The 144,179-nt window shown below is 44.8% G+C and overlaps 1 protein-coding gene, 1 long non-coding RNA gene and 1 pseudogene across 3 annotated transcripts; 2 read left to right on the top strand and 1 right to left on the bottom strand.

Moving 5' to 3' along the window:
• Nucleotides 1–30,593: 30,593 nt before the first annotated feature.
• Nucleotides 30,594–90,695, top strand: MALT1 (MALT1 paracaspase). 2 transcript variants are annotated; one of them, XM_039230490.1, is made up of 17 exons: nucleotides 30,594–30,989; nucleotides 39,405–39,571; nucleotides 50,745–50,866; nucleotides 55,849–56,008; nucleotides 58,517–58,695; nucleotides 59,711–59,807; nucleotides 60,326–60,358; nucleotides 63,031–63,057; nucleotides 64,170–64,202; nucleotides 69,322–69,525; nucleotides 78,870–79,047; nucleotides 80,690–80,764; nucleotides 81,099–81,226; nucleotides 83,680–83,829; nucleotides 86,715–86,872; nucleotides 88,228–88,353; nucleotides 89,366–90,695. In XM_039230490.1, exons 1-17 carry the CDS (start codon nucleotides 30,718–30,720, stop codon nucleotides 89,804–89,806), a joined length of 2,550 nt encoding a protein of 849 aa, XP_039086421.1. In that variant the 5' UTR covers nucleotides 30,594–30,717; the 3' UTR covers nucleotides 89,807–90,695. The 2 variants fall into 2 exon arrangements, with proteins under 2 accessions (XP_039086421.1, XP_039086422.1); XM_039230491.1 differs by lacking the exon at nucleotides 60,326–60,358.
• Nucleotides 51,263–51,738, bottom strand: LOC120230769 (annotated as a pseudogene).
• Nucleotides 90,696–118,561: 27,866 nt separating the features above from the next.
• On the top strand, nucleotides 118,562–120,632 carry LOC120230804. Its single transcript, XR_005528169.1, has 2 exons — nucleotides 118,562–118,951; nucleotides 120,338–120,632. It is a non-coding gene; the product is annotated as an uncharacterized LOC120230804 (long non-coding RNA).
• The last annotated feature ends 23,547 nt before the right edge of the window (nucleotides 120,633–144,179 follow it).

Genomic DNA, 144,179 nt, shown 5'->3' with positions numbered 1-144,179 from the left:
AGAATTCATATATCCATGATGTTTTTTTCCAAACATTTGAATGTTGTTAGGAAGTCTGAGTTCATTTTCCCCTGGTGTATCAGATTCTAAACCAGGATTAGGTTCACAGAACACCTTACAAGTATTTAATCCATCAAGTTCCCAAAGTACTAGATTTCAGGGGTGCCTGGGTGGTGCCTGGGTGGCTCAGTCATTTGAGTATCTGACTCTTGATATCAGCTCGGGTCATTATCTCAGGGTCGTGGGATGGAGCCCTGGGATGAAGCCAGGCTCCGTGCTGAGTGTGGAGCCTACTTAGGATTCTCTCTCTCTCTCTCTCTCTCTCTCTCTCTCCCTTCTTCTGCCCCCTCCCTTCTCCTCTCTCCCTCTGCCCCTCTATCCCAGTCTCCCTCACTGTCTCTCTCTTTCTAAGTGAAAAAACAAGAACAGCAAAATACCATATTTCTGCTTCCTAAAACCAGAAGTATCAAAACTAGGTTAAAATTCCATTTAACTAAGTCTAACTATCTGCAAAAGAAAATCCAGACTTTGACTTCCAAGATAATGTGGCACAGTTTATTTTAGTTTCATTTTTGAAATAGCCATTAAAAAAGCATTACAGCTCTGAGAACAAGGGCAAAATTCCAATTTTCATAAATGTGTATGTGAAGCCCAAGACCCAATTTCACAAGTAATTAATTAGTAAAGTTAATTACTTGAACAGTAGATGGAAATTTAAATTTAAAAAATATTTGTGTATGCTCTTTATACTAAGTAGTTTATGAAACTTTCCTTTTTAGGGCTTTTCCTCTGACCGTAAGAGCAATACTAACTCATTACTGAAAATTACCCACTCATTACTGAAAATCTTTAATATTTTGATTTTTGAAATCACCCACTACCCACCATTGTGGCATATTTCCTTCTATCTGCTTTATTTTCCCTTTCTGCATGCTTATACATTCAGAAAGCGACATTAGTGGGTGAAAAATTATGAATATTTTAAGGTTTTGAAACATATTGCCAAATAAAACTCTAGCAGTTATATTGCATTTCCACCGGCCGGTATGCACCCACCCATCTCCCTAAGAGGGCAACTACTGGCACTAAGCACATTGCTGAAAATGTCTGGCCAATTTAAGAAGCAAAACTACTGTTTTAATATACATTTCTTTGATTACTAATGAGACTACATACCGTTCCATAAGTTCATTGGCCCTTTTTCTTTCATGAATGATCCCTTCAATTTTTTTTGCTCAACTTTGCTATTTGAGTATTTTCCTTTGGCACATATAAACGCATTTCATATGTAATTTGCTGCAAATAGGCTCTGTCTTCCGATCTGTGGTTTGCCCTTTTATTTGGGAAGTTCTGACATACAGAAGTTACGCATTTTTATTTACTAAAAATTATCTCAGGGCAAGCAGGAAAGGAGGGATTGTTGTTTAATGAGTTGTGAGTTTCAGTTTTGCAAGACAAAAAAGTTCTGGAGTTCTGTTTCACAACAACGCGAATATACTTAACACTCCTGAACTGCACACTGAGAAATGGCAAATTTTGTTATTTTTCAAACCATAAGAAAAAAGAAAACTATCTTTTTTTTTTTTTTACAAATAGTTTATTGTCAAATTAGTTTCCACATAACACCCAGTGCTCATCCCCACGAGTGCCCTCTTCCATGCCCACCTCCCCTCCCCCCTACATCCATCAGTTCTCAGTTTTTGTCAGCATTCAAGAGTCTCTCATGGTTTGCCTGTCTCCCTTTCCCCCACCATTTAAGAAAACTATCTTTTTTCCCATGGTCTCTTCCTTGGCTTATAAAGCCTCCATACCTCTGTGCACTTACCAGCTATCCCATGTTGCTATGAGTAAAGTTGGGTTCGAATCAAACTCTTCTCCCTTTTTCATATCATTTCATCTGTCCCGGGGAATGTCCTGGATCAGTTTGTGTCTCTTTTCTTAACCCGGATCTCTAAGATTCTCAGTTTCCCTGACGCTTTAGGGGTTGCACCTTTTTCAACGAAGAGATTGATACAGAGAGGACTTTGGTTTAAAGATTTTAGATCCACACCCCGCCCCCACACCTAAAAATAGAATGAAATGGGAGTTAAGACTTTTTAAAGTTTATTTCTTTATTTTGAGAGAGAGAGAGCGCATGCACCCATGAGCAGAGAATGGGCGTAGAGAGAGAGTGAGAGAGAATCCCAAGCAGACTCCATGCTGTTAGCTCAGAGCCCAATGCAGGGCTTGATCTCACGAACCGTGAGACCACTACCTGAGCTGAGATTAAGAGTCAGACACGTAACGGACTGAGCTACCCAGGTGCCCCAGGAGTTCAGACTTTTAACTGTAAATGAATAGAGGCTGCAAAATCTTCTCTCCCGAAAATAACTATAAAGATGGAAGAAAGAAAGAAAGAAAGAAAGAAAGAAAGAAAGGAGGGAAGAAAGGAAGAAAGGGAAGTAAGGGAAAGAGGGAGGAAGGAAGGGAAGGAAGAAGGAAAGAGGGAAGGGAAGGGAAGGGAGGGAGGTAATATAGACAAGCAGCCATTTCAGTGCTCTAGATGTCAACCAAAGGCATGCAACAATTTAAAAAGCATTTATGATAGAAAACCTTCTCAATTTGTAGTACTAACAATGAGTCTCTATGGCTTTCTTGCCTGAACTTGCTCCCATCCCCCCACCTAGCTCCAGTGACACGGAGGTTATGCTAAGGGAAGCTGTGGGCACTGGCATTGTCTCTGCCATGGTCAAAGGGGACTCACTGGAGTTAGAGCCGTGGAAAACAGCCATGCCCGCAGCATTAGCAGGGCTCTTGGTAGAGGATGAGAAGGAGAAGGCCGACAGCGCTACCAGCTTGAGAATGGGGTTGGGGTTAGGGCCAGCATCTGTCTGGTTGAGGTAGCAGCCATGTGCGGTGGAGACCAGAGAGGACCCAACTAGTCACCCACACATTCCCAGAATGCACAGAGGAGACACAAAAGGGCCCAGCCAGAAGTAAGCATCAAGGTAGACTCAAACGTGGCCCAAACTTGAATGTGTTCCCTACCCACACACATATTGACAGAGGATGGGAGCTTTACTGGCTCAAGGTATTTGAGAACAACCTCTGTCTGCTCATTAGCTGACATGAGACTATGCAGACACAGGAGTGACCCCTAGGAAGCCAAGCTTTAGAAAAATTTAAAGAGGGGAGCCTGGAGGGCTCAGTTGAGCATCCAGCTTCGGCTCAGGTCAGGGTCTCAAGGTTCATGGGTTCGAACCCCACATCAGGGACACTGCTGTCAGCCTGGAGCCTGCTTTGGATTCTCTGTCCCCCCTCTCTGCCCCTTCCCCACAACACTCTCTCAAGAATAAATAAACATTTTTTTAAAATTTAAAGAAAAGTGAGTAGAAATATCTGTGTTCACATACTGTGTGGGGGAGACAGATTTCACAGATTTATCTCAGTCAGGTTACTAAACTAACAAGCAATGGAGTGCCTGGGTGGCTCAGTCGGTTAAGAGTCTGACTTCAGCTCAGGTCACGGTCTCGCGGTTCATGGGATCAAGCCCCATGTTGGGCTCTGTGCTGACAGCTCAGAGCCTGGAGCCTACATTGGATTCTGTGTCTCCCCCTTTCTCTGTCCCTCCCCCATGTACATTCTGTCTCTCTCTCTCAACAATAAACATTAAAAAAAATTTTTTTAAATAAACAAACAAATAACCAAGCAGCAGCACAACTTGTGTGGGGGAGAATGATTAGAATTCAGTTACCACAATATACTATCTAAAGTTTCAAGTTTTTAACAAAAAATTATGAAACCTGCAAAGAAACAGGAGAGTGTATTCTTTTTAAAAATTTTTTAATTTAATTTAATTTAATTTTAACATGTATTTACTTTTGAGGGATCGAGAGACAGCATGAGTGGGGGAGGAACAGAGAGAGAGGGAAACACAGAATTCAAAGCAGGCTCCAGGCTCCGAGCTGTCAGCACAGAGCCCAACACAAGGCCCAAACCCAAGAACTCTGAGATCATGACCTGAGCCGAAGTCAGACACTCAACCGACTGAGCCACCCAGGTGCCCCAGGACAATGTATTCTTACACAGGAAAAAAGCAGTCAGTAGAAATTCTGTGTGTCCCCAGTATTTACCCTGATACCAAAGCCAGACAAAGACATCACAAGAAACTAAAACCAAAGACCAACATCTTTCAAAAACATCAGTGTAAAAATCCTTACCAAAATATTACTAACTGAAATGAGCAACATATGAAAAGGATTATATACTATGACCAACTGGGATTTATCCTACTAACACAAAGAAGGTTTAACTAACTTGTACTTCGTTTTACAAGTGAAGCAATGTAAAACACTGTTGACCAAACCACACAATTATCTCAATAGAAGCAGAAAAAAAATCTGATAAAATATAATATCCATTCATGATAAAAAAAAAAAAACTCTCTAAAGTTAGGAATAAAGTGCATCCACAAAACAAACAAGAAACCCACAGTTTTACTTAATGGTGACAAAATTGCTATTATTATGATTATTATGATTATTATTTCCCTAATATCAGGGGGAAGCCAGGACATGGCTCTTGCTGCATCTATTCACCAACGTACAAGAGATTCTAGTCAGGACAATAAAGAAAAAATATTAAAGCATCCATATTGGAAAAAAAGAAGTAAAACTATCTTCATTCACAGATGACAAGATCCCACCTGTAGTAAATCCCAAAGATTCAACAGACAAACCAGTACAACTAACAAAATGGGTAACAAAGTCACAAGATATAAATCAACATACAACCATTGGTTGTATTGCTATATACTAACAATTCAGAAATAAAATTAATAAAACAATTCCATCCACAATAGTATCAATAAGAACAAGATACTTAGAAGTAAAATGAAGGGGTGGGGATGAGCACTGGGTGTTATATGGAAACCAACTTGACAATAAACTATTTAAAAAAAAAAGAAATGAAAAGAAGTCTTGTATACTGAAAACCATAAAACAATTGAAAAGAAAATTTAAAGACCAAATAAATGGAGAGACATTCCACATTTATGGATTAGAAGACTCAGTCTTGTCAAAGTTGCAATTCTCCCCAAATTGATCTATATATTCAACACAATCCCTATTAAAATCCCAGAAGGATTTTTGTAGAAATTGGTAAATTGATCCTAAAATTTATATGGAAATGCAATGTAATTAGAACAGCCTAAATAATTTTTACAAAGATCGACAGTTGGAGGACGTATATTCTCTTATTTTAGAACTTACTAACAAGCCACAATAATTAAACAGTACAATACTGGTACACTGTCATATAGATGGATTATCAATCTAGATGTATCAGAATTGAGAAGCCAGAAAGAAACGCTTACATTTATGTCAACTGATTTTTGACAAAGGTACCAAGACAATTCAACAAAGGACAGAACAGTGTTTTCGATAAATGGTGCTGGGACAATTGGATATCCATATGCAAAAAAAATCTGCACATTGAAACTTACCTCATACCACACACAAAAATTGAACTCAAAATGGATCACGGACCTAAATGTAAGTAAGTGCTACAATCGTAAACTTCTAGAAGAAAACCTAGGAGAAGATTGTGACTTTGAGGTATGCAAAGAGTTCTTATATCCGTTGTCCCTTCCATTAAGCATGATCCATAAAAGTAAAAATTAGGAAAGTGAATTTCATCAAAATTAAAAACTCTTTTGCTTCAAAAGATTTAATTACATATCACATACCGAAAGAAAATATTTGCAAATCATATATCTCATAAGGGACTCATATCCGGGGGGGTAGGGTGGGAAGGAATATATATATTTCTCTTCAAATTCAACAACAGAACAACAAATAACCCAATTAAATAGCCAAAGATTTGAATAGACATTTCACCAAGGAGAAAATACAAATGGCTCATAAGCACATGAAAAGATGTTCAACATCATTAGTCATCAGGGAAACACAAATAAAGACCACAATGATATACCATTACGCACCCAGTATGATGGCTATAATAAAAGAGAAAGACAATACCGAGTATCCATGAGTATGGGAAAAAACGGAACCTTTGTACAATACTGATGGGAATGTAAAATGGCACAGCCAGTTTAGGAAACCACTTTGGTAATCTCATACAACGTTAACCAGATCTTTACCATATAACCCAGTAATTCCACAGCTGGGAATCTCCCTGTAAGAAATATAAAACACATGTCCCAACCAAATCCTGTATTCCAAGAACTAGAAACAATCCAAGTGGCTGTCAACCAGGGAATGGATAAAAGAAATTATGGTATCCATGCACACAATAAAATGCTACTCAACAATAAAAAAGAAAGGACAGCTGAGAGATGCTGCAACTTGAGAAGAAACTTGAGAAGAAACACAATATTATGCTAAGTAAAAGAAGCTAAACACAAAGGACTACATATTGAATTATTCCATTTACATGAGATGTAAAAAAGAAAAAAGCAAATTTATAGACACAGAAAATATATCAGTGGTTTCCTAAGTCCAGGGTTGGGAGGAGGCTTTAACAGCAGATGGACATGGGGAGGGGGGGGCTTTGTGGAATACGGACATGCTCTAGAACAGGATTGTGGTAATGGTCACACAAGTATAAATATACTAAAAATGACTGAACTGTACATTAACAATGAAATAATTTTATTTTCTTTAAATTATACTTCAGTAAAGCTGCTTAAAAAATAGAACAAAAAGGGGTGCTTGGGTGGCTCAGCCAGTTAAGCGTCCAACTTCAGGTCAGGTTATGATCTCATGGGTTCATGAGTTGGAGTCCCGCGTTGGAGCCTGCTTTGGATTCTGTGTCTCCCTCTCTCTCTGCCCCTCCTCCACTCATTCTCTCTCTCTCTCTCTCTCTCAAAATAAATAAACTTTTTATTTTTTTTAAATGTTTTATTTATTTTTGAGAGAGAGAGAGAGACAGCGTGAGCAGGGAAGGGTCAGAGAGAGAGGGAGTCACAGACTCTGAAACAGGCTCCAGGCTCTGAGCTGGCTGTCAGCACAGAGGCCTGACGCGGGGCTCGAACACACGAACCGAGAGATCATGACCCAAGCGAAAGTCGGACGCTTAACCGACTAAGCCACCCAGGTGCCCCACTTATCCTTTTTAAATAATTTTTATTTGTACTTTATTATTTTTAATTTTTTGCAGCTTTATTGAGGTATAATTTACATATGGCTTGCAAATATTTTCTCCCGTAGAACCGGTTGTCTTTTCTCTCTGTTGATTGTCTCCCTGGCTGAACAGAAGCTTTTGAGTTTGATGTAGTCTCACTAGCGTCTTTTTGCTTTGTTTGCCTGTGCTTTTGGTGTCATAGCCACAAAATCATTGCCAAGGTCAATGTCAAGAAGTTTTTCCTTTATGTTCTCCTCTAGGAGTTCTATGGTTTCAAATCTTACATTCGAATTTTTATTCCATTTTTAGCTACTTTTTGTGTATGATGAAAGATGAGCGTCCACTTTCATTCTTTGGTGTGGAGATACAGTTTTCCTGATACTGTCCTTTCCCCATTATATGTTCTGGGTGTTCTTCCTTGCCAAAGACTAGTTGACTGTACATGCATGGATTTCTTTCTGGGCTTTCTATTCTGTTCCATTGGTCTGTGTGTTTGGTTTCATGCCAATACCATACAGTTTTGATTACTATAGCTTTGTAACATAGTTTGAAATCAAGACATGCGATGCCTCCAGCTTTATTCTTCTTTCTCAAAATTTCTTGGACTATTCAGGGTCTTTTGTGGTTCCATGTGAGTTTTAGGATTGTTTTTTCCATTTCTGTAAGGAAAAAAAGTGTGCTTGGGATTTTTATAAGGAATGCATTGAGAGGTGCCTGGCTGGCTCAGTCAGAAGGGCATATGACTCTGTAGGGCACCTGGGTGGCTTGCTCAGTTGAGTGTCCAACTCTTGATTTCAGCTCAAGTCATGATCCCAGCCAGGATAGTAGGATCAAGCCTAGGATTCTGTCTCTCTCCCTCTGCCCCTCTCCCTTGCTCTCTCTCTCTCTCTCTCACTCTCTGTAAAAATTAAAAAGAAGAGCATATGACTCTTGATCTCAGGGCCATGAGTGAGCTCCATGTTGGATGCAGAGTAATGTAAAAATAAAATCTTTATAAAAAAAGATTGCATTGAATCTATAGTTGCTTTGGGTAGTATGGACTTTTGGGTAGTATGGACATTTTAACAATATCAGTCCTTCTAATCTATGAACATGAGGTGTCTTTCCATTTATTTATGTCTGCTTTAATTGCTTCATCAGTGTTTTACAGTTTTCAGTATATAAGTCTTTTACCTCCTTGATGAAATTTACTCATAAGTAGTTTATTCTCTTTGGTGCCATTGTAAATGGAGTTGTTTCTTAATTTCCTTTTCAGATAGATTGTTATTAGCATATAGAAATCCAACTGATATTTGTCTGCTGATTTTGCATACTGCAACTTTACAGAATTTATTAGTTCTAACAGTTGTGGTGTTTTGTTTTTGTTTTTGTTTTTTTGAGGTGTCCTTAGAGTTTTCTACATATTAGATCACATTACCTGCAGAGATAATTTTACTTCCTCCTTTCCAGTTTGGATGCCTTTGACCTGACCTTTATTCTTGAGCCATGTCAAAAAGCATAGGACCTACTGGATAAACCTGTGACTTTGAATGATTATTTCGGATCTCAATTCCTATGAGCCCAAGAAACAGATACCTAGTGAATAAATCCTCCCGAACATGATAGCCCTCGTGACAGATACCCAGAGAGCCAAAAGTCTAAGATGAGAGTTATCACCAGCCACCTCGTGTGACACTTGCTCCTTTGACAAGTGTCATTATGCTACTGTCTTATGTAACAAGGCAGCGCATGAGCCTGTCCTCCGACAACGTGAGAGGACAGAGAAACGCTGTGCTCTAAGGTGCTTGCAAAGGTCAGAAGAAAGAGCTCCTCTTCTCTTTGATCACATATTACCTGCCAGGCAGGTAGCTTTGAAGACCTCAATGCCCAAGCTTCTGCATTAGCAACAATAATTTTAAAAGCATGGTAAAACTCATCTGATCTTAAATCCGGGTTTTGGGCAAATTCTGTTTCCTGTTCCTACTGCTGACTTTTATAGTTTTGTGGTCAGTTAAGGGACCAGTCAATTCTACCTAATGGATAAATGAGAAGGAAAGCAGAAATTCCTTACTCGGAGCAAAATTTCACAAAGGAGGTTCCCTCCAAATCATAGCTTTCCGAGCGGTCTACTCCTATGGTCCTCTCTCCCTTTCTTGAACTCCGAAGTCCTGTAAAGGTTCATGCACTTAGATCCCGTTCCTTGTGTAGAAGATTCACGTGGCTGCGTTCTGGGCTCAGTTTTGCCAGAGCAGCAAACTTCTGTCTTTGCTGCCCCCATCAGAGGGCTTGTGACCACAGTCCTGAAACCACGGCCCTTCTTTTCTATTTCGCAGATACTTTCCTCGTAAGTTGCCCAAAACCGTCTTCCCAAGGACAAAAAGGGAACCTTATTCCAGGGTGAAAAACTAGCATCTCTATCCTGCAAATTGTGGCTGCGTGTGGTAGTAACGATGTAACAGCCAGTGAACATCTGGGTGTGTTACACAAGCACTTCTCCATATGCATTTATTTATGAGGGTTAATTTGAGACCTTTTTTTTTTTTTTGTCCAACCTCCCCCCCACACCCGTACGTGATGGGACCACAGCAGTAGCCCACCAAGCCCCTCTTTCCAGGTCTACCACTGTCACCACCACTTTGGGCACCAGTCACCACCAGCTGAGGCTACCAGCAGATAGCCATCAGACCAGTCTTCTAGAAACACTGCTGTGGTTTCTCGTATTTCTTCCTTGCTGATAAATCTTCAGTGATTCCCCATTTTTAATGGAGTGAAGCCAGACATCTCGACCTGACGTTCCCAAGTCCTCCACTGTCCTGGGCAGAGAGCTGACCCGGAAGTAAATTCTGAGGGAACTGCAGGTCATGCTTCTGGATGACTCTGCTCTTCTGTAGGGAAGGCCCAAGCCTTGTATTCAAACATTCATCCTTCCCCAGGTTCCTCAGGTTTCTTCTCGATGTCAGCCTTACCCTCACCCCAGTCGATGGGTAACGATCAGAGCTCCATCAGTGACAGACTGTCACTTGGACATCAGAGACTTCTCAAAGAGGATTTTACCTCACACTGGCATTAAGCTGGTCTACCCGGGACCGTAATACCTTGCCAGGACCATAAATACCTTGACCAGTAGGTAGAAATGCTTTCACTAAACTCTGCTGCCCCCGGGAGGCACTCTGCCCCCACCAGGCCCTTCTCTTTGTCCCCCCACCCCAGCCCTGAACACCCCATGTGAATCTCTTCCTGCTGTATCTATGCTGACCGGTCCCTCTGCCTCCTTCATGGCTCAACTCAAGGGGCACCCTCCCACTGGCAAGCTCCTAATCCAACATTCCTGCACCTCCCTTCTCTGAGCTGACGTGTCACTCATTTGTTTTGACACTTTGAGTTCCTTGGATTCTTAAAAAGCGTGGTGATGATGGATGGAAGACTGCGCACGACTGTGCTTACCTCCTCCCTGGAGATCCACTCTGGCCAAGAGGGAGAGGAGGAAGCAGCCTCTGACTACTTGCTCTGTGCAGTTTTCCCAATGATGCTTGCAAAGTCCTGAGGCCCGAGGCCATGGTTTCCTGTCTTTGGGATTCCTGCCCAGGATGGTGCGACAGATACCATGCCTGTAATGGGCCCTGCTGTGGCTATGCTTGATGTGGGTGCATCTGTCCAGACGCAGCTGAGATACATCTCATACGTTTTTCCTGCTCCGTTTCCATTTCCAGTCAAAAGGGAGTGGAGGATCCCGCTTTTCTAGAAGAACAAAAGGAACTGCAGAGGCCTTCACGATTACCGAATCCAGCTTCTTCATTTGACCCAAATTACAGTCTGACAAGCAAAGATTCAGACATAGGCAAAGACTGAAGAGGAGCATGGAGTGGAGAGTAAGTGTGCTATATTCTGAAAACAGTACCATTAAAATAAATCAATTCCGGGGGTGCTTGGGTGGCTCAGACAGTTAAGCATCCAACTTCAGCTCAGGTCATGATTTCACGGCTCATGGGTTTAAGTCCTATGAACTTAAACAGCTCAGAGCCTGACAGGCTGCTTCGGATTCTGTGTCTCCCTCTTTCTCTGCCCCTCTCCCATTCACGCTCTGTCTGTCTGTCTGTCTGTCTCTCTCTCAAAAATAATAAAAACATTAAAAAAATTTTCTTAAATCAATTCCTGATGATGAACAAATCATTTGTATTGCTGATAAAATGATCCTTACTTGTGCCGCAATGCCGGACTGCCCATTGCTCAGCCAGCCCCTTTCACTGCAAATAACATGTTTCAAACCGTAAAAGTGCTATGGACTTCCTCATTTTAACTTTCCCCCATATAGGAAAGCTGAAACACTATAACCAAACAGCTTTACATTTTTATCATTAACATAACAACTTACTCCTTTACTTCACTCAAGTTTTGAAAACAGGTATCAGTATTGACGCCTTAGTTTTCTCGTGTGTTAACTTTCCTCAACCAGTCTGTAAGCTTTATGAAAAATACCCGCTCACCCTATGTCTCCAGTAGTTAGCACAGCACCTAGCTGGCAATGGCTCAAACCATGGTCCTTGAACCAATAGGCAGGGTCATAGATATTACTGTCTTCTCACGTGTGTTGCTCACGCTCTTTCAAGGGACTGACTTACTGAAAGGCATGTAAAATCAACTGCGGTTATTCTGAGAAACCTTAGCATGTCCAGCACCAACCCCAGGAAAGATTGAAAAGTTTTGAGGTGTCACTCCCTAGATCTTTTCTTTCAATTCCATCTTATCCCCCATTTCAGTATTCTCTCTGCCCTTACCATCAGTGTTGTGGGATTTGTCCCCCATAATTTTCATATGGATATAGAAGTAGTGATGAGAACAAAATATACAATGCAGGAGAGTTTCATCCCATTCTATCTGGAGTTTACACTGACTTTTAAGCAGTTGGTTTTGTTTTGTTTTTCTTTCTTTCTTTTTTTAAGATTCTTTATTTCTTTTGAGAAAGAGAGAGAGAGAAGGAGAGAGAGAATCCCAAGCAGGCAATGCACTGTCAGTGAAGAGTACAGTTTGGGGCTCGAACTCAAAAACTGTAAGATCGTGACCTGCGCCAAGATCAAGAATTGGATGCTTAACCAACTGAGGCACGCAGGTGCCCCTACAGCAGTTAGTTTTGAATTTCACCATCGTCTGGATCTCCTGGGGCTCTGTTCAAATGCAGGATTTAGGGGCCCATTCCCAGAGATTCGGACTAAGTAGGTCTGAGTTCAAGGCCACATAACTTCATTTTTAACAACAACCCCCCCCACACACACACACACATCTCATACAAGTAGCCAGTGAACCACATGAGGAAAATCACTAGGACACTGAAGGACAATCAGCCACCTGCTCACAAAGTCATGTAATTAGGTTTAGCCCCATATTTCTCTATTCTCCTTCAGGCTAGAGTAAAAAGGTCTGTGATAAACATACTCATTATAGAGTTAGGAATTTTGTGCCTTAACTTTGGAGAATATTTGCATTTTGAGGAGAATGCAAAGAGGGGCCAGTGTTCATCTAAAAGACATGAAACTCCATTTTGAGACATCACCATCATTGATGAAAATTAACAGTAGGAAGACACCCTCTTTAATATTCATAGTGCTCTTGTACTTTTTAAGTGAGGGAGACCCCTGGTTACCTGATTAGAGAGTCTCTATTACCTTAGGTCTGTTTATACAAAGCCATTTCAAGTGTGGGCTTAACAATCTGTTGTCATGGCTTAGGCCACTGGTAAGAATTACTTATGCACTAAATTGTTAAACTCAACCCACTTTCATTGACATATCTGCTCCTAGATGTGTGGCCCTGGACACATTTTATGTCCCTGAAACTCCTTTGGCAAATGAGAATAATTAGCTTCTTCCTTGGCTTGATGTGGGTTATGAAGTGTTCTTAACATAGTACTTGCTATACAGTAAGTGCCCAATAATTGTTCGGAATTGACACTGTGTGGGGGCTGGGCAGACAGACAGGCAGAAGACAAAACCTCTGCCCTCACACAGGTGTGCACAGGACCCAAGAAAGTATCCAGGTGGCACTCTCAGAGGGAAGAGAGGGGGAATGGGGTGATGGGTGCTTCAGGGCAGTAACCTCTCAAGGGGGTTTTGAGAGATGAGTAGGCGCTTTGGAGAGAATGATAAAGGGTCTGCAGAAGAACATTCTGATGGAAGTAACAGCTCGTGCAAAGTGACGTGTGGAAAAACTTGGCTTGGTCAAAGGAGCTACAAAAGTAGTTGGTGTAGCTGGACTACATACAGCTGGCGGGAAGGCAGCAGGGATGGCTTCGTGGGCCTATGACCTGGGGGGTCACACAGGGCCTCCTGCTCCGAGGGCCCCATGTTTCGGTTAATGTTCTGCTATTGTCACCATGGAATTCTTCATTATTTCTGAGCAAGGGGCCTTGCATTTTCATCTTACAGTGGGCCCTGCAAATTCCAGAGCTGGTCTCAAGAGCAGATATGATACGTGCTTCATCAGAATACATAAGTATGGGGTTATGGGAAAGCTACTTGTGGACAGGGAAATATGGGTAATTTTTGGAGGGGAATTCATGTAAAAATTAATGTAAAAAATTAAGGTTTCCCAGAAGAAACCTCGAGGATATCTCTTTCCAACCTTAGAACTCAGCAAGCAATAGTTTCTGCTGTAGTTAGATCTTTTCAACCATCCATATGTACATACATGTCCTATATCAGACATTGGCTGAGGGTGGAGAATTTCTTCTATCTTAGCTAAGAAAGTGTCAGATGTTATACTTTTCCAGTGATGACTCCTTCCTGAAAGTCTTTTGTGTACCCTCCCCTGCCAGAATAAATATCTTGTTCTAGAATGTTCTCACGGCATCCTTGTGAGTCTCATATTTTTCAGAGAAACTTCTAGAAATGGAATTGCTAGATCAAATAGTAAGTGCATTTTTCATTTTGACAGGTATTGTTAAATTGTCCCTCAATGACTTCTACAAATTTACATTCTTCCCAGCATTATAATGAGATACCAGATTTGAAACACAATCTAGTATCAGAATTTTTTATTTGCCAATTTACTAGTGGGATTAGTATTATTCTATTATTTAAGTGCATTTCTGTTATGTAAAAAGAAGTCAAATATCTTTTCATATATTCAGAAGCCATTTGAATGATTTTCTCTGTGAATTGTTCACATTCTTTACCCATCTTTCTGTTGATAATTAATCTTTTTAAATTATAAGAGTACTTTATATGTGAAGAACAATACCCCTTGTCCTAATGTATTTACCAGTTTGTCCCTCGCATTTTGCACTATGTTATTTCTCCACGAACAAAATCTCCATCTGTGTGGACATAAATTCACAAATCTTTTCTTTCAAATCTTCTGAGATTTTTCATATTCAGAAGGCCCTTCCTTCTCTTAATATAAAGACATTCTCCTGAATTCTCTTCTTATACTTTTATGGTTTCATTTTTTAAAATATTATTAGGGTGTCTGGGTGGCTCCGTCAGTTGAGCATCAACTGTTGATTTCAGCTCAGGTCATGATCTCACGGTTGGTGGGATCGAGTCCCGTGTTTTTGGGCTCCGTGCTGCCAGCATTGAGCCTACTTGGGATTCTCTCTCTGCCCCTCCCCCACTCACACACCTGGTCACACATACACACATGTGCGCACTCTCTCTCTCAAAATAAAAATAAGCTTTAAAAAAATGAATAGAAATAAAACAAAATATTATCTAAAATTTTGATACCGTTGGCGCTGCCTTTAGTGTGAGGCATGAGTTAAGGAAACAATTTTTTTCCCCATTTGTCTCAACACCCAGCTAGTCAAAACCAAACTTTCCCCACTGATTTGAAATGCCATCTTCATTATAACATAAGTTCTCATCTATTTTGGGTTTCCTTCACAGTTCTGTTGTCTGTTGCATCGACCTGCTTACCCATGTGTGATGTAAGGCCATGTTAGTACTTATGGCTTCTTAAATCTGTTTTGATATTTGAAAGGGCTGGTCTCTTCTCATTCGTTACTCTTCTTTTTCAAAAACTTCCTCGTGGTTACCTATTTACTTCTCCATATGAACTTTATAATCATCGTGTCTCGTCCCCTCTGCCAAAACCCTGTTGGTGACACGATCAGATCTGAACTTCAGAAAGATCATTCTGGCTACAGCGTGAAGAAGCGTGGATGGGGGATGACCAGCAAGACATGCTGTTTTAGGGGTTCACAAGAGAGATGAGGGTGACTTGGACCTGGAATGATGGGAGCAGGCATAGAAAGGAAAGAGGATCGAGTGCCCTGGGGGAATAAAAAACGGCAGGACTTGGTGATGAATGCGTTTAGGAAGAGGGAGGTGCTTCTCTGGTCTTGCCTAGAGCAACCCTGAAATTTAGACAAGTTCTATAGAGGCCCCAGTCTGGATCGATCCAAGGATGCAGGGTTAGTTTTAGAGTTGTCCGGAAAATCAGGGTCCTCTTGGGAAAAGACATAGAGCTCTTCATAAGGAAACATGGTGGGTTCAGACAAGACACCCCAAAGTGAATTGCCTCCCCCTGTCATGCCCTGTATTGGGACTACCAAACCAGCTTCTAGAGCATTTCACAGGCTGTGGGGTGTACCCAAGTGGCAACAGTGTCATCTCAGACATTCTGTCACATCACATTTGAGGCCTGCAGATCCAAGTTGTGGTTAGCGAAGAAAAAAATATGATGGTTCAAAAGTTTTCTTTTCTTCAGCTCCTCAAAAAGTTGAACACAATTAATCCTAGGTAAATACCCACAAGAATTGAAGTAGGGACTCAATGAGATCCTTGTAGAATAATGTTCATGGCAGCCCTGCTCACAACATCCAAAAGGTGGAAACAGCCCAAGTGTCCACCATTAGATGCATAAATAAAATGTGGTATAGACATTCAATGGAGTATTATTCAGCTTTCAAAAAATATAACATTCGGAAACATGCTACAACATGGATGAGCTTAGAAAGTGTCATGGTAAGTTCACAAGCCACAAATAAAAGGACCAACACTGTATGATTATATCAGGAACCCAGAATAGGCAAATTCATGAAACAGGAAGCTAAATAGAGGTTACCAGGGACCAGGGGGAAAGGGAGAATTGTGGAGTTACTTGTAGCAGATGCAGAGCTTCTGCTTGGGATGATGGAGAAAGTTCTGCAACTAGATCGTGGCTACAGTCGCACAAAACTGAGAACTTGGACGCTTATAAATGGTTAAAATGGCAAATTTTTATATTACGTATATTTTACCAAATTTGAAAAGAATATGTCTTTTTAAACTTTCCTTTCTTTTTTTTTAAGTTTTTTTTACATCTATTTATTTTTGAGAGACAGAGTGAGACAGAGTGTGAGCGGGGGAGGGGCAGAGAAAGAGAGAAGGAGACACAGAATTCAAAACAGCCTCCAGGCTCTGAGCAAGCATTCAGCACCTGACGTGGGGCTTGAACCCACGAACCGAGAGATCATGACCTGAGCCGAAGTCGGACGCTCTGCCGACTGAGCCACTCAGGCGCCCCTAAGCTTTCTTTTCTTATAAAAGAATGTATCACCACCAAAGTACATTACATTCATATGATTACGGTTATAAAACTGAATTGGCTCTCTGAGATCTAGGTACTACCGAGTACGCAATACACCCTCTCACCCAAAACAATGCAAAATATTTTGGGAAACAAACAATAGAGCCCACATCTCCGGAAATCCCCTCCCAAACAGCTAACCACAAAGAGAGGAAACATAGCAGGGTGAAACCAAAAGTTTGCAGTCAAAACTGAGTCCATGTTATTTCATTTGGTACAAGATAAAGGCAGTGCAACTGAGCACTCAGGAATGATACAGTTCGGGCATTTGAGCTTTCTTTGCCTCAGACTTTCTTTACTCCATATTTTAGGGATATGCTTGTCCCCAAATATCTTTTGAAGCAAACAGGTTTAAAGCATTCAATTAAGCGAGAGAAGAAGGGGGAAAATAGTTGGGGTAAGGGAGGGAGGCAAACCATGAGAGACTCTTGAATGCTGAGAACAGACTGAGGGCGGGGTGGGGGGGGAGAGGGGAAGGGGGGTGATGGGCATGGAGGAGGGCACTTGTTGGGATGAGCACTGGGTGTTAAATGTAAACCAACTTGACAATAAACTATAAAAAAATTAAATTAAATTAAATTTTAAAAAAATAAACAGAAGGCGTTTAAAACTCGCTTGACAAATGACCTGAATATTAAGTCACCAGAATTAGGGAATATCCATCGCTGAGTTCTGAAGACCTCTGGAGATGACGCTGAGTTACGTTTGGTCCGACTGATATTACAAATGACCTCAGGCTCGAGGCTGTAGAGCTGCCAATACTATTTCCATGCAAAAAAAAGCTCCACCAAAACCAAAACAAAACAAAAACAAAAAAAATTTCTCCCAGAGATACCCTTAATGGAATCTGTCAGAAAATGTCTGAACATCTAAAGGGAATAATAAGCAATCCATCGAGAGAACCGTAACATGCTATCCAGAAAAAGAATATCATAATTGGTTCATATTGTACAAATAAGTGGACATGAGGGGCGCCTGGGTGGCTAAGTTGGTTAAGCGTCCGACTTTCGCTTAGGTCATGATCTCGCAGTTCGTGGGTTCGGGCCCCGCGTCGGGCTCTGTGCTGACTGCCAGCTCAGAGCCTGGAGCCTGTTTCAGTCTGTGACTCCCTCTTTCTCTAACCCTCCCCTGCTCATGCTGTCTCTCTCTCTATCTCTCTCTCTCTCTCTCTCCTAGAAATAAATAAAACATTAAAAAAAAACAAATAAGTGGACATGAATTACTTACAGTGATAAGATTCTTTGGCAAAAAATTTCTCGAAATAAATTCTTCTAAACACATAGTTTTCACAAGATTAAAGAATGTGCAAAAGTTCAGTGTGGGGTCAATGACAGTAAATGGATTTGCATTCATTGCTGGTAGCAACTAAAGGGCCACTTGGAAGAGTTTGGTGATGTCTTACAAAACTAAACATACTCTTACCCTATAATACCACAATCCTATTCCTTGCCATTTACCCAAAGGTGATGAAAACTAGAGTCCACACAAAAGCCTGCACAACGAATGTTTACAACAGCTTAATCCATCATTGTCAAAACTTAGAAGCAACCAAGGTTTCCTTCCATAGGTGAGTGGGAAAATAAACTGTGGGACATCCACAGACAGTGCAATATTATTCAGCGCTAAAAAAAAAAAAAAAAAAAAAAGAGCTATCCACTGAGATACCACCTCATGTCAGTCAGAGTGGCTAAAATGAACAAATCAGGAGACTACAGATGCTGGCGAGGATGTGGAGAAACAGGTACCCTCTTACATTGTGAGTGAGAATGTAAACTGTTGCAGCCGCTCTGGAAAACAGTGTGGAGGTTCCTCAAAAAATTAATAGTAGAACTCCCCTATGACCCAGCAATAGCACTGCTGGGAATTTACCCAAGGGACACAGGAGTGCTGATGCATAGGGGCACATGTACCCCAGTGTTCATAGCAGCACTCTCCACAATAGCCAAAACATGGAAAGAGCCTAAGTGTCCATCAACAGACAAATGGATCAAGAAGATGTGGTTTATCTATACCATGGAATACTACATGGCAATGAGAAAGAATGAACTCTGGCCATGTGTAGCAACATGGATGGAACTCGAGGGTGTTATGCTGAGGGAAATAACTCAGGCAGAGAAAGACAGATACCATATGTTTTCACTCATATGTGGAACAGGAGACACTTAACAGAGGACCATGGGGGAGGAGAAGGGGTGAAAAAATAGTTAAGGAGAAGGAGGGAGGTAAACCATAAGAGACTCTTAAATACTGAGAACAAACTGAGGGTTAATGGGGGTGGGGGAGAGGGGGAGGGGGGTGATGGGCATGGAGGAGGGCACTTGTGGGGAGAAGCACGGGGTGTTGTATGGAAACCAACCTGACAATAAATTATATTAAAAAAATAAAAAACAAAGTCTTAAAAAAAAAAAACAAAAAGAAATGAGCTATCAAACCATGAAAACATGGAAGGACCTTAAATGCATGTTACCAAGTGAAAGAAGACAATGTGAAAAGGCTACATACTATATGATTCCAATGATATGACATTCTGGAAAAGGCAAACTTATGGGGATGACAAAAAAAAAATCAGCAGTTGCCAAAGATGACTAGGTAGAACCTGAAGGATTTTTAGGGCAGTGAATATACTCTGTATTATATTATAATGGCAGATATATGTTGTTATACATTTGTCTAAACCCATGGAATATACAACACCAAGAGTGAATTTTAAGGTAAACCATGGAATTTTTTAAATGTTTATTTCTTTATTTTGAGAGAGAGGAAGGGGGGTGCAGAGAGAGAGTTAGAAAGAGAATCCCATGCAGGCTTTATGCTGCCAGCACAGAGCCTAAGGTGGGGCTCGATCTCACCAACCATGAGATCATGACCTGAGCTAAAATCAAGAGTGGGACGTTCAACCAACTGAGCCACCCAGGTGCCCCTAAACTATGGGCTTTTGGTGCTTATGATATGACAAAGTAGGCTCATCACTTCTGACAAATGCATCATTCTGGTGAGTGAGGTTGGTAACGGGGGACAGGTGAGGGGACACAAGGTATACAGGAAATCTCTGTATCTTCCTCTCTATTTTGTTGTTAACCTAAAACTGCTCATTAACAAATGAAGTTAAGGGGCGTCTGGGTGGCTCCATCGGGTAAGCGTCTGACTTCGGCTCAGGTCATGATCTCATGGTTCATGAGTTTGAGCCCCACATTGGGCTCTGTGCTGTCAGCTTAGAGCCTGCTTTGGACCTTCTGTCTCCCTCTCTCTCTGCCCCTCCCCTCTTGTGCTCTCTATCTCTCTCTCAAAAAATAAATAAATAAACTTTAAAAAAAAAGAATATGCCACACCAAAATATGCCACTTTGGCATAATGATTATTTTAAGCTGAAGACATTTGAGACTCAGCAGACACTCTGGGAACTTCCTCTATCACTAAAAGCAGGAACTTCTGGGAAATCAGGCTTACATAAATTCCTCTTCGGGGCCCATCGACTCCCAGCAGGGAGAACATGAAGAAAACCTACCCCAAATCCCTTCTCCAGGGCAGTGTTAGGACCCTGACTATGGAAAGACCACTCATACCTATACAGATGCACATTATCACAAACTTTCTCATCCTCATCTTTTTTCCCCCAAACCTGTCTGCCTTTCCTAAAGAAACCTATTTGCAAAGTTACAAATCTTTTCTAAGAGTGACTTAACTTACCATTTTTGATGCTAGTGTTTTCTCCCGTTTTCATATGGTTTCTACTGTAAATTTATTATTTTTTTAAACTTTTTAATGTTTTCTATTTATTTCTGAGAGAGACAGTGTGAGCAGGGGAGGGTCAGAGAGAGAGGGAGACACAGAATCCGAAACAGGCTCTAGGCTCTGAGCTGTCAGCACAGAGCCCGAGGCGGGGCTTGAACCCACGAACTGTGATATCATGACCTGAGCTGAAGCCGGACGTTTAACCGATTGAGCCACCCAGGCGCCCCAGTTTCTACTGTAAATTTAAAAAGGGATATTAAGGGTCGCCTGGGCGGCTCAGTTGGCTAAGCGCCAGACTCTTGATCTTGGCTCAGGTCGTGATCTCACGGTTTGTGAGATCGAGCCCCGAGTCAGGCTCTGCACTGATAGCTCGGAACCTGCTTGGGATATTCTGTCTCTCCCTCTCTCTCTGCCCGTCCCTTGCTCACGTACTACTTCTCTCTCAAAATAGATGAATAAACTTTTTTTAAAAAAAAGGATATTCAAAAAATGAAACCTATTTGTTCTTTGCATAGGAAGCCTTTTCTCCCCCCTCCCTTTCTTCCACTAAATTACATATATAATCCTTTAACCATTTAATAAACCATCTACTTCCTTCGATGGTTCTCCTTGTGCGTACAAATTAATCCTTTTCTCCTGTTCATTTGTCTTTTGTCAGTATAATTTTTTGGCCCTAAGTACAGTGCCTAGGAGGGTCGAAGACACTTTTCCCCCTCCCCTACTGCAAAAAAAGGAATTTGTTCTTGGCCCAGCGGACAGAGACTACAGAAAAGGTAGATGTGAGCTGGGCCCAGGCATGACCACAGTCAGAGACTGGAGCGCCACAGATCCTTTCTCCACCTCTCACTTCTCAATGTACTAGTCACTTTTTTCCGTCATATTCCTGGCTACTGCCACACAGCCGTTTGGGATATGGTCATCCAACAGCTCAGATTTACACCTCATAGTTTTGCCACGTGGCACAGCCTGAAATCCTCTTCGTCTGGTCGAAGGTCAGAAATTCCCGGGACTGGCCAAGTTTGGGGAAAATGCCTTTCCAGCCAATCACTGCATTAAAGAAACACATTGGTGGGAAACTGGGGGTCCCACTGAACCACGCATTGAGAAGCAGTATTTCTGAGACAGGAGTCCTGGTCTAGGCAGACCAGACAATGACCACGCGCTGCACAGTCAGCACTCAGAGACCTCAGACACAGTGGCCTCACGTGGCTCCCGTGGCAAAGGAATCCCCAATTTCTTGGGCATCTTGAATTCCTGGATTTCACTGCTAACTGGGTTCGCAGGAGTGTGTGGGGAGCAGTAGAATCAAGCTATGAATCACAGCCAGTCCATGTGGAGCCTTATTTTCTTAGCTTGTCAACCACACTCAACCCCCAGAGGGTGGGACCCTCCTCAATTCTGTCTGGCTTGTACTCAGACAATTTCTGGAGCAATGTCAGCGGGGATTCTAGACTCCCATTGTCTCACTATGTACATCTTAAGTTTCCGCCTCGCCCCACCCCCCGCCCCGAACCTCCATACTCCCTGGATGCTATGTTGTCTCAGAAACTCAGACCCCAAACTAATCTGTGCTGTGCTCCTCTCTGGGGTGGATCTTGGATTACCAAATTGTCAAATAATGGAAATGAGGACGGAGTGAAGATTAGTCCTTGCTTCCCCACACGGTGCCCATGCCCGCTCTGTCTTCATCTCCGCTCTCGGCTGGCTTGCTTCCCCTTCTGCTGAGACCCATCCTGCGCTGTTACCCAGAAAAGAACGTAAGAGAAGTGTCTTTACATTTGTGAAGACTGTGTGACACGCCCTTCAAAGCTTTAGGTAGATAAATTTAGACATAAAACAGGAAGTAATTCTCTGTGTGGCTGAGAGTGATCTAAGGGAAGTTATTGCCTCAAGATATTTTTTTAATGTTTTATTTATTTCTGAGAGAGAGAGAGAGAATGAGAGAGAGAGAGACAGTATGAGCAGGGGAGGGTCAAAGAGAGAGGGAGACACAGAATCTGAAGCAGGCTCCAGGCTCTGAGCTAGCTGTCAGCATAGAGCCCGACGCGAGCTCGAACTGTGAGATCATGACCTGAGCCCAAGTCGGACACCTAACCAACTGAGCCACCCAGGCACCCCTGCCTCTAGATATTTTAAAGCCAAGGTGTGGGGGAGTAGTTCTTAAAGACTCAGGTGGATCAGAATCACCTGGAAGGCTATTAAACTGCATATTGTAGCCCATCCCAGGGTTTCTATTTAGGAAGTTTGGGGTGGGGCCTGAGAATTTGCATTTCTAAAAAAACTGATGCTGTTGGTCCAAGGACCACACTTTGAGAACTACTTTGTAGAGGTTCAAGAAGGGGCAGGAAACCTCTCCAGGCCTCAGGGATTTCCTCTGAAGTTAAAGGTGTTGAGCGAGGTCAGCCAAAGTGCTCTTTAGGGGGGACATTCCATGCTTACAGCGTTAAACAGGCGACTACATGTGTACTTGTGTGCAGCTATTCTCATTAGCATGAAATAGTCATTGATTACCTATATTAAAATACCATAAAAATTCCCAGGAGAGGGGCGCCTGGGCGGCTCAGTCGGTTAAGCGTCCGACTCTTGGTTTCAGCTCAGGTCAGGATCTTCCAATTTCATGAGTTCAAGCCCTGCATCCAGCTCTGTGCTGACAGCACGGAACTGGCTTGGGATTCTCTTTCTCTCCCTCTCACTCTGCCTGTCCCCCATCTCTGTCTCTCTTAAAATAAATAAATAAATAAACTTTAAAAAATTTCCAGGAGCTTAAGAGCTCTGCTGTATATACAGAAAATCCCATGACATAAAATTCATTACGGTCACCTATGAAAAATTTAAATGATAGAGTATTTTAAATAAATGCCCTTTTATTCATAATGTCAACTTGCCTCCTACAAAACTGTTTCAAAGAAAAGTTTTCACCGACAAGGCTTTACAGAACAAATGAATAATTAGCATATGAGGCTTAGCATGCAACTAATGTTTTAAAGGACTTAAATACGATTTAAGCTACTGGTCAACTAAACATGCACTTCTTCTCACCTTTCCCCTTGCATTTGAATTTAATACTACGTCCATCCACCTGAAATAACCATGCTTGTTCCCAACATCTAATTTTAGCAAATAACTAATATAGTACAACTTGATCTGTCAGTCATGTAAACGCTGCCCCTCTGTCTCACACAAATAAAGTACATTTACATGCTAATTTGCTTAACTTGATCCTGGAGCAGCTGCAGTTACCCTCCTTGGGTCTTTGAGCACATGCTCTCCTCCCTCTGGGACCTACTACTGCCTTTCTACTCACAACCTTAGGATTGAAGGGGGAGTTAGCATCTAGTCCACTCCCCCAATCTGACCCCCCATATATGTGTTCAAGGTCTTATCCTAAGGAATTCCCAAACTCAAAGCAATCAGGAACTTTGAATCCATCACTATAATCTTAGTGAAAGTCTGCTAAGGTCCTCCACCAGTCACCCCAGAAAACAGAACAGGTCACCAGGTCACCCCTGCGCACAAATGCAGTTAACCACGTTTCTGCCCAAGTGTGTTCGCAGAGGTTTATGTCATTAACTAGGAATGGTCATGGCTGCCGCATTTTTTAAATATATCGATTATACTGTTGTTATCCAGGAAATCATCGTGCCTTCATTGCTCAGATCCTTTTAACTCTCTGGGCCCACCATTCCTAATCCTAGAAGTTTATTGCTCTTTGTTCCTGGCTCATCGCTAAGCCTTTGATAAGTCTCTGAAAAACTATTCAGCTATAATATACTAACAATGCAGAAATTCTAAGATTCGAAACCTTGCTTTGAGGGCACCTGGGTGGCTCAGTCAGTTGACGTCCAACTCTTGATTTCAGCAGCTCAGGTTGTGGTCCCATGGTCATGGGATCAAGCCCTGCATCGGGCTCTGTGCTGAGCATGGAGCTTGCTTGGGATTCTCCTCTCTCTCTCTCTCTCTCTCCCCCCTCTCCCTCTCTGCCCCTCTCCCCCACTCATGCTCTCTCTCTCTCTCTCAAAAACAAAAACTTTGCCACTTTTGCATGTTTATAGAATTTATCTCCTCAACAAGATCATAAGTTCTTAGAAAAAAGATTCTGTTTTATATTTTGTTTCCCTTGACAGCTGTGTGTGAAGGGGCAGCCAGGATCTGGATCTCCAGGTCCCCTTGGCCATGTCTAGCTGGGTCCCAAGGGCCATATAAATGGAAGAGGGGAATGTTATACATGGGACATTAAAGGCACTTACCACCACTGGGTAAGTGACTGGCCAAAATCGTTACGGTGGGATTCTACGTTGATGAAATGACACAGACTAATGGGGAACCACTACTTTGCCACAAGGCCTAGAGCAGAACTGGCCTCTCCATACTTCCTGTCATTAGATGCCACCCTGATCCCGCATCGCCTTTCAGCTTCATGACTAAATCCCTACCCCACCCCTGGTCTAGTGAGCCTTGGTTCCAAGAACCAAATGCTGGAGTCAGGCATCCCCAAATAAGATAGCAGGATACAACAGGACCTAATAAGCAGAGTGAGCCAGCATTTATATAGAACAGAAATGCAAATAGGAAGGAAGAGGAAAGTGACAAAAGATGGGCTGGAGGTTAAGTCAGGATCACTCAGAGGATGGTGTTTGTCTACCATCTCAAGTTCTTTTAAGGTAAGCTGGCCAATTTTTCATACACCAGCAATATGGTCCCTTGATTGGGGTACTCTCAATGGCCCTGGTTCTTTGGGACCCTAGCTGAATAGGTCAGCTCTGAGCCTCTCCTGGGGAAGGAGGGGAACTCAAAGGGGGGTTGGGGACAGGACAGGGAGCACTGTCCGTGGAAGGAGCTAGCCACCTACAGGAAGAATAAAGAGGCTTTCTCTTGTAAGAGTGAGCCTACTAGATGGACCCCTTTCTCCTGGGTCCTCTACTGGTCTTTGCTTCTCCCATTTTTAACATTCTACTCTGTGGAAGGAAAGAGAAGGAATCCAAGTGGCCTTTGGCCCTTTGACTGTCATTAGAAGTCCGTCCTGCACTATGCCCTTGATTTCATCACTGACATACAAAAAGACTGGTCTCCAAAAGTGGAATGAAAGGCAGAGATCATGGGGTGTCCCCAGAGCAAAATTTTCACCTTGGCTTGCATATTCGAATCAGAGGCAGAATTCAGAAAAAGTCTGTGACCAGGCAGCATCCCCAAGCCAATTAAATAAGAATCCTGGGCGTAAGACCCAGAAATCAGAGTACTGTAAAACTCCCCAAATAGTTCTAATGTGTAGTCAAGGCAGAGCCTCACTGCCCTGGAGAGGAAGCATCCCTTCTTAAGCCTGACCATACCTTAACTTGAGGGATATTAAGAGCTACCGCTGCCCCACCTGAGATCAAATAAGAGTCTCTGAGGACTATAGCCCAGGTATCAGTGTGTTTCTAAGGTTCCTCGGGTGATTCTTTTTGTGTGTGTACATAGTAAACTATATATAACACAAAATTTACTATCCATCAAACAATGACTCCCCATTCCCTTCTCCCCTGCAAGCTCTGGTAACCTCTATTCTCACTTCTGTCTCTGTGAATTTGTCTCTTTTAGGTACCTCACATAATTAGTATCATACAGTATTTCTACTTTTGTGACTGGTTTCTTTCACGTAAGCATAATGCTTTCTAACTTCATCCACGTTATAACATGTATCAGAATCCCCTTCCTTTTCAAGGCTGAGGAATATTGGACTGCATGTACATACCACATTTTGTTTATCCATTCATTTGTTAATGGACATTTGGACTGTCCACCTCTTGGCTACTGTGAATAACGAGGTTATGAATATTGGTGTACAAGGGTCTGTTTGAGTCCTGCTTTCAATGCTTTTGGCTATCTACCCAGAAGTGAGATTGCTGGATCATATGGTAATTGTAGGTCTAATTTTTTTGCAGTTTCATTGAGATATAATTGAGGCACAGCCCTGCATAAGTTAAGGGTATATAGCATGATGATCTGACGTATTTCATGAAATGATTATCATGATAAGCTCAGCCAACATTCATCATCTCATACAGATACAAAAGAAAAATACGAAATGCTTCACAAATCTGCGGCCGTCCTTGGTCAGGAGCCACGTTACCATGTTAGTTTTCTGGTATTGGCCCAATTTTAGTATATGTTTAGCTTTTTGATGAAGTGTCATGTCCTCACGTGATTCTGAAGTACAGCCAAAGATGAGAAACACTGGTGTTCTTCCCACATCCTAAGAGAGTACTGATTGGCAGTTGGTAAATAGTATTGAATGACGACCTTCATAAATTGCATTGTAGCCCAATGCAGTTGCTTTGTCACAGAGTCAAAAGACTATTGGGTGGATTAACCATACTCTTTTTGAAAACCCCAACGAGTATCTCATGGCCATGAGACCGAGCACCTCAACTGCTGTTTCCACCTTCAGCTGAAGTGCGTCTGCCATGATTTGTTGGCAATGACCATTTAAATACAAGAGTTTGAATGATTTGCTTTGTAGATCATGAATTAGACCTGATTCAAGACTTTTCCTATCACAATGTCGTTATGTATTATGATACGTAAAATTATTTCAATCAGAACGCCAGTACTTGGATATGTTTTCTCGAATAGGAAGGAAAGGTGATATCGATGTGACATGTTGAATTCATAAATACAGCTAGCACTGCTACACTATCTGTTGATAGCTTCATGGGAGTTCAAGAGCAGTGGGATGAATAGATGGGGCATAGAGGATTTTTAGGGCAGTGAAAACACTCTGTATGACACCATAATGATGGATACATGTTATTATACATTTGTCTAAACCCACATTATGTACCACACCAAGAGTGGACCCTAATGTAAACTATGGACTAAGGGTGATTACATGTCAATGGTGGCCCATCAGTTGTAACAAATGTACCACTCTGTGGCAGGATGGTGATCATGGGGGAGCTTGTGCATGTGTGGGAGCAGAAGGTATCTGGGAAATCTCTTCTTCTTACCCTCAGTTTTGCTGTGAATCTAAAACTTCTTCTCCCCTGCCAAGAAAAAAGCCTTAATAAAAACTATCCTTTAACAGTATTTGGCACAGAGCCTGGGACAAGGTAGGCATCCAGTAAATATCTGTTAATGATTGTACGAATGAATGGATGAAGGAATGAATCAATCAATCAACTCAGACCAGTAAATGTCGTCTTTGCCATGGATGATTCATCATGACGGAAAGGTATGGAATACTATTAGAACACCTAGTTACTGTTCCGAACTTGACATCAAAATGGGAAGATTCCTCTAACCCTTTGGTAGATGGCAACAAGCAGGGACTGCCGTGGGTGTGGACAGCCTGGTGTCTGAAGGTGCACTGAGTGGGCTCGACACAGAGCTGAGTCAGAGGCCATTTCGACTGGAATAAGGGTGAAAGAGAAGGATGCCATTTAAGCCACGAGACTCCTGTTTCCTTCCCCCCTGCTGTATATCCATCCTGGCTTTATATCCATCCTGGCACCGGCAGGTCTTCTCCTGCACTGGGCCGCTGAAAACCTGTCCAGATATGAAGTAATACATTGTTCCGGCATTTTTAAAGTACCATCTAGAGTCAAACTGTATAAAGGAAAAGAAATCTATGAGTCAGTTTCCAGATTTGTTATTTTCAAGATTACATCAACGGATTTCCATAGAAAGAAACCACAGGCTTCTTGCAGATTGTCTGGATTCACAAAGATCTACGTCACTTTCAACAAATGAGGAAGAACTCCCAAGCAGATCATCTGAAGATACACATGAACTTTTAAGGTGCATTTAAAAGCCAGATCTCCAGTCTCAATTTTTCTCTTACCCCGTGTAACATTGTAACGGTCGGTCTAGGAAAGGAAGCTGAATTAGTCTTTGTTATTTTGCTCCCAAAATTAATGTGGCAATTTTGAGAGTACTAGTAACCTCTGCATCTATTTCTCCCAGACACTTCTTATATGTATACATTAGCGGCTCTCATTTAATTCTCATAACATCATCTGAAGCAGGTACTATTATCTTCCATTTCCTACAGATGCAGAAATTGAAGCTGAAAGGTTAAGGTCATGTCATTAAGTGGCAGCATCAAGATTCAAATTCAGGGTTAATTCTAAAGGCTCTATTTTTCCTATGAAACCAGTATGGCCCTTAAGAGAAGCACAGGGGGTGAAATTACATGAAATTACATAATAAAAATATTAATATTTGATTGGGAGGAGAAAAAAACCAATCATAAAATGTAATGCCAGTCCAAGGGAAGGGCTGGAGGGTGGTGGGTGGAAGTGACCGCATAGGAGATAAAACTGCAAGGTAGGAGGCCCCTGGCTGCTCAGTCCCTAGAGCCCACAATTCCTGATCCAGGGTCAAGAGTTCAAGCCCCACGTGGGGGGTGGAGCCTACTTAAAAAAATAAAATAAAGTTTCCAGGTGTAAAACAGGACCCAGACTGGAGTGACACCAGAGAGGCAGTCCTTCTGGCAGGAGACCAGAAGCTAAGGAAGAGACGGTACGGACCCACACCAGTCAGTATCTAGCTGAGCTGTATTGGGTGAAGAAGCACCTGATCAAACTGGGAAGGATTCTCACCGGGTAAATAAGACAGACGTGCTTTTTACCCCTACACACATGAGAAGCTGCATAAGCCACATCTCCCACGTAGCAGACTTCGAAAAAAGAAGTCTGTTGAGTCTCAATTTTAAAAGTCTAGTCAACTAATAAAGACTAGACAGATAAAACCTCAAAGACTTGATTTCCATAACTGGCACATGTAGCTAATAGGCGCTCATAAAATATATGTTCAATGACTAAGAACAAAACAGGACAGCACTAGAAGTGATTGGGAACGTTTTACCAAGCAGAACTGAATATGAAACAAGCGCTTGCATTTGTAAGGATAAGAGCTAGCATTTATGACCTACTGTGAGGGGCAGAGTTAAGTGCTTTACGTAATCTGGTAACAGTTCTCTATACACCATGATATTTTCAGTCCATTTTAACAGATGAGGCAGAGAATTAAGTAACTTATTCAAGGTCATAAAACTAGTATCGAGCAGATGTTTCTGGATCTAAAAAGGTCGTGCACTTAGCCGTTAGACTGCATTCTGAACTCCGAATTTACACCAGAGGAAAAAGTACAGTGACTGCTTGTGCTCAAATGTGATGGAGACTGTACGGAGCAAAGACCTCGCCAGAAGGAAGGGAGAATCTGGATGCCCAAATCGCTATAGAAAATCCTGGTGTCCTGTGTGACGAAATTTTTTTTTTTGATGTTTTATTTATTTCTGAGAGAGAGAACGTGAGCAGTGGAGGGTCAGAGAGAGGGAGACACAGAATCTGAAACAGGCTCCAGGCTCTGAGCTGTCAGCACAGAGCCCGACACGGGGCTCGAACCCACGAACTGAGGGATCATGACCTGAGCCGAAGCCGGACCCTTAACCGACTGAGCCACCCAGGCGCCCCTGAAAACATTTTAAGGGCACCAGAAATTGGGCCAGGAGGCCTCGTGTACCTGGCTTGGTCATGTTTCATAAGTACTTGGCTTGCTTTTGCCCCAAACTACCCTGAAATTGTCAATGGGTGGCAATGTGACTCGGAGGAAACCAGGCAATGCCTGCTAAAAACAATCATCTCCAAGATCTAAAGCCCAGTTAAAAAAAAAAAAAAAAGTCTAGGCACAGATTTCGAGCAAATTCCATCAGGTATCCGGATGTCTAGGAACCACTTCCCTTAGCCACGCCGTGCACGTCAAACCCTAAAACGAGGAAGCCTCAGCTGGGGTTGCGGAGCGCGGGGGCGGGGGGCGTCGCCGGACACCCGCAGGTCACCGAGTCAGCTGAGAGCGGCCGGGGGCCGGCGACGGAGAGCGGCGCGCTTCCCTCCCCGGCGTGAGGCAATCCTCCTCCCACGGTCTCGGGAAGCCCCGACCCGCAGGCTGGCTCGCCGGAGCGCGGCCGCCCGGGCGTAGCTCCTCCACCGCTTCCTCCCCCGGCGGCAACCACGCGACCCTTCCTGCTCTGCCGCGACTCCACCTCCCGGGCCTCGGCGCGCGCGCCGCCGCGAGTGGGCGGTGGCGGCGGGGAGGGGGAGGAGGTGCGCGGGCGCGCGTCCCCGCGCAGGGGGCGGCCCCGCCCGTGGCCCCGCCCCCTCGGCACGGCCGGCGCGCTCCGCCGGCCCGGCTGCGCGAGGCAAAGCTGTCGCGGCCCGGCGGGGAGCAGAGCTTCCTCCTCTGAGCACTGCGCGGCGCCGCCCGAGTTGTCCTTCCGCCCCTGCCTCCGCGGCGCCGGGGCGAGCGAGGGGGCGAGCGGAAGGCGCCCCGGAGCCGAGGCCCGCGATGCGGCCGGCGGGAGCCGCGGCCGTCGCGGGGTCGTCGGCGCGGGACGTGTCGCTGTGCGGGGAGCTGCCGCAGGCCCCGCCGCCCCTGGCCTCGCAGGCGCCTCCGGCCGCGCCCTCGGGCCCGCCGCTCCCCGCTCCGAGCGCGACCCTCAACCGTCTTCCCGAGCCGCTGCTGCGGAGGCTCAGCGGGAGCCTGGACCGAGCGCCCGAGGGCCGGGGCTGGAGGAGGCTGGCCGAGGTGGCGGGGAGTCGGGGGCGCCTCCGGCTCAGGTGAGGGACGAGGGCGCTGGGGGGCGTGCGGCAGGGGCGGGGTCACGCGGGGCCGGCTGCGGCCGGGGGCGCGCGCGGGCACCCGAGCGGGGGCACCGCGGCTGCGGGCCCCGGAGCGGGCGCAGGGGTCGCCCGGGTGGAAGGGGCGCAGAGGGGAGATCTCGGTCGGGAAGGTGGCGGGAATGCCGGGGAGTGGGGGGTCGGACCCTCCTCGCCTGGAGCTGGAAGGGAGAAGGGGAGATCGACCCCGGGGGATGTGGCGAGAAGGAAAGCAACCCCTGGGCTAGGGCGGTCATTCCGAAGGACTTCACTGGAAAGGACGGGGTACGGGGCACAGACCTGGAAGACCTACGGAAAGTTAGGAAGGGGAAATGCAGGTCAGGAAGATACGAGAGCGAAGGGCTTGGGTGCAGGACTTCTTGGGTTTTTCTGTAGGGAGAAAATGATGGTGGGAAAGACTGAAACTAAACTCCCCACCTTCCTCCAGACCAGCTTACGGGGTTCTCTTCTTGACCGCACCGTGAACACTTCGCCAGACGTTAAACTGTTTTCCGCTTAGCTAGAAGTAAAACCGTTCACAGGCTTGGAACTGCGACCTTTTGGTCTCAGGACTCGTTTACACTCTCAACAATGACCGACAGCCCCAGAGAGCTTTTAACGTGCGTCCTGTACATCACATACACGTACTGTAGACTGCTGTTTGCCATATTGAAAATTAAAAGTAAGGAACTTCAAAAAGATTAACTTATTTGAAAAGACTAGCCCGTGTTACATGTTAACAGAAATTAGATGTTTCTGGGTGGCTCTTGATTTCGGCTGAGGTCATGATCTCACCTGGGATGGAGCCCCCCCCCCCCCCCCCCCGTAGTGCCCCCCACTGAGCAAAGCCTGCTTGGACTTCTCTCTTTTCCTTTCTCTCTCTCTCTCTCTCTCTCTCTCTCAAAAATAAGTAAATAAACATGTTTTAAATTACATGTTTTTGTGGAAAAACAGAATTTTCCAAAACAGAAAAAAATTAGAAAAGTGGGTTTTACATCTTGAAGATCACACTGTGTCCTAACTGCAGAGAACTGGCCTTTCGGTGCCTCTGCATTGGGTCCGGTGCACCGTCACGGGTCGGGGTACACTTTCTCAGAGAGGGGATGAAAACGATAAATAACATCTTAGTGTTACTATGAAAAACCGCTCTGACCTTGGGGACCCTGTGACAGGACCTCAGGAACTGCACTGGGCGTGCCCAGACCACACTTAGAGCCACTCCTCTATGCCTTCGTTAGGACTTTGGTCTGCCTATGAACCTCTTAGAAGTTTTTTTAACTTCTTGAACGAGTAAACACTGTCTCGTACTATAACCGTTGGTTCACTTTCTTACGAACTCCGTGAGGACAGGAGGCATCACTTAAGGTCCTGCGTGTTATGCACAGAACGTGTCTTAGACGCTATACATGCTTTCGCATGGAGAGGCGAGTCATTCATTCAGAATTGTTCTTATTGAGGGCCTATTATTTGCTAGAAGTTCCAGAAGATAAACAGATGACCAAAACTTTGTTCCTGTTCACAAAGACTCGTACAGCAGTGGGCTCTTATCCTGGGACATTCACAAATAACTTGTTCAGTGCTGTTAGGTGTGAATAATAATAATGATGATGGGCTTTTATCATTTATTGAACCCTTCATGTATAGCAATACACTAAGTATTTACATGCATTATCTACTCTAACCCTCACACCAACCTCGAGTTTCAGAGTCTGGGGTTAAACCAGAGTCCTGAGGATTTGGGGTTCTTTGGCCACAGAGAATGATGTGAGGCTGGAATTAAGAAGTGGTAAACTTGTGGGAAGCCCAGGTGGCTCAGTCGGTTAAGTGTCCACCTTTAGCTCAGGTCACCACCTCACGGTTCATGAGTTTGAGCCCCACGTCGGGCTTGGAGCCTGGAGCCTGCTTCGGATTCTGTGTCTCCCACTCTCTCTCTGCCCCTCCCTCACTCATTCTCCATCTCCTCTCTCTCTCTCTCTCCCACTCTCAAAAATAAATAAACATAGAAAAAAATTTTTTAAAGAAGTGGTAAACTTGCAAAATTAAGCAGACAGATGGCACAATTTTTTTTCTGTTCCAGGGAAAAAACAAACAGACATACTTCTTTTAGAGGGAGGGGACTGTGCAAAGAAAATGTAAAATACTATTACGCTAGGTCCATAGATTTCTGAATTTCTAGACTTAACAACAGTGTAAAAAGTTGTCTTTCTTGGGGGTCAAGTCATCAGATCTGTCACTGGTTAGTTTGTGACTAGTACTCTAGTTAGGGAGGGCTGTGTTTTCCTGAGGGCCTGGGAGTGAGGACTCCTAATTTGGGAGTGGAGGAAAGAAAAGGAGGGAAGGCCCTGCCACCAAGGAAGCATGGATTCCTGACATCAGGTGCCCAGTATCCCGCTCCCCCCCGCCCCCCCTCCCCAGAGGCCCCAAGCCTTCAGTGCCTTCAGTCAGGCTTTGCTGAAGGCTCCAGAGTGGTTTCCTTGGCAAAGTACCAGGACAGTTTGAGGCCACATTGCTGGGGAAGGTGATGTAGAGGGAAGGGCCGTAGCCTCACAAGATGTGACCAGCAACAAAGGGCTCGCGTTCATGGAATGTGATAATTCCAGGGTGAGAAGTCTGAAAAGAAATTGGTGGGGTTTCGCCAGCCTTCGAGGATGGTGAAGATGAGTTCAGAGTAGGTGAGTGGTGGTCGGAAGTGGGGGCGGCCCTACAGGTTAGAAAACTGGGGAGCCCTGGGGCACCTGGGTGGCTCAGTCGGTTAAGCATCCGACTTCGGCTCAGGTCATGATCTCACTGCTCATGAGTTCGAGACCCGCGTTGGGCTGGCTGCTGTCAGCACAGAGCCCGCTTCAGATCCTCTGCCCCCTCTCTCTCTTCCCCTTCCCTGCTCACGCTCCATCTATCAAAGATAAATGAATATTTAGAAAGAAAGAAAAAGAAAACTGGGGACCATTAATGTCATATACCTCCTAAAATCTGAATTACACTGACAACAAAAAGCTTAGCACTGGGAGCTTTGGGGGCTGGAGAGGGACAGTGGAGGGGGTGAGGTAAGCTGGTGGTGCTTAGTCTGTGGAAGACAAAAAAGTTATTTCAGAGTAATTTCATACTGATGATGGAAGAGCATCTAGGTTGCACCAAGTCCCAGAGGTATATCTCTCTAGTGTCAGACTGAGGAATTAAAGTGTGAGCGTCCAGGTGCCTAACAGTTCCCACTGTGGGAGGATGTGGACTTTTCCCCGAGAATCTTCAAAGCCTGCCTGTTGTTTCTTTTCACTTTTTTCTCGCTCTATATGTGCTTCCTCAAACTAGATGAGAATTTAATACATAAACCACAAGAGTCTATTCTGAACTATCCGTCGGGGATTAGGAATAACTGTAAATGTTTTCATTTGATTGTGGGTGATCCACACTCAGTCTTGGCATATAGTTTAGTTTCCCACAACCGGGTGCGTATGGGAGTCCCCTGAACGCAAACCCGGCCCTTAATTCCATTCCATGTCCTGATACTGGACACCCTCAGCCGTCAGTGTAGACGGGTGCAGGTTCTGAGTGTCTGGCCGAGGCTGCATAAATTCTGTGGTGGCGTGGAACATCGCTCTGGAAGGTGACAGCTTCCAGAGACTCTGACGCTGCTTAAGTGCCGGGCGGGGGCGGACGGTGCGACAGGGACCGAGGGAAACCATCACAGAAGGCGCCGCAGCCTCTGTCCTCGCCCGGTTTACAACAGGGCAGAGAGCAGGTGTGAAAAGCCGGAACGGAGCCCCTCCTGTTTCCTGTCTCTCGGTCTGTCTCCTGAGAGTCTGGAATTCGGAGCGCTTCAGGATTCAGGCGTTGTGTCTCCTGCTCTCCCCGCCTTCACCTGACCCCCTCCCTGGTGTGCCCTCAAGTCGTGACTGTACCCATTTCGGGGGGACAACTCTTCGTTCAGAGCATCGATCCGTGTCTTTGCTCCGAACGCCCCGGACTCGCGCTTGTAGGCGCCTAGTAGCCGTCTCCTCTTCAGTGACGGAAGATACCTTAAACGTGACACGTCCCTTCCCGCACAAAACTCTCTCTCATGTGGGTTTCTTCGGCTCGCATATGGCGGCCGCACGCCTCGCGTTACCCAGGCCCCGTGCTGCACAGTGCTTCCTGCCTCTGCGCTCACACCACGTCCACTGTATCAGCAGCCCCCGGCCGCTGGGCGTCTGCACTGCCACCTCTGCTGCCCGGCCCCGGGCCAGCCACCGGCGGCCGGCCCCTTCCAACAGCTGCCTCGCGTCGCCGGCCCTGTCCCCACCCCGGGGCGCTTCTCAGCATAGCAATAAGAACTATTCTTCTAAGACGTTCGTTCAGTCAGGTCTTACCCTTCCTCTGCTCACAACCCTTCAATTGCTTTTCTGTTTCAGGATCAGAACACCCTTTGTGTTAACTCTTGGACCTTGTCTTCCTCCCTTTCCTCTGCTCTCGGTGCACCTGCTTTCTGGCCGCTTGCGTGAACCCAGTAGGGTGTTTGTACCTGCTGTTTACTCAGCGTAAGAGGGGCTCCACAGGTGAAGTGTATGACTTGCTCCTTTACCTCTTCACGTGTTTGCTTACAAGTCACCTCCTCCAGGGAGGGCTTCTCTGATCACATTATCTAAAATCACCCTGTACGTCTGCTCCAGCTCTGCCTGTCCCACTGCTTTGCTTTGTTTCTGTCCAGAGCACCCATGACCTTTGGATGGGCACCCACACACACCTCCGTGTGTCTGCCTGCGCAGGGATACATATATGTCTTCACCTATAGAAAAATCCAAGACATTAAGGGAATTTTGTCTTGTTGGCTACAACCTCCTCAATACGTGGGGAGAATGGTTGGCCTATTTTAGATGACTGGTAAGTAGTTGTTGAATTAGTGAATAAAGATTCCAAAGAGTAAGTGTTCCAAGAAGAGAGGCGAAAGAACATAACAGTGATGCCATGGTTCACACCCTAAGGGAGGTGAAATGCGTTTTATTTGATTATATATTTTTTGAAGTGAAGATAAATGTAAATATTTTCAAAAGCAAAGTCCATTTGTTTCAGTAATAGTCTTTTTTTTTTTTTAATACTTATTTTGCAAGAGAGAGTGAGAGCCCGCTGTTGATGCAGAGCCCAACGTGGGGCTTGAACTCACAAACTGTTGAGATGACTGAGCCGAAATCAAGAGTTAGACGCTTAACTGACTGAACCACCCAGGCGCCCCTAAAAGCAAAGCCCATTTGTTTCAGTAATAGTCTTTTAACTGAAATGAGAAGTTCCAAATTAGGGCTAGTAGAAACCACTTCAAAGCACTGTCTTTACGGGAATGTAACTAAAAAAGGCAAGACTTAAAGGCTGGGTATGTATAAGCATCCTCTCCGTTGAAAGCCAGTGCCCATGCGGAAAATCAGTAAAAAAGGAAAGGAGATACAGAATCTTGTTTTTCTCCTGGGCCTCTTGTGTTGGAAACTTTTGTCTCCTTCGGTTTTACCTTTCTTCATTTGGAAGAAAGAAATCAAACCGTTTTTCATTTTTTCAGCAGAAACATTAAAGCCTCACTTGGTTGCATTTGATGAGATAGACCAGATTCTGATAAACTTTCTGAGAACCTCTCTGAATCATAAGAAAAAAAAATTATGTTTAGCATACAGCATCCTTGTTTTTGTAAAGCTCATATTGTGATTACCTAAAAAAAAATTGGTGATCCTTATATTATCTCTCATACTGGTACCTTGACTTGGACGTTACAGGGACTAACAAAAGAAATTTTTATAAAATAGAGGACCAGCAGGTATCTGCAGCTTTTGTTGTTGCTGTTGTCACAGACATCATTATCGCATAAAAGAAAAGACACTTTAACACTGAAAAAAATAGGAAAGACCACCTTAAGGACAGCAAGACAGTCGTGTCGTCCTTATTTTTATTTACTTGGGGCTTTAGATTGTGGTGCCACTGGTCTATAGTCCAGAATTTGGGAACAGTTAACCTACATTATGATTCACACTGAACAAAAATAGAGTATTGAATGAACTCATTTAACTCAGACCCTTGGAAAAGAATATCTAGTGCGTACAGAGACAGGAGGCCTTGAAGGGCATGATCAGGCCACCAAACTAGGAACTACTCAAAAACATTTTTAAGGAAAACCTAAAACAGTTTCAGAAATCAGCATGATTAGGAAATTGATGTTCTTTTAAGACCTCCATATTTCTATTCCATAAGAAGAACTCACTTTTATGGAGTTCTTGCCACCCACCGTGCTAAGTGCTTGAGTCATGGGTTATCGGATTCTAACAATCCTATGAGGTAGGTGATACTGCTATTGAAATTATTTTGGTTGGTACATTTTTTTTCTAAATTTATGAGATTGCCAACTTCACTACAGAATTATGGATCTTGAGTGACCATTATGTAAATGCTATGGGAGCCTTTTAAGAAAACTGGTCAAAATGAATGTGGATTAAGGATATTCCAAGTCCTATGAAAACTTGCTGACCTTGCACCTGCCCCAGCTTTCATACTGTCGCCCCTTCCATCTCTCCAGCTTCTGGCCTTTTTAATTATGATTGAAATTCACTCAGTAATCATTCTGTTATGAGTACCCACTATGGGCAAGACAGATCTTAGGTATTGAGATGTTAAAAATACAGGGTTTCTGTTTTCAAGGAGTTCGATGATCTCCTTAGGTACAGAAGATGTGTATGAAAGAAAAGCTCATGGTTTTAAGGCAAAATTGTGTCCACTGAGACATGGAGAACATGGGGTCTGCAAAGAGTGACCCAAGAGCCAGATTTGGGCCATGACAAGCTTATGAGCTAAGAATGGTTTTTATATTTAAAAAATTGTAAAAGAGACAAGAAAGAAGACCATGCAGTAGACTGGCTCATAAAGCCGAAAATATTTCCTCTGCCACTTTCCATACGTTTGCCGACCTTTGGTGTATAAGAGAAGCTCCGTCAGGAGGTCTAAAGTGTGTTTGGAGGGCTCGTGTGGTCTGAGCGAACCTCACAGGGAACTGAGAGGTTGTATTGGACGATGATTTAAATTGGTAGGAAAGGGAAAGCTCTGTCTGGAGGTGTGCGAGGCGTGAATTCTACAGGGTATCGTGGAGGTTACCCAGAGGCTTTGGTTGGCCTTTGTTGTCAGTGATGTTCTTTGGCAAGATTATTGGGGTGTTTTTGTTGTTTTGTTTCATTTTCCTTTAATGTTTTTCTCCTCTTGTGTGTTTCATACTTGTGCTTTCCCTTCCTGTGAAATGGTTGGAGTCCATACTCCTTGTCCCATTATTTGTGGCCTGCCACAGTCTGATCTTAACCTTTCTAGCCTTGCATACACCTGCTGGGTACAATGACATTGAACAAGAAAAAAGTAGTTTCCACAAAAGGACGAGACAGAAAGCTCCTTTAGAGCAGAGGTCAGCAAACTTTTTCTGTAAGGAGCTAAACAGCACATATGTTCAGCTTTGCAGACCAGCGACTCATGTCTGCTGTTATAACAGGAAGGCACCCATCCACGTTTGTGAAGGTAGATGTGAATGAGCGTAACTGTATTCCAGCAACACTGTTTACAAAGTCAGGTGGCGGGGTGGGTTTGGCCCTCGCACCAGAGTTTGTCTTCCCCCTAAGGCAGAGTATTTTTAGGTGCTTAGAAGTACTGTACTTTGAATGTCAGTAGCACTGATGGTCTTTTAAAATTTGCTGAAAAAATGAGCACACATAGTAACAACTTCAGCGGTACAAAAGATTTATAGTGAAATATGAAGCGTCTAGCTTTGAGCTCTGCTGCCCTGGCTCCCTTCTGCAGGACCAGCCCTACTGCTAGGTCTTGCCTGTCTTTTCCGAGTTAACTCTGCATATAAGAAAAGCGCATGTTAGTGAAAATGGTATCATGTAGACCATACATTGTTTTGTGTCTTTATTCGCATGATCACACGCATAGGGATGCTCCTTTGCTAATATAAAATACTGTATGTTAAGGGTTGTTTTTTTTTTTTTTTTCATTTTTCACGATGTCTCAAAGATCTGTGTCTCTTTCTTGGGTCATATTGCACTTTATAAAAGTGCAAGAAAGAGTAGAGAAACTTATCTGATCATTTTATTCCCTGTTCCCAAATTAAAGAACAAATTTTGATCAGTATCAAAGCTAATTTCTCTCACTCCCTGTTTTAAGATTTCTCTCATCTTCTGATTCAGTTGTCACGGGAGCTCATCTGGAGACAGGCGTAGAGAGGAATCCCCCCTGAAGGCAGAAGGAGGAGGAAAGGACAGTAGATTCATAAATGACACCACTCAGCGACTCGCGGTTTATTCCCTATAACAGCTGCAGCCATGCGAAACATATAGCAGGCATATCACGTTGGAGAACGTTGTTGACTTGAATTAAATCTGTTGTTTGCAGTTGTCTGGACTTGGAGCAGTGTTCTCTTAAGGTCTTGGAGCCTGAAGGAAGCCCAAGCCTATGTTTACTGAAGCTAATGGGTGAGAAAGGTTGTACGGTCACAGAGTTGAGTGACTTCCTGCAGGCAATGGAGCACACTGAAGTTCTTCTGCTTCTCAGCCCCCCAGGTAGGTTCTTCTCTTAGGTATATTCCCCAGGAGTTTGTGGAGACAAACTAAGAGGAAAATATCTCATTTGACAATGAATTGTGTTAAATAGTTTTGGAAAACGTAAACATTTGAAGCCTCATTTTCTCCCCCAGGTTGAGACTAAAGAAGACATAAAAAGCAAATTCAACACACGAACATCGATTTGATTGTGGTTCAAAAACATCAACTAGATAGAAGACAATTTGGGGACAAGTAAAACAATTTAGATTTAACATACATATTGGATATTAGGGAATTATCATGGGATAATGGTGTAGCTCTATAGAAGAATGTCTTTATTCCGAGGAGATGCATACTAAAGTATTTAGGGGATGGGGTGCCTGGCTGGGTCAGCCAGTAGAGCGTGGGACTTTTGATCTTGGGGTTGTGAGCTCAAGCCCCACGTTGGGTGTGGAGCCTACTTAAAAAAACTTATAAAGTATTTAGGGTTAAGATTTCTATAGTTTATGTTGAAATAGTGCATCCAAGGCTCAGTCAGTAGAGCCCATGACTCTTAATTTTGGAATCATGAGTTTGAGCCCCACATTGGGGGTAGATATTATTTTTTTAAAAAAGAAGAAGAAAGAAAGAATACAGCCAAAAAAATAAATAAATACATATTTATTGATATGTGCATATCTATAGGAAGGCGATAAAGCAGATGTGACAGATGTTTATTGTTTAGGTATTTTGCCAACATGATGCATTTGAATTATTGATTGACTCAACTGTGATTTTTTTTCTGGATATACCAATACTGAGTGGGATTTCTTACTTCCAGGATCGGGTGTGAGAGATAGGAAAAGCCTCTCCCCCCCACCACACACACACATGGGGTTGGTCCTCTGCAGTCACATCAGGCAAGAGAGGCCACGTGTGCTAAGTCACTGGTTGGCAGCGGCACTGCAGACCCTCTTTCTCAGGGGTCCAGTTTGCCATTAAGGGTCCCACTACAGTCAGAGAGGCCAGTCGAGATTAGGCCATGGGCTACGGACTCACGCTCTCTGCTCACGTGGTTTTGAGGTATGCAGTTTCTATTACATAGCCAGGTTATTTGTGATAATATGGTTAGTTTAACACGAAGAACCTAACATTATAATTTAGATCTTATTTTTGACTTAGTTCTGGGGTTCGGGAACTAGGGGCACGTGGTAGTGGTTTGCTGTCAGCCGTGTTTACCAGAAGCCCCAACTCAGCTTGGCGTGATAAAGGGAATAAATTCTAACCGAAAAGTCTCAGAGCAGATCGGGCTCAAGAGAGGCCAGAGACCATCTTTTCAAGGAACTGGTTTGTTTTCATCTTTGCCCTTCCTTTCTCGTTATTGGCTTCCCTCCAAGAGTGGCTTTCTGCGTAGTGGCAAGATACCCGCTGACTGTTCTTCGCCTTCATCTTTATCCCAGCAGCAATCATAAGATTCGCTGTCGTTAACTCATTTTGATGACGTCCCTGTTCCTACCAGGAGGGATGGGCTGGAAATAACCACTGCTGATGCGGCCCGCATCGGGGCGAAATTGTCTGTCACCAATCCGTGAACTTCCTCGTGAGGTGACAGTCATTAACTTTTATATCCCCAGTGCCTTGAATAGGACCCAGAAGTTGTGACCAAGGAAATCTGCCACTCGGGGGCGCTCAGCTGCTAAGTTCTCGTACTTCAGAGAATACGGTAGCAGGGCTCTGAAAACGCAGGAAACTTCTCCAGGAAGTAAATATAACTTTTATATCTCGTTACCTTTTTCAGTAATCACACTCAATTTCTCTGTTGGTTGCCAAGTTTATAAAATGAGAGTAAGTGCTCGCTCCCTGGCACTTGAAGTTGGTGAAAGAACGCTGCAGTGAGCGGCCGCCACTCGGCAGCGGAGGCCTCCCGCCTCATGGCCTGTGCTGGGGCCCCTGGCCCGACATCTCGGGTTTCCGAGTTTCCAGAGTTTCCCAGGCATGAAACTGGGCTTTACCGAAATTGGGTCACATGTTTATTTGTGTGTAACGATCTGCCTGAAATTTTTGACGATATTTTAGGTTTTGATTTTTGACAAGCCAGCGGTGAATCCGGGGCCGACCTGATAAGCATAAGTGATCTCACCTTCGTCTGACAGGCCCATTTCTGCTCTTGGCGTTTTCCTCCGAATAGTAGGATTCGCACATCACTGGGAGTGCTCGGTCCCCTGTACTGATCCTTCTGATATTTGGCCAACAAGCTTTTGGAGAGTTATCCCCTGGGACTTTCTTGCACTTGAGGGGAAACAGGGAAAGGAAAGCAGTTTCTATGTTAACATTTTTACATTAACACTTACACTGCCCTGTTTCTGTGAAGTTTTATGTCATATTAGCCATACAGTATCCATTGGGAATCAGTTGTTACTTGAATATTAAACGTTGATCTAAGAGGACATATTTTAGGATCTGATAAATTACTTCAGGAAGAAGTGACGTATTGTTAGCTTTCTATGCACATTTTATGTGAATAATCTAAGACTATATTTGCAGACACCAGAATAAAGAAATATAAGGCTTAGAGAGAGGGGCGCCCGGGCGGCTCAGTTGGTTGGGTGCCCAGCTCTAGCTTTCAGCTCAGGTCATCATCTCATGGCTCGTGAGATCGAGCTCCACGTCAGGCTCCACACTGACAGCACAGAGCCTGCTTGGGATTCTCTCTCTCTCTCCCTCTCTTGCTGCCCCTCCCCTCCATAAATAAATTAAATAAAAAGATTTCTAGAGAAAGTTTTAGCATTTTTAAAAGGATATTGAGAATAAAAACTATTGTAAATAAGAAGGCAAGCTTTGATGAAATCAACTTGATTGGGGATTTTACTCATTTATTCAGTAAACACTTAGTGTAGTGTAGAATCCTGTATGAACCAGTCCCTTTGCTGTTCCAGGCGTTGCACTTGGTGCTGTGATTCACAGATGATTAAAACCAAAGTTCCTGCCTAGGAGAGGTCCGTAGTCTTAACAGGAAAGACAAACCTGTCAATGGTCACATCCTACACAATAATAAAAACAAGTACGTGTGGAGCAAGTCTCGGCTGATCTTCCATTTTCCCTCTTCAGTGTATTCCTGTATCTTGGTGAAAATACAAAATACATATGTCCTCACGTTTTCTCTCTTTTTATAGTAAGGTACTTTCATAGGAGGACATTAGTTGTTATTCCACAGAAAGTCCAAAGACTTTTCTCTGACTGTCTCTCTAGAGAAGTCTGCCTTTGGTGAGTAGCATGACTTTTGTCCAAGGTACTGTGAACGTCAGAACAGACCTTTCAGACCTAAATGCAGAAATAAGAGGAAACTTTAGATTTATTTTAGTCTTATTTTGCCCATCCCATCCCAGTTTGTGAGCGGACAGCCAGAGATAACCATAGGAGATGGCTATAGTAAGGAGTTTCTCTCTTTTTCTGAGAAACTGGGTTTGTTTTATGTATTTGTGTTGGTAGTCGAGAAGTAGTTGGGGCAGATGTCCCCCTGCCTCTAACTGGAATGATCCCCTTGACTAGGAGCCAAGCTCGGTGGTCGCTCACTTAGCACGGGGTCGAAGCCAAGGGTAATACCCCTAACTTCATGCTCTCCATGGGCTCTGACACCTAATATATTTTCTGAAGGAGCCCCGTAGGACTGAGGCTTACCCTCCTCTGCTTTGTTTCTAGTTGGGCTTTTTCACAGCACATGGATTGGCTAGCCACTCCTCACTCCCAGTTTCTCTGACCTGTACTTTATGTTAGAAAAATTGCTTACGGTTTTTGTGTGTGGATGGTGCCCGTCCCCGTTTCCCAGCGCTGATTGTTTACCTCCTTTATTCCTTCGGTCATCTCAGGGGGAATTGGAGGGGAGTGGGAGCACTGAATGGGTGCTGACGTTGTTTGAACCATTGGTCCATAATGGTTTTTTAGACCTTTATTTTCTCACTAAAGGACCAAAAACCCTGATACCAAGGAACCAGTATTGGCATCTGTATCCCTCGGAAATGATGAACCTAGATGTGCACTTGAAGATGTTTGTGTTTGTTCTGTGTTAAGTGAAAACATCTTGAGTAGACTAGAGGCTCCATCAGTTATGTAACTCTGTCATTCACAAAATGGCTGCCAAGGAAGTGATGTCCTGACCCAAAATTGGTGAAACAGAGCCCAGATGAGGAGGATGGTTAGAGAGAAGGAACATCTTACGTGTGGGTTTCAGTAGATGAATCCCAGATTCCTCCTTCAGCTTTGTGATGTTATCATTTTATTTCCTTCTTGATACAAAAGGTCCTTCACTCTCCGTACATATGAGACAGCTCTGGCTGAGACCCCTCCAGTGGCATCTTTTCCATTTGCCCCACGTATTTTTTGTTTCACATCACTTCACTTTTTCTTTTTAATTCCTTGTAGCACACTTACTGTTATGTTTCTGATATCAGAATTTTATTTTTTAAATTATTTTTATTGTCTTTAAGATGGGAGCCAAGATGGTTGAATATTATTCACTCATTTCCAAAATACCTTTAGTTTAGGGGCACCTAAGGGGCTTAGTCGGTTAAGCGTCTCACTTTGATTCAGGTCATGATCTCATGGTTCGTGAATTGGAGTCCTGTGTCAGGCTCCGTGCTGATAGTTCAGAGCCTGTAGCCTGCTTTGGATTCTGTCTCTCTCTCTGCCCCTCCCCTACGTGTGCTCTCGCTCTCTCTCACTTGCTCTCTCTCTCTCTCAAAAATAAATAAAACATTACAAAAATACCTTTAGTTCAGAACCATCTTTATAGTTCTGTGAAGGAACAGAACTGTGCTACTATGAACACTTAAATTTTAAATGTGAGCACACATTTATGTGGAAAGTGAGACTTCCAGTGGTTACCACTGCGCCAGAGTCACAGTTATTGACAAAAGTAGACTAGAGCCCAGGTCTGCTGACCCCAGCTTGGACTCAATGTCAGTTCTGTCATGGTAGGAAATTTCTGGGTTATTTGAGGAACTTGGTGATGAATTATTACCCCAGTTGCCTCTTGAACCCAAGGACTGCAATTTCCTGTCCTTGCCAAATTAATAAGTATGCCTACTAGATCTCATGAGAAACTTTTTGTGTTTCGTGAGTGACAGAAGTTTCTGAAAGGAAAATATTGGGGCGCCTGGGTGGCTCAGTCGGTTAAGCAACTGACCAGCTCAGGTCATGATCTCGCGGTCTGTGGGTTTGAGCCCTGCGTTGGGCTCTGTGTTGGCAGCTCAGAGCCTGGAGCCTGTTTCAGATTCTGTGTCTCCCTCCCTCTACCCCTCCCCAGCTCATGCTCTGTCTCTCTCTGTCTCAAAAATATATAGAAATGTTAAAAACTTTTTTAAAAAAAGAAAGCAAAATATCAAGAAGTGAAAAGAGGCAGCAGTGGTATGGATGGGAGTAAAGAGAAGGGAGAAGGGAAGAAAGATGGAAAGGGGTGTTGAGGTCTCAGAGAAGGTGTGTGTGCACCCGGGTGTCCAGGGTCAGTGACTGATGTGGGAGAAGAAGGGGTGTGATGAGGAGATGAGGTTCAGCCAGTGTAGGTGCAGATGTACCCTGACGTGTGAGAGGGACATCCATGGACATGCTGTGTTTGTGCTGGGGGGGAGACCGGTGCAGGGAGAGAAATGGGATTTATTCGGGGACAGCAGGAGGCGCTTTGCAAAGATAGCTTAGAAATTCTTAATATAACTTTGACGATGAGTTTTGGACAGAAGCTGATGGAAAGGGATTTTGGTTCATGGTCTCTGAAAACAGATAGACTGTAGTGTTTACAATACTTCCGTCCCTGGAGCAGCTGTTTGTAAATGACACTGACATTTAAAGGCATCTCGAGAGACAGTAACTTAAAGGGAAGCCCTGGTGAGCCTGTCAGGAATCACCCTAATTTACATTTGGGAATTCCAACAGGTTTTGAGTTTTATCAGTCAGTGTCCTGCATCTGTGATCTACCTAGGTGTGTGTTGAATGCGCGATCCTCATGGTCCATCATACCTAGTTCAGACTCTTCCCGGCTTACAGGAAATCAAGTAACCTCTTTGACTTCTTTGCAGATGTTATCTGAAAATAGACTTGTTTGCCAGGAAGCTGTGTATTCACTCTTTCAAACACAACTTTCGTTTGTTTGCCTTGGTACACCCTCCGCAGCGCTGGGCCGTCTTCTGTCCTCACCTTCGTTCAGCACCTTGTGAGTGGTGGGCGCCGCGCGAGGGTGGTTACAGGTTGACCATGGCTCCCTGCCGCATGGCGCTGCGTGGGAGGAAGGAAATTTGTGCGGTTCAGGCATGGGAGGTACTGCGACTTCTTGTCTTTACTACTCACCGAGGGCAGTTTCCAAATCACAGGGTGCCTTTCAATTCTCGGTCTTTGAAGCCTTAAGTAATAATTACATGTATTTATTTGCTTTGCTTATTGAAGACTAGACTACTGAAATTAATGGTACAGGACAGATGTATAAACTGAGTTGGAATGTACATTAAAAATCATTTAGTCTTATCTCCCACACAAAGGAAGGACACCTTTGTAGGACATCCTGATCCTATGGGCTCTTTGTCCATTAAAGTCATTCGTTTCTTTGTAAGGCACTGTAGGGAGAAAGTCCGTTAGTTTACATCACTCATCTCTTTGTGTAACAGGAGACAGAATTTGCCGTGGTAAATTCATAAGTGGTGCCATGGGGCGGGACACTGCACTCTGCCCGGCCTCTCACTGTGGTGGGAGATAGACACGGGAGGTATGGTATACATCACCAGAGGGGCGCCTGGCTGGCTCGGTCGGTGCAGCATGTGACTCTATCTCAGGGTCGTGAGTTCAAGCCCCACGTTGGGGGTTGAGATTACCTAAAAATAAAATCTTTAAAAAAAAAAAAAGTTGGGGGGATGCCTGGGTAGCTCAGTTAAGCGTCCAACCCTTGATTTCGGCTCAGGTCATGATCTCACAGTTTGTGGGATTGGATCTGCATTGGTCTCTGCACTGACAGCACAGAGCCTGCTTGGGATTCTCTCTCTGTCTCCCTCGCTCTCTGTCCCTCCCCTGCTTTGGCACGCACTCGCTGTCTCTCTCTCTCTCTCTCAAAATACATAAAATATTTTTAAAACTCACTGGAAAATAACTATGTGAGGTGATGGATGTATTAGTTAAGTCAGTTGTGATAATTGCTTCACAATGTGTATGTATATTCTCACATTTTACACTCTAATTTTATACATGTTTCATTCGTCAGATGTACCTTCACAAAGCAAAGGAAAAAAAAAAAAGAATCACTGGATTAACAAAAGCATGGGGATGTTAAGGCCCAAGAAAACCTAGGTTGCATTTTGGTTCTGCCATTTTACAATGGGAAAAAAAAATTAGGCTCAGAGGTTAAATACTATATTCAAGGTAATTTGGATGCCTTTTTGGAAATAACTTCATTTTCTTCATTGTAACATAGATCTAATCAGTATCTAACCCATATGGTTCTTTTGAGGGTTAGAGATCAAAAGGCCTGGCACGCATGAAGCAGTCAGTAAATCGCTGCCTAGTAGTTTTTATTATGATGATGGGGGTACACGTTCATGCAGCAGATACGTGTTGAACACTCACTGTTATCACAATATACCGGGCACTGTTCTAGATGCTGGGTAAACTGGTGACTAAGAACAACAGGATCCTTCCTGTCACGAAGCTTCGGTTCAGTAAGTGAGACATAAAACCCGGATTTCAGATGGTTAGTGCCATGAGGACCATGAGGTGGGGTGAGTATAATAGAGGAGGTGGGGGTGGGGGGCAGCTCGTTTAGAGACGTTCCGGCGAAGCTAGAGACCTAATGATGAGAAAGAAACCCAGCAGGGGACCGATAGGAAATAGCTGGTTTCTGCAAAGAAGGCCAGTGGGCTGGAGCCAGGAGAGGGGGAGGGGACAAGGTCAGAGGGGTCAGTTTAGGTAGGACCTTAAGGCCATGATGAGGAGTTTGGATTTTATTCTAAGTACAATATGAGGTCAGTTGAGGGTTTTAATCAGAGGAATGATATCCATTAATCTATGTTTTAAAAAGACCTTTTGGGAGCACCTGAGTGGCTTAGTTGGTTAAGTGTCTGACTCTTGGTTTCCGCTCAGGTCATGATCTCCCTGTTTGTGGGTTCAAACCTTGCCCCGGGCTCTGTGCTGATGGTGCAGAACCTGCTTGGGATTCTGTGTGTCTCTCTCTCTTTCTTTCCTCCTCCTCTGTTCATGCTTTCTCTCTCTCTCTCTCAAAATAAATAAAAATTAAAAATGAAAATAAAAGAAGACCTTTGGGCTGCTGGTTGGAAGCCAGGAAACCAGGGTGAGGCTGTAATACGGTTCCCTTAGCATCCGATGGGGGCTTGGATTAAGACCATGGCATTGCAGGTGAGGAGACATGGAAGCAGAACTTACAAGACTTGCAGAGAAATCACAGGTGAAGAATGAGGGAGGGAGGAGGGGTTCGGGAGGACTGCTCAGGTTTTCGCCCTGCGTAACCGGATGCATGAGGAAGGGCTGAGATGGAAGACAGCGGGGCCTCTCGCAGGAGCAGATCTTGTTCGACAGGGACTTGGGACACGTCGAGTTGGAGATGGCTGGAAGACGTCCACGTTTTAAAGCCCATTTAGCCACAACTCCCGTATTTTTCCGATTTGTCCCCTTCTTCTGTTACAACTTTTTTTCCTTTCTTATCACACATAAACTTTGAAAACCAGAATCTTTCTATCTTGGAGTTGTGACATAGGTCTTTCCTAGCCAAAGGCTGGCTTTGGGAACCTTAAATGCAGTGCTGTGAATCTGCTGGCCGAGGTGAGGGCACTCATCCCATTTTCTGCCTTCAGCATGTACTTTCTAACCAACACATAGTACAGAGTCCAGAAGTGTCACTTCTTCCATACGGTGTTGACATAAAGAATTATTGTATAGGAAAGTTCTACCTTGGTAAGGTTTTAAATTCTCTTTTGAAGGCTAACTGTCCATCAACTGCGAATGGATCAAGGAGATGTGGTTTATCTATACAATGGAATACTACATGGCAATGAGAAAGAATGAAATCTGGCCATGTGTAGCAACGTGGATGGAACTCGAGGGTGATATGCTGAGCGAAATAAGTCAGGCAGAGAAGGACAGATACCATATGTTTTCACTCATATGTGAAACAGGAGAAACTTAACAGAGGGCCATAGGGGAGCAGGGGGAGGAAAAATAGTTAAGGAGAGAGAGGAAGGCAAACCATAAGAGACTCTTAAAAACTGAGAACACACTGAGGGTTTATGGGGGGTGAGGGAGAGGGGGAAATGGGTGATGGGCATTGAGGAGGGCACTTTTTGGGATGAGCACTGAGTGTTGTATGGAAACCAACTTGACAATAAACTAGAAAGTAAATAAACATTCTCTTTTGAGAATAAACTAGAAAATAAATAAACAAACTATTCTCTTTTGAGAGGCTGTGCTCTCTTTACTAACGATTTTCAAGGATTTCTCCAGACCCTCAAATGTAGTAAGTGTGCAATAAGTATTTATTTTGGATTTTGGTTTTATTTGGTATCTTTCTGGAATGGTTTTCACATACCTGTTTTACCTTATTTACTATTTTTGTCCTGGAAAGTTTAGCGTCTCAGGTGTATTAAGACTGCTGATGTTTGGACTCACTCTTCTTCAATTGTAATCTTGTTTTGTGCCTTTGGGTTGGTGGGTCATAGAGGAAAAACATACAGTTATGAGATCATATTCAGGCTAGATGAGGAAAGAAAATAAAACTAGGTTCAGGGAATTACATTTTATAAGTTTTTTGTTAAATTTAAATCCAAGTTAGTTAACACATTTACAGGTTTTAATGATCATTCCTTCTTCCTTCCTAAAAGCCAGCTAACTCTCGTTTCTGTATTATTAATTTGGCAAATATAAAATTTCCTAACTTTGGTTTCTTTTGTATCAGTTATCTGTTGCTGTATAACAAATTACCCCCAAACCCCAAGCTTAATACAACAACCATGTATTACTTCACACAGTTTCATTTTTTTTCCTTTTTTTTTTTAATGTTTTATTTATTTCTGAGAGACAGAGAGACAGTGTAGGCAGGGGAGGGTCAGAGAGAGAGAGAGAGATACAGTATCCAAAGCAGGCTCCAGGCTCTGAGCTAGCTGTCAGCACAGAGCCTGATGTGGAGCTCGAACCCACGAACCGTGAGATCATGACCTGAGCCAAAGTCGGACGCTCAACCAACTGAGCCACCCAGGCGCCCCACTTCACACAGTTTCTGAGAATAGGAACCTGGAAGTGGCTTGGCGAGGTGGTCTTGGCTCCAGCCTTGGCCTCTGCTGAGGTGGGGGGTCCAGCTGTTAGGCAGGGCCGCAGCCATCTGTTTGCCTGGGGTTGGACGGTTCTCAGATAGGTCACTCATAGGGCCGTTGACAGGAGTCCCAGCTTGCTCTCCTTACCACGTGGGCCTCCCACCGGGCTGCCTGGTGTCCCCGTGACATGGCAGCTGGCTTTCCCAGAGAGACGAACTGAGAGGGAGGCGGGAGGCGGGGGGTATTCCATTATTGACTTCGGATTTTCTTTAAATTTCCAAGTTCTGATGCTGATAGTCCTTTCTCAGATAAGAAATGTTTGTATCCCATTTTTCAGATTTATGTCCTGCTGTTCTGTTTCCGTGCCTTCCTGCGTACAGAACAGTTTCGTTTTAATGCTAAGTCGTAGCATTGACATTCAGATGCCTTTTGGAGACACTCTCAGCGGCCAACACTTGTCTTACTGTCACAGTGCCCGTACCTCAACTGAAATGCCAGCCAGATGAGCATTTGTGACCAAGTATTTGATGAGCCAGCACTGAGAACTGCATCATGACTGGGGTCTAGCATAGATCTGTTAGAAGGTGCATCCTGATTTCAGAGGTGCTAGAACACAGAAAAAATTTCTAAGAGTTGAAGAAACGTGGCAAACTGTTTTCTCCTCTGATCACGGGAAGTACAGTAGATCAAAGTTTTCTGCGGATGAGTTTCTTTCCTCTTGGTTTTACGAAGCCTGGACCTCACAGATGCGTGATCTGGCGGGGAAGGGCCTATGAATGGGCAGTTTACAGCTAGGATGAATATGGAGGTTATTTCCAAAATGCTTTTTTCTTTAATTTGGTTTCAGAAACATAAAAAGGAAAAACCTCTCTTCTGTAACTTAATTTTTTTTCTTTCTTCTTCTTTTTTTTTTTTTTAAGGAATAAGGATCACTGTAAACCCGGAATCAAAGGCAGTCTTGGCTGGACAGTTTGTGAAGCTATGTTGCCGGGCAACAGGACACCCCTTTGTACAATATCAATGGTTCAAAATGAATAAAGAGGTAACTTTTTTAATGTACTTTACTTTATCAGTCATAGGAAGAGAGAATGATAGCAAATTAATTAGCATCATTATCTTGAGTGTATGTTTTAGAATTTTGATCTGATACACATGGTTGTGTTATTACTGAAGTAGTTAATAATCATCATTTCGTTGAGACCGTTCCAAAAATTGTCATATAAAAAAAAAGGTAACAATACTAAAATCAATTCCCTGGTCTCTAAAAATTATGGAAATTAGGAATTACTTGGAGCAACAATGTTAACAAATAGTAAATATCACCAGTACATTCTATCGTATCCATACAGAATTCTTTACAACAAATTATGTTCCAAGCAAAGTCTCTCTTTTTTTTTTTAAAATAATTTTATTTTCCTTGGAGGGTATGGGCAGATGTCTATTTTTGGAACTTCTGGAATTGCTTCTGGTTGCCGGTAGCCTTGGCGCCTTTGAGCACATAGAAGCGCAGTGCTGCTCAAGGGCCAGCCCTCGCCCACTGTGACAGGGTTGCCGATCTGGACCCCTGAAGCCGGGGACAGGTGCGTGGGCACGTTCTCGTGGTGTTCCTCAAAGCGCTGTGCTCCCCATGCAGCGGCAGTAGTCGTGGTGGGTGACGGTGGTCTTCTGCGTCTTCATCTTGGTCACCACACCTGACCGCATCCATCCTCGGGTGGGGACATTAGTAGTGAAGGGGCATTTCTTGTCAATATAGGGGCCCTCAGCAGCCTCCTTGGGCATCTTGAAACCCAGACCAATGTTTTTATAGTTTCAGGGGAGCATCTCTCTGCCAGTTTCTCCAGTCAAGGCCCCCTTCTTCTTTTAAAAGATGGTTGGCTACTTTGGGCAGGCATGCTCCGTCTGAGCGTCCGCCATCTTCCCAACTGCCTGCAGAAAGGCAACCAAGATCTTTAATTAAAATATTTTGAAGGTGACACGAAAGGCTAATGGAATGTTATTTCAAACATTCCTCAGAACTATTATATCAAAAGATCTAGGCCATTGTGGTAGATCCTAAAGTAAAATTCAGCCCGGTGGAGGGGAGCATTTGTTCCTCTTGTGGAAATACTGTATCCCTGCACCGCCCAACAAATAACTTAAGATCACATTCTGGAATTCTTTTTTTCTTAAAAGTTCTTTGAGCTCTCTGCCCCTGGGTTGTTTCTGACCGGTCTGGCTGGCTCATGTTATGGGCTTCTCTCTTCTCTCTCCCCACCTCCCCTCCCTCCCTTTCCTCCTAGTTTGTACCTTGAAACTTCATATTCTTTTCAGCCTGTTAGTCGAATAACTAAGCTTTCTTCCAAATTCTGTTTGGAAGTCTACTGAATGGGCACATTCTGTGTCTTAGAAGAAATGTGTGGCTTTATACAGTTTTTTATTTCCATCCCTTACGCACAGGTAAGGTCGAGCAGCTGAAATGTAGTGAAAGATTGTAGGCTCTGGTGCTTGACAGGTCTCTGTTGGAACCCTGACTATCATTATTGGTGACATGAATTCCAGTCATCCGGGCTTATGAGGATTTAATGGATAGGATGTTTCATATATGTAGGCTTTCAGGAGATGGTAACTAAAGTTATTTTTAACAGGGCACCTGGATGGCTCAGTCAGTTGAGCATCTAGCTTCAGCCCTGGTCATGATCTCACCCCACGTCGGGCTCTGTGCTGACAGCTCAGAGCCTGGAGCCTGCTTCGGATTCTGTGTCTTCTCTCTCTCTCTGCTGCTCCTCTGCTTGCTCTCTCTCTCTCTCTCAAAAATATTTTTTTAAAATATTTTTTAAAAACTTTTAGTTTTTTAAATATTTTTTTAAAACTTTTAGTAAAAAAATAAAAAAGTTATTTTTAACATTTCTCAATTGCAAAGTTGCTTTTGTTTTAATAAACGCCTTCTGAAAGAGAAATTAACAGATAATACTTACTACATTAAGAATATCATTTGTAGGGGTGCCTGGGTGGCTAAGTCAGTTAAGTGTCTGACTTTGGCTCAGGTCACGATTTCATGATTCATGAGTTCGAACCCCTCATTGGGCTGTGTGCTGTTGGTGCAAAGCCTGCTTGGGATCCTCTGTCCCTCCCTCTCTGTCCCTTCCCTGTTCTCTCTCTCTCAAGTAAATAAACATTAAAAAAAAAAAAAAAAGTATCACTTGTAAAATATGCCCTGGTTTGAGAAAGGTAAAACTGTAGGAGGTGAGGGGTGCTTCTTAGGTTTGAAGAGTTGTAATAGCTTTTAAAGCCCTCACAAGTCGAGTTTTGTCGAACCATTCTTATGTTCATGGGGCTGTTTTAAGAGCTATTCTTTTTTTTATTTTTTTAAGCTTATTTATTTATTCTGAGAGAGAAAGAGAGTGTGCTCACACAAGCAGGGAGAGAGGGAGAGAGAGAATCCCCAGCAGGCTCCACGCTGTCAGCGCGGAGACCGACGCAGGGCCCGAACCCACAAGCAGTGAGATCGTGACCTGAGCCAAAATCAGGAGGTACTTAACCGACTGAGCCACCCAGGCGCCCCTCAAGAGCTATTCACTTAACAAATCCTTGAAGAGCGCCCGCTTTGTGCCAGGCCGCGATCTAAGGCCGGGATACGGAGCGCTGACACGCGGCGTCCTGCCCCCCAGTGGGGAGAGGCAGTAAACACATGAGGGGATTCTTTGAGCTCCGAACGGTGAGGAAAAGAAACAGGGCGATACAAAGAGAGCGGCCACGGAGAGTCTTCAGCGACAGAAGTCACGTGACAGGATCCATGTTTTTCAAACACAAGGCTGCTGCTTGAAGAGACGCAAGGGAAGAGCGGGAGGGCCAGTCAGCCGGCACCCGTGCTGGACAGGGCGGGGGGCGGGGGGGGCCCGAGTAGGGCAGTGGAGCGCGAGCAAAGGGCCCAGGCCAGCTTATTCTAGAGGCAGGGTCAGCCAGACCCCATAGAGCAGGGCTGGAGCGTGAGGGAAAAGGCAGGGTCGAGGATGGCCCCAGGATGCTTTCCTGACGCATCTGGGGACATGTTCTTTCCTGAGGTTGTGCCGGTTGGGAGGGAAATCGATTCAGGGAGGAAAAGCAAGGATTTGGTGTTAGATGTGTTAACTTTGAAACGCCTGCCAGACATCTGCGTGAGGTGGCGGAAGAGGAGCCGGTATAGAGACTGAGAGGAATCTGGAAGAGGGATTGGAGGACGCCCAGCAGAGGGTGATATGAAGCCTAAAAGGGAAAGTATTTTGGGACAGAAGGGGCAGTTAGCATTTTCAGTGCTGCTGAGAGGAGGGAACACGGGTCGAGGGAGGTTTGTTGGGGTTTTTTATTTAAGGAAGAGAATACTAGAGTATGTTTTGGGGAGTGATATAATAAAAGAAATAGATGCTAAAGCAGGGAGACCATTGCAAGGAGCAAGCTCAGAGGATGGGATTGGCAGAAGAGAAAACAGTTTTCCTCTACCCTCTTAGGTTCAATCTCTGGGTGCCTGTGAATTAACTGATGAAATATAGGTTAACAAGAGAAAAAGTTCTTTCCTATGGAGACTTAGAAAGGAAGTAGCTCCATGAGTATATTAGAGGCTTATATACTTACTTAATAGGGAAAAGGAGGAGGGAGAAACAAGTGGCTTCTTCTACAGGAAGAACAAGTGGCTTTCTTTACGAAATACAGAGAGGTTTCTAGAAGAATAAATAGATAAGAAAATTTGTGATAATATTTATTCGTGTAGGTACAAGTGGTCTTCTCGTCTTCAGTATGGCCATAAAACTCCTGGAGAGGGGATTTATGGTAGGTTTATTCTTGGTCTCCTTCCTGGATAAAGTCACCCTGAAGAAGGAATTTACGGTAGCCTCGTTTCCCAGAAGCGTTTGCTTGTAGTCAGATAGGGCAGTCTGAGAAAGCTGCCTTCTGCATCTGTCGATCCCAGATGTTCTTCAGCTTGAACTAGTCCGCATACCAACCGTGAGGTTCTCAGTGGATTCCCACAGACCGAAGCCCAAGTAGCCTTTGCTTTGGGAGATGCATTTTCTATTGTAAGAGGAGAGAAGACAGCAGCTATAAAGAGAAACATGGAAAGTTTGTGTGATTTGGGGGCAGGAGGAGAGGTTCTATCTGAAGTCAGTGGCTGAAAGAAGCAGGATTATGGACGGTTTGAGGAGACAGAAAGTCTGCGTTAACAGCCTGGTAGGAAAGCCGACCTAGCACATTAACATGGTGCTAAGTGCAGCCTGCCGTCCTACAGCAAAGTGCTCTTGCTCTGGTGTGGGCTCTGAGGGGAGGAGAGTTGAATTCAGTTGGTTGGGGTTTGGAGAGAGAGGGAGAGAGATGAACTTATTAAATTACATTTGCAAGGAACCTCTGATGTAGTAGAACGACTTAGCCCCTTGGCAATGTGCTGGAGGTGGGTGGCACTTACAAAAGTAAAGAGTACAGGGAAAGAAACCTTAATGCGGTGACCAGAGCCCTGGGGTAGAGCTTGGGAGACCCTTGGCTGGCCATTCCTTCCCATCACCGACGTGCTTTCCATCGCCCTTCTCCGCCCCCTCCCTGAAAGAAGTGTAGTGGTTAAGGAGTCCGTCCTCTTACGGAGTTTTGCAGATGAGGAAATGGGAACCCAAGGTGAAATAACTTGCTTACATACTCACAGCTAATTTGGCCCTAACTGAAATTAATAGCCAGGCCTAACTTTCTGTGTTACTTATACATTTGCCACTGTAGATTCTTTAAATACTGATGATTCGAACACTTTTAAATGACAGAACAGATCATTTTCTGTTAGTTTTTAGAAGAAATATGGGAGAGAGCTTGACTCTCTGGTCAATGCATTTGTAAAAGAGTGTGGATTTTTAAGAGTTTAGTCTTAAATTACTCAAAATGTTTTTTTTTTTAAGTAAAAAATATTTTAGGACTTAAAAAAAAATAGGCTTTTCAAAGCTCCAAAGAAATCAGTGCATTTTTCGCACAGCACATTTTATAAGGTGTGTTTTGATGAGTCCTTCATTTACATTCTCTTACTGATTCTTTCAACAGATTCCAAACGGAAATGCATCAGAGCTTATTTTTAACACCGTGCACGTCAAAGATGCCGGCTTTTATGTCTGTCGAGTGAATAACAATTTCACCTTTGAATTCAGCCAGTGGTCACAGCTGGATGTTTGTGATGTCGCAGAAGTAACAGGAAACTTTCAGGGTAAGTGATAGATTCAGTTGACTACTGGAATGGGAATTGCCTTACTTTATTTCAAATGTTTACTTTAATTTCATGGTCTCAAAAATAGTACTGGAAAGGAAGCTCACATATGTGCTTATCACCAATATAAGATCACCAGTTGTTAAGATTTTATCTCGTGTGCTTTGATTTCCTCTCTGTGAAGATTCACAAACACACACACGCGTGCAGATGCCTTAGGATGGCCTGGAAACCTGACTGGCCCTGGTGCTGACCTCTGGGAACTTCCCTTCTCTTTCTTTCTCCACTGTATATGTTTCTCCCAAACCCTTGTCTGAACATATTGTGTTGTGGAATAAAACCTCGAGAGCTGATATTGACGTGAAAGGGCACATATCACTCACTGCAGTAAAGTATTTCATCAGACTGTTTTTCTAGTCTCTGTCATCTATCTTTTTAGTCCAGGAGCTAGTATTGATTTAAAAAAATCAGTCTCTCCTAAAGAGTAGCCGTCAGATGTTGTTTTCTCTATTCACACTCACAGTCCAGAACCATATTCTTTGTCATTTTGCTGGACAAGAAGAAAAGGTGGGAAACAGACTTTCTGTCACCAGTCTGTCTTCCACTCTTCTCTCTCACTTTAGCTTCTCCTATACCTGAATAAATGGTCTCTAAAAATAGTCATGATTAATTAAGGGAACTATTTTTATCTTTCTAGAATACTTCTGTGCATGTAATGAACTTTAATATGTTTATAAGTGAAATCCCAAGGATGCAGGGGACATCTGAGTCAGGGTGAAGCGTGTATGTGTTTATTCTTGCTTAAGCATGAAACAAAGGCAGTGTGACAGAAGGTCAGATGCTGGCCATGCCGTTCCGCTGCGTGGCTGGTGGTGCCATTTTGTATGTCGTGTAGAGCAAAAAGCATTGAACAAAATGAAAGGTGATGTGTGTATATGAGAAAACTAATTGTACGATATCATCTCAGTACATTCTGTTGTACATTTTAGTCCTGTCTGCTTTCTCTTTGTTGATAAGAGGATGTGAACTGTACAGTCTCCAGCTAGTTCCCCATATTAGAGAAGAACTAAAAAGAGAGAATAGAAGAAAAAAGAGGGGTGGCTGGGTGGCTCAGTCGGTTAAGCATCTGACTTCGGCTCAGGTCATGATTTCACGGTTCATGGGTTCGAGCCCCGCGTTGGGCTCTGTGCTGACATCCAGCTCAGAGCCTGGAGCCTGCTTCCGATTCTGTGTCTCCCTCTCTCTCTGACCTTCCCCTGCTCATGCTCTCTCTCTCTCTCTCTCCAAAATAAATAAAACGTTAAAAAAAAAAAATAGAAGAAAAAAGAGAAAGAACATTTGTGAATTATAGGCCCCAAAAAATAAAATAGCCTAGCTGGCCTTATCTGTGAAGCCTAATTGCTTTTAGCATATGGAGGTATTTTTTCACATTTTCTTTGTATAAAATTTGTATTAAACTTACATATCTTTTTCAAGGGTAGTGTTTATTGGTGACTGAGCCACTGGACTCCCACGGTGTGCTCTTTTGGGTTCCGCCCCCTCCAATTTTTTCAGAATCTTCACCTTTCTTTAATTAAACTGTTTTAGAAAAATGAAAAAAATAAAGTTAAGTATATGCAATCCTATTCATTCACCAAGACTGATTACCTGCACTGTGTGAGGCACCAAGTTTCATGACAGAGACTTAGTATTATGCCCAGACTGGTGTAAGGCCCCTTCCCCGAGGGCCTTCCAGCAACCCAAGTGTTCAGTAAATAATGCTCTCTAGTGTCTACCTCAGGAATAAATTCTAGTGATATCCCCTCCATATTAATTCCATGCTAATAACAATACTCCTCCTTTTAAAAAGCTAAACAGTAGAATGTAGCACTTTCTGTGTTGAATATGAATATCACTCCAGGTGTTACTAAGTCATTTGCCCCCACCAAAAAGATTCTGTGGCCAAGCACATGTAAACCCACTTGAATGATTTTCCCTTCTTAAAAACACAAAGCATACTAACCGATTAAAGCTCTGAGAAGTCCTGCAATTAAAAAAAAAAAAATCTGTGCAACTTTGTTTAACCCAGAATTTTCTGAACTTACTTCTCTTGAGCATCCCCTTTTTTCTGACTTTCTTTTAAGTTTTTATTTATTTTTGAGAGAAAGAGCAGGGGAAGGGCAGAGAGGTTCAGAGAGAGGATCCCAAGCAGGCTCTGCAGTGTCCGGATAGAGCCCAATGCAAGACTCGAACTCACACACCGTGAGATCATGACCTGAGCCGAAACCAAGAGTTGGGTGCTTAACCTGCTGAGCCACCCCGGCGCCCCTCCACTGCTTCCTTTTATCCACAGAACATCCCTTGGTATTTCCAGAAGCGCCACAGTTTTATGAAACATAGTTTGGGGAGATGCTATTAAGGGTTACAAAAAAATTAACTTGAAAACACGTCTTTAGTTAACAGGAAGAAAGATTATTTTTAATCTAGAGGTTTTATTTATGTTCAGTGATATTTTTCTCTTAATTTCAGGGAGTTTGGATGGCGTCTCTGAGTCCAAGTTGCAAATCTGTGTTGAACCGAGGCCCCAGAAGCTGACGCCAGGCAGCACGCTGGCCCTGCAGTGCGTTGCTGTGGGGAGCCCTCTTCCTCACTACCAGTGGTTCAAAAATGAATCGCCGTTAATACACGAGACAAAAAAGCTATACATGGTAGGCAATGGTTATTTGCGTTTTTTCTGTGTTGATACATAAAATAATATAATTGAACATTAAGACAAACATTAAAATTCATATCCTTTGGGGAGTTTTAATGTTTTCCTTATTTTCATTTCAAATCCCTTATGCAGTCTTAACTGATCCTTATATTTCTAAATGTGGAAATCTAAAAAGTGGAACGTAACACTAGCCCACATCTAGGGTCTCGTACTGAAATGTCAAACAGTATCGCGTCAAACTCACAGTATAGGAATCGCTGTATTGTTTGCCTGCTAATGCTTAGTTTAGTAAATGGAAATAATGTAAGAATATCTAAAGTCCTTTTGGGGCTCCTGGGTGGCTCAGTCGGTTAAGCGTCCAGCTTCCGCTCAGGTCATGATCTCATGGTTTGTGGGTTTGAGCCCCGCGTCGGGCTCTGTGCTGACAGCTCGCAGCCTGGAGCCTGTTTCAGATTCTGTGTCTCCCTCTGTCTCTGACCCTCCCCTGCTCACACTGTCTCTATCTCTCTCTCAAAAATAAATAAAACACGGCCCCAGGAGGAGCAGCGGCGGCAGTGGCCTGCGCAGGTTCCAAAGGTGCCAGGAAGTCTTCTGGACCTTTGCCCTCCGCCTGCTGTCCCTCCACTTCTGCCTAGGAGACCGGTGCAGTGAGGATGCGATGCTGCCTTCCGCTGCATAGGGGCACCCAAGCTCGGTGGAAGATGTATTTTAAGGGAGATACAGCTTGCAAGGGCCTGCCCCTGGGTCCTGGAGGCCTGGCTAAGAGAGCAGGGCCTGGGAGTGCCGCTTAAAGAGCCCCCCATGAAGGAGGAGGTGGCCTTGAGTCACCCTGGCCCTGCCCCCCCAGCTCTGGCCAGCCAGGCAGCACTCAATAAATGCTTATGAATGGAAAATAAATAAATAAATAAATAAAACATTAAAACATTTAAAAAGAAAAATAACTTTTGCTCCAAGCCAGTTTAAATTAAAATTGAAAAGGAAATGTGTGTGTGGTCTGATGTTGACAACAGGTGCCTTATGTGGATCTGGAACACCAGGGAACCTACTGGTGTCACGTGTACAATGATCGAGACAGTCAAGATAGCAAGAAGGTGGAAGTCATCATAGGTGAGCAGTCTTACTCAGCGTCCTGACAAACGGAGCACCATATAAATTACTTAAAATGAAACATTTAAGCAACGGAAATTCTGCCTTTTACCCCATTCTGTTCAATGGCGTGTGAAGTATCAGGAGTTATGTTGTTTATATAGAAATTCGAGAGAGTATATACTAAAATCACAATCATAAACATTTATGGGGGAAAAAGTATTCTTTAAAACTTTTATAAAAATCTTGATTTAAGTGGGAAAAGATTTTCAATAAAACATTTTTTAAAATAATCATCACAGACCTAGAAAGGAAAGAATGATTCTTAACTAACGACCCCCATTACGAAGTTGGTAGTTTGGGAGTTGTTCTGGTCAAGCTTACTGCATTTATAGGTAGGTTGTCAGCAGTAGGAGATGTCGATGTGTATGTTGGTTTGCTAGCATGTTTCTATGATATTTATTTCTCTGTTTACCTGATGGCTGCCCTTCCTAAGATCATGAATTAAGTATATTCACATTTGTTTTTTCTGAAACAAGGAAGAACAGATGAGGCAGTGGAGTGCACTGAAGGTAGTGTCATCCTTTGGTTTGAAACCAAATGTCCTGCATGCTGGTTTCTCTGGGGAGTGGTGCAATGCTCTGTCTAGCCTGCTGGTGCAGTGATGGAAAAAATACTAGCTGTAAGAAAGAAATTTCACTGAACAATATCGTATCTTAGTCTTGAGTTTCGTCAATTGCCAGCAACACTGTCAAACAGACGAACACACTATTAAAGTACCTAATTTTCAGTTTATCTTCTGTTGCGTCTAATAGCATCTCTGCACATCTTGTGAATAGGGAATGTTTGCAGTTAATTCTTAATGTTAATTTTTATCTAGAGAATTTGTTAAAGGATGGATGGCTATACTATCACGGATAGCTGTTTCGATGATTTTAGCCATCCTTTTAGCCCTGATCATATGCTGCTCTAATGCGAACGTGCTTTCTGTGCGAGCCTCAGGACGGGCAATTTCTTGTGAAACACGTTTTGTCCAATATCTAATATTTCTATTTTAATATAAACAATTTTATGAATCAAGATCCATCTTTGGAAGCTACAAGTCTGTAGATTAAGCCACCATGTCATCTGTACCATAATACCTAAAGAGAACTGGAAAATACTTCAACATAAACTTTTAAATTGTTTTAATTATGCAAAGACTTGTGTGTAAGTTCTCCTGAGTAAATTTTAATACTTAAGCTACCTTCTTCCCTTAGTATGTCCCATTGTTTTACAAAATTGGATTTGTAGATAGCTAAGTATTTTTTTCAGTTCCTGCTTTAAACTTTTATATAATCTTGGGCTCTACTTGGGTAAAGTAAAAAAAAAAAAAGTTAAATCTTTTGGTTCCTGGGCTTTCCTGTCTTTCATATCTCTGTGGGGTCACGGTGAAGTTTGTCCTGATGCACACTTTTGAACAGGAATGATCTCTAGCATGAAGGGATCCCGGTCCTGTTGTCTACAGAGGCCTTACGTGAGGGAAGCTATGTGAAGAAATCTAACAAACTCGTCTTCCTTCTCTTAACTCCTTTTTTGCCTGATTGCATGATTTTTTAAACCTTCCTAACATTGGGTATCTAAGAACAAAGGAAAACTAGTGCTGCTGTTTGGCTTCAGGGCAGTGCATGGAAATTACCGCCGGGCTGTGCCCCTTCTACACCTGTATGATTCTCTGTGGTTTTTACAGCAGCAAACACTATTAAATTCTAGTTTTCACATACATCTTTTCGGCACATTTGGAGATGAAGATCCAACTATGCAACTACTTCAGAAGTTTACCATGGAAAAATTGGATCCAACTTTTCTTTCTAAAAAAGTGTAAAAGTTGAGATGTTTCATAATTGGTAGATTGACACATACCATTAACAGTGTCCCACATCGTATCTTTTTTGGGTTTCTTTAGCCTGTAGAACCTGATGTTACTTACTTCATTTTCTGTATTTTGTTAACGATACTTAATCAGGACAAAAGTGGGGATTGAATAGGGGAAGCTCGGGATTGTTTTAGGGCAGTGAAACTATTCTGTGTGACTGTTGTAACGGTGCATACCTGTATGCAAGTTTTTAAAATCATTTAGTAGGAGGCCAGAGGAGGGGGAATCCCAGGATGCAGTGCAGGATGTGACCAGAGAATTTAAATGTATTACAAATGTATGAAACAACCCCAGTGAAGAGAGGAAGGAAGAACAAGTTGCCGACCTAAGTAACTAGAAATGAATGAAGTCTGTAAGATGAGAAGCAAAAGAAATTGTACAGAGCCCTGTACTCTAATAGATGATAGTCCTCGGTTGATTTTACATCACAGAGAAGAATAAGGCCCTCCATGACATCTTAGGAACAGTGCAACATTGATAATTTATTGTTAATGCTAATTTGCATATTCATAAGATTCATAAAGGAAAAATAGATGGCTATCATGCCCTGGGTGTTTGCGTAGATGATTTTATCTGTCCTATACCAGAGAGTACAGGTTAATAATTCTGACACCAGTGTACCTCCAAAAACACATGACATTGGTCTAACTATGAGAAAAACATCAACTAATTCAAATTAAGAGAGATTCTACAAAGCATCTCACTGGTAATCCTCACAACTATCGAGGCCCTCAAAAACTAGGAAGGTCTCAGAAACTGTCACAAGAACCTAAAGAGACATAAGAAAATGTAATATGGTGTCCTGAATGGGGTCCTGGGGAGGGGGGGGAAGAACATTAGTAGTTTGTTAGTTGTGACAGATACACCTTACTAAACATAAGATGTTAAAATAGGGAAACCAGTCTACTGTCTTCACATTGGATCTGTAATACCTCAAACTGTTCTACAAGTAAAAGTTTGTTAAAAAGGAAAAAATCATCTGATATTGTTTTTTAGTTTGAGGAAGGTTATGGTTGAGGCCACAGACCTATCCTTTGACTCTTTTTGTACCAAAGGCCAGAATATCTAAAACTGTGAACACGTTATGAATGAGTCTGTTCAGCTTTTTGCCATTCAGGGGACGCAGTCATGACCTCCAAGTCCTGCTGACCCAGCAGCCTTTCTCCGTGTTCACTGCTTACGTACCTCCTCTCGGAAGGTGTTTGGAAAGTTCTAAACTAAACATGCCTGAATAGCTTGAAACCTACTTCTTTGATTAGTCTTGCTGTTTGTACTAAATGAGCAATTCAATTATTTAAAACTAATCTATTTTCTCTTACTTCATTTTAGATGAATTAAATAATCTTGGACATCCTGGTGAGTAATATAAACATAAAACATTAACTTGAGTGTAATAACTTAAAGGTACTGTAGATATTCTTTGGCTATAGTAGTACCAGTAACTTTTTTCTTTATTAAAGTAATACAGTTGAAGGTTGAAATTGGTTCTTATATGAACTATAATTTCATGCAAGTGGAAATATTAAAAATATTCTAGATGATAAGACTGTAAAGAGGGGCCCCTGGGTGGCTCAGTCAGTTAAGTGTCCGACTTCAGCTTGGGTCATGATCTCGCGGTCTTCGGGCTCTAGCCCCACATCGGGCTCTGTGCTGACAGCTCAGAGCCTGGAGCCTGTTTTAGATTCTGTGTCTCCCTCTCTCTCTGCCCCTTCCCAGCTTGTGCTCTGTCTCTCTCTTTCTCAAAAATCAATAAACATTAAAAAATTTTTTTAATTAAAAAAAAATTTTAAATAAACTATTAATAGACTCTGCAAGTGTTATGTATGTTGTTAAAAATGGAAAAAGGATTGCCCTGTGTATAATAGTGGACACATCACTGACTTCACTCCTGTCTTTCCCTGTATCTTCCTGCGTGGTCCTCAGGGTAGGAGGTATTTGGTTTTATGTACCTAGATGGCAGAGAGCATGGACTCCGGAGTGATGCTTGTTAGCTCTATTACTTTGCGCAAGTGACTTAATCTCTCTGTGTCTCAGATTCCTTATATATATAATGGTGGAAGTATATACTTCATAGATAAACCGAGGGCTACTCAAATCTGTCACATTTAAAGCACGCAGAGCAGTACCAGGCAGGCACTCAGTAACTGTTAACCACTTCTGCTACTGCCTACTGCCACCACCCACCATTTTCAGACTAATTTCTACCCAGCATGTTAAAGATTGCTACCCCCAGCTGTGATGATGAATTACCGAAAACATTCCCCTGTCCTGATTCTGACTCTGTCCCTCCAGGTATGTTTATCAGGAGTGTGAATATCTTAAAATTATTAGTTAGCTGTTAGAAACCACATTCTGTCTTTTGATGCTGTTGATGTTATTGTTCTTTCTTTCTATATATCTTTAACCATCAGATATCTGCATCACCGACAATAACATCTTTTCTTATCTGCATTTTTATCTTTCTGTAGACAACAAAGAGCAAACAGGTGATCAGCCTTTGGGTGAGTAGAGCTTTAAAATGCTTGGTCAAACTACAGTTTTGTAACACTTTTATTGGTGATCATGAAGGGATTTAAGACATTTTAATATGATAGCTGTTAGAAATATTTAAATTTCATTGAGACCAAATGTTTTGTTTTGGATATTTGTAAAAGAAACTATGGAAGTGGGGGCTTGAAAAGATTATGAATTCAGTTTCTGGGACCTAGTCAGCTTCCATGGAGGGGTTTCTTTGTTTTGGCAACATGCAAACAAACAAATAGGCAGACAAAAAACTTCTACACATTAGACAGAAGTGATTAATACTCTCTCGGTGGGTTTAGAGGTTAGAGAAGCCCCAGAGAGGTTGCAGCTGCAGCTTTACATTATAAAGAGCAGAAAGACCTTCCAGACAGAACACAGACCTTCCAGACGGAAATTGTAAGCACACGGCTGTAGAGAGTGAGCCAGCGTGTGGTATTTGGGGAACTGCAAATAACACACAGTCCGCTAGAGCACGAAGAGAAAGCGGGAGAGAAGTCGGAAGACACCAGACCTTGAGGAGCCCCGTTTCTCTCCCGAGCCATTGGAAGGAAACTTGTCGATAGAGGGCGGAGAGTTCTCTCTCTGAAAGGCCAGTCTTGTATGGGTATAGAAGGTAAACCAGAGGGAAATGATGTTTTCTGGTGTGGGTTTTTTGTTGTTGTTGTTTGTTTTTTTGGTTAGGAGAAAAGTGACTTTTGCAGTAGTCAGCAGCCTAGATAAGAAATCACGGGAATCTAAACTAAGATAGTACCAGTGACAACGCAGGAGACAAAAAGCAAACTCAAAAGATCTTTAGGCGATAGAATCAGTAAGCTGTTCTCATCACCCGGCTATAGAGCATGCGCAGTAGAGCAGGATCGCCGTGCCTGCTGGATTCCCGGTCAGACCACTAGGCGGGCAGCGAGACGGCCCCCCGAGTTAGAGAATGCAGAAGGAAAAGCAAGAATCCGAGTTTAGGTGACTCTCCGTTTGCGACCTAACCTGTATGAAGGTATCTGCATCACCTCTGGGTGAAGGAATACAGCAGACGGTTGTATATATGGATCTGGAGCTCTAAGGGGAGGCCAGGATTAGAGACACAGTTAGGAGCATCATCAGCGTAGAGGTAGAAATTCGAACCAAGGGCCAGCACGCAAGAGATTGCCGAAGGCCACAGAGAAAACGGCACAAACTGGGTAACCTTTGGAGGGGGCAGGGTTCCAGTATAGGATTTTCTAACTGTTAGAATCATTTGTCTCTACTCAGGGATTATATAAAAACTTAGATTTCTAGGTTCTTTTGAAAAGTGGTAGCTTTTGACTGGTAGCTATCAGTTGAGGCCGAATAGTATTTTCCCCTTTACAAAGAGCTTGTGCCCCACCCCGGTTCCCCGTTGTACAACCTTGGGCCTGCTTCACTCTCTCCCCCTTTCTCCGTCCTCCCCCACCTTCCCCACTTGGTCTTGCCATGAGGCTAAATTTGTCTACATTGTGGCTGGTGTCAAAAGTGGGAGTCGTCAGGACTTTATCAGGTTTAGACCCAGAACTGGCAGGTGTCTCGCCAAATTACATCGTTCAAAGAGCATCACAGGGCAGCCCAGATTTGGGGTCAGAGCCTCACTGAGGGCAAGGTTAGGGTGGCCGCTTGGAGGCTGTCTTCTACCACATCTGTAAAAGCAGGCATGCACTAAGGACCTGGGACTTTATTTTGGGGGATATAGAGATAAAAAGATTTCATGCAAAACCACCAAAAACTATATTCAGTCAGATCTGAGGCTAGTATTCCATTTTTGATAGCCAAAGGTGTTATTTTTTTTAAATAGCATTTAATCTGTGTCAAGTTCTTTTCCAAGTGCTTATGAATATTATTTATTTTGGATGAGATGAGTAACACACTATTAGAAAAATTAGATGAGGAGTTAATGCTGTAACATTGTGTTGATTTTTAAAGAATACGTTGCATTAAATAGCTTTGGAAGATGCCTGGGATCACATAGTTAAAATATCTTTCTGAAGTGGTTTTATTATTCTATTGTTTAATCAACTGGCATTTATGTTTCCTTTTTCCAATAAATGGTCTGTGTTCAAGAAATTGTGGGTGGCTCTTACAGTAAATGTTTTTCTTCAGAAGATTTCTTCCATTTATTTTTATCACTTGAAAACCATCGTGAATTGCTTATGTAGTTGCTATTTTGAAATTGTCTTTGATTTCTCACTCTTATCTCCCCAGCTTTGCATTTTACCACTTCTTGCTCTGTCATATCTCTGAAGTCTGGCTTTTCCTTTTCCTTTCTATGACCAGTTCCTGGAATGGGTCTTTGTCAGCTCTGTGTTGACCACTGCGATCTGCTTCTCATTCCAAATACACCCCAGTTCACCTGTCAGACACAAGTAGATTGGGCAAGGTAAGATTTACTTACCTGTCATCTTTATTACCATTAAACTCGAGAAAATGCTCTACGACATTTTAGGGATTGGAGAAAATTGTTTAAAGAGCTATGGTCAACTATGGATGGTCAGCATACATTTTAAGCCACAGAGTTCTCAAGCTGTTGAACCCTGGCCCTCTCAAAACTGTACCAAGTGTTCTCTCTAAGTAACAAAACCAATGAAAAAAGAATTGACATTGGCAAAAACGTGCTCAGTTTGACAACTGGTCTTTTTCCCCCCAGACTCCAGTGATTTTTTTTTTCTGTTACATTCCTTATACTTGTTTTTTGCCAATAAAACCTAGTCTACAGCATATATTAGAATTAAATTATCATCACATTCCATCAAAATAACCTCCTTGATTTATAAACACTTTAGTACCTGAATAACTTTGGGAAGCCCATGATTTGGGCTGTGGCGTGTAAGGCAGACATTCTCTCACTTCCCCTCACTTACAGGAAGGTTGCACTGAGTCTGTCCACATATCGACAGGTCTGAATTCTGACAGGGTTGATGGGCTCCCAGAAAAAGCACTGAAAATTTTCTTTCTGTGGATTAGTCAGCTAACAGTCTTGCTGTATAGTGGGTACTTCAGTGTAAGGGTACATATCTAGTTTATTTAAGAAGAAACCTAAAAAAAAAGAAAAAAAGGATCCAAGAAATGTTAAGTTTTATACTGCCTCCTGTTGAAATCTATCCTGGGTGTCCTCTGCTTTTTCAATGATTTTTAGAACTAAAGGCAGTTCAATAGAAACTTTATGTCTAAATCCTTGGATAGGAAATAGTCTTGATAATTGTCCTTTTCTTTTGAATAAAAGAAGAGATTATCATTTTTATAGAACTTGAAGTGACTTTTTACTGAATTAGAAATGTTTAAGGGCATCTGGGTGGCTCTGTTGGTTAAGTGTCCAACTCTTCATTTCGACTCAGGTCACCATCTCATAGTCTGAGAGATGGAGGCCTGCGTCAGGCTCTGTGCTGACAGTGTGAAGCCCGCTTGGGATTCTCTCTTTCTCTCTGCACCCCCTTTCTCTCTGTCCAAAATAAATAAACATTAAAAAAAATTCTCTAAGAATGTAAATACAGAGGGGCGCCTGGGTGGCTTAGTCAGTTGAGAGTCCGACTTTCACTTAGGTCATGATCTCGCAGTTCGTGGGTTCGAGCCCCACGTCGGTCTCTGTGCTGACAGCCAGCTCAGAGCCTGGAGCCTGTTTCGGAGTCTGTGACTCCCTCTCTCTCTGACCCTCCCCTGCTCACACTGTCTCTCTCTCTCTCTCTCCTAGAAATAAATAAAGCATTAAAAAAAAAATTAAAAAAAAAAAAAGAATGTAAATACAGAATATAGATAACCATGACATAAAAGTATTGGGGCTTTTCATAAAGTGGGGTTTTCTTTCACTTTAAGAGAGTCCCATTCTTTTCGTTGGTGCTAGTTTTTCTCCAGACCTCGCTTAACATTAGACTTCAACACTCTGTGGAAAGAAAAGAAATTTCACCAAAGAGTTTTGAGCAATTAAATGATTTGAAACATCTGAAATTCCGTATTGCAGACATCAAGTCAGCAATGCGATGATCTGTTCCTGTTTCAATTTCATTGAAGTAGTATTCCTAATAATTTATAAATAAACTACTTAGTAGCACTTACTGACGGAGGTTGGTCACCTCGTCCTGGCCTGTGTCAGGAGGTGGCTCAAGGTCCTACCCAGTGTGGCTCCTCCGCCAGATGCTCTTGTTCCACCCTCCCCACCACCCCTGGTGTCTCCGTCACATTTGTACCAGAACCAGGGCTGCGCACACCCACGGCCGGTCCTCAGGGAAAACATCGTACCAGGTTACTGCTGTCGTGGTGCGGTCTCGGGCCATTAACCGCTAACCCCACCCCCAACTAGCAGAGATACAAGTTTTAAAGACTAGCCTTCTCCAGCCGTTTTCACGTGATAAAGCTAGCTGGTACTTTCTAAGGAGTCGGTGTGGATCTTCTTGCCCCTTTAACACAGGAAAATTCTTTGTCTAGGAATACATCTTTGAACAAAGACTCTGTACTAAGGTCAGAAAATCAACTGTTAAGATATTCATACAAAAAGTTTTCACATATCCCTAAGGTCACCCAAATGACCTTTTTAAGAGGCCAAAAGGAAACCGTACATCAGCCGTGAGAAGATTCAGATACAGTTCTTATTAAGTCCCTGACTTTCTCTCCTCTTTGGTTTTCCCCTTACTTGCTCTGATGAGAATTTGTCCTGTTCCTCTTTTTGGTATTTCTTTTTGCTTTTTTTTGAAGCTGTTTCTGTTGTCAGCAAAACAGAACCTAATTTGATGGGAATCCAGTTACCAACATTATTTGTTTAAATTTGCACTAAAAGACTAGTTGAATATTATACCCATTACTTTTGTTACAACTGAGTAAAAGTATGAGTTTACTATTAGTTACCATTTGGCTTCATAAGCAGTTCATAAATACCCTTTGCCTGAGTGACCATGAGTAAATCTACTTTCCGTTATCAGCTTGTGCTCCTCACTGCGGTTTTCCACGTAAAGTAGTAGCTCTAAAATGAAATTAAATTATAACGAAATCTCATGGGTAAAGCATACATTTTATTGTAATTCTACCATTTCTGTAGGTTTTATTTTAATCTTAATCTTTATATCCTCCCTCTAAATCCCTTCTCTCTTTTTTTCTTTTTAACAGCAAAGGACAAGGTTGCTCTTTTGATAGGAAATATGAACTACTGGGAACACCCCAAGCTCAAAGCTCCTTTGGTGGACGTGTATGAGTTGACCAACTTGTTAAGACAGCTAGATTTCAAAGTTGTGTCACTGTTGGATCTTACGGAGTATGAGATGCGAAATGCTGTGGATGAATTTTTACTCCTTTTGGACAAAGGAGTTTACGGTAAGATAGTTAGAATCTTTGTTTTTATAATTACTCACTCTTCATTGCACAAGTTAGGTTAAGTGGTAAAAATCAGAAAACGGTCTGATTTGACCATTGTTGAAGTGCACGTGTTGTTGAAGTGAAGAGTTTTATTCTTATAAAGATGATGGATTTGACCTTCATTCTGTAGTTCCATGTAAATAACTAATTAGCTCAGTGTCTGTAATTACTTTAATGTCTCTTGTAAAAACATTATTGTTCTTATTAGAATTCTTTCCTGTCTTCCCTGATTTTGGTTTTTATTGATTAGAGCTGAAGTACAGTAAAGCTCAATGACCAAATGACAAATCGTATACTCATATATGTACAGTACTGCTGTGTGTGTGTGTGTGTGTGTGTGTGTGTGTGTGTGTGTGTGTAGTATGAAAGGTAACTGAATGTACATTCTGCATATTTCCTATTTCTAACTATTTCATGGTATTTTCTAATCCTTTAATGGGAACTGGAATTCAGCAAGGGTATGTTGGCAAATGAAACATATGAAAACAGTTTGTAAACTAAAGCTCTGTACAAACATAGTTAAAGGTGAACCTCCACAAAAATTCTAATACTAAATTCATAATCATTCCCTCATTTAAATAGGTTAAGAACACCACAAATACGGTAAAGATTTTTTAAAGAGACAGAATCTGCTGTCAGGAGTAATTTCGTTGGTAGCTTACTTCTTTTAATGGGTATAATCACAAAAGGCAGGCCAGCCAGCGGACTCATTTGAGCTGCACTGCACAGGGTGTGGGACTGTGGTGCGGTACGACCACATTTGCCTGCCAGGAAAGTGGCATCTCCAGGCCTGTTAGTAGGCCTGCTGGCGATAAATAAAGAGTATCAGTTTAAAAGCTTTTGTATTTTTCAAATTATTTTAAGTTTAATAATATCTAAATTTAGCCTCTTATTTATAATTAGACTGATACGATGAGGTAAGTAAGCTTGGTGGAATTGCTAGAGAGTCTCAAAGGAGAATTTAAAAAAATTTTTTTAATGTTTACTTATTTTTGAGAGAGAGCGCTAGTGGGGGAGGGGCAGAGAGGGAAGGAGACACAGAATCCAAAGCAGCTCCAGGCTCTGAGCTGTCAGCACAGAGTCCAACGCGGCGCTCGAACTCACAAGTAAAACCATGATCTGAGCCAAAGTTGATGCTTAACTGACTGAGCCACCCAGGCATCCCTTAAGGGAGAATTTTTTTTAATGTTTTATTTATTTTTGAGAGAGAGAGAGCATGATCCAGGAAGGAGCAAAGAGAGGGGAGGACAGAGCATCCCAAGCAGGCTCTGCACTGACAGCAGCAGGCCTGATATGGGGCTCAAACCCACGAACCACGAGATCATGGGCTGAGCCAAAGTCAGATGCTCAACCAACTGAGCCACCCAGGTCCCTTTCAAAGGAGAATTTTTAATGAAAGGAAATCCTTTTTTTTTAAATTTTTTTTTTAGATTTAGCACATCACTGTATGTGAGATGGGAAGAGTCTTAAAATCTTATTTGAATGAGTTTCCTCTTAAATAATAAGGATTACAGTTGTAACACAAATGAATCAACAAAGTAAATCTTTCAAATTTGGAATTTCAACGATTCTGTTGATGTTGTAACAATGTAACATTGCTTGTGAGCATACAGACAGTGGCTCTGGGTGAAAGCATTAGTTTTTCTTATGAAAATGCGGTGGAATGTGCTGTACAGATGTGCCGCCTGGGCAGTTGGTTTGTATTTTTAGTCTAGATTGAGGTGGTGGTTTGATTCTTTTTGTCTCAAATAATTTGTCTCTATTTATAAAGTACCTTGATGGCTCTACAGTACCAGGAAAGGGCTTCTAAAACATCACTGAAAGGAATGAGATGAAAGGGAAAAATCTTAACCAACTTAGGGTTTAGGTTGGTGAAGGATTTTAAGAGTGAGGAGGTTATATGAGGAATTGTGATCATTCTCATTTCTTACTGAAATTGTCACCTTAGCTTTAAGTCCTTTGTCCAGTTTTTTAAACCAAGACTTCTAATTGCCCCAGCAAAGTGGAGAACCGGAGATATTACAAAGGTACGGCAAGAAGAGCTCAGCTTATGCTGAAGCTTTGCCCCGATATAAAACGTCATCTTGTGGCACGTGGGTGGCTCCGTCGGTTGAGTGGCCCACTCTTGATTTCAGCTCAGGTCATGATCTCACAGGTCATGGGATCGAGCTCTGCATTGGGCTCCACACTGAGCATGGAGCCCACTTAAGATTCTCTTCCTGTTCCCCTCCTCTGTATGTGCATGCATGCTCTCTAAATAAATAAGTAGATAGATAGATAAATAAATAAAAACATTGTCTTGGAGTATGAATGAAGAGGCATAGTAAAGCAAAATGCAGCTGAAGAAAGCTAGGAAGTTTTTCAGCCCTACTGATTCTTCTTAACAAGATGACTGCATTCTATTTTGAAGTATTGTGGGGCTCCTGGATGGCTTAGTAGGTTGAGCATCTGACTGTTGATTTCAGCTCAGGTCATGATCTCACGGTTGGTGAGTTCACACCCCACATCAGTCTCTGTGCTGACTGCACGGAGCCTGCTTGGAAGTCTCTTTCTGCCCTCTCTCTGCCCCTCCCCTGCTCACTGTCTGTCATCTTTCAAAAGAAATAAATAAACATTAAAAAGAAGCTTTGTATGTTGAAGTATTGTGAATGTCCCAGACATCAGGCACATCTGCATTAGCTGCCTGTGTGGTAGAGGCTTAACGTTACAGGGCCTTCCTCCTGCCTGTGCCTTTACCTCCGATTGGCAGCATGTGGGGTAGGGGAGGCCAAGGCAGAGCCGTGGGAACGTCAGCGTGAACGACTTCAGATTTGGAAAGCATACGCATTCGGGTTTATGCTCCTTCGTATCATGTTGCCCATGGGTTTGTAAAAGAAGCAAAAATTGCAACAGAACAGAAAAAACATATATAAACATAAAAGACACCCTCTAAGAAAAGAAATAACTGGTTTCTACTGCATGACCTTGAAGACAAATGAAGATAAAGATTTGTATTGTCCTGCGTAGATGGCTGTGAGAGAGAATAACTGTTTAGCCTGAAGTCCCCCCCACACCTATCCACTTACTGCAGTCCAGCTGTGCTTTGGTGGCGAAGGGTTTTGGAGGAGTCTGGTCCGAATATGGCCAAGCCTTGTTTACCCTAACAGGAGCCCTGCAGTTCAGAGCTCTGTGGTGAGCCGGGGGGGCCTAAGCCAGCTCGCTCGTGCTCGCTCGGCGCCCTGGCCTTTCTGCTGACTAGTGTAGAACCGTAACCAGCTTGTTTAACTTTTATAAGCAAAACAGGATTTATGAAATGGATAGACTTACTTAATGAGGTGATTGCAGAATCGATAAAGGTAAAATAATTATCCCCATGCCTGGCACACTGAAAGTATCTCAGTATAATTTCCTGAATTCCAGTTTGTCTTCATCTTTAGATGGGAGGTTTGAACCAGATAGCCTTCCGCTTCAGGCCTCAATTAGAGAACCCCAGCTTTCATATGTTTTTATATATTAAGGTTTCATTAAAAAAAAAAAAAGGTTTTAAGATGATAGTGTAGTGAAGCCATGAAAAACCAGTTCACTGACATTTTATATTTTCTGAGAGTAAAGTTGACTCGAAAGCCACCCGTAGATGATAGAGAGACCGTGTAGTGTAGCACAGGGTTGATGTGGCCAGCATCCAGACTCTGGTTCCATCCCTTATTAGTCATGTGGGTTTACATGAGCTGTTAAACCTCTCAGTGTCTCAGTATTTCCATCTGTAAAAGGTGGGTGATAATATAACCACCTAGTTATGAGAAGTACGGGGATTATAGGAGGTGGTAACTATACAATTAGAGCACTTTATTCAGACAGCATGTGGCACACAGGAAGGGCTATGTAGGCTGGTGGTGGTGGTGGTGGTGATGGCAGCCGTGGTGGATGTCCTTAGAGCACCGTGCTGGGTGCCCTGCAGCTCAACTCCAGTGGGACGGTCTTCCATTTCAGCAATGATTTTCTCTGTAGACAAGAATCAATGTCTACAATAAACTGTAGTCTTGGAAATCGTGTTCCCAAGAAATAGGATTCCCTAAAGGTCTAATTGATGGATTCTATTTCTAACCACATTAAATTTTTTGTCATTTGGGGTGCCTTGGCTGGCTCAGTCAGAAGAGCATGCCACTCTTGGTCCCAGGGTCGTGAGTTCGAGCCGCGTGTTGAGTGTAGAGATTACTTAAATAAGTAAATAAACTTTAAAAAATATTTTTATTACTTTATAAAGATGTCTATTTTGTACTTTTATCCTTGAATAGTGGTGATAATCGATTAAATTAATTAGCAATAATAGAGATGGAATTCTTAAAATACAATGATTTGGCCTAATTTATTTTACATAAAAATGTTTAATCTCCCAACATATAATTGGATGTAGACTTTGATACAAAATGCTTACACTTCTCATATATCATTTTGGGGTGGAGAAAGGTATTTTGTTATAAGTGCCTTCATTTCAGTGATTGCAGAGCGGGACATAATGGCATTGAAATAATGGGCCACGCTTAGGTTTTCCTGGTTGACGGAGGTTAAACCTTCCCTTGAAGTTGCTGCTTCTCCCAAGTTACGTCTTGCTAGAGACCGATGTGTTAAATGATACAGTGGGGGCAGTGCCCAAGCTGCCTGGTGGGCTGTCGTAAGTCATATCATTAGTAGAAATGGTACCATTTCTACTGGAAATCAGACCCTTTATAGGAAGGTCTCTAGACCCAGCTCTGTCCTGATTGGCTTGCACTGTTAATGAATGCATTCAAAAGTATTTACTGAGCTCCTTAATATATCCATAGCCCAGATAGAGGAGTATTCTACGTGTTGAAGGAGATGCAGAAAATAACATGATTTATACTCTCAAAATTCTAAGTCCCTTAATATAATGAGGAAAAAATTAAAAATGCTTTGTTGGAGTCCAAACACCTATCAGCTACATGATTTTAAGCAAATCATTTATCTTTCTAATTTTCTCACCTATAAAATAGGGATATAAATCATTTAAAGATTGTTATATGGTTTACAATCAGTTCATGTATATGAACGTACCCTTAAAACCGTGAAAAAGCTATATAGATGTATAAGGTTAATGTCTCCTGTGAGCATTTTTATCAAAGAAATTAAATATGCATAGAACTGTAAGCTGTCTGTAAGAGCCAGCTAGCGATTGCATGTCAGAGAGTGCTGCCACACGGCTTCTCAGCAGGCAGGGAACGAATGTCAGAAAGTTGGAAGCCATGTGCTAACCCGCTGAGGGTCTGAGCGTGAGGTCACCTTGAGGGACCTCCATGTGGGTGGATGGGAAGGAGGGAGAGTAACTGGAGCAGAGTCATGAAGGTTAGAAATGAGCATACCTTGACTTTAGAAGCGGGGAGCAGACTGATGGGGAAGAGAGTCCCATTTTGGACACAGGTTTCCTGCCATGTGAACATACAATATTCCTATGGAACCTTCCATAAGCCGAAACGGCATGAGGTGAAGAAGCAGCTACCGTGCATTTGTATGGAAACATTTGTAAGCGTCCACAGACCCGGACAGCCTTTTCTGATACCTCTGGACAGATGCATAAGAAACATGGAGATAAAGCCCAGATGCTCACAGACACAGTGCAAAGCTGTGGCATCTTGCTGCCCAGATGCCAAGTGCAGATCCCAGGGAAGGAGCCGGGCGGTTCCTCTCTATCTGCTTGGGTGTGTTCTGCCTCCAGACTGGCCCACCGCAAACAAATGTGGAATGCCATTTCTGCTTTTTGCCTTTTCTCTAAAGCAAAATTCCTTGGAGCGCCTGGGTGGCTCAATCGGTTATACATCCAACTTTGGCTCAGGTCATGATCTTTTGGTTTGTCGGTACCAGCCCGGCATCGGGCTCTGTGCTGATAGCTCAGAGCCTGGAGCCGGCTTCGGATTCTGTGTCTCCCTCTCTCTCTGACCCTCCCCTGCTCGTTCTCTCTCTCTCTGTCTCAAAAATAAATAATCATTTAAAAAAAATCCTCTTGACATCCCTTTGGTTAGCGAAACCAGACACTATAATGTAGATCTCTCATAAAAGCAAAGTGGCGTGACACAAGCTTTAAAAAAAGTGAGGGATGCCTGTACTTGATAAGGAAGCATAAATTTTACTGTTCTGAAACGTACAGTTCAGTGGCTTTTAGTATATTCACAGAGTCACCTAAACCCAGAACATTTTCATCACCCCAAAAAGAGTCTCTATGTCCGTTAGCCATCACTCTTCATTCCTCTTTGTCCCAAGCTCCTGGTAATAGCAGATCTGTTTTCTGTCTTTATGGATTCACCGTTTGGAGCCATTTCGTAGAATGGAATCCTTCCATATGTGCCCTTCCGTGTCTGGCTTTTTCCACTTAGCACAATAGTTTCAAGGTTCATCGATGTTGTTGAATTACTTGTATGGCTGGATAATCTTCGTAGGACACACCGCATTTCCATTCATCAGCAGGTGGACGTTCAGGTTGTTTCCACTGGGTGGATGTTATGAATATCACTGCTGTGAACAGGTGCATACACATTCTTGTGTGCACATGTGTTTCCGTTCTCTTGGGCATATATGCCTTGGATCGCAGTTGCTGGGTCATATGATAATTCTAAGTTTAACTTTTTGAGGAACTGCTTAAACTCTTTCCTAAGTACTTGCACTATTGCATATCTCCCCTCAGAAATAAATGAGGTTTCCAATTTCCCTACATCCTTGCCCACACTTGTTAACGCCTGTGTTTTTATTATTAGCTGTCCTAGTAAGCGTGATGAGGTATCTCACTGTTCTGTTTTGCGTCTCATGTTCTTATTTATGTTTGTATATCCTCTTTGGAGAAACGTTTATTCAGATCCTTTGCCCATTTTTCACTTGGTTATTTGTCTTTTTATGGCCGAATTGAAGAGTTCTTTATGGATTCTAGATACAAGTTGTCCTTCTAGATCTACGATTTGCAAATATTTTCTCTCCTTCTTCGGGTTGTCTTCTCACTTACTTGATCTTCACTGCTTTGTGACTCACATCCACTCCATGTGGCGTGATTTTCAAGATGCTCCTGTCAGTGCACCTCTTCTTTCCAGTGATAATTTAATTCCCTGCCAGGCTGGTCTCCTTGCTCTGAGCTGCCACTCCAAGCCCACACATTTGTTTCTGTTCTGTAACGTCCTGTGCTCTTCCTCTGCCTTTCCAAATTGTACTCAGTCTCCAAGGCCACCCACGGTCGCTTCACCTCACACCAATTCCTCTCTGCACCTTACTCAGATCATACACGGTTTCCTTAATCACATAATTTATGGTATTTCATTGTATGCTGACTTTCTGTGTCCTTTAACAACACGAGCAGGTCTGAATGAGTTGCCAGATCCCTGGCGCAGGAACTTTGTCTTCCTTTTCTTTTTAATTTCTTTCAGGGCCTCCGTGTTTTCATTCAGGACACAGATGAGATAGAATGAACCCACACTGAATAAAGGATTGTGCCCATTTTGCCATGTGTTTAAATGTTTATTTTTGGGAGAGAGAGAGAGAAAGAGACAGAGGATTTAAAGTAGACTCCGTGTTGATAGCAGTGGATCAGGAGATCGTGACCTCAGCTGAAGTTGGATGCTTAACTGACTGAGCCACCCAGGCGCCCCCCCATTTTGTCATTTTTTTACCTGAAATACTACGTATGAAAGAACCACTTTTCTCATATTAGTACGAGTTCAAGAAAAATCAGCCTGGATTCTGCCCTGTAGGACCAAATGGAGCAAGTTGTTCAAAGCCACATTTTTTGCTCAGAATTGGAGCTATAGGTACAAAGGATTAGCTTTTCTGTTGTTCCTTATCTAAATGCCTTTTTACTGTTAATGTTAGAATACCATAGAAAGAAGTCATCATATCCAGAACTGAGAGAGCAAAATCAGTGGGCCTTAGAGATTGTGTCCTCACAAGTATTTCTATCAAATATTTTTATAAGGAAGCCCATACTGATATTTTGGTTTTGTTTGTTTTTTTGTTTTACAGCCAAAACAAACATCTTTTTAAGAAAATGTTCAGAGTTGTTTGGTGCAGTTTTTATAGTAAAAAAAATGACTCTTGATTTCAGCTCAGGTCATGATCTCATGGTTTGTGGGTTTGAGCCCCACATCGAGCTCTGCACTGCCAGCAGGGAGCCTGCTTGGGGTTCCCTCCCTCCCTCTCTTTGCCCCTCCTCTGCTCTCTCTTAAAATAAATAAATAAACTTTTAAAAATCTTTAAAAAGAAAGAGTAGTAATCCATGAAATCAGATTTTCCTTCTCTACTTAGAAAAAGCTGCATTTAGGGGCTCTTGGGTGGCTCAGTCAGTTGAGTGTCCAACTCTCAATTCCAGCTCAGGTCATGATCTTGCAGTTTATGAGATCAAGCCCCACGTGGAGCCCTGCTCTGACAGCACGGACCCTGCTAGGGAATCTCCCTCCCTCCCTCTCTCTCTACCCTCCCCCCATCAAAATAAATAAATAATCATCTTTTTTAAACTACATTTATATTTTTATAGCCCTTACTAAATGTTGTATGTAAATGCCTGCGGAATTTGTTTTTCTTTTTTTTTATGCCTATGGAATTTCTTACACTGGATTTAGTAGTTGATAGTCATCTAAATGTGTTTATTTGTTCATCCATTAAAAACCGACTAAGCGGGGCGCCTGGGTGGCTCAGTCGGTCTTCAGCTCAGGTCATGATCTCACGGTTCGTGGGTTCGAGCCCCGCGTCGGGCTCTGTGCTGACAGCTCAGAGCCTGGAGCCTGCTTTGGATTCTGCGTCTCCCTCTCTCTCTGACCCTCCCCTGCTCATGCTCTCTCTCTCTCTCTCTCTCTCTCAGAAAAAAATAAAACATTAAAAAAATAATAATAAAAGTAAATAAATAAAAACCGACTAAGCTCCTGGTGCGTGCCAGGAGCCCACAGATAAAGATACTGTCCCTGCCCTGGGGAGGCTCCCAGTCTCATGGAAGAGACAGATGAGTCAACAAAGGCCTTGTCTTTTTTATGTATCATGAGATAAAATTGCATTCCCTATTATACCATTGGCTAAAAATATATCATTTTTATGAACTAAAATATACTTCAGGACAGCATCTTGATGTTGGTTTAAAATACAGTATTTGAAGGCTGTTGTCAATACAATTTTCAGCGTAAATTTACTTAACATTGACTGTGTTTGTAATTGGGTATCTCTTAAATAAGCTTGCATGAACTTGAAGAAAATAAAAGACTGGATTTTTTTCCTAAAGAGTACTGCATGCGTATGCAGAGTGCAATTTAGAGTTAATTTTTACCCCTCATTTTCTTTTCCAGGATTATTATATTATGCAGGACACGGTTATGAAAACTTTGGGAACAGCTTTATGGTCCCTGTTGATGCTCCAAATCCATATAGGTCTGAAAACTGTCTGTGTGTGCAAAATATACTGAAATTGATGCAAGAAAAAGAAACTGGACTCAACGTGTTCTTGCTGGACATGTGTAGGAAACGGTAAGCTGCCTCGTCTTTGAAGCTTATTGGATTGAGGTAAATAGCAGCCTTGACCATTAAATCTAAGGCAAACCTGAGAATGCTAAGAACCACTTAAGCTTGTGAATTTTTTTTAATGTTTATATTCGAGAGAGAGAGAGACAGAGCATGAGGGAGGAGGGCCAGAGAGAGAGGGAGACACAGAATCTGAGCTGTCGGCACAGAGCCCACCGCAGGGCTCGAACTCACCAACCTGCTGATCATGACCTGGGCTAAAGTTGGGTGCTTAGCCGACTGAGCCACCCAGACGCCCCAAACTTGTGAATTTGTAATTACAGATTGAAACTGACCAAGAAGGACACTAGACGAAAATATATTTTCTCCATGCATATTTAATGATTTTAACCTTTCTTTTATTTGCTATAGAACAAAAGAGAGGAACTTAAGGGCGTGGGTATTTTTTTCTTTTTGTTAATGAGTTTTTTTTAATTCTTTTTTTTTTAATTTTTTTTTTAATGTTTTTTTTTTTTATTTCTGAGAGAGAGAGAGACAGCGTGAGCGGGGAGGGTCAGAGAAAGAGGGAGGTACAGAATCTGAAACAGGCTCCAGGCTTTGAGCTGGCTGTCAGCACAGAGCCCGACGCGGGGCTCAAACCCACGAACTGTGAGATCATGACCTGAGCCGAAGTCGGATGCCTAACCAACTGAGCCACCCAGGCGCCCCTTTTTAAATTCTTTTTTAAATGTTTGTTTATTTTTTTTTTGAAAGAGCAGGAGCGGGAGAGGGGCTCAGCACAGAGCCACGCACAGGGCTCGAACTCATAAGCCATGAGGTCATGAACTGAGCCGAAGTCAGGCACTTAACTGTCTGAGCCACCCAGGCACCCCAAGGGCAAGGGTATTTATTCATTCTCCAGAAGGTTCAGCTCTTCAGAGCTTGTGGGTGTCTCCAGCATTCTCTCAGGTCCTCCTCCAGGAGCTGACGGAAAGAGCACCCGTGGACCCGTGGGGCTTCCGTCAGTCCGGGTCTCGCAGATACAGAACGTGTAGCCGAACCACACGTTTGAGGGTCTGGAGCCCCGTTGTTGGCCATGGGGTTACTCAGGAACGGCACCAGTGCTTATTCCTCCCGGAAAGTTCCATGCTGGCTCTGCGTTTACCAAACACCGATGCCAGAGCTGAGAGGCTGCTCCTGTTGAAAGCTAACCAGAGAAATGGTGTGGCCGTCTGCCCTCTCAACAGCGTAGGAGCCCTAGATTTTTGGGGGTAAATATGCGGCTGATTTGGTAAAGGAATTTCAAATCTATCATTTTAAACCACGTATAATACAATAGTGTCAGGGGCGCCTGGGTGGCTCAGTCGGTTGAGGTCCAACTTCGGCTCAGGTCATGATCTCACCGTTGTTGGTTTGAGCCCCGCGTCGGGCTCTGTGCTGACAGCTCAGAGCCTTGAGCTGCTTCTGATTCTGTGTCTTCCTCTCTCTCTCTGCCCCTCCCCCGCTCATGCTGCCTCTTTGTCTCTCAAGAATGAATAAACATTAAAAAATTTTTTTTAAAAATCCAGTAGTTTTATATTTTACATTATATCATTAATGCTCTCTTCAAAATGCTGTTCAGCTTTTTTCATATTTGCATCTGTCCTTCTCCCTCCTCCCTTCTATACAGAAATGACTACGATGATACCATCCCGATCTTGGATGCTCTGAAAGTCACGGCCAACATTGTGTTTGGATACGCCACGTAAGGAAATTTTATTTTTATGTTCAAGGTGCCTTCGTTTTTCATGACTTCTTTTTCATTATAGATTAGCCTAGAAAGATCCATAGAAACATAGGCATAAATTTTCCTCTTTGATAGTCTTGGTAGGAACTTTTAAATAATTGACTTTGGCACCTCCTGTCTTGACATCTTTTTACTAAGCACCAGGGCATTTAGTTCCTGCCTAAAGATTAACTCTCTAATTAGGATGTCCTGCAAGAGGCACATGAGGCTCATCGGTATTTTGCAAGCCCCGTGTGGCAAGTGTTTACCTTTTTTTTAATTTGTCTTTTTGCTGTGTTTTTTTTTTTTTAAGGTGTCAAGGGGCAGAAGCCTTTGAAATCCAGCATTCTGGGTTGGCAAATGGAATTTTCATGAAATTTTTAAAAGATAGATTATTAGAAGACAAGAAAATTACTGTGTTACTGGACGAAGTTGCAGAAGGTAAAATAAATACAGAGAAAGCTACTCAGGGTTCTCTGGTAATTATTTTCTTCCTACTGTTAACTGTGCAGGTTGGGAATTAGTATTTATTTGATTAAAAAAAAATGTTTAGGTTCAGCACCACTCCGTTTGCTTCCTTCCTCCTTCCTTCTTTCCCTGGTGACTTAGCTTTATGCCCCCTGTGCAGCACAACTCGAGCCGCAAGGCTGCTCCCAGGCGAGACGGTGAAATCAGTGAAATTTAGTCCCGAGAGTTCCGTACCTTGTTTCTGTGGCTCGTGCCTGGCACCGCCTCGGCTGCTTGCTCACAAACACCGTGTCCAGAGAGCATCCTTTCCAAGGATTAGACAGGCTCAACTGAACAGAAATTCTGATGCCCTGGTGGAAAGGGCTGGGTTCGTTTTTTTCTTGATGCACTTACTGGTTTTTAAATTCTGCTTTCGGGGCACCTGGGTGGCTCTGTCCGTTAAGCGTCTGACTTTGGCTCAGAGCATGATCTCACGGTTCCATGAGTTCAAGCCCCAGTTCGGGCTCTCTGCTATCAGCGTGGAGCCTGCTTCAGATCCTCTGTATCCCTCTCTCTTCCTTTCCCCCACTCAGCATGGGCTCTCTCTCTTTCTCTCTCAAAATCAAATAAACATTAAAGAAAAAAATCTGCTTTGAAGACATCCTGGAGGCCTGACATCATGCCTCCCATTTCCTCCTGTTCCCTTCCTTCTTGGTATAAGGTCCTGCTCCTATTAGGTGCTGAGTAAGTACACCTGATACTGTACCACCAGGCTGCCAGGTGGTTTTGGAAATGCCATTTTTTTTAATGTTTTTTATTTATTTCTAGGAGACAGAGAGACAGCGTGAGCAGGGGAGGGTCAGAGAGAGAGGGAGTCACAGACTGAAACAGGCTCCAGGCTCTGAGCTGGCAGTCAGCACAGAGCCCGACGTGGGGCTCAAACCCACCAACCACGAGATCATGACCTAAGCGAAAGTCGGACGCTTAACCGACTGAGCCACCCAGGCGCCCCAGAAATGCCATTTTAAAAGCCATACCAGGGGCGGCTGGGTGGCTCAGTCGGTTAAGCGTCCGACTTCAGCTCACATCATGATCTCACAGTTCATTAGTTTGAGTCCTGCTTTGAGCTCAGTGCTGACAGCTCGGAGCCTCGAGCCTGCTTCGGAGTCTGTCTCCCTCTCTGCCCCTCCTCTGCTTGCACTCTGTCTTTCTCTCTCTCTCAAAAACAAATTAATATTAAAAGAATTTTATTTTAAGAATCTTAGTTTTACCTCCTCTTTTCCAGATAAGTAACTACTTTCCCAAGACCATTTTAGTTTATTAATAACTTTATAATTAAAAATTAATAAAACTTTATAATTAATAAACTTTGTTTATTAATAATTTATAATATATATAGAAATAGGAGAAATAATTTGTTCATATTAAGTAATATATAGCATTGTAAATTTAAATTGATATTTATCAATAATCATGTCTTTGTCTAAAATATGTTGAATGAAAACATTATGGCATAACTTTTTTGTTAAGTTCAAAACCTAAAACATTGGCATATACTACTTACCAATGCCTATGTTTGAATAAAAATTAAATATGCAAGGGAGAGGTGCCTAGGAGGCTCAGTCAGTTAAGTGTCTGACTTGATTTTGGCTCAGGTCATGATCTGATGGTTCATGGGATCAAGCCCCATGTTGGGCTCCATGCTGAGTGTAGAGCCTGCTTGGAATTCTCTCTCTCTGTCTCTCTCTCTCTGTCCCTCTCACACTCACGTTTTCTCTCAAAATGAATAAACTTAAAAAAAATAAATATATCTGAGGTATAGATGGCACAGGATCTTAATTTTCTCATAGCTAAATAGTCATTTGTTTACTAATTGCATGTATTTCCCAGTGGAGTACAAACATAAAATTATTAGGGCTGCCCTTTCAGTAAACAAATATACTTTCAGCTTTTTGTGAATTTTAAGGCTTAAAGTATTAGGGATTTGATAATGGAATTATAGAAGATAAAACCTAAAAGGGCCTTTAGAAGTGGGCTATTCCAACATTAAAAAAAAATGGGGGGGGGGGCACCTGGGTGGCTCAGTCTTTTAGGCATCCAACCTTGGCTCAGGTCGTGAACTTGCAGTTCATGAGTTTGAGTCCCACTTCAGGCTCTGCACTGACAGCTCAGAGTGTGGACCCCATTTTGGATTCTGTGTCTCCCTCTTTCTCTCTGCCCCTCTGTATTTCTCTCTCCCTCTCTTTCCCTCTCTCTCCCTCTCTCTCCCTCATCTGCTCATTACTTTGATCCGTGCCTGGCAAATAGTAGGTGTTCAGTAAACAGTTGTTGAGTGAGTAAATGATAGATACTAAGAATATAACCTGATTTGCAGGGGAGTTCTTGGCCTAAATATTTAAAACATAATGAAAATACTGTGGTCTTAATGCTTCTGTCTTATGTTGTAGACATGGGTAAATGTCACCTTACCAAAGGCAAGCAGGCCCTAGAGATTCGGAGTAGCTTGTCTGAAAAGAGAGCACTTACCGACCCAATACAGGGAACGGCATATTCTGCGGAATCTCTGGTGCGGAACCTGCAGTGGGCCAAGGCACACGGTACGGTGATGTCTGCTTTCTGTGAGCTTTTGCTGTAATGTGCTTGTATTAGATCATGAAGGAGGGTTTTTCCTCCCGGGTAAATAGCTTGCTTCTCAATTTCGTAGTGAAAACATTTTAGCCTGGTGGGCAAACCCAAGACTAAACAATTTACCTAGTCTATATAGTCTCTCAGATTTTATTATATTCTGAGCTGCTAGAATTGTGCTGTTTGAAAAATCAGACGGGCCTGGGTTCTGATCCCGTCTCTACCACTTGGTAAACAAGTGATCTATAAATGGGGACAACAAATCATACTTGGTATGGTTGTTGATACTGAATGCGATCACTCATGTAAAGAGACAAACGTGGTTGTCAGCAAGTAAATACTATGTGCTCATAGGTGTTACCGAGCACTCTCTTTCTCGGACTCCTGAATCAGTGAGTCGGTGGGCAAGAGAAACAATGAGGTGGAAATCATATCTATAACTTAATGACTTTGGTAAATCTGTATGATTCAGTGAAAAAGTAAGTTTAAATCATTGACAAATGAAGATTTTGGATTTGCTCTGAGTCCCAAATATCCATACTGTGCATCCCTTATTATAGATAATTGAAAATTGTATTTGTTGAACTTCTGTGTAATACCATTCATTTTGTAGTGGTCTGTTCTCTAAGATATATTTTTGGTAAATTAATATGTTTTAAAGAATATTAAAATATAAAATGTCATAAGTATATTGTCTTGGCTTTCTAGATAATTGGATAAGGAATTGAAATTGATTCTTTTTTTTTTAATGTTTATTTTTGTGAGAGAGAGAGAGACAGAGCACAATCATGGGAGGAGCAAAGAGAGAGGGAGACACAGAATCCAAAGCAGGCTCCAGGCTCTGAGCTGTCAGCACAGAGCCCAATGTGGGGCTCAAACTCATGAACCCTGAGATCATAACCTGAGCCGGAGTTGGACGCTTATCTGACTAAGCCACCCAGACACCTGAATCTTTTCTTCAAAAAAGCTCAAGGGGTACAGATGGCTCAGTCGGTTAAGTGCCCGACTTCGGCTCACATCATGATCTCACAGTTTGTGAGTTCAAGCCCTGCATCCGGCTTTCTACTTTCAGCATGGAGCCTGCTTAGGATCCTCGGTCCCCCTCCCCTCTCTGCTCACACTTGCTTGCTCTCTCTCAAAAAAAAAGAAATAATTAGGGGCGCCTGGGTGGCTTAGTCGGTTAAGCGTCTGACTTTCGCTTAGGTCATGATCTCGCGGTTCGTGAGTTCGAGCCCCGCGTCAGGCTCTGTGCTGACTGCCAGCTCAGAGCCTGGAGCCTGTTTCAATCTGTGACTCCCTCTCTCTCTGACCCTCCCCTGCTCACACTGTCTCTCTCTCTCTCTCCTAGAAATAAATAAAAACATTAATAAACTAATTTTTAAAAAATAATTAAAAAAAAAACCTCCAACAACAGTAACAAAATCACAGTGGTAAAGATCAACAGTAAAAAAAAAAAAAAGCCTTTTATAAAATGCTAAGGGAGCATCTCTTTACTTGTTAGATGAGATGCTGCCCAATTCATAAATTGCCTCATTAGATCTTCAAATTAGGGGGAAAAAAAAAAACTTCAGAAGTGTCTGGTCCAGTATTTTCCTGCTTGCTCCTTACGTATTCCATGCCTGGCACACAGTAGGTATTCAGTAAAGTAGTTACTGAGTGAGTCTATGATACTGAGACTATAACCTGATTTGCAGGAAGTTCTTGGCCTAAATATTTTAAAAATCATTAAAAGATTGTGGTCTTAAAATAATACTTACTTCTTATCTTTCACACATGGATAAATGTCATCTTACCAAAGGCAGATGAACTCTAGAGGTTCAAAGTAGCTTGTGTGAAAAGAAAGCACTTTTTGGGGCACCTGGGTGGCTCAGTCAGTTGAGCACTCGATTTCAGCTCAGATCGTGATCTCACAGTTTGTGAGTTCGAGCCGCACGTCAGGCTCTCTGCTGGCAGCTCAGAGCCTGGAGCCTGCTTCGGATTCTGTGTCTCCTTCTCTCTCTGCCCCTCCCCCACTTGTGTTCTATCTCTGGATCTCTCAAAAATAAATAAATGTAAAAAAAATTTTTTTAAAGAAAAGAGAGCACTTTTTTATGTTAAAGAGCTCATGCAAAATGGCAAAAAGAAAAACATTAAGACTCCCTTAAGTACTCATCAAAAGATGCAAATTCAGCAGTGTACACAGGTGAGAATATATTAATAAAAGTAGTAATTAGAGAAAACACAAAACTATGATAGTGTAGTGTTTCGTTTTTAATCTTATCAACTAGGTGAACATTTTGAAATCAGTACTCATTTTGGAAATGGTATGGTCAAATCTATGTATATTCTCTGAGTGGAGAATGTCACATGTGTGAGGACTGTCCAGCAGGTATATCTAAAGCATTAAGTACATGTATATAAGAAATACCAACTGTGATGGGAAAACCATAAAACCCAGAAACAGAGATACTCAAGGGTAGTGGATTATTCAAACTAATAAACTGCTCTGCAACATTATGCTTATTGAAACTATTTTCATGAAGACTGAGGCAGCACTGAACATTTATCTACCAGTTGTATGGATGTTTTGATTACCACTGTAAAAATTATATATGCGGAGGGACAAGAACTATCAGGAAATAGCAAGCGAACGGTTTTTATTTGCTTGCAGAATATGGGGCCTTTTTTCTCTTTTAGTAAGTGTGTGCATGTATGTTTCTGTGCCTTTGAAGAATGTGTTAGTTACAGAACATTTCTGAGTGAGAGCAAAAGCCCTGTTTTGCCCTTAAAGAATATTTGTCTGTTGCTCATCATCAGAAAACTTCCCAAGCACTCCTCAAATGATTCTTTGTAAGTTGTTCTTTTTGTTCTTTTTCAGAACTCCCAGAAAGTATGTGTCTTAAATTTCAGTGCGGTGTCCAGATTCAGCTAGGGTTTGCCGCGGAGTTCTCCAACGTCATGATCATCTACACGAGCATCGTCCACAAGCCGCCCGACGTGGTGATGTGCGATGCCTATGTCACAGACTTTCCTCTTGTAAGTCCCCGCTTTCTTCTTTGATTCAGAATATGCCGGTATAGCCTCACTTACTAAGAACTAAGTATATGGAAACTTAAAGATGATGGTAAATTTAAAAGAAATATGAATATATATATTCCGTTTATATCAATACTTGTATTTTAGTAACAGTAGTCATAATATTTAAAAATGGATCACCAAAATACCCTAAATGTCAAATTTCACCGAGGAAAGAAGCCTTTAATTGCCCTTACCCTAAGTAGAATATCAAATATGAAGGAATGTCATTCTTATGTCAAGAATAATTTCCTTTTAGGGGCGCCTGGGTGGCTTAGTCGGTTAAGCGTCCGACTTTCGCTTAGGTCATGATCTCGCGGTTTGTGGGTTCGAGCCCCGCGTCGGGCTCTGTGCTGACTGCCAGCTCGGAGCCTGGAGCCTGTTTCAGTCTGTGACTCCCTCTCTCTCTGACCCTCCCCTGCTCACGCTGTCTCTCTCTCCTAGAAATAAATAAAACATTAAAAAAAAAAAAAAAAGAATAATTTCCTTTTAAAAACTACTGTTTTTAATTAAAGTCTTATTTGTCAAGTTATGTTGGTATATCGGAAGCACAGAAATTTCTCTTTTTCCATAAATTAAGATACAATATGTATTTCGTGTTGGCCTAAAGAAGCCAATAAATAGTATCCCTCTTTCCTACATGAGTGCAGTAAATTGAGAAGCAAGCAGGGTGCAAGACAAATCCAGAACATCGCTTTGGTGTTGATAAGGGCTTCATGGAGGACATTGTTCAGCGTGAGAGCAGACGGCCCAGCCAGAATTCTGACTGAAGCCAGAATTCGATGGGTCCCTCCACCTGCCCTGGCAGTGCTGGCCTGGGGTGGGCCTCGTAGGCATGGGGTAGGGCAGAACCTGAGGCCTTCTCCCTGGAGTTCGAGAATAGCTCTCCCACCCTTGGCCAGGGTGTGTCTCTTGGAGAAGAAAAAGGGGACAGGATGCCTGTGTCATGTCCATTTATTCTTTCTAAAATCCCCCTGCACCTGCCCAGAAGTGATGGATAGAAGGGAGAGAATGCAGCAGTCACACTCACGGGGCTTGAACGTAAAAGGAAGCTTGAGTGGGTTAAGAAGTGTTTCTAGGGGCAATTTGGAAGCGTCTGTACTCGCACAGCTAACTTTCTGAGCATACGTGTGCAGAATTTAGAATTCCTGTTGTACCCTAGAGTGCTGTTCTTACTGTTTCTTTAGTCCTGGATGAGGGTTTACCTACTCGGGCCAAAATTCCTAAGAGGGCAAAAGCTATTGAGATATTTTATTGTCATGGACCATGTCGTGACTCTCATTGCCTTCACTGATAACATCTGCTCCTTTTCACAGGACTTAGATATTGATCCAAAGGTCGCAAACAAAGGGACGCCTGAGGAGACTGGCAGCTACTTGGTGTCAAAGGACCTCCCCAAGCAGTGCCTCTATACTCGGCTCAGCTCACTGCAGAAGTTAAAGGTTAGCACTTCTCCTGTGTGTAATGACTAATCTTGTGAAAGTGAAAATTCATTTCCATGTGTGACAGTTGTATTACTTTATGGATACGCTGCTTCATTGAGCGTTAAATGGAAGTAGAGATACGAGATACACAGTCTTACAGTGACCCTTTCCACGTTGTATTCTGTCCCTGGTAATGGCCTGAAGATGTTCATGTGAGAGTAGACGCCTGGGCAGCTCAGTCGGTTAAGCAGCCAACTCTTGATTTCGGCTCAGGTCATGATCTCACGGTTCGTGAGAGCCATTCAGGCCCCTGTGCTGACAGCGTGGAACCTACGTGGGATTCTTTCTCTCTCTTTCTCTTGCCTCCTCAGCACATGTGTGCTTTCTCTCTCTCTCTAAGATTTAAAAGCAAAAAATTAGAGATACAGAGCATAGTCTACTTTTACATGTCTTCACATCTTCAAATACTCATTGTCTAGTTAAGGAACAACAGATACAAACTCTCGGCACCCTGTTCGTAGCTAATTTTCTTCAGGCTCCTTTGTCTGTGAAATAAGCCTGTGATCTGATGCAATGACCCTTCTCCACCTGTGACTATGGATTATTATTTCATAATACTTTTTAAAACAGCTAAACTTCTGGCCTGGGAGTAAAGCCAGGTTTTTTCATTAAAGGACCATCCTCCATCCCCACCAGTTGGGTAAGTGTCCCAAGCCCCACGGCTTGGAAAACACCTTTAAACAGTTCATCCGAATACAGTGCAAGATCTCTGTGATCCTGACTACCTTCCGTAGCAAGTAGTAGAATTCTAAAAACTCAAAGTGTTGAATGAAGGAAAGGGAACATGATTATCGCTGCCATTGCTTAGTGTAGGGAAGGTATAAACGGGCCTTGAGGATTGGAAGCTGGGAAAGGGGAGCAAGAGTGGATTTTGTCGGGTGATCATATGCGTATTTGTAGATGTCGGTGATACTCAGACTCACCTGTGCTCACAGTTGATAAAAATAACTTCATTCCTTTTCCTTCTCAGGAGCATCTGATCTTCACGGTGTGTGTGTCGTATCAGTACTCGGGGCTGGAAGATACTGTAGAGGAGAAGCAGGAAGTGAACGTCGGGAAACCCCTCATTGCCAAACTGGACATTCACCGGGGTCTGGGAAGGAAGACTTGCTTCCAAACGTGTCTTATGTGCAACGGCCCTTACCAGAGCCCTGCTTGCGCCGCGCCGGGGCCCGGGCCCTACCACTCGACCCAGGACTCCTTCCACGCTGTTTACCGTTCGCATCTGGGTAACTCGAGCAGCGTTTTGCCCTCAGATAGCTGTCGCTGCAGCCGGACTGCAGATGCGTTTATTTCAAGCGCGCATTCCCACCACGACTCGTGTCGCTTTGGGAGAAGTAACGTGCCAGTAGAGACGACGGATGAGATGCCGTTCAGCCTCTCTGATGGGCTCCGAATTTCCGACAAGTGACCTCCTTGTTTTTGAAAATTACCGTAATTACCTCATGCCTCCTATGCAACAGCACTGAGAGGACGGGAGGTATGATGAAAAAGCAAATACGTATTTGTAGAGAGAGAAGGTTAGCGGTGGCTCTTTCGTGGCAAACTTGGGACTTTGAGATGTTGGACTTATTAACCACACACTTCCTCTTCCTCTTCTTTTAAGATTTGGTGAATTGGTTGACTCGTTCTGTAAGAATGAAATAGGGATGTGCTTATAACAAAAATATTTTCATTTCGAGCACTCTGAAGTAAGAACGGTGGAAAGGACATTACTGTAGAAGAAGTCCTTGTGTTTTTAGAATGAGGAAAAACAACCTTGGTGATCACCAGGCTTAACCTTGTTCTGTCGGTAGGAGAAACAGATTGCGCATCTAGTTTAAGCGAGAGCCAGCCCCAGAACCGAGACATTCAGATTTCTGTGCCACTGTTCATTCCACTACACACTGCCTTCCTGACAGCTTCGGAGACAGGTATTATTTTTGTAGATAGATTTAATGATAATATGTAAATACACATGTCTGTATATAATCTAGTCATGTACAAACTTTAATTTGTGATTATAGGACTTTACTACAAATGTCTGTTAACAGGTTTGTATCTAACTAAATCTGATGCGGAAGCAGCTGACAGTCCTTGTTCCTAAGGTCATGAAAGCATGTGAGAGGTGATGAGATGTTTGTCTGTGTTAGAGCAAGACAGCAGGACAGCCCTGCCACTGGATAACCTTGGCAGCTGCTTATCTGAATCTCACAGATGCTGGAGATGTTTCCTCGATAACGTTCATTTTCTCAGTGAATTGTTCTGGCCTTGAGAGATCATCTTAACCACCGTTGGTTCTACCTAAAGCAAGTTAAAAAGGCAACTGCCAATAATAAAGATGCTGAATTAGTAACTTTAAGACATTCCACAAAGAAAATGCCAAGTCCAGATGACGTCACTGTTGTATTCTCCCAAACATTTAGAGAATTAACGCCAATCCGTTGCAAACTGTCCCCAAAAATGGAAGAGAGAACACTTCCCAAGTCATATTACATACAAAGCCAGTATTACCCTGATACAAAACCAGTGAAGACATTACAAGAAAACTATAGATCAGTATCTGTTACGAATATAGATTCAAAAGTCATCAACAAAATACTAGCAAACTGAATCTAGCAACATATAAAAAGGATTTTTTACACCATGACTAAGTAAGATTTATCCCAGGAATACAAGGTTGGTTTAACATCCAGAATTCAATGTCATTTGCAGATGCTTCTTATTAGTCACAGTATTCACCTTATTCACATTATTTACATTCTGTAACATCACTGTAAATACTGAATTAGTGAATACAGAGCCATTGCTCCTCAGGGAAGTGTGTGTGTGTGTATACATATCTCAAATAGATTACAATCTTAATCCTGAAAACAATTTATCCTGGTATATACTGTTTTATTTCCAAAAGAGAAAATGAAGTTGAAAAATACTAAGTGACTTCCCTGAAGCCACCCCACTAGTAATTGCCAGAGTTGGGATTCCTGCCCGTCCAACTAGCCCCAGAGCCAGAGCTTCTTGCACTGCACTGACATCCCCCACCCCCTCATCTTCTGGTCACGTCTCGGGGGGAGCCAGAACAGGAAGGCAAAGCATTGCCTTGTTCAGCTCCACTGAGAGCACGCACATCAGGAAACTACATTTTCATGTGTCTGCACATGCCTATGAATAATCATAAAAGTGCTGACAGTTTTGATTTGGGGATTACAAACAAATTTTAGAAATTAATTGGTAAATTCATAAATACAGAATCATAATGAGGATCAACGCTGCCATGTTCATAAAGGACTAAATTACCACACTGACCTAATTAATTGTCTTAATAGTTGCAGGAAGAGCATTTGATTGAATTCAGCACCCTTTCCTGATACAGTCAACAAATTAGGAATAAAAGGGAAATTTCTCAACATGATAAAAAACATCTACAAACACCCCAAACCTAACATCATTAATGACAACAGACTAAATGTTGAATGTTCTCATCCCAAAATCAGGCATAAGACCAGGATGGTCATACTCACCCCTTCTGTTCAACATTGTACTTGAGTTTCTAGCCAGGGCAATTAGTCAAGAAAAAGAAAGAAAAGTCAGCCAAATTGGAAAAGAAGTAAAACTGTGTATTCACAGATGACATAAACGTGTTTTGTAGAAAATTCTAAGAAATTCATTTAAAAACTAAATGGTTCTCGGCATTCAAGAGTCTCTCATGGTTTGCCTCCCTCCCACTCCCCCACTATTTTTCCCCTTCTTCTCCCCCATGGACCTACGTTAACAAACTGAGGGCAGATGGGGTGGAGGGAGGGGAAGGGGGGTGATGGGCATGGAGGAGGGTACTTGTGGGGATGAGCACTGGGTGTTATATGGAAACCAACTGACAATAAACTATTATAAAAAAAATTTTTTTAATTAAAAAAAAAAAACTAAATGGTTCACCAGACTGCAGGATAGATACAAGATCAATATGCAAAGATCAGGTTTATTTCTGTATTAGCAGTGAATGTTCTGAAATTGAGACTTTTTAAAATTCTATTTACAATAGCACCAAGATGAATAAAAACTACACAACATTGTTGAGGGAAATTAAAGAAGACCTAAATAAGTGGAAATACATTTTTGTTCATGGATTGGAAGATGTTACATTGTTAAGAAAAAGAATGCTCCCCAAATTGCTCCACAGAGTCCGTGCAATTCCTGTTAAAAACCCCTGCTGGCTTATCTGCAGAAATTGACAAGCTGATAATATTCATACGGAAAATTACAGAAGCAAAAACAATCTTGAAAAAGAACAAAGTTGGAAGACTCACACTTAATCAATTGCAAAACTTACTACAAAGCTACAGAAACCAAGGCCACTGTGGTAATGGCATAAGAATAAACATGGGTTATGGGAACATAAAGTATAACTGAGGATCCAGAAATAAGCCAGTAACATTTATGAACAATTGATTTTTGATGAGTGTGCCAGTAGCATTCAATAAGGAAGAGTAATCTTTTCAGCAAAAAGTCCTAGGACAACTGTCACAAAGAGCTAACGGACCACCATCTTATACAGATTTCAGCCCAAAATGGATCATATACCTAAACTATAAAATTGACAAAACATATAAGGAAATGTTCGGTTTCTTACATACAGCACCAAATGCACAAGCAACAAGGGAAAAAAATTGGGACTTCCTCAAAATGAAGTTTTATGTTTTATTTTAATTTTTTTTTAAATATTTTTATTTATTTCTAGGAGAGAGAGACAGCGTGAGCAGGGGAGGGTCAGAGAGAGAGGGAGTCATAGACTCTGAAACAGGCTCCAGGCTCTGCGCCGGCAGTCAGCACAGAGCCCGACGCGGGGCTCGAACCCACGAACCGCGAGATCATGACCCAAGCGAAAGTCGGACGCTTAACCGACTAAGCCACCCAGGCGCCCCTGAAGTTTTATGTTTTAAAGGACACCATCAAAAGACAACCCACAGAATGGGAGCAAAGTTTTGAAAATTATGTCTGATAAGGTACTTGTATCCGGAATATATAAAGAACTTTTATAATAATAAGCCATTGATGTGCTAGTGCTTAACCATGGTTACTGTAGAGCAGTAACCATGAACTGCTCAGTGGGCCCTCAGTGATGATGGAAACGGTCCATGTGTGTACTCCTGGTGTGATAGCCTCTAGCCACCTGTGCTCACTGAGCAGCTGAAATCTAGCTAGTGGCTTCTGTATTCAACTGTGCAGGTGTTCTGTATATTTGAATTTTTTAAAGCATGTATTTATACTTTTAAAACATTTTTTAAAATAACAGACTTGTGTAGTTTTTCTCTTTTCTGTCAGCCATGCATTTATTTTACTTGATCTCTTACACCTGTGGCTCTAGAACATTAGCATAGGAATTTATACATCAGTAGCATTTAGGAGGCGTAACCCATTGATACCATTGCAGTGTGAGCAAGAGATTAGGATGCCAAAGGCTCAGCTAAATCCAAAGCTAGTATTTGATTCTTGGGAAGGGGATACTAGTAACTTAAGAAATTCTAAAATAGCAATTACAAGTTACATGTTTTCTTTTTAAATTTTTTAATATTAAAGAGTGTGTGTGCAGGCACGCAAGAGCTAGCAGGGGAGGAGCAGAGAGCAAGAGCTAGCAGGGGAGGGGTGGGGGGTAGACGCAGAATCCAAAGCAGGCTCCAGACTCTGAGCTGTCAGCACAGAGGCTGATGTGTAACTCGAACCCACAAACCATGAAATCGTGACCTGAGCTGAAGTCAGCCACTTAACCAACTGAGCCACCCAGACTCCGCTAAGTTCGTATGTTTTCTAGTAAAAAAAAAAAAAAAAAAAAAAATCTTAACACATGGATCATCGACTATAAAACATTAAAATCTTCTTCATCTAAAGATGGACAGGCCAAACAGGCACAGCCTTGAGAAAGAAAGTCCATAAAGGACTCTGACAGGGAGAAGGGAGGAGACCTCTCCCCTTCCCCGCAGTGTTTGTCACTTTGCACACCTCTTACTTGCACACAAAGCAACGAGGTGTTGTTTAGGACTTGTCAGACTCGGAGATGCCATCATGTAGCCACAGCTCAGATCATCGATAGATGACATGTAGATCAGCACAAGTTTAATATCAGAAGGAGATCTGATCTTTTATATTTTTATTTATGTAGTTTATTTATGTAGTTTATTTATTTATTTATAAATGTAGTTTATAAATATGTAGTTTATTTATTTATTTATAAATGTAGTTTATTTATGTAGTTCTTAGAGCGAGAAAGAGCACAAGCAGTGAAGAGAGGCAGAGGGAGAGAGAATCTGAAGCAGGCCCCACCCCAAGTGCAGAGGCCACGGCAGGGCCCGTGACCTGAGCCAAAATCAAGAGCCAGACGCTCAGCTGACTGAGCCACCCAGGTGCTCCAAGATCTGTTTTTTTTTTTTTTTTTTTAAATGCCTAATAAATTTTAAATCCTTTCCTGTTACATGAACACTTCCCTACTAGGAGAGAGAGTATTTATATTCTATCACTGCTTTTAACTGTTAACTGATGCCAAACACACAAAACTTACACATGACTCTTAAGCAGTGGCAACCTGTTTTTCTGTTCTGACATTGTGAGTTTCATCCAGGCCTGACCCAAATATGTATTTTTTGGGTATTTTCCCCCAAATTCCATGACCTATTTTTTATACTGATAAAATATTAATTAACAAAGAAAAATATATCCAGAACAGTTTGTATAAATGTATTTATTTGACAGCTTTAAAAATATTTGACGTTACTGACCCAAAATCACTTTATGAAGGAGAAGGAGCCCGCTCATCTCACCACCCACCAGCAGTCTGGCTTGAAGTGCCCCACAGCTTGTCTATGCTTCTGTTCCCTTGTCTGTAAGATGGGGACAAGGATATAACGTGTGAGGGCTTCTAAAACTTCACAGGGCCGGCAGGAGGGAGACACGGCCATCAGTCTTCAAATCTGGCTTTTTCAAAACCATACCAGTCAGTACGCTCACAGTTCAGCGTGCGTTGTTTGTTTTCAGGATGCGTCCTACACAGCCCTCTATTATCGGCAATGTAGTATCGCCTTCTGAAATAAGTTGCAGTGGGGGTGGCTGGCTGGTTCAGGTGGTGGAGCGTGCAATTCTTAATCTTGGGGTCATGAGATCGAGCCTCATGTTAGGGGTAGAACTTACTTTTTAAAAAATTAAAAATTATAATATTTTTAAAAGTAAGTTGCAACTGGGGCTTCTGGGCAGCTCAGTCGGTTAAGCGTACGTACAACTCTTGGTTTGGGCTCAGGTCATGATCTCACGGTTTGTGGTTCAAGCCCTGCATCGGGTTCTGTGCTGACAGTGTGGAGCCTGCTTGGAATTCTCTCTCCCCCACTCTCTCTGCCCCTCCCCTGCTCACTTTCTCTGTCTCTCTCTCAAAAAAAAAAAAAAAGGAAAGAAAGAAAAAGTTGCAACTGAGTTGTGTTCACCCCAAGCTCACCTTTCAAAAAGCATGGAAATTGAACATCACCAGTTCTTTAGCATAAAGTACATTGTGTCTGCATATAAAAGCAGTTGATTAGCAGTGTTTCTCTGCGGGCATTATTTGTCTTGGCTTACCTGGATTTTCCAGTTTTTATACAGGGAACAGATATTATATAATTGTCAAATATAGACCTACACATTGACTAAATATGCTAAGACTCAATAAATTTATATTTAGAACACATTTTTAATTTTCATAATTGCAATCAAGTTTAAAAATGCACAGGAATTCATGCATTTTTTATAAGATTGTTTTTAAGTTTATATATTTTGAGAGAGCAAGCAGGGGGCAGGGAGAGAAAGAGAGAAAGAGAGAGAATCCCAAGAAGGCTCTGCACTGTCAGTGTGGAGCCTGATGTGGGTCTCAAACTCACAAATCGTGAGATCAGGTCCTGAGCTGAAACCAAGAGTCGGACACTTAACCAATGGAGCCACCCAGGTGCCTCTGTGCATTTGTTTAATGTCATGAGTGATGCACACGTAGGTACTTTTTATGCTACCTGTTATATATAAAAAAAAATCACTAAGTCTAAAGTAATTACCACAAATCTAAAGTAATTCCCAATTCTTGCATCATTTTGGAGATTTGTTGAACAGCATTTTAAGTAAATGGTTGGCTGAGTACTCCTACATTAATAAGTTGCTAGCACCAGACTTTGACTATCATCTATTTATTTTAAAATCCATTTTTAATGTTTATTTTTGAAAGACCGAGCATGAGTGGGGGAGGAGCAGAGACAGAGAGAGAATCCAAAGCAGTCTCCAGGCTCTGATCATGACCTAAGCTGCGATCAAGAGTTAGACGCTTAACTAACTGAGCCACCCAGGCACCTGTGACGTTTGTTTTTAAATTTTGAAATATTTCCAAACTTAAGGGCTCCTAGGTGACTCTGTCGGTTGAACATTTGACTTTGGCTAGGTGATGATCTTGCATTTCGTGGATTCAAGTGCTGACAGCTCAGGGCCCGGAGCCTACTTCAGATTCTATGTCACCCTCTCTCTCTGCCCCTCCCTCCTCATGCTCTGTCTCTCAAAAATAAAAATTAAAAAAAAATTTCTAAACTTAGAGGAAAGCCTCAAAATCAGTACAAAGAATTCCTATATTCCCTTCACCCTGATTCCCTATGTTAATGTGTTTTTCCATGTTTTATCATTTTGTCTCATAAATGTATATATATGTTTGTATGTATATCTAAATACATACACAAATGATCTCCCTGAGCTGTTGAAAAGTGTTACGTTTTTGCTTCTAAATAAACACATAGGTGTATACTACCTAAAAACAGGAACATTCTCCTGGGTAAACAGTACAGCTGTAAAATAAGACCCCTCTGCTGCAGGGAGGTTCCATGTCTCCCCAAAGCACTGGGAACCACAATGCCTCCTTCACTCGTCTTTCCTTTCTCTCGTTGATCATGACGTGTGATCTTTGTCCAGTGCCTACAAACTATTGCTTCATACTTTCTGTATGGCTGGCTAGTCGTTTAAGGTGGGAGAGTAAAGGGGCGCCTGGGTGGCTTAGTCGGTTGAGCGTCCGACTTTCGCTTGGGTCATGATCTCGCGGTTCGTGGGTTCGAGCCCCGCGTCGGGCTCTGTGCTGACTGCCAGCTCGGAGCCTGGAGCCTGCTTCAGTCTGTGACTCCCTCTCTCTCTGACCCTCCCCTGCTCACGCTGTCTCTCTCTCTCCTAGAAATAAATAAAACAAACAAAAAAAAAAAAAAAAAAAAAAAAAAAAAAAAAAAAAAAAAAAAAGGTGGGAGAGTAAATCCACTCCTAACATTATTACATCATGACTGGACGTGAACATTTGCAAGTAATTTTTTTTATTTTTTTTTTTTTTTTGAGGGAGACACAGAGACAGGGAGAGAGGGGGAGAAGCAGAGAGAGGGAGACACAGAATCAGAAGCAGGCTCCAGGCTCTGAGCTGTCAGCACAGAGTCCGAAGCGGGAATTGAACTCACGAACTGTGAGATCATGACCTGAGCTGAAATCAAGAGTCAGACGCTTAACCAAATAGGCCACCCAGGCACCCTGATTTGCAAGTTATTTTTAAAACTAATTACAAATATTTAAAACTAGTTTTGGATTAATTTGCATATATTGCCAGAAGCACCGTTGTGAGCAAACTATTCCCTTCCCTAGTCACCATCCCACCCCAAACTGACTGTTTTGAAGGCAGCGTGCATCCACTATCTTTGTACAAGTGGCTCATCCACATTATCAAATGAATACCTGAGCGCTTCAGGTGTACACATTTACACAAAGGAAGGAGAGGAAGCTTTGGGGGTGGGGCGTTTCTACATGCCAGGTGCGAACATTTTACACACAGGGTCTCATTTGACTCTCAACAGCCTTGCAATTTATAGATGAGGAAACTTTTAGGCTAATTCGGGAGGTTAATTTGCCCTGGATAGCAGGTAAGGGAGGCCCCAAACCTGGAACAGAGCCCATTACTGTTCCCCAGTGCTGCTGCTTTTTTTTTTTTTTTTTTTTTTAAAGACAGCACGAGCAGGGGAGAGTCAGAGAGAAAGGGAGACACAGAATCTGAAACAGGCTCCAGGCTCTGAGCTGGCTGTCAGGACAGAGCCCAATGCGGGGCTCGAACCCATGAACCGTGAGATCATGACCTGGGCCAAAGTCGGACGCTTAACCGACTGAGCCACCCAGGTGCCCCCGGTGCTGCTGCTTCTTAGCCAGTAATGAAGAGATACACAATCTCAATAATAAGCTGTTGAATAATAAATATGCTGAATCAATGCAAAAGCGGCATGACATTAAATGCGCATGCTTGATGGAGCATCAACTATTGTACCTGAGAGAGACAAGACTTTGTTTGAATGAAGTTTGCAAGAAACCGTCTACTCTGAAAACAGAAGGAATGCCATCTTGAACTTGGCAACTTAAACTTGGTGTTTTCCCAACACAGCAGAAGAGTCAAAAATGATTTTTTATGACATGTGTGACCAGTGCGACTTAATACGTCATTCTTCTAAGTATATGAAAAATATTTTTAAAACATTGAAACATTATTCTTTTTTTCTAAAGGTTTTTATTTATTTATTTTGAGAGAGAGTGCAAGCGGTGGGGAAGGAGCAGAGAGAGAGGAAGAGAGAATCCCAAGCGGGCTCTGCAGTGTAGACAGAGCCCGATGTCAGGGCTCAAACCCACGAACTGTGAGATCATGACCTGAGCCAAAACCAACAGTCAAATGCTTAACTGACTAAGCCACCCAGGAGCCCCAACATTGAAATATTCTTTTTTTAAATTTTTTATTTATTCATTTCGGGGGGCGGGGGGAGGCCAGAGAGAGGAAGAGAGAGATTGAGAATCCCAAGCAGGCTCCACACTCTGGAGCATAGAACCCAATGCAGGGCTTGAACCCACGAATGGTAAGATCATGACCTGAGCCAAAACCAAGAGTCGGATGTTTCACTGACTGAGCCACCCAGGTGCCCAACATAGAAATATTATTATTAAAGGAGAAAATAAGGTACAGTCTCTAAAGGTGAATGTCACAGGTCATGTTCCAAGCATTTCTAAAGGAGTTGACCTAAAACTCAGTAATGTTGCCATATTATGCTCAACAGAGTTCTGACAGGGAAAGGTGTTCAAATATATTTTTTGGGGGCACCTGGGTGGCTTAGTTGGTTAAGCGTCCGACTTCACCTCAGGTCATGATCTCACGGTTCATGGGTTCGAGCCCCGCATCGGTCTCTGTGCTGACAGCTCAGAGCCTGGAGCCTGTTTCAGATTCTGTACCTCCCTCTCTCTCTGCCCCTCCCCAGCTCACACTGTCTTTCTCTCTCTCAGAAATAAAACATTTTAAAAATATTTTTTAAGTCTTCATAATCTTTAGTTCTACCACTTTCATCTTTGTGTAGAGCACTCATTACTCCATTACAAAGAGTTAGTGTCTTCCCTGAAGACTGATGACATACTACATATCTGACTTACACTATCTACGCATGTATGTGTATACACGTACCCCCCTTGCTGCCAAACTTGGATTTTGACACTATTATCTGACCTCACTGTCTTCTATCCTGTGCCCCAGCTTGGTAAGTGGCCCTGCCTCCCTCCCAATCTTCTGTCCTCACACCTGACTCCGGTGGTTTCCAGACTGTTCAGAATAGCTTCTGTCTGGCAGGGGGGCTCCCCCTCTCTGTTGCATCTAGAGCATTTCTACTTTTATCTGTTTACACCCCGCCTTTCCAAGCTACCTTTGTTTTGTGTAAAAAGTTTCTCAATAGGGGCACCTAGGTGGCTCAGTGGGTTGCGTGTCTGGCTCCTAGGTTTCTGCTCAGGTCATGATCTCACAGTTTGTGGGATCGAGCCCCGCTGACAGCACGGAGCCTGCTGGGGATTCTCTCTCTGCCCCTCCTCTGCTTGCACACTCTCTCTCAAAATAAATAAATAAACACAAAAAGGGTTTCTTAGTAAAAATCACTGGATTTCATCTCCTGTCACTAGACCCCACCATTGCTCGGGGACAATACACACAGCTGTTCCCCACACCAGCTGGGCGACTTCGGGCAGACTACAGTGCTGAGAAAGGAGGGAAGGGGGGAAAATCCCACCGAGCCGTGAGGGCTTCTCCCTCCCCGTTACAGGCAGCCGCACGGGAGGCCCCGTGAGCACAGACAGACTGACCTCGTTTCGCTGTGCTTCACACATACTGGGTTTTTTTTTTTTTTTACAAATTAAACGATTCTGGAAAACTTGCATGCAGCAACTCTGTAGGGATCATTTTTCTCCCAGTATTTGCTCACTTCGTGCCTGTGTCACATTTTGGTGATTTTTGCTACATTTCAAGCTTTTTCCTTATTCTATTTGGCCTGGTGATCCGTGACTGATCACAGATTACTGATTACGAAAGCTCGGGTGATGTATAACATTTTTTAACAAAGTATTTTTTTAATAAAGGCATGTACATTAATTTAGACGTAAGACTACTGCATACTTAATAGACTACAGTATAAACATAACTTTCAGGGGAGCCTGGGTGGCTCAGTCGGTTGGGTGTCCGACTTCAGCTGAGGTCATGATCTCGCGGTTCCTGGGTTTGAGCCCCGCATCGGGCTCTGTGCTGATAGCTAGCTCAGAGCCTGGAGCCTGTTTCAGATTCTGTGTGTGTGTCTCTCTCTGACCCTCCCCTGCTCATGCTGTCTCTCTCTCTCAGAAATAAATTAAAAAACGTTAAAAAAAAAACCCCACATAACTTTCATCTGCACTGGAAGCCAAATGTTCATTGGACTCACGTTATTGCAATATTCACCTGCCGGCAATAACCTGGAGCCAAACCCACAGTATCTCCGGGGCATGCCTATACTGACTAGCAGTTTTGGCAAACAGCACAAAGCTCAGGCCTCAAATCAACTTCGTCGTTCAAGATGTGGCTTCCCCGTAGTTGTTAGGAACAAGGCAAGATGCCGTCTGACACTTCCCCCATTTCAGTCAGTTACTGCTATATAGGGACTGAGTTTCTTAAAACCTGATGTGACACTTTGGTGTCACCCGACCTAGTTGTGGCCCGGGGAGATATATGACTGAAGCACACAGTGGCATTCCCACCAGCACGGCCAAGTGCGCTTGCTGGGGGAGACCAGGCGGAGGCACCCTGGGGTCAGCAAGCTGGGACCCGCCCTCCCTCGCAGCACACGCCTGCAGAAGGCAAAGTCACCATCGACGGCATTCACGTCGGTATGACAGGAACATGGGGAGGCACTCGCATGACTCCAGTAAGGGCGTCAGGCTAAGATGCCCCAAACGTCCGTCTCCCCGGCCACCCTTGCCGGTGAGCCTGGCGCGCCTCTGCCCTGACAGCACGGGAGGGCACGGCCAGCGCCTGCTGCCGGCGCCTCTCCCGACGGGTGTTGCTTCCGCAGTAGTAATACACACCCTCGTTTCCGGTCTGACCCATGATGTCTCGATGTCACAGTGTGACTCTCGGGCTGCGTTTCTCCTCTCGCATGCAGGTCCTGGGCGGTGGCTGGCAGCTCACGACCACCGCGGGCCAGCCGAGAGGGCTGACGGCCGCAGACGCCGCCGCCGTTCCTAGATAGCACGGACTTTGTCCAGAGACTGAGAAAGAAGCGTGTCCCCAGGTAATGTAGTAAGGAAGCCTATTCTGGAGACCCTGCCCAGCGACAGGGGAGAGCCATCTCCCTGCAGGTGAGAGATGGGAGGGAGGGATGCCTGCTTGGGGGGAGGGGGGAGCGGGTGGGCAGCTGGCTCCTAAAACGCCTCTCGGGGGCATCTGGGTGGCTCAGTTGGTTGAGCACAGACTTGGGCTTGGTCATGATCTTGTGATTTGTGAGTTTGAGTCCCGCATGGGGTTTGCTGCTCTGCGCACAAAGCCTATTTCAGATCCTCTGTCTCCTGCTGTCTTTCTCCCTAACCCTAACCCTAAACACTAGAAGGAGAAGGAGGAGAAGAAGAAGAAATAAAAAAGTAAAACCTCTCTCGGCCCACCCTGCATGAAAGCTCTCTGATCTGGTGCTTTAGGGCCTGGGGTCCCCAGCCCGCCCCGAGTCCAGGCTCCCTGGGCCTCTCCGAAAATGCACTCCACGTGCTGAAGGTTGTGGGACCGACCCCTCCAGGTTTCACATCCAGTCCGGAGGATGCCGTACAGGCCCCGGTCGATGCTGCTGCAATGCTGCTCGGAAGGGTTTGACACCATCCTCCGGCGCCGGGGAGGGGGCGGTCTCCAGGCTCCCAGGGGGTGGTCCCGCAGCCCCCGAAGGGAGCGCGCTTCGGAGACACCCTTGGCTTGCAGGCACAGACACCCACAGACCCCTAGGACCGGCCTCCAAGGCCTCAGCACCTGGGTCCAGGGCCACCGCAGGCCGCTCCTTGCCATGGAGGGGGACCGGCAGAGAACTCGACCCCCGCTGCTCCAACACCCGAGGAGCCCGGGCAGCCCCACCCCCACCCCCACCCCGGACCCCGGGGTTCAGGCGCCGCCCGCGGTGGAGGGGCTGGAAAAGCACTTCCGGGGACCTCCGCACCGACGGCTTCCACCCAGGGTACTTGTTCCTGAGCCTGAGCTGCCAGCAACACCCCCCCTCACCCCATACCCCTGCGCGGTACCCCTGCGCGCCGCACGCGCTCCCGGGGCGCACACGCGCTCGCGGGCACCCGCAGGGCCGCTTGGCGGCCTTCTCCTCGGAAGTGTCCTCACCATGCGAGCACCCATCCGCCTGAGGTCCAGGACCCCGCGACGCCTCGTAGCGGAAGTCAGGTTCGCCACTAAGACAAGCTGGTTCCGATGTGTGCCTTGTCCCCCCTTCTCCGTAACTTGCCGCAAGGGTCACGGTGTTCACGCTGCGAATTTACACCCCCCTCTTTCCCTATCCTGTCCTACGGGGCCTTGGATCTCTGAGGTACTCAAATTTTTCTAAGTGGGAGAATCTTCTCGTTAGAGAGGAGCTCCCCCCCCCCCGGAGGGCGGAGGCCGCATGGGACTGGGCGGGCGGCGTCCTGGGGTGGCGCCCTGCGCTCAGCTGTACTAAGGCCTCGGCTTTCTCGAGCGCAGACAGCACTGCGTGCCGCGGGGGGGGCGCCTGTGAGCACTAAGTAAGGGGCCGCGGTAAAGCCCGGCAGACACGGGAAATACTCAGTAACCAAGTGTTCACCCAAATAAAAGGTGGGCCACCCGCTGGGTTATTTAGCTAGGGAGAAGAGAAAGGTGTGGTGGGTTGAATGGTGGCCTCCAAAAGAGGGCTCCACCTTCTAACCCCCAGACCCTGTGACCGTGACCCTGATGTACGGAAGTGAAGGAGCTGGACCCCAGACCCTCCTGGATCAGGGTGCGACCGAGATCCGGTGTGGGGGTCCCCAGGGGAGACGGCAGAGGGGAAGACGGGGTGAGGCCCCAGGCGGGGATGGGGTGCAGCTCTCAGGGGAACCAGCCCTCGGGTGGCCCGGCGGCTCCCCCCTGCGGAGGGACACCGATGGCAGGGGAGGCCGAGCGGTTCCTGAGCTCCATGCACTTTGCTGTCAAGAGCCTTTTCTGGAGTCACTCTTGGGCTGCGGTCTCTTGCGCCCCCTCCTGGCCCGCGGAGAGAAGTGCGGCTCCTCCAGCACCTCCCCCAACCCCCCGCGCGAGCTATTTGAGATCTTGGATGAAATGAGAGAACCAGGGAACCTCAAAACTGAAGACAGAAAGATGTTTGTAAGAGAAAAATTGTTTAATGTCTCACAGGCCCCCGAGAGACAGAGCGCGAGCGGGGGAGGGGCAGGGAGAGAGGGAGACACAGAAGCTGAAGCAGCTCCAGGCTCCGTCAGCACAGAGCTGGACACAGGGCTCAAACCCACAAACCGTGAGATCATGACCTGAGCCGAAGTCCCACAGTCAACCAACTGAGCCACCCAGGCGCCCCTGTAAGAAAACACTTTTAAACAGCACATTCTCGGCCCCCGTCTTGAAAAACAGCGTGAAGCCTTCAGCCCTTGTCCGGACGCCTCATGCTCTGTCCTGTGCCCTGTCGTCTTTCTCCGTAAATTCAGCCCCATGCTGGTGGCCCTCACAGGCTTCCTCATCCGCAGAGACCACTTCCTGCAACCCACCCCACACCCCCGGGAGCTAGCCTGGGCCTCGTCAGCCCAGGAATTCATTTACACCTTCTTCCGTCTGATCCAGACCCCTCTGTGCTCAGCTCACCTCCTGGGGGGTCCCTTCAACAGTAACTATTCGGGGCATCCAGACTGCTCACCCCGGGGGGTGTCTTTAACTTCATTCCCCGCCTCTCCTGACTTAACTAACTAACTTCCTTCCTTCCTTCCTTCCTTCCTTCCTTCCTTCCTTCCTTCCTTCCTTCTCTTTCTTTCCTCTTTCTTTCTTTCTTTCTTTCTTTCTGTCTTTCTGTCTGTCTTTCTGTCTTTCTGTCTTTCTGTCTCTCTGTCTCTCTCTCTTTCTTTCTTTCCTTACTATGACTCTCACAAACACCAACAACCCCCTCTATCTGCTCGCCCTCCATTTTTTTAACTGACAAAACTCAACCCCAGCCGTCTTCCACACACATTTGCTTTCTGTGAAGAGCCCCGTTCTTACTGCCACCCTCTCCCTGTTGGCTGGGAGCTTGGCCTCCGCCATCACAGAGACAACGGAAGCCACCACAGCCATTACGGACATACTTCTGTCTACACCCACATTTGTCTTTCTTGCTGTTACGACAGAGGGCATGACCCCCTCCTGTCTAATCCCCCCGCATAGACTTGGGGTTCTGCCATCTTGTTTTCTCCCCCAGATGTCATGTCTTAAGGTATGTCTTCTTTCCTGCATCCTTCTTTTAAAAAAATCATTCTCGAAGACAAACTAAATACCTAAATAACCAGATTATTCTCGTTTCCATACAAACTCGCCATCAGAGCCAACTTCACGGGCATGGACTTCCCGGCCACACAGGTCCCCGAGCCTGGCTTAGTGGTTTAGTGTCTGCTACCGCCATCTTGAGAACCTTAATAACTTTTTAAAAAAATGTTTATTTATTTTTGAGAGAGATAGAAAGAGCTCAAGTTGGGGAGGGGCAGAGAGAGAGGGAGACACAGAATCTGAAACAGGCTCCAGGCTCAGAACTGTCAGCACAGAGCCCGATGCAGGGCTCGAACCCATGAACCATGAGATCACGACCTGAGCGGAAGTCAGACGCTCAACTGACTGAGCCACCCAGGCGCCACCCCTTAATAACTTTTAAAGGAGATGGCAATCCTGTCTGTGGTACTGTCTCCAATTTTCCTCCGTGTCCCCTCCCTATATAGAAAGAAGAGCCTGTAGGAATTTTCTCTCCTCCACTTTCCTTAACTCCTCAGATGTTCTAATCCCAACACTTTTCTCCTGAAACTGCCCTTGTCGAAGTTACCAGTAGCCTCTATTTGGTCAAATTCACTGACAGCTTTTCTGCTGTCATCCCTGAAGACCATCTCCAAAATGCCTTCCTCTTTATTCTCCATTCTGTTAGTCTATTCAGTCTTTTCCTGGCACTTTCCTCAGTTTGTAAGTGCAGAATGGTTCATGTATTTCTTTTGTCTTATTTCTTATGAATGAATGACCAAGAGAATTAAAGATCTTGATAAGAAAGTTCAAGTGATCAGTAATACGTAGGCTCATCAGTGAAATGTTTAAAAGCTGAGAAGATCTGGGGCACCTGAGTGACTCAGATGATTAAGTGTCTGACTTCGGTTCAGGTCATGATCTCACGGTTCATGAGTTCGAGCCCAGCATGGGGCTCTCTGCTGTCAGCACAGAGCCTGCTTTGGATCCTCTGCCCTCCCCCTCCACTGCTCCCCCACTTGTGCTCTCTCTCTGTCTCTCTCAAAATAAATAAATAAACTTTAAAAGGCTGAGAAGATCTGACGGGCTGAGAGAAGAAGAGAGGCCACATACCTGGGCCACCTGGGAAAGAAGGCAGCAGGCTTAAGAGCAGCGCTTGTGAAGAGAGCTGGAAGGAAGGTGAATGATCCTGGAAGGTAAATGCTGACGCGTAAGATTTCAGAGGCTGTTCTGAGACCAGACTAGCTGTGAGGCAGGAGTGCGGGTGGCTTAGGTAGGCTGCAGGTGAAAGTCACCAGGGTCAGGAGATCGGAGGCTGCTGGGTGAGTGGCTTACATGAATATTCAAGCAACCAGAGAGTAGAGGTTGGAGTCAAAGGAACGACTTTGCCAAGACTTTCAACAAATAATGGCCAGCATTTATAAGGTGACTACTATGTGCTGCGTACTCTTCCAAGTACTTCACGTATATTCTACGGTTTATATGTTAACAACCGTACGTGGCATGCCGTTCCCATTACCCCCATTTTATATTTATTATCCCCAATGCACCACTGAGGCAAGAAAGGTAGCAAGCAACCAGATCAGACCGCTGGCCGATGGAGCTGATCCTGGAACCCAAGCCGTCTGGCTCGCTTGAAGGACAAGAAGATGCGGGGGGCGCCTGGGTGGCTTAGTCGGTTAAGCTTCTGACTTTCGCTTGGGTCATGATCTTTCGGTTCGTGGGTTCGAGCCCCGCGTCGGGCTCTGTGCTGACTGCCAGCTCAGAGCCTGGAGCCTGTTTCAGTCTGTGACTCCCTCTCTTTCTGACCCTCCCCTGCTCACGCTGTCTCTCTCTCTCTCTCCTAGAAATAAAATGAAATTATATATATATATATATATATAAAAGAAGAAGAAGATGATGCGGGACACAAGAGGAGGCGGCGCTGGCGTGGAGCACGGAGAGGAAAGGAACCAGAACCAGATGGCGAAGGGGCTTTGTGCTTTGTGCCGGTCTGTAGTCGCCCTCTAGGCAGCTGGCGGACTTTGCAGGAGCTCAGACGGGGGGGGGGGGGGGGGGGGGGGGGGCAGAGTCACCTATTAATTCAGACTGGCTGCAGGGGTCCGGCGAGACGTCCTGAAGGTTGCGAGACGAGCCGGGTCAGACAGCACCGAGAACTCTGTTTGGGAAGGAGAATAGGAGCACCTTGTGGCAACGGTGGAGAGATACGCAGGTGACTGAGCACATCCTGAAGGACCAAAGCGGAGCAAGGCCACCCCCCCCCCGGGGGCAGCTAGGAGCCAGAGGCCACCCCAGGGGGACAGCTGACGCTCCCCGAGCCCAAAGTGGGGGGACCTCAGGGCTGGAAATGGCTTGCAATGAATAAGGCCAGTCTGCCTCCGCACGGGGGGCGTCGGACCAGAGAGGGGTGCTGGGGCCCCACGCCGAGGCGGAAAGGACCAGCGAAGAGCCTGCATGAGGGACCCTTCTGGGGGTCCCTTTTGGGGAGCTTTGCAGAGTCTCCCCCTGGTTGAGCCCTGGGAAGGCCGTGGGCCGGGACGCCCAGCAGGGGGCAGCACAGGCTCGAGTTCGCCCTGGGCTCTCCGCTTCACAGTCCAGCCGTGGGAAGACGCGGGAGGAAGCAGCTTTGCAGTTTTCTAACCCTGAGCTTGCACACACACTCAGGGCCTTTCCCACCCAGCTGCTGGCTGAGTTTAACGACAGGAAGCAGGGGGGCGAGAGGCCAGAGAGCCCAGGGAATGCAGGGGGAGAAGCTGCCAGCCCAGCGATATTTGGCAACCCGGCCCCGCCAAGCCCTGGCGAGCGGTGGGTCCTTCTGTGTCCCGGCCTGGCGCTCCCACGACCCTGGCGCCAAAACGGGCAGAGCGGCTCAGAGGCTCCCTCCTGAGCGTGGGCTTGCCCACCTGCCCCTGGACCCCTTCCTGCTTTGAGGAACAGTCAACAAATACCCACGGGCAGCCCCTCTCCAGAGGGGTCAGGGCCCGGAAGCTGCAGTCCTGGCCGGGCTCCGAACCCCCCACCCCTACCCCCCACCCCACCCACGCAGTAAGAAAAATGCATAAATGCTCACAGAAGGTGCTTTGGAAGATGTGACTCCGGATTTGAATGAATTGACTCCTGGAATTGGAAGTCAGATCACAAATGAAGGCCCTCACGTCCCTCCCACTCCACTCTTTGAGGATTTGTGTGTGTGTGATTGTATTTTTTTTAAATTGTGGTCAAATATACCGAACATAAAACTTACCATCCCAACCATTCTACACGCGGACAGTTCGGGAGTGCTAATGCGCTCACATCGTCCCCACCCTCCATTTTTATTGGGACTTTTCATATACAGAGCCTGAGGCACCGAGAGCCATCCTCAGAGAAAAGGCAGAGATCTGGAGAAAGATTTTGCTGAGAAAAATATGGAAGGAATCCAAGGCGGGTGAGAGAGGCCTCCGAGCCCTTGCGCCTGCCTGTACGAGCTTTCTGGGATATGCCGGCCCCGGGGCTGGGGGCGTCACATCTGGTACATCTCTGTCTACGCCCCCCACCCTCACCCCACGCCTTCCTGGAGGCATCTCTGTCTAAGTCCGGAAACAGGACGAAAAGCCATTCAAAATCCTCTCAAACAGCGCTTTGAAAATAGTCCGGACAGTATGTAAATGAGAAGCCATTATGAAAAAAACAACCTTGAGCAGTAAAATGCCTTAGATATTTGGCCTTCGATGAGCAACAAAGCTGAACACGAGAGAACTTGAACCCCTAATACTAATGGCTAATATTTAGACAGCATCTACGGCGAGCCTGGCACCAGGCTAACTTTCTCACTCAGGCCACTGCCATGGAGATGCCATTATTGTTCCCATTGTACAGACAAGAAAACTGAAGCCCGAGGGCTGCCTTGCTCAAGGTCACAGAGGAAGTAGATGGTGGATCCTGAATTTGGGCCCCACGCCCTGGCTCCAACCACACGGCCTAAGGACCCCACCTTTGACCAACGTGGGCGCTGGGGGCCAGAAGACAGCCGGGGGGGGGCTGGGGGCGTTCCTGTCCTGGGGGAGCTAAGAAACGGGGGGAAGGCTGAGTCCCCTGTCTTGGATCGACGCCAGAGTCGCCAGCCCTGATAAATCAGTATCATCCTAAATCTGTCCATTTTTCCATTCCGATTGGTAAAGACCCACATAAAGACTTTAACAAGAGGGATCAGTGCCGCCCCAGGGGCCTCCACACCTTCAGTCACCTCTTCCCATTCCAGGCCTTAGTCAAAGGAAAAAAATGTCTCCAAAGGACCAGAGAAAATCCAGAATGTTCCAGCACTCCATCCACCATGTCTTGAAAAGCGCTGCCTGCGAAGACCTCCCTCAGCCTGTCCCTTCTTCTTCATTCTTTTTTTCTTTTTTATTTATTTATTTTGAGAGAGAGAGCGAGAGAGAAGGAGAGAGAGAATCCTAAACAGGCTCCACGCTGTCAGCGCAGGGCCCGACGTGGGGCTCCATCTTATGAACCGTGAGATCATGGCCGGAGCCCAAGTCAAAAGCCGGATCCTTGACCGACTGAGCCACCCAGGCACCCCCCTCTTCTTCTTCCTTCTTGACTTTTCTGCCCACTCTTTACAAACTTGAAGCTGAGAGCACCTGGCTGGGAGACAGCCCAGGGAGGTAGCCTTATCCCTTGATCCAAAAAGGACAGAGAGAGGGGCGCCTGGGTGGCTCAGTTGGCAAGCATCCGACTTCGGCTCAGATCATGATCTCGCGGTTTGTGGGTTCGCGTCTTGTGTAGGACTCTGTGCTGACAGCCAGCTCAGAGCCTGGAGCCTTCTTTGGATTCTGTGTCTCCCTCTCTCTCTGCCCCTCCCCTGCTCATTCGGTGTCTCTGTCTCTTTCAAAATCAAACAGTAATAAAAATTCTTTAAGTAATCTCTACAACCAACATGGGGCTCCAACTCACAATCCGAGATCGAGTCAAGTGCTCTGAGCCAGCCAGGTGCCCCGACATATACTTTGTTTTAGGGACGGCTGAGGGTACGGGAGAGAGTTGGCACCGGCTGCCTGTGGCAAGCCGAGCACCGATGACAGGCTGAAACCCCAGCACTGGACAGACTGGGTGCGGCCAGGTGACCCCACCAGCAGGCACGTCTGACTTCACACTCTCGGTACCTTTTGTTGATTTGGGTTTGCTTTTTTCTTTTTAGTTCCCCGTGTCTATTGAAACATGTTTGTCTCCGAGTACATTCAAATGTTATCCACTCGTACACACAAATGAAATCAGGCCTCATGTATTAAAAAATAGCGAACAGATAGATATAACAAAGGGGAAAAGGGAAGCATGTGCGTCAGCGACAAATCAGTCCACCCCTGGGCCACTGAAGGCTGTAGTGTTTGTTCTGTGCGTATAGCTGGGCAATGAGGAACAAACAGACATGGGTTCTCACAGTTCAAGTAGCTGCCGGGTCGCTCCCTGGGGCGCCACCCCCATGACAATGCTGTGGGTATGGGTTTGGGGAAGAAGGTCAGCTACGCGGAGGCGAAGAAAGGAGAGGTTAATTAACATCACGGTGTGCCCAGCGGGTTGGCGCACCTGAAAGAACACTGCCAGCCACTTTCTTTTCTACCCATCGTTAGCTTGACAGAGAAGAGCCAAAATGCACTTAAAAAACCACGCACAGGAAAATAGACCATCATTCCCTATTTCTTGTTCTCTCTGCCCTTTTTGTAGTTTTTTTCATGTTTATTTATTTTTGAGGGAGAGAGACAGAGTGCAAGCAGAGAGAGAGGGAGACACAGAATCTGAAGCAGGCTCCAGGCTCTGAGCTGTCAGCACAGAGCCGGATACGGGGCTCGAACCCATGAACCGTGAGATCATGACCTGAGTCGAAGTCAGACACTCAACCGACTGAGCCACCCAGGCGCCCCTTTTTTAATTCTATAAAAAAAAAAGTGTGTGCCCTCTCCGGCACGTGTCCCCCAACCCTCCCTCTGGGAAGTGTCTCCAGCAAGGACTCTCGTCCCGATAATTATCAGCTAAACTGAATGATTTCTGGCTGTCTCAGCACAGAGACTAGGATGTGAATTCTGTCTGGGGAGGATGTTATTCCTCTCGTCTGGTTGGACTTGCTACAAATGTCCTTTTCAAGTTCTTTACACCAGGGTCCCTCAACATTGACGCTATTGGAATTGGGGGTCCGATCGTTCTCTGTTGTTAGGACTTGTCCTACAAATTGTGGGATCATTCCTGTCCTTAGCCCACTAGTGACCTCACCCTCGGCCCCCCACTCCCAGTTCTAACAACCAGCATCTTCTCCAGATATCGTCTGGGAGCAAAATTGCCCCCCATGAGGAATAGCTGATCCAGTGGTTAGAAGCCGAGATTGTCGCAAAACATTCTACAATATTCGGAACAGCCTCTACAACAAAGTTATCTGGCCCCAAAGGTCACTGGTGCTGCGCCCCCTGCCTGGTCCTGGCTGACATTACTCAAGGTTCTGTGTTTTGCGTCTTAACAAATTCCTATTTGACACACCCCTCATTAAGATGTGTTTTCCTGATCAGGGGAGTGGTAAGGGCTTTGAAGAGGAAACGTGTTTTTATCTCTTCAGAGGGAAAGGCGGCAGGGAATCAAGCCTATAGGGGAATTGAGCAGCGGGTCCAAGGAAGCGTCGGTCTTTATAACCTCAGTGCCAACCCAAGGACCATGGTTTGTAAAGAGCGTCCCACTGGGGTGGCGCCTGGGTGACTCCATCAGTTAAGCGTCTGACTCTTGGTTTTGGCTCAGGTCTTGAGATGGAGCCTGGAGTCAGGCTCTGCGGAGTCTGCTTGGGATTCTCTCTCTCTCTGCCCCTTCCCCACTCGTGCACAGGTGCATGCATGTTCTCTCTGTCTCTCAAAATAAATAAAGTAACATTAAAAAGAAAAAAGAGGATTTGCTGGGGACTTGCAAGCCACAGAACCTGGAGGCAAGGGCAGCAGGAAGTCGGAAGCGCTCGGGGCCAGCGCGGGCTGCCGTCTCTGCCACACTGCAAGGGAGTCCAAGGCGCCCGTGAGCTCACACCAGATCTTAGAATCCACCACCAGATCGGCCAGCAGGACAGACTTGTGGCCACGGCCGTGTTGGAGGCCCTAGGGTACAGGAACCGGCTCCCTCCGCCGAGAGCTCTTACCTGGAGCTCTGGAAGCGCAGAAGGGAATGCTCGCACTTGGCGTATGTGGTTCCCATCAGGATTCCTCTTACCAACTCGAAGCCAGAAACAGTCTCATCAGAGATGGTCTAAAAGAACTTGATGTGCTTTGGTTGTTATAACACCTGTTTTCCAGTCCCCATGACTGCTGTGGCCAAAGCCAACACCTCAGCGACCCGAGTGGCCGGCCCAGTGGGTAACTGAGCTCCCGAGGGCTTTCTCTGCTTTCTGGAGGAAGAAGCTTCTGCTGCTCCGATGTCTCCCCTCCCTTGGCTCAGGAGGGTCCCAGGAGCGACCTCTCGCAGCCAAGGTGGTGGACGGGTCAAGAAGCACAGTTCCCTTTTCAGAGCTCCAAAGGGCAGCCCATGGATGAAAACTTCCGTAGCCCTTGGATGTAGAGAAATTGATGTTATGGGAAGATTTCCGTATTACAGGAAGCCTTCCTCACAATGTCATTCAGTCTCTCTTCCCTGATTTCCCAGTGTGGGAGGCAGAAGAGCAGCCCCAGAATTGTCCATGGCCTGATCCCCAGAACCTGGGAATGTGCCCTTACAAGGCAAAAGGGATTCGGCAGATGTGACTAACAATGTTGAGCTGGAGAGATTGTCCTGCGTGATCTGAGTGGCCCAATGCCACCCCAAAGACCCTTACAGGGGGAGAGCCGGGCATGAAAGGAGCAGGTGATGATTGGGAAGTGTCCTTTTTAAAGATGGCGGAAGGAACACAGGCAGCCAGTAGGAGCTAAAAAGGGAAGGAAGCAGGCCCTCCTCCCAGCGCCCCCTGCATGCGCTGGCGTCCCCAGGAGCACTATCTGCGTCCTCCCCCTTGACGCTCTCTTGACATTCATTTCAGCCTGATTCCACCTGTATTCCCTTGTTGGGGAGGAGGAGGGATGATGTGAGCCCTCCAAGCCTCCCCTCTGCTGTCCTGCCTACTGACAAACCCAGAATTATTTTTTAGAGCTTGATTCCTTCCCTGCGTCGGGGCGAATAAGGAGGCTCCCTTACGTAGCACTCACAGTGCGGAACCCGGCTGTGTACCGGGGAGTTTTCCTGCTCCAGACATTGGAGGGAGGGCATTTGAAGAACTGCTTGTTCCTTGCCCTGACTCCGCTGCCACAGTGCTCAGATTAATGATAAACTGCTGTTCATTTTCCTGGCCAGTCACTTCCAGACGATTTTGCAAGGATCCATGAGTTAGTATTTGGAAAGAACTCCTTGAACCCCTACATTAGAAAAAAGGCTCACAGGCAGTGATTGTGATGGCTTGTCAGGAGTCCGTTCAAAATCCCAAAACAGTGGGGGCAACCGGGTGGCTCAGTCGGTGAAACAACCGACTTCGGCTCAGGTCATGATCTCACAGTTTGTGAGTTCGAGCCCCGCGTCAGGATCCGTGCCGGCAGCTCAGAGCCTGGAGCCTGCTTCGGATTCTGTGTCTCCCTCTACCTCTCCAGCTCCCCTGCTCGTGTTCTGTCTCTCTCAAAAATAAACACTAAAAATTTTTTAAATAAATAAAATCCCAAAGCACTGAAAACTCTGCAGTGCTCCTGAGTCACAGATATTTGCTGCACACACGCATGTAGGTCTGTTCCTCCCAGTGCGTTCGTAGCCAAAGGTACGGGACACTCGTGATGTAGGTACCAAGCAGGGAGCCCGGCTCACGGTGTTCACTATCTCGTGGACCTCAGGAGATAAAGATCAGCTGTGACCTGTGCGCGGCAGTCCTGGGAGAGAAAACAAACCCCCTCCCCATGTGCTCACATCTACCCCAATGTCACCAGCTGCGGTAAGAGCCCCGCTGGCTGTGTGGTGTCCTGCACTGGGCATGGGGGGTGGGGGGGGGCGGGAACAGGGTGTTGCAAATGGATGACATTTCTTACAAGTGCAGCAAAGTGAGATGAGCCACTGCTGGAGGGACCGCGCTCGAGTCAGAGAAGCAGGAAGGAAGGATATTGATAATAAAGGGTTCCTTGCTCTTCTGGTAATTTACAGATTTTTTTTCTCATGTTTATTTATTTTTGAGAGAGAGAGAGAGAGACAGACAGAGCACAAGCAGGGGAGGGTCAGAGAGAGAGGGAGACACAGAATCCGAAGCAGGCTCCAGGCTCTGAGCTGTCGCACAGATCCCAACACGGGGATCGAACCCACAAACCGTGAGATCATGACCTGAGCCAAAGCTGGACACTTAAGCAACTGAGACACCCAGGAGCCTGTTGACAAATTTGATTTTTTAAGGCATAGTGTTGGACAGTGGCCAGAATCAATTTCTGCGATCCAGCCTATTCTCGAGCCCATTGCCTCTTCTTCAAATAAGCACGATGCCAGGGTTATGAGATGCTAGGGACTCAGAGTTCTGTCAGGAGGCTGTTTTTCTGAGGGTTGTCTCTCTCGCCCCGAGGGCCTCCCGGAATGCTCTACAGCACTTCTCAGAAGCACATTCATGGTTTGGCTCACTTTCTGAGAAAAAGCTGGGAGGGTAAGGAGGGACTTTCAACGGTAGAAAACAAGAGCAAGTAAGCACAGAATAATACAACTTGCGTAATGTATTCTCAGCTAAGGTTTAGAGGAGGCTTTGCACATATATCGCCACCAGGTGGCACTGTTATTCTCTAAAAATGCTACAGAGGGTGGGGTGTGTGTGTGTGTGTGTGTGTGTGTGTGTGTGTGTGTGTTGGGTGAGAGACAACCTCCCTCCCTGCCACCGCTCAACCCCCGCCCCCTCCTCTGTCATCCCTCTTTTCCATTCTTGGTCAAAAATTAGCAGAGAGGAGCAAGAAAACCCAGCACAGATCACGAAACAGATAACACATCAAAGATACTTCCCCAGATGCCTTGGGAAAAACACCGAGGCCCTTGTCCCCTCTGTTCCCTGGCCCTCCCCAGGCCCAGGAGGGATGATGGCCCCGCACTGCTGTGCTTTCCTTCTTTTATTTATTTATTTATTTATTTATTTATTTATTTATTTTAGCATTTATTCAGTTTTGAGAGACAGAGAATGAGTGGAGAGGGGCAGAGAGAGAGGGAGACACAGAATCTGAAACAGGCTCTGAGCCGTCAGCACAGAGCCCGACGCGGGGCTCGAACCCACAAACCGTGAGACCATGACCTGAACTGAAGTCGGATGCTTAACCGACCGAGCCCCCCAGGCGCCCCCGCCCGTGCTTTCCTTCTAGCACTCCTATTTGTTTGAAGACAGGACCCTAAACAGAATGGGGGCCTCAGAAGGATAGTTTCGTGTTGGCTCTTCAGGCACATTTCAGACAATCTGGATCTAAATGCTACATCTGTAGGGAACCGTCCCCTTCCCCCAAAATCACACGAGTCAGGGAAACCCCGCCTCCTGTGTCTGTGTGTGAAGCAGTTCTCCTTAGAGGCCTTCAAACCGCAGCCTTGACCGAGAACCTGGGACCCCACGCGGGGGCCTCAGAAACGTCGTGTTGGCTGCATTGATCTTGTTCTTTCCCTACCTGCTTAATAGGCATTCAAAGCTGCCCCTGAAGGACTAGGTGCAGTGATTTCCGGCGCATTGGGATAATGGACTCCTCTCCATGGGGCAAACCGCTAAGGACTCGGGGAAGGCAAACCATTTACAAACCTGTCATGACGCGGGAGAGGCGGTGGCTGCCTTGGAAAGAGCTCCCGAGTTGCAGAGTGGTTTTTTTTAAGTGTATTTATTTATTGGGGCGCCTGGGTGGTTCAGCTGGTTCAGCGTCCGACTTTGGCTCAGGTCACGATCTCACGGTTCACGAGTTCAAGCCCTGCATGGGGCTCACTGCTGTCAGTGTGGAGCCCACTTTGGATCCTCTGTTCCCCCCTCCCTCTTTATCTGCACCTCCCCTTCTCGCTCTCTTACTCTCTCTTTCTCTCTCAAAAATAAATAAAAATTTATATATAAATAAATTTATATATAAAATTTATATATATTTATATATAAATAAACTTATAAATAAATTTATTTTTAAGAGAGAGAGAGAGGGAGGGAGACAGAGAATCAATCCCAAGCAGACTTCGTAGTGTCAGGGCAGAGCCCAATGCAAGACTCAATCTCACGAAGATCAAGACCTGAGCCCAAACCAAGAGTGGGACACTTAACCGCCTGAGCCACCCAGGCGCCTCGGGTTGCTGAGTGTTTGAGTTCAAATCCACACTGCTCCATCGAACTGGCTGGGTGATGCTGGGTGACCAAGCTGCGGAACCTACCTGAGCTTCCATCCCTGTGTCTGTGAATTGTGATAATGACAATCCTTGTGTTATTGTGAGCTATGGGGATAACCCAGGCACATTCCCACGGCCGAAACATCGAAGACAGTGTTACTGTGCTTGCTGTGTCCCGGGCACAGTGCTCCGTGTTCAGCACATGGGAATTTTCTTGATCGTGGAAACGGCCCCACGTGCAGAAGCCCCACTGGCCCGGGGTGCCTGTCCCTCCCTGGGAGAAAGGAACTGGGCTCGGTTCATTCGTGTGGGGGTGAGGAGAGCGGGCCCTGGGAGGGGTCAGAGTCGGGTTCACAGCTGTGGCCTTTGGACCCTGGGTGCTGTTCCTCTGTGGTGGGCTGCAGTCGGCAGCCAGAGGCACCTCAGGAAACGGGTGCCTGGGTCTCCTTAGTCCTTAACAGGACACCTACTTACCATCCTCTCCAGGTTGAAATGGTCCCTAAGGAAACAGCATCAGGGAGATTACTGAAAACAGCAAGGTATCCCTGCAAAAGACACTTCTTTCTCTTTTTAAAAAAAAATGTTTTTTAACTTTATCTTTGAGAGAGAGAGAGAGCAAAGGAGGGGCAGAGAGAGAGGGAGACACAGAATCCGAAGCAGGCTTCAAGCTCTGAGCTGTCAATAGAGAGCCAGACATGGGCCTTGAACTCAAGCACTGTGAGATCGTGACCCAAGCTGAAGTTGGACACCTAGCCGACTGAGCCACCCGGGCGCCCCCAATGACACTTATTTCTATGGGATTTAATCACATTGTCACATTTTATTCCTTGGGTATGGTCTGGAAACTTTTAGTGTGGCTAAGTTTGGGAGTTTTTTTTAATATTTATTTTTGAGAGGGAGAGAGCATGTGAGATGGGTGGGGGTTGGGGGGGGACAGCAGAGAGAGAAGGTGACAGAGGATCCGAAGCAGGCTCTGCACGGACAGCAGTGAGCCAGACGCCGGGCTCGAACTCACAAACCCTGAGATCATGACCTGAGCCGAAGTTAGACGCTTAACCAGCTGAGCCACCCAGGCGCCCTAGAGTGGCTGTTTTCTCAGATCTGGAAGCTCTTGTGTTTAAGCACCGAGACCTCTAACAATCACTAGTGACAGAACCCATCCGAAGTCTCCCTGATTGTTTCCCAAAGTGCCCTAATGTCCTTAGGCCTGGATGGCTTTCCTGACCCGCTCGAGGCCAGCAGAGCCTTGATTGTCCTGACAGAAGATTGCACCTGGAAAGGGAACGGGAGATCCTGTGTTTTTTGCAGTGGGTGTGTGTGAGGTGTGTGCAAAGGAAGGGGAGGAGGGAATGTGGGGGAGGTGGACACGCAGTGGCCGGCTTGGACAAGGCTTGAGGTCAGGGAGACAGACAGGATCACAGCAAAACAGAGGGGAAGGGCCGCCTGGGTGGCTCGCTCGGTTACGCCTCTGACTCTTGGTTTCCGCTCACATCATGATCTCACGGTTTGTGGGTTCGAGCCCCGCATCGCGCTTTGCGCTGACGGCGGATGGAGCCTGCTTGGGATTCTCCCTGTCCCTCTCTCTCTCCCCCACCCCTGCTCTCTCTCAAAATAAATAAATATGCTTAAAAAGAACGGCTAAGGCTGGTCAGAAAATGCCAGATGCGAGGCTGAAGGCCAGGCCTGCCACCAGGCGGGCTTGCCAGGGACTGGCCCGCCCTCCTTGTCATCGAAGGGAAAGAGGCTAGAACTCTGTCTAACACCTCCTCTCCCAGCGGGTAGCCCAGCCTGCCTCTGCCCTGGTCTCCAGCACCTAACAATGGGCTCTGTTATGCCCACAGGCTCGGCTCTGGCCTCCCCCACCCTGGGAGGGACCGAGGACCCTCAAGGGTCCCCTCCCCTCCTGGAACCCAGGGTTCTAGGGTGTCTACAGCCCCCCGTGACCTCTGGGAAGGGAAGGCCCGGCTCCTCCCTTCCTTCCCCCGCCGCTTTCCCGCCCAGGCCCTCCTCACAATGGAGCCGGGCCCTGTTGCTGAGGGAACCAGCGGAGGCCCAGCCCCCACCCCACAGAAAGAACGAGAGAGGAGCAAGGCATTGAATTGCCCTAATCTCCAGGCTTCAGAGGAGGCTGGGAGCCCAGCCAACATGAGGCGGCCGCTCTCCATTGGCCTGGAGGAAGCAGGAGTTCACGGCCCGGCCTTAGCTCTCTCCCGTCCACCCCCCCACTTCTCTCTCTCCAACACAACCCCCCCCCAAAAGGGAGAGACCACCAGTTTTGCTTCCCTGACACAGGAAGGGAGGGCCAAAGCCCGCCGATGCCCGGCTTCCCCCGTCTGATCTCCCAGGAATGAAGGAGGCGCCGGCGGCCCTGATGAGAGAGGCAGTTTGGTTTGGTTCTGACTCACTGTCTGCAGCCGTTGGTGGATAAGAATCAGGCCACCCTGTACCTGCAGCCGAGGCGTGGCAGACACACAGGTAAAGGTGTGCTCCGTCCCACCTGGCCGGCGTGACGTCTTCGGCGTGGCCTTCAAGGCCTCCCTTAGATCCCTCGGTTTTGGGGGGTGTTCACCCCCAAGTTAATGCAGGGTATGTGGGTCACTTTAAAAAATACCCACATCGGGGCGCCTGGGTGGCTTAGTCGGTTAAGCATCCAACTTTCGCTTAGGTCATGATCTCGCGGTTCGTGGGTTCGAGCCCCGCGTCGGGCTCTGTGCTGACAGCCAGCTCAGAGCCTGGAGCCTGTTTCAGTCTGTGACTCCCTCTCTCTCTGACCCTCCCCTGCTCCGCTGTCTCTCTCTCTCTCTCTCCTATAAATAAATAAAACATTAAAAAAAAAAATTTAAAAAATACCCACACCTCGGCCCCGCCCCACCCGAAAATGTAGACTCCATCAGTCTGAGGTGGAACTCAGGAGAAGCGGGGGGTTCCTAATTTTTTTTTAAGTTTATTTATTTATTTCTTTATTTCTAGAGAGACAGAGAAAGAGACAGAGCTGGGGAGGTGCAGAGAGAGAGAGAGAGAATCCCAAGCAGGCTCCACAGTGTCAGCCTGGAGCCGGATGCAGGGCTCAAACTCACGAACTGTGGGATCATGACCTGAGCAGAAACCAAGAGCTGGCTGTTCAATCGACTGAGCCACCCGGGTGCCCCAGGGAAGGGGTTTTAAGTCCCCAGGTGATTGAAGGAACCCCTCCGAGCCCCCTAATCAGCTGCTTCAGACAAACTGCTGTCAGCAGGAAACCTGGGATCGCAAAGTTGTCCTGACATATTACTTTCACTACTTAAAAAAAAGGTTTGGGGCGCCTGGGTGGCTCAGTCAGCGAAGCGTCCAACTTCGGCTCAGGTCGTGGTCCCGAGCTCCTGGGTTGGAGCCCCGCGTCGGGCTCTGGGCTGGAGCCTGGAGCCTGCTTGGGATTCTGTGTCTCCCTCTCTCTCTCTGCCCTCCCCCACTCGCACTCTGTCTCTCTCTCTTTCAAAAATGAATAAATGTTAAAAACATTTCTAATGTTATAAGGAATATACAAACTACTTAGGAAATTTATATAATACAGAAAAGTTTAAAGAAGAAAATACATCTCCTCTAAATCCCCAACACCCAGAGTTAGGCATTTTGGGTTTCCTTTTATTTTTTTAATGTTTATTCATTTTTGAGAGAGAGAGAGAGAGAGGGAGACAGAGTGGGAGTGGGGGAAGGCAGAGAGAGAGGAAGACACAGAATCCCAAGCAGGCTCCAGGCTCTCAGTTGTCAGCACAGAGTCCAACGTGAGGTTTCAACCCACAAACCCTGAGATCATATGCTTAACCAGCTGAGCCACCCAGGCGCCCCCCGGGTTATCTTTAAACAAGTGTCATTTTAAAACAGGGTCATACAGCGCACACCACACTATGCCCTCTTTTCATCCCGGGCAAGCTGACTGGCGGGAAGGGCCTTTTACACGCCGCTGGACGACGGCCGGATTGGCAGTGCTTTCAGCAGGCGATCTGGCAATGAGTATCAAGAATATTTTCAAATTATCACCTTTCGGCCCACTAACTCCATCCCTAGGAATCTGTCATCAAAGAAAACTCACATGCCTTCAAAAATTTATTTACAGAGACTTTCATTTTGGTGTTATTTACAAGCCAAAATGATCAACCACATAAACGTACAAAGTGTACAGGGCATGTTGTGTAATAAATCGCGGTTGTCATGAGATGGACTTCCCCATGATCGTTAAAAATCACGTTCTCGAAGAACGTGTGCTGGCAGCGAAAATGTTTCCTCCGACAGCCCCTCCATGCCCCGGGACCCTCGCCTTACAGCAATGTCCTCCTTCTGATTCTACCAGAAGACTTTTGGATGCTGCAGGGCCGGTGACCTTGTCTCTCTATGTCACCCGTAGCCTTTATTCTCTGTACGAAATGTTTTGGCAGTTTGCTCTTTTTATGACTATTTATTATGTACTACTTTTTTTTTTAATTTTTATTTTTAGAGAGACAGAGCACAAGTCGGGGAGGGTCAGAGAGAGAGGGAGACATGGAATCCCAAACAGGCTCCAGGCTCCGAGCTGTCAGCATAGAGCCCGGCCTGGGGCTCGAACCCATGAACTGTGAGATCATGACATGAGCTGAAGTCGGACGCTCAACCAACTGAACCACCCAGACACCCCTATTACGTACTACTTCTACCTGCTATCTGGCGTGGGTATGTGTTAGGAATGCATGTCACGGGTCTATGTGTGCACGGATGTGCGCATATATGTGTAAGACGGACAGAGAACTCAGTCCGGCAAACTACTGAGGATGCAGGCCACAGGCTCCACGTCTCTGCCAGTCCTTCCATTTCGGCTTAAAACCCAGCTCCTCTTTCTGGATTCTGTTCCAGTTCCACAAAGCAGTGTTAGAGGATGTACAGTAAAACCTTGGATTGCGAGGAACGTGTCCTGGGAGAGTCCACAAGACGAGCAAATGTCCTGCAACACGATGTGATGGATGGCATCTGACAGCCTCTTGTCCCTTCAAACTATCCTATGTCCAACCACTCGTCTTAAGTTATTTTTATCCTGTCACCTCCCCCCGGAAGCCTTCAGTGGCCACTTTTAAATCGCCATTATTAAATTAAGTGCAACATATCCTAACACATAGGTCCGTCTTTCATTCAAGACCAACCCAACCATCTTGGGGTTTTTTTGTATCAAACAACTTCCTACTTGACATCCCTGCCTCCTGTCAGAGCAGTACATGTACCAACCCCCAGACACATCCTATATTCTCGCAACTTCTCCTCTTTTTTTAAAAATTTTTAATAGTTTTTAAATTTATTTTTGAGACAGAGAGAGACAGAGCATGAGCGGGGGAGGGGCAGAGAGAGAGGGAGACACAGAATCCGAAACAGGCTCCAGGCTCTGAGCTGTCAGCACAGAGCCTGATGCGGGGCTTGAACCCATGAACTGTGATATTGTGACCTGAGCCGAAGACGGACGCTTAACCGACTGAGCCACCCAGGTGGCCCTCACGACTTCTCCTCTTGCTAGCTGGGCCATTTTGGATAATTTGCTTACCCTCTTTCATCTCAGCCCCTTATCTACAAAGTGGGGATAATACTAATAACATCTTCTTTAAAAGATCGTCGTGAGAACAAAGCAGATGAATGAATGCAACAACTGTCATTGATGTGTTCGGTTTTGCCACCAGGAGGTCTGCCGCCAGTGGCATCAGGTAGCATCAGCGGAGGTGGGTCGATGAAGCCAGAGGACATATTTCCAAGATGGCTCCCTCATGTGGCTGGCAAGGGGGTGCTATCGGCAGAAACTCAATTGGGGCTGTAGTCCTGGAGCCCAAATTATCTTCCGTTTGGACTTTCCATGTGGTTTCCTATCAACTGGGTTCTAAGAGAGAAGCAGAAATTGCCAATCTTCTTAAAAGGTGGGTGTGGAACTAACCAGCACAGCATAACCTCCATCACAGGTATCTGTTAAAGCAGCCATAGGCCTGCCCAGACCCAAGGGGGTGAAGACATCGACCTCGCCTCTCCAGGAGGGTGTGGTGCGTGCATTCTGGGAAGGAAAGAAGCAGTGGCGGCCATCTCTTGAGACAGGGTACCACCACAGGGTCTTTGCGATCCCGTCTTGTCAGTGTAGACGCTCAACAAATACTGAACAATTACTGAACTCTTATTTTATTTTAATTCCAGTGCAGTTAGCATAGGTTACATTCATTTCAGGTGTATAATGTAGCAATTCAACAATTCTGTGTATCACTCAGAGCTCAACACGACAGGTGCACTCTTAGTCGCTCTTACGTGTGGCACCCATGTGCCACCCCCCACCCACCTCCCCTCTGGTGACCAACTGTTTGTTTTCTAGAGTTAAGAGTCTGGTTTTTTGGGTTCTCTCTCTTTTTCTTTTTCTCTGCTCGTTTGTTTTGTTACTTAAATTCCATGTGGGTGTGAGATCACAGGACTTGTCTTCACAATCACTGAACTCTGAAGGCCTATACCTTGTGGCTGCCTGTCAAACCATCACTTGGGTGGCTGTCTTGAACTGAGTTGACTTCTCCCCTGCGTTCTGATTAGGGATGACATTCCAGCTGAACAGTAAGCTGTCTGAGGGCCAGGCTCCCAGCTACAACATACATTTTTGTATTACGCCCACAGGGATGTCCGCATAGCACTTGATTTATTCTCTTCTGACAGCCTTAGTGCTGAGAAGCGAGCCGAAGAGCGGCTGGGACTGAATTTTTGTTCAACCCAAGGCGCTCTGGGCTCCAGGGAAAATTCAGAGAAACGGTTCCTTTGTTCTCCAGCCCTGTGCAGAGCGGGGGCCCAGAGCCTTCCAGAGGGGGTGGCTGGGGGGGGGAGGGGGGAGGCTGCAGACCGGAGGGCGTGTGGAGGAAATTCCATTCTAGACCCTCATTTCCGAAACTGCTCTGTGATTAGCCCGGCTTTGTGCGGCCCAGTCCAGAGGCAGAGAAAGGCCGGCCCCCAGGTCATAAAAGCGCCAGCAAAATACAAACGCAGCCTCTTTACAGCCTCAGACAGGAGGTTAAAGGATTTGCTTTGTTGTTTGTTTACCTCTCAGACTGAAGCCATTTATTCTTATTACCTTTTTTTTAAGTTTACTAGAGAAACTTAAGTTCATTCTAAGTATTTTAAGTTCATTTCTTCTCAAAAAAAAAAAAAAAGGCCTCTACGACACATTTTTTTTTTTCCTTTGGTTCCAAGGCCTCAAGCCAGGTCTCTGTGACAGGCAGGGCAGGCCTGGGGTCACATGTCAGAGGTCAAGGGCCCCCTGATTGTTCCCAAATGTGCTTCCAAGTAACCATAGATTTGAACTTTGCATTGTTGTGGGGGCCCTCGGGGGAGAGGGGCCCTCGGGGGAGAGAGACCCCGGGGGAGGTCTCTGCAGCTCAAAGGCAGCTGCTTGGTTTCACTTGGCCCCCTGTTTCCCTCCGTGAATCCTCCTGAACCCAGTCCGGGTGGGACTGCCGTGGGTGGGGGTGGGGTGGGACTCAGCGTGGACATTCCACGTTACCCAGAGCTCCAGATCCTACAGACTGATGGTGCCTTTAGAGCCGGAAACACTCAGGATTAGTGTCAGAGGCTGAAAATTCCCCTGACTGCTTTCTTTTTTTTTTTAATTTTTAAAAAAAATATTTTATTTTTTTCTAGGAGAGAGAGAGAGAGAGACAGTGTGAGCAGGGGAGGGTCAGAGAGAGAGGGAGTCACAGACTCCGAAACAGGCTCCAGGCTCCGAGCTGGCAGTCAGCACAGAGCCCGACACGGGGCTCGAACCCATGAACCACGAGATCATGACCTAAGCGAAAGTCAGACGCTCAACCGACTAAGCCACCCAGGCGCCCCTCCCCTGACTGCTTTCTAAAGTCCTGGAACATTTGCCCAAAAAGCCAGTAAAGGCAGCTCCTCTGCCCAGAACCAACCAGGAGCTGCCCACTTCCTGGCCCAGGCAGGACTCTATAAAGTATAGCTAAATGCAGGGCACTGAGGTTCAGAAACGAACCCCAGGTTCTGGCTTTATCCAAGGGTAGTAGGGGTTTGCTAGACTAACTAACACAAGTTGAAGAGGAGGTGAAAGATCCCAGACCATCCCCCCAAAACAAGTGTCTGTACATAGGATGTAAATTTATATTCATCGATATGGAAGGGTATGTAAGAGATATTGTTAAGTGCAAAATGCAAGCTACAGGGGCGCCTGGGTGGCTTAGTCGGGTAAGCATCCGACTTTCGCTTAGGTCATGATCTGGCGGTTTGTGGGTTCGAGCCCTGCGTCGGGCTCTGTGCTGACTGCCAGCTCAGAGTCTGGAGCCTTTTTCAGAGTCTGTTTCTCCCTCTCTCTCTGACCCTCCCCTGCTCACGCTGTCTCTCTCTCTCTCTCTCTCTCCTAGAAATAAATAAAAATATTTTTTAAAAAACGCAAGCTACAGAGTAATGTATCTACTTTCTGGCCCCATCTATATATGAGACACACACAAGAGGAAAGTGGGAGAATATACATCAAAATGTTGATATTCATGGGGCGCCTGGGTGGCTCCGTTGGTTGAGCATCTGACTGCAGCTCAGGTCATGACCTCACAGCTTGTGAGTTCGAGCCCCGCGTCGGGCTCTGTGCTGACAGCTCAGAGCCTGGAGCCTGCTTCGGATTCTGTGTCTCCCTCTCTGTCTGCCCCTCCCCTGCTCATACTCTGTCTCTCAAAAATGAATAAATGTTAAAAAAAAATTTTTTTTAATATATTGATAGTCATATCCCTGACTGGTGTGACTTCAAGTTTTTCTGCGTTTTAGAATTACACAACACTTATATATATAAGAGGAAAATCTAATGTTCATGAGTCATTTCTTTAGCTCAGTGTTTTTCATACTGTGGTTGAAAGACACCAGCATCAGACTCAGGAAGCTGGCTGAACAGGAAGCTTACGTGTAAGTCAGACCAACTGAGTCAGAATCTGGAGAGGCGGCCTGACCGACAGCATTGTAAATACCCTCTCCAGGCCGCTGTAATGGGGCCCACCTGTACGGATGCTTGCTCGCTGCAAAGGTTCCGGCTCGTTCTAGTGAAACATTCCAGGTGGGACCACTCAACCCCACGGCCCGGGACCAGCTTTCCTTGCTGACCCTTTCCCCCTCTGTGCCTCCTTTCTCTATGTCCTCAGGAACCGATAGGAATAACCTATCAGCCCAAACAGAGCTGACCAAACCTTGGCTCCTCCCCTTGCCCTTGACCAGCACTCCCACAGACAGAGCCTCGCGCCAGATCATCCTCCCCTCCTTCCTTGACCTGACCTTCTCTTGGCCTCACTTCCCTTTTTTGACCAAAAGGACTGACTGCACAAGCTGATTTGCATAGGGACCCAAGTCAAGTAAAACCGAAGCTGTGAACCGAAGTAAGTATGCAGGCAGTGAGCCTGGCCCTCCTCCCTGATAGACTTGGGATCGTAGCTTAGTTACTAACCCTCTCTAGTCTTAGTTACCTCCGCTATAACATGGGGACCGCCAAACCTCCCTCACGGAGCGGTCGTTACAGGGTTTAAGGAATAAGGTCCTGTGTATGTGCAGAGGACCTGGCACACAGCAGGAATCCAACAGAAGTTGCTATTATGGGGAGTCTGGGTGGCTCAGTGGGTTAAGCGTCCGACTTTGTCTCAGGTCATGATCTCACAGTCCGTGGGTTTGAGCCCCGTGTGTGTTGGGCTCTGTGCTGAAAGCCTGCTTCAGATTCTGTGTCTCCCTCTCTCTCTGCCCCTCCCCCACTCATGCTCTGTCTCTCTCTCTCAAAAAAAAACCTGAAAAACAAACATTAAAAAATTAAAAAAAACAAAGCTGCTATTACCAACCTGCTCCCAAAGAACTCTTGTAAAAACTCTGAGGCAGGCTTCCCAAAGTCCCCGGGGAATTTAGAAATAAGGCACATTAGTATAGTCTTCCCTTCCAGATATTTCAAATGCATCACTCTAAGGTGAGGCCCCAAACTCACACTCAGCAGTTACACCAGGTGATTCTGATCCCACCTTGCAGGTGGTCCCTGATCACACGTGGAGGGACACTAGTCTAAGATTTTCATCAGCGCAACAGAAACCATGGCAGTCACCCGTTCCCTTATGTAGGCAGTTCACGCTTAAGTAGTCAACCATCCATCCACACTGCGCAACACACGGGTTGGCTGAGGTTTGGCGGATCTAAGCGGGGCCCAGCCAGCCATGGTTTAAAGCTGGGGTAGAGGTCCAGGTCTGATCCACATGTCTTTTTTTGTTGTGGTTTATTTACTTTTGAGAGAGAGAGAGTGAGAGAGAGAGAGACAGAGTGTGAGTGGAGGAGGGGCAGAGAGAGAGAGAAACGCAGAATCAGAAGCAAGCTCCAGGCTCTGAGCTGTCAGCACAGAGCCAGATGCGGGGCTTGAACCCACGCACCGTGAGATCAAGTCGGATGCTTAACCGACAGAGCCACCCAAATGCCCCCTGATCCACCTGTCTTTCATCCTTCTTGGACCAGCAGATGCCCCCACGTGTTCTTCTCATGCCACCAGCCAAGCAAGTACATGGCTCCCAACATCAGTGGCGAGAGAGACAGGCAGTATATTCTGCCTCAGGGATGTGAATGAAAAATAAAGCCTTATTTCTATCAGCCAGGAATCAACAAGCTAGAGCCTGCAGGTCAAATCGGCCTTTAGTCTGTTTTCTTATGGTCCACAAACTAATATAGGCTTTGATATTTTTTAGGAGTTGTAAAGAACAGCAAAGTGCATAGGAACTATTGCATAAATGTAGGCGAGCAGTTTCTTATGTTTGTTTTTAAATTAAGAGGGATTTCATCTGACTCTTGATCTCAGGGTTGTTAGTTCGAGCCCCATGTTGGATGTAGAGATTACATAAAAATAAACAAACAAAAACAAAAAACACTACAACTATAAGGTAAAAGGTATTTAAAAATGTTTGTAAGCCATGGGTCAGGAAGGATGGAGAAGGAAGGGGAACCATTGAAAACACAGAAGAGGGGCGCCTGGGTTCCTTGCTCACTTGAGCATCCAACATTTGATTTCAGCTCAGGTCAGCACTCACAGTTGTGGCATGGAGTCCTGGGATTCTCTCTCTCCCTCTCTCTCCCACTCTCAAAAATAAATAAATATTTAAAACCAAAAGAGAGGGGCGTCTGTGTGGCTCAGTCAGTTAAGCTTCTGACTTCAGCTCAGGTCATGATCTCGTGGTTCATGGGTAAAACCCCATGTCAGGCTCTGTGCTGACAGCTCAGAACCTGGAACCTACTTTGGATTCTGTCTCTCTCTCTTTCTCTCTGCCCCTCCCCCATTCTTAATCTGTCTTTGTCTCTCAAAAGTGAATAAACGTTGAAGAAAATGTAATGAGATTAAAGAAATAAGTAAATAAAACCAAAAAAGAAAAGGAAAATGCAGAAGAAAGGAAAATTAATGAAAGGAGAATGGATCTTGGAAGAGAAGGGTCCTTAAGGAGGAAGGGACCATGGTGAAAATGGGTTGGGATCTGGGCAAGTGGAGGGGTCGGGTGATCAGGATGTGAAGTGGTTTTTAAGGAGAAAGAAGACACGACAGGCTTATCCAGGAGTAGAAATACCCAGCTACTGGGTGTCCGAAGAGACCCTGGTGTCCTCGTAATGCAGAGCCAAGGGTTTTCCAGGCCGCCTTCCAGGAACGATCAGCCTCTGCGGGGATGTGCCCCTTGGATTACTTCATTATGACTAAGCGGTTTAACAAATCTACAGGGAAAGAAGTTAAGTTGTAGAAAACTGACACCACATCTTCCCCGTCCATAGGGATGCACAGACTGCCATTCATGGCAGCGCAGAGGAATCACATGCTGTGGAGAACAAGCATCTCTGTGAGTCAAATCCCCATTTGAATCAGTTCTAACGTCTTCCTGATGTCCACACTGACAGTGGCTGAGTTAAATGAAATCGTTGACGCATGTCTGTCTCATAGCTACGAGTCACTATTTTACCCTTTAAAACAATTCTCTTCTAGCATTATCTAAGGTATCCCACTTGACAGTCAATGGTGAGGCCATTACTGCTGTCATTGTTATGCCCCCATTTTGAGGATGACACCACTGAGAAGCGAAGAGTTCAAGGTGACACTAGCAGAAAAAGGCAGCAACTTTGGGAGTCTTGTGATTCTCTAACAGATCAAGTCAGAATTCTCAATAGCTGAAAGTCTCACAAGTACTCTCCAAAGTCTTATCGTTTTATTTCCGCCACAAATAAATGCGCCCTCCCCCAGGTGTGTTAGCATTTCAGGTGACTTCACACTGAAGCATTCTGCCGTTTTCCTCAGCATGATCCCTTGTTTTCCATGAGAAGTCCCACGTCCCATGAACACCTAGGGTGGATGAGCCAGCTACAGATGTCACCAACGTAACAGTCCCTAAGCTCTGGAGTCAGTCAGCAAATGTTTAGCAGAGAAGTAGAATAACGTGAGCGATACAAATATGAAAACAAACAAAACAGGATCCCCCCCCCACCCCCAGGTAATTGAGTCTGAGGGAGAGACTTTCAGGCAAACAGGCAATTACAACACGACACAACAGTCAAGTGTTGGTGAGAGCGCGGAGAAACCAGCCCCGGCGTGTCTCGGAGAATCATGGAAAGTTTAACGGTGCTAGGGTTTGCGCCGAGACTTGGAGAATAAGCAGGAATTTGCCTGGAAGAGGGAGGAGGAGGTGCCCAGATGCTTCTCGACAGAGAGAAGTGCAGGTACAAGGTATCTGAGAGGCGGAACCCAGTCCGGGTGGCTGCAGCCGTCAGTACGTAGGGAAGAATTCCAGATATGAAACCAGACAGGTGGTCGGGAACAAGTCACGACAGACCACGATGAGGAAACTTGCCCGCGGACAACAATGGAGAGTCAGCACTGCAAACGAGGGCTGTGGATCCATCCTGCACAGAGTACCCACAGGCTACTTCAAGGGAAGGCAAGGCTCCTGTAAGGAGACAGTCGTATCCCCCATGACTGAATCAACACCAGGTCTGTCTGAATTTCCCACCTGTGTCCAAGTCCCAAAATAGCTTCCATGGTCCTTGCCTTTTGGGGCTATTATTTGGGCTATTACCTTTGGCTAGTCTACTGGGCGATTTGGGCTACTATAGCAAAATACCACAAGGGTGGCTTATCATCAGCAGAAATTCATTTCTCACAGTTCTGGAGGCTGGAAAGCCTACAGCCAAGGCACTGGCCGACTTGATGTGTGGTGAGAGCCTCTTTGCAAAAGAGCCATCTCTTTGTGCGTCCTCATGTTGTAGAAGAGTCAAGGAAGCCATTTTAGGCCTTCTTTGGAAGATGGCTAATCCCATTCCTGAGGGCTCCGCCCTTGTGACCTGTGCCTCCCAAAGTCCCTGCTTCCTAACACCATCACCTTGGGAGTTAAGATTTCAACATGCCAATTCGAGGTGGGAGACACAACCATTCAGACCAGAGTGGTCCTCAAGGTAGGATACTCAAGTGAATGCTAATTGTGGCATTGTAAATATTTTCTGTCACTAGACTATTTCTTCTTGGTCTGAGGTCTCTGGTCCTTTACTATGATATTTTAGATTGGGAAGGGAGAGGATGACTGTGCTGTGAATCTGTAGGAGGTATACACTGTCATGGCAAAGCAACGTGTTCACGGGGCAAATTACCTGGCAGAAGCCAGTAGATGTCTTTGCCCTCCTTTATCATGGTCCTTGGAGAAGCTAACTGGAGGGATGCAAATGACTCCCTTGGAAAGTGATGCTTCCGGCTTTCTCGCCAGCCATGCTTCATTACGTCACCCCCTCCTCCAAGCCTCTGCCCAACCCCAACCTGTTTCTGCCCACCGCCCCCCTAGCCTTTCAGAGAAGGGTGTACTTCCCCTCGCTGATATCCCCATCTATCAAAGGTCTGGGGAAGAGCCTTCAAAGACGAAGGAGAAGGAGAAGAAGAAGTAGAAGAAGAAGAAGAAGAAGAAGGAGGAGGAGGAGGAGGAGGAGGAGGAGGAGGAGGAGAAGAAGAAGGAATTCTATTCCCAAGAAGATGAGGAGGAGGAGGAGGAGGAGGAGGAATTCTATTCCCAAGAGAGAGCCTGCCTGAGCTGGTCGGAAGCTTCATCTCCCCTGGGTTCCTAAACATTCCTCTTATGTTAATGTGCTGCCTTTTAACTAAGTACTGTTGAAACAAAACAGAATTTTGGATATTTGGGCATTAGCAGCCTTTTTCACAGCAAAACAGATATCGGCTATGAATAGCACCCGTGATAAACACCGTAGGGGACAGCCCATTAATTTTCAGTGGCAAGGAGGCATCATAGCCGTATATCTTCTCCTTAATGAAATGCTCACTTCTTGATTCTATTGATTCTGATGTCAAGAAGAGAGGTGGAAGTGCATACCTGTGCCCCCACAGAGCACCTGGGGGCCCCGGATCATCTAAATGGGGGGAGGAGGTGTTACAACCAGAGCTGCCCAGCTCATCCCTGACACCATGCCACGTGATTCTTCCATGACTTTCCATGCCCTGCTCATTTAGCCTTTAATCCTGCATTTCTCTGCACAATCCCATGTTTATTGTCCCTACAAACTGAAAGATTTTGAAGGCAGCACCTATGTCTCTTTCCTATCCAGCCCAATATCTGATACTCAGAAGGTTGTTTTCGTTTCTGTTGCTGAGTAACAAATGTTACAGATGTAGCCAGTTAAAACCACACCGTATTTATTAACTTGGTACGGCAGGTTAGGCTTAGCTGGGTTCTCTGCTCCAGGTCTCACAAGGCTGAAGACAAGATGTGGATGGGGCTGGGCTCGGAGGAAGAAAAGATTTCCAAGTTCCTTGAGGTTGTTGGCAAAATTGAGCTCCATGCAGCTGTCATACTAAAGTTCCCATTAGCTTGCTGGCTGTCCATCATGGGTCTCTCTGAGCGCCTCGAGGCCGCTCTGGCCCTTGCACATGACCCCCTCCATCTTCCTGCGTGCAAAAGTTCATCAAACCCTTCTGACGGCTTCAGTTTCTCTGACTTCCCTTTTTGCTCTCAGCCAGATAAAACTCTCTGCTTTTAAGGGGCTTGGCCCATCCACATGATCCCCCTTTTGATTAACTCTAAGTCAGCTGATTAGTAACCTTAATGACACGTGCAAGATGCCTTTTTCCCATGTAAAGGAGCATAATCAGGGCATGGAATCTCAACTTATTCCCAGACCCTGGAATAAGGAAAGGGAATGGGAGACTTTTACAGTTCTTCCTACCACAAGGGTCTCAGAATATATGCAAGAGCGGGAGGTAGAAGGATCTTACCTGTGCAGCTCTGGCCACCATCTACCCCACCCAAGCCCCCGCCCACTGACCTTGGCCGGACAAACCCTGACCTACCTGCTGACCACTGTAGACCTAGCTGGGCACCATGATCCTAGTTTGGGCCCCTCACAGACACAGTGGCAGGACCTGAATATGTCCCAGACCACAGATGATCATGTCTACAAACCCAGAGTGTACCTTACCTGCACATCCATCAGACACACTCGGAGATTTCTCTTTCTCAAATGCAGACAGCCTGGTCAACGGTCTTTCAGCTTTAAAGGATGCCCACTTCAGAGGCACCTGGCTGGCTCAGTCAGTAGAACACATGACTCAGGGTTGTGAGTTCGAGCACCACGTTGGGCATGGAGCTCACTTGAAAAACATTTTTAAAAAATTTTAAATGTCCATTTCTCCTCCCCCAGCCACATACCCTTGGGTGTGAGCTGGGACCTGGGCTTAATAGTAAAACTTTTCTTGGGTTTTTTTTTTTCCTTGTTTGTTTCTGAGCAGAGGTCCTCACGCATCCCGATCTGATATCCTTTCATCCAGTGTCGTGTTTTCTATCTTGCACCAGGGCTCCATCCTTTCTCCTCTCTTCTGTGCCTCCGGAAAGTCTTTCTTGCCCTCCATTTGAAGGTGAGGGCATCTCCCCCTCCCCCCTCTAGATGCCCTTTTTCTATTTCTCACCATGAGCCTCGTTCGGTCTGTATCTCAGGCACCTGGCAGGAGCCATCTGTTCTGAAGAAATGAGTGAATGAGTGAATGAATGAATAGGTGTATGCTTTTTTAACCTTCTACTATTCTTTACTGTCAGTACGGTGGGGCTGCCTTTCTGGTTATAGGATCATTCATTTGTTTATTACTTATCCCTGGGAATACAAAGATGGATAGGTACACATTTGCTCCTAGGCTATTGAAGAACTCATGCTCAGCGGAGTATCTGGAGCATTCTCCCTTAAGGATACGCTTTACCAGCCCAAAGGTGTCTATAAATTCAACATCTAGGGGTACAAGCTACTGTCAAATGTAATCGTTAAGACTCCAGGTCTGCCATTCCAAGAGCGACAGGAATCCTTTCTTTTGTGAAATACAGCATTCTCATTGTTTTTCGCTAAAAGAGACACTTTAAATTTGCTTCCCACCAGGTTTGAAGCTGGTGCCTAATGTGGCTGAAAATGTTATTGAGCCCAGTGAGGAAATCCAATGCCTGGGGGCTGCTGGGCTGAATGGCAGCCTTCTTTCCAAGGGCATTCTCCTTTGTCTGCCTGGGCTCTCAAATGACATGTTTGGACACAAAGCCTCTTAGGTAGAAATGACTACATTTGCAGGCGTTCTAATTTGGAGTGAGGTTTATTTTTTCAAAGTCCCGTTTCAAGCTCAAGCCTCAGCGAAGCTTTACAGCTGAGTTGCAATTCTCACTTGGAAATTGGTTTTGTTATGATTATTTATTAGTGTTCTCGCTCCTTTTTTTTTTTTTTTTTCCTGAAGCTTCCTCTTTAAAGAGAGCCATCCTGCGTTGAAATGTTCCAGTGAGACGTTCACTTTCTTCCCACCGAGGTCATTTTCTTAACCTCTCAGAGATATTTATCTTTAGCTAAAACCTTTCTGTTCAAGGAGAGCAGAGAGAAGACAGTTGATAGGGCCTAGGAAAGTCAGAATTCTTGGGGAACTGGGGCAAAGAGAGGCTATTTTCCTAATGACTATTATTCTCAGCCCACGGATTAAGTGGTTCCTTAGCCATAAGGGCAGGTTTGGGCGAGGGTCCCAGGAGCATAGGAATCACGCCTTTTGTATTTGAGAGCCAGTCTGTGTTCCTCATTCACCAACAATTCACAGGTTATGTTCTCATTTTCCATATTCTTGGTCCTCTATATCCGGGGACTTGCTGACGGAAGAAGGACTGTCCTCCTAGGTCTAGCTGGTTCTGAAAGACAGCAAACTACTCTCCTGGAGCACTCCTTTGACATGCAAAGTAATCAAACCAGAGCCTGGACCCCAAAGCTCCCCTCTGTGGGGTGCTCACACTCCAGAAGGCAATACTCCTCTGCCCAAGTGCCGCAGGGCCCGGGCACCAAACCACTGGCGACAACCACTGGGCCCTAGAGCCCATGGAAGTGCTCAAACTAGCCAATCCTAAATTTGTCTACCCTGCATACACTGCCTAGATCATTCCTTCCAGGAAAACCACAGAAGAGGCTCTCCTCCGTGCCTTCCCCTTGTCCTTCATGCCTTCTGTCCAGCCCTGGCACTTCCCACGGGGTCCTGTGCAGGGCAGGGTCCCTCCTGGTTCTGAGAAATTGCAGGTGGCTGTCTCTTCAATGCCAGGTGTCTCCTCGTCTTTTGGCCCCATCATCCCTGAATAGTAACACCATCTACATTTTTAAAATACCAGCAATGCTCTCCGACACACTCTCACAAAGTAAGCAAAGAGAAGGAAGGCTAAGACCTGGAACTACCACTTCAGTCCAGAAGAATCTGTGAAGAAGGGGAGGTAGGTGGCCAGTATTTTCTGACTCTGGACATTGTCCAGGTCAGCTTCGTCAAGAACTTGTAAAGTGACAATACATCAATCTCATTTTGGTGCTGGGCAACTAAGACTCAGAGAAGTTAAAACATTTGGCCAAGGCCACAAGGCTACGCTAGTTGGCAATAAGGCCAAGTTTAACTCATTTTTGTTTGATCAATACTCGATGCCAACACCAACCCAACCCCAATCTTTTGGTCTCACTGCCTGCCATTTACATCCCACACTTTGTGTGGGAATTCCTTCTGGGTTCTATTCCAAAATAGCTTTGCTGTTTACCGAATCCCCAAAATCCGAGGATGAAGATTTATGACATTGTGCTTCCTTCTAAAGGTATTTCAATCAGTCAGTGATTTTTCCAGAATATCTGCCTTACCCTCTTCTCTGGGCTGTACGCAGTGAGGAGTAAGAATAATCCTGGGCAAGACGTGACCTGCACATGGAGAACTTACAATCCAACCTGGGCTGTACAGGGTCCACAGGGAAAGCAAGACCAGGTAACCCAGGGGAGGAGCTAATAAGCTGCCAAATTGCGTGGCCCACAGCAAGGAGGCAGACAGATGGCAGGAGAAATCAAGGACTTCCTGGAATAGGTAAAATTTGATTAGGACCTTGAAGGATTAGGAGTATTTGAGTAAAGAAAAAAAAAAAAGATTATTTTTAGATGGTAAGGCAGTTCCTAAAAAACTAAAAATAGCATCGTCACGTAGCCAGCAATGCCACTTCTGGGTACGCACCCACAAGAACTGAAAGTAGAGACCCAAAGAGATATTCGTTCATAGCAGCATTATGCGCAAGAGCCAACGGGCTAAAGCAACCCAGGTGTCCACGGACGGATGAATGGGTAAATGGGGTGTCTACCATTATTCAGCCTCCACAAGAAAGGAAACTCTGACACACGAGTGAAGCTTGAAGACATAATGCTAAGTGAAACACGCCAGTCACAAAAGGACAAGTACTGTAGTATCCCGTTTATAAAATAGATTCAGAGAGACAGAACATGGAATGCTGGGTGCCAGGCACTGAAGAGAGAAGAAAACGGAAAGGCACAGACTTTCTGTTCAGGATAACAAGAAAGTTCTGGAAATGGTGGTGATGGTTATGCACCATTGCAAACACACCTAATGATGCTGAACTGTATGCTTAAAATGGTGAGCTTGATAAATGTTATGTTTATTTTACCAAAATAAAAAAAAAGTGGGTTTTTTTTTTACTCTATCCCTTGACGTGTCAAAGCTTGAAAATAGTTGTTTATAATGGAGATTTTCTCAAATGAGATGTGTGCTCCTGCTCTCTTAAACAGAACATAATAACCATGCCCTAAACATCTCCTGGGGGTCAGCATGGCCGTCTGGGCTAAAATGCAGGAGAATCTCGGAGGTTATCGCCAAATGTCGGTTCCATGAGTTACCAAACGCACCCACACTGCCTGGCCATCTACTGCTTTGTCTGTTGGCCAGTCTCCCTCTGACTCCTGCCTAGTTTCCTGCATCTAGCAAGTCAGCATTTCCTTTCAGATCTGCTGTTTTATGTTTTAAATCTACAGTGAGTAGAGAAAGCAGTGAGACAAATGTGTTCCAATGGGGTTCAATGTTAAGAGTTAACAGGCTCCTAGGGGCGCCTGGGTGGCTCAGTTGGTTGAGTGTCCGACTTCAGCTCAGGTCATGATCTCATGGTTCGTGGGTTCAAGCCCTGCGTCAGGCTCTGTGCTGACAGCTCGGAGCCTGGAGCCTGCTTCAGATTCTGTGTCTCCTCTCTCTTCCCCTCCCCATCTCATTCTCTGTCTCTCTCTCTCTTTCAAAAACGAATAAATGTTGAAAACAAATTTAAAAAAAAAAGAATTAACAGGCTCCTCACAAAGCGGGTGGGGGCTTCTGTACAGACCCTGGACCAACCATCGTGGTGCAGGCACCGTGGCCATGAACCCAAGTCCCATGACTACCAAGCATTGACGATCTCTGACTGCAGTGGAACAAGTCCAAATGCACCTCAATCCAACCCCAACATATTCTCCTAGCTCACCGCATGTCCATCCCCCACCCTCCCAAACCCTTATGTGAGATTCATGGTTCTTTTCATAACTCTGATACTCCATGGACTGGCACACCTCCAAATTGTCCCAAAAGTTTCTCGTTCTTTCTCATTCTCACTCAAGTCCAAATTCAAATATCCCCTTGGTTGGCTCCCTACCAACCTCTACCCCAAACTCTCTCCCAGCCCTAAATTAACCACTCCCTCCTCAGACATCCAGTGGATTTATTCCTGTCTTGGGCAATCTTTGCATTAAGAACTGGCTGCTTGCTCAGAAGGAGGCTGTGGGCAACAGGCACGTGGACATGTACAGGGTCGTATTCGGCACACCGAACCCTGGTTACCTGCCTGACTCTCCTGCTACAAGGCAGTGTTTTAGCTTTGTATCCCCATGCCTTGAATAGGGAGACATTCAGTAACTGTTTGCTAAAATGAAATGAATTCTTGAGAATATGATACAGACTAAGCACCTAAATTTAGATTACCAGAAAAAAGAGACAAGAGGAAATTGTATTGGAACCAATGATTAACCAAACTTAATCAAATTCATATTTATGAACCTAGAGATCCCGTCAGCATGTGAACGTCTAATTAATGAGTTGGAAAGTTATTTTGAGGCAGAAAAAACTCTCATGCCCCGAACCCATTGTTGGCATGCTCCTTCCCACATGTACCAAGCCCCCTCGAACCCATCCCAGACAGGGAAACACATAGTGTCAGTAAACTTGAAGTTCCCTTTCCATGAGTTTTTCCACTTTTCCGTCTTCATAAGGTGCAGGGGATCCCAAGTGTTTCAAAAGCGAACTATTCTGCATGCATCTCTAATGTAGGCATCATCACTTTGGATTCTTCTTCTTGGTTAAACTTTCTTTTTCCCCAGCCTGCCTAAACTCCTTAAGAGCAGGGGCACTGCACCTGCCACTAGATAAGTGCTCAACATATTATTGAAGAAGTGCATGGATGGATGCATGGACGCATGGATGCCTGGATGGACGCATGCATGCATGGATGGGTGGATGGATGGATGCATGGATGCATGGATGGCTGGATAGATGCATGGATGGATGCATGGATGCCTGGATGGATGCATGCATGGATGCATGCATGGATGCATGCATGGATGCATGCATGGATGCATGGATGGATGCATGCATGGATGCATGGATGGATGCATGGATGCATGGACAGACAAGTATTTTACTTTCAACAATTGATATGAACTCTTGCCTTTCTTACCTCCCCCACAGACAGAATGACAGCTCCATTTCTGGGCTAAGCAAAAAGGATAGACCAGCCTGAAAACTAATGTTTTGATCCTTTTCACAATTGCCTCCTTAGTACACCTTCCTTAAACATTAGCCTTTGGGGGTAAGAAAAAGGAAAGGAGGAGATCATTTTGCTCAATGTTCCCACCTGTTCTTTCCAAAGTACTATTTATAAAGAGCATTTCTAAGGTTTGATTTTATTTATATATTTTTAAATAGGTAATATGCTTACAACATGTAAAATTCAAATGGTTGAAAGGGATACAATTGAAAAGTTATATCCGGCTCCCACCCTCAGTGTAAACAGTGACTACTCTCTTGGGTTTCCTTCTAGAAATCATCTTAGCTTGTAAAGGGAAATACATACTTTTTTTCTTTTTTAAGCAAATGGAAGCACACCACATACCACCTTTTCTCAATCTTGGCTGTACATTAAAATCATGTGGGGGAGAAAAAGTCATTTGAGGAGGCTTTTCAGAAAGCTTAGATTGGAATCTCTAGGGGAGGGAGTATTTTTAAAAACTCCCCAAGTGATTTAAAAAAAGATTTTGTAACGTTTATTTCTCTTTGAGAGAAAGAGAGAGAGAGAGAGCACGTGCGAGTGAGCAGGGGAGGGGCAGAGAGAGAGGGAGACACAGAATCTTAAGCAGGCCACAAACTTTGAGCTGTCAGCACAGAGCCCGACATGGGGCTTGAACTCATTAACCCTGAGATCATGACCTGAGCCAAAGCCAAGAGTTGTACACTTAACCGACTGAGCCACCTAGGTGCCCCTTAAATGCCCTTTTTTAAAAAGCCACTCCATTGGATAGAATTCTATCCATTCAATTCTAGGCATTCATGAGTATCAGGTCGTTTCCAATGTTTTGCTCTTACAAACAGTGCTGTAACAAATAACACTTTACATCTATCATTTTGTGTGTATGCATATATGTGACAAATATTGCAAAGACAGATACCTTAAATGCATAGGATAAATTCCTACAGGTGACATTCCTGAGTCAAAAAAACAAGGACGTTCTCAATTTTGCTAAATATTTGTGATTTTGCTATTCATGATTTTATTGAATATTTCACCCGAAGTATTTGGTAGGCGTTACTAGCTGCCCTGTGAGGAATAATTTGTTAAACCAGGTTCACAAAGGTTTTTAAAGTGGAAAAGCATGATTGCATTTTAGAGCCGTATACACTGGGGCAAAACTACCATACTTGGGCTCAAATTTCAAAAAGTGAGTGCAGATTGGGGATGCAGATCTTTCTCGTAGTTAGGGTTACCAGTGCCTTTCCTGATAGGGATGGTTCGCTGCTGGGTTTTTTGTTCTTTCTTGCCAGTAAAGAGTTTTGTTCTCAGAAAGGAAACAATATGTGCTCTTTGATGTGGCTCAGAAAAAGAGAGGCCAACACCACATTTTAAAATGCTTTGTGGAAGAGCTTCCAGAAGCGGCTCGTTAGAAGAAAGAGCTCACAGAGGGCTACAGCTCAAACAAGAGAAGTTTTTAGAGCACTTGAAGAAGTTCTGACTCTAGAGGAATTCCCTTATTTAAAAAACACAAAAGCAAATCGTGGAAAATGCAGATGCAATTATTCTCCCTCTGATGGGAATAACTCTCTAGCTCTTACTTTGAGGAGATGCCAAAGGCATCTCAATGCCTAAATTCAGGCAGTAAGTGAAACCCTGAATCTGAAACACTCTTGCTCAAAGGCGTGCGTCCCCAGGAGCAAACAACAGGTGCGCTTTGGGAAGTTTCCACGCTTTTATATGGTTGAAGATTCTGCCCTTTAACCTTGGTCTCTCCTGCTTCTTTCCTCAGTCCTCCATTCTCCTCCTCTTCTGAGACAGACAGACAGACACAGAGAGAGCCAGAGACAAACGCGAAGAAAGAGATGCACAGATAGATCAAGGGGGAAACAGAAATTTCCCTTTGGTTATGACATGTTTTAAAAATAGCTGTCAGGACAATTCTGAAAGAAATGGACCATAATAAAACAGGTCATGTCCATGTCAAATCAAGTTTTATGGTATTCCTATATTTCCTGAAGAAATTCAAGCATCATTAGTCTCTGAATAGTTTATCAGTCGAGGCTGTTTGACAGAAAGCCCTAGAAAATGACTCATGGACTGAGGGCTGAAAGGAGAGGTTATTTCAGTGACACTGAGCTGCTCACAGAGGTGAAAGCAGGAGCCAGGACGGATCCAAGGACCACCACGCCAGAGGCTCATAAGGAATTTCTGTTGGAGATCTCGCCATCATGTGATTTTTTTTTTTTTTTCAGATTTCTAGAAACATAGTCTAGTTGGCTTGGCTTTGTCATCTGCCCCCTCCGGCAGTCAGGGGCTGCTGGAGCTCGTACCAGGGAGGGTATGGGCAGTTGGGAAACAGGCCAGCAAGATGGCACCAGCTCCCAAGTTCCCAGCCACTTATCCCCATGAAGATTGGATCTGGGAGAAATAGCGACTCAACACTGAAGTGCTGTCACAGCTTAGGGCTTTGTGCTTCCTGAAAACGTATAGGAGTCCGATTAGGTTTTGGACTGGACAAAACATGGCCAGAAGTTTCTTGGGAGGCAGAAGGCGTGCTGAACATCTCTTGGGCCACGTGGATCATTATTTAAAAGTGCTTGTGTAAAAAGCAGTGTGTTGATAGTTGCACGCCCGTGTTCACAGCAGCCAAAAGGTGGAGACAACTCAAGTGCCCATGGACAGTTGGAGGGGTAAACGAATGTGGCACACACATACAATGCAATGTTATCCAGCCTTGAAACAGGAAGGAAATCCTGGCAGACACTACAGCTCAGTGAGAGAAACCACCCACACAAGGACACACACTGGACGATTCCACTTTCATGAAGTCCAAGAAATAGCCAGATTTATAGAGACAGCGGGTAGAAGGGTGGTTGCCAGGCTAAGGGGAGGAGAGAAAAGTACGGGGCCTGGTTTAACAGGTGGCCAGTGCCAGCTGTGCAAGATAGAGAGAGCTCTGGGGGCACCTGGGTGGCTTAGATGGTTGAGCGCCGGATGTCGGCTCGGGTCATGATCTCACAGTTTGTGAGTTCGAGCCCCACATCGGGCTTGCTGCTTTCAGCACAGAACCCACGTCAGATCTTCTCTTCTCCTCTCTCCTTGTCTCTCCCTCGCTCACACACTCACGCTCAAAAATAAATAAAACATTTTTTAATTATAAAAAAAAGAATTCTGCAGATGGGCAGCCAGTGATACATTCGCACAAGTACATACATGCGAATGTCATGTGTGTACTTAACGCCACTGATCGTGCACTTAAAAAGGGCTGAAACAGTAAAATTTAATGTCATATATCCCTCACTACAATATGAAGAAAGAAGCAGTGTCTGAAAGCCGAGATGCCATCAGCACGAGTAAGGAGTGCAAAAAGGAGGTGAAATTAAAGTCTGTATTTCCAAACAGGGTTTCTTTGTCCATGATGTTCTTTCTGTAAGAGGCTGCTTTGGCTGCTTCCAAGCGTTGGACTTGATCGCTCTTTAATCTACAGAATAAAAAATTCATGAGTTTTAAAGAAACATGGCAAAGGCAGAAAGTGACTTCTTTTTTGTATACGTTACAAGTCTAGCTAATAATCCGAAGCCCCTGCATTGACGCAGCCTTTTTTCATACTGGATTGCTCTGCAGAGCCCAGGGGGAGAGAAATTAAAACTTTATGACTAAGAGCACTATTTTGTTTCCTTTCTAAACTAACCCCAGGAAAGGCCACCCATGTAGGCTTGTGCAGACAGAGCAAAGACTTAACCATAAACTGAAAACAACCATATTACTACTTTCTCCATGTTGAAAAAAACAAAAGAAGAAAAACACAAAACAAAACCAAATACAATTGAAATACAGAACAACTACTGGGTTTTCGTCTTAATAATTTACAACGGGTGAAATGGTGAGGTTATCAATAGTCTTTCATGTGGTTAGTTGGTTTTAAAATGATATTTATTACCCCTCTCCAGATGTGGCTTTCCGGTTTGTTCACTGACTTCCCCACTTACGTGGCCCTTCTGCACAGAGGACCTCCCAGCCCTCAAATGCCCTCCCCGCCCTGAAACAATTCACATCTATCAAGATCTTCTCAAAAGTCTTTCTATAAAAAGTCATTCCTATTAAGTCCTCCTGGCTCTCTTCAGATCTCTTCCTCCAGTGAATAGCTAGGACACTAATTATTTTCCTTTTCATGGTGCATAGGACTTCGGGCTATCAAAGTGTGATTTTCAAAAAGCTAAAAACCTGACTCTCAGACAAATATAGAACGAACATATGTCAATTATTTATGTAGCTAATTCGTGAGAGGGCCGGGAGGATGGTAAAGCTGGTTCAAAGGAGAATTCGATGAACAGATGCCTGTGTAGTCAGTCAGGAAAGATATCCTAAAATAAACTTTCTAAGCTACAGACTAAACTGGTCAGTGGCCTATGGGCCAAGAAAACTATAACCTCTGGAGTTACCTTCCCTAGTCTTGGAAATCTACCAGTTAACATGTAACTTCAGAGGGTTTGGGCATTAGTCAGTAGCAGATAGCAACACAACACTACATGTCCTAAAGAATTAAATAAAATTTGGGAGGACCTTGGGCTGATCAATGCTCCCCTACATGATTGAAAGGGTGTGCGGTCATCCTTTTAACCTTATACCAATGATTTTGAATACATATACCTGGCCAGGTCAATCGCTCCATTTTATAAGAGGAAACAGAAGATTGGAGAGATGAGCTAACTTGTCCAAGGTCACACACCCGCTAAGGAGCTGAACTGGAGCTTAAAACGAAGTCTGGTCGGCCACAGCACGGTACTTCTCCAAAAGCAGACTGAAGAGCCACAGGCGGGTGACCCACAGCAAGTGGTGTCAGCAGAGGACACACCTCACCTGACACATGGGGATCCAGGGGATACAAATGCTTACTTATTGTCAAGAAAGTCCATGACCTACATAGACCACCTCTGATACCACTGGAGATATACAAACAGCCAAGAAGCATATAGCTAGTTGATCTTAAGTGTCATTAGGCCAAAGAGTTCTATGATTCTGTGTTTTATTTTATCAGTTGGATTATAACTTCTTTGAGAGCACATATTTAACACTCATAGATTTACTCAATAAGTATTTGCATCTAAGGCAGACTATATTTTCCAAAGACACCTACATATTCATCCCATCTCATATGTTCTTTTTACAATGGGACTGTCTCCTTCTACCAGAGGAAGCAAAATTTCCCCTGACACCTTGTATCTGGGTGGTGATAGTGGCTGCTCTGGCTGAGGGAGTGCAGCAGAAGTGATGCCATGGGATGTTTGAGGCTCTGTAGTAAAAAGTCACAGTGTCCACCTGGCTCTTTCTCTCTCCATCTCTCAGTCTCTCTCTCTCTTTCTCTCGGTGCTTGCCCTTTGAACCCAACCGCCATTTTGTGAGGAAGCCCAAGATACATAGAGAAACCAAGTGTGGGTGTTCTGATCAACACCCCTCACCCCCCACCCAGCCGCCACCCACCAACAGCCAGCCTCATGGGTGTAAAGCCCCAGACCTGAGAATGAACACACAGTCAGATGATTTCAACCCACAGGCTTTCCAGTTTTCCAGTGGAGACACTGAGGAGCAGAGGTCAATTATCCCTGCTACGTGCCCTATGTGAATTCCTAACCCACAGAAACCAAGAGCAATAATAGATAACCTTTGTTTTGTTTGAAGCTGCTATGTCTTGGAGTCATTTCTTATGCAGCCATAAGTAATCAATATATCATATTCTTGGCACTGTAGCATCAATAATTTCAACTTTTCATCAGTGGCTCAAGTGTCTCATGTGGTTCTTCATAACTTCCTTGAGCTACATATTTGTACTTTGCTTACTGAGAGCAGAAAGGCTGTGTTCCGTGGCTGGGCAAGGATCCTCCCAGCATCTATGTATCTATCGGTCTTGGTGGCTCCTACTTGTAATTGGATGTGCCCTTGATCATGTGAAGAGATAAATACAGTTCCGGCGGGGGGGGGGGGGGGGGGGGGGGGGAATGCCAAGTGCTTGTCCCAGAGTTGGACAGAAATTGGGAACTTTTAAGGAAGTAATTATTCTTAGTGTGTGGCGGGGTGGGGGGGGGGGGTATCCCAGAAAGTTTAGGCTAAGCTATAGGGTAAAATTCACTGGAGGTCAGATTAGATGTGACATGGCCTTGTCCATCATGATGATATTTCAGGGGTGCCTGGCTGACTCAGTCAGGCCATGGTCTCAGGGGTCATGAGTTCGAGCCCCACACCTGGTGTACAGATTGCTTAACTAATTTTTTTTTAAAGACGATATTTCCGCAGTGCTCCATCCAATGCATAAGTACACTCAATGGGGAATGTTTAGCTAGAGTGAAGACGTGCGCATTTTTATAGCCTTACAAAGGTCTCTGGATGTATTCTCCCAAAATCTCAGTGGTGTTGCCTTGTAGTTCCCAGCTCCCAGCAGAGAAGTTCCCAATTTATGAGATGTGATGAAATTTCTCAAGGTCTCTGCCAAAGAACCTCAGTTCAGGAGAAAAATCTATTAAACAGACCTCTGATTCAAGTAGCCATCAGTGCAGGCTGCCTCCAAGCATTGGACTTTGGGGACACAGAAGCTGATGAAG

The sequence above is a fragment of the Hyaena hyaena genome, unplaced genomic scaffold, assembly GCF_003009895.1.
Source record: "Hyaena hyaena isolate Hyena2069 unplaced genomic scaffold, ASM300989v1 scaffold_47, whole genome shotgun sequence".
Lineage (NCBI taxonomy): Eukaryota > Metazoa > Chordata > Mammalia > Carnivora > Hyaenidae > Hyaena > Hyaena hyaena.
Note: the sequence above shows the minus strand (reverse complement) of the source record. Positions and strands in the feature narration are given on the sequence as shown.

Bases quoted from the DNA above. Each gene is read 5' to 3' on its own strand.
- MALT1 (XM_039230490.1), top strand. From the start codon at position 30,718: ATGCGGCCGGCGGGAGCCGCGGCCGTCGCGGGGTCGTCGGCGCGGGAC. The intron at 56,009-58,516 runs GTAAGTGATAGA...TCTTAATTTCAG, and splicing joins AGTAACAGGAAACTTTCAGG to GGAGTTTGGATGGCGTCTCT. The intron at 83,830-86,714 runs GTACGGTGATGT...GTTCTTTTTCAG, and splicing joins GCAGTGGGCCAAGGCACACG to AACTCCCAGAAAGTATGTGT.